This window comes from Paramormyrops kingsleyae, chromosome 13 (genome assembly GCF_048594095.1).
Source record: "Paramormyrops kingsleyae isolate MSU_618 chromosome 13, PKINGS_0.4, whole genome shotgun sequence".
In the NCBI taxonomy this organism is placed as follows: Eukaryota; Metazoa; Chordata; class Actinopteri; order Osteoglossiformes; family Mormyridae; genus Paramormyrops; species Paramormyrops kingsleyae.
The window spans coordinates 28,405,980-28,550,158 of NC_132809.1; the positions used below are offsets into that span (position 1 = coordinate 28,405,980).

The following is a 144,179-nucleotide window of genomic DNA, read 5'->3' on the forward strand; positions in this document are numbered from 1 at the left end:
CTTTGTTTTCATGAAGTCACCATAAGAGCTAAATGAAGAGAAATAATAAAAATTCAACTAAATAAATGCATTCCTGCAACTTCCATGAACAAATAGGTATAAACATAAATTACTATATTTGCTTTATTTGTTACTGTATCTGTTCATTCTGTAAATTTTAGCGAACTACTGAAGGAACTATTATGGAATGATTGAAAGAAGAAGTAATGAATAACGCAAGTGAAACATTGACCTCATGTTTGTTCATTATTAATGAATCATGACACATCTTTCATCTTGTGTGGCGACTATATATGTTCATGATTTGTACTACAGTAGCAACTGAGTTACCACTAAATATTTGTGTCCCCTCAAGTAAAGTGTTGCTGACTAAATGGCGGTCCGTTGGTAAGGAGGAGTTGTGAGTATGTTCTTTTACTGGGGACTGCCTGCATTTATCTGGATAGTAAATGTACATTTAAAAAAAAATTGAAACATTAGAATATATCCCTGCAATGGGTTGGCGCCCCATCCTGGGTTGTTCCCTGCCTTTTCCCCGTAGCCTCTCATATAGGCTCTGGACCCTTCACGACCCTGCATAGGACAAGCGGTTTCAGAAAATGGATGGATGGATGGAATATATGCAAATGCACAAAATAAATAGTAAGAAGAATTTCTTCTGTTCATTAAAAACGTCTTGATATCTTGCTGCCTGCCTTGACGAACACTTCAGTTCCTGAAGCTTTCCTTAGGGGCACCTCCGCTATTCCCTGTATTTCTTAAATTTCATCTCCAGCTCCTTAATTAATTAACTTAATTAGTTAAAGAATTTGATGAGGCATATTAGTGGTTGAGTCAACAAATACAGGGGTATATTGGGCGGTCACGGTAAATACTGGGGTGACTTTGGGAGAGGTTTTGAAATGGCAACCTAACCTAACACACTTTTACAGACCAAAATTAAATACAACTTTCTCTGGCAGCTTATGACTGTTGTACAGAACTGTACATATTCGCCTCCTCATCTAGATGGATAATTAACATAAGAACATAATAATTTACTCATCAACTGTCTTGTAATGAAACTGAGACACAGATGCTAGCATTGATGGCATTCATTATTGATGTGCTATTAGGACAAGGATGACCAACTAATTGTTGTATTATTAGCTATGGAACCAAACTGCAAACCTGGACCAATGAGCCTTTAATAGTTAATTTTATAAGCGCTCCTTGTCTGACATGGTAATGCTGGATATAATTGCTTTGATGTGTATGGATTTATATGAAGCCTGCGGTAATTGAACTCGCAGAATTTGGCGCTGAATGCCACAGCTGTCCTCTTGGGGGTGCTGTTTTGCTGGAAGATGGCCAAAAATGTCATTTCTTATGAACGGTCCTCACCAGAAATTAAATGTCGTAAGGTTGATTTTTTTTTTTAAATCAACAAAACATTTTTTGGTATTTTCACTTCTAAAGAATTTCATGAAATATGAAATATGACTGTAGAATAATTAATCCATTCATCCAGTGGCGGAACAACTGTACACTGGGCCCTGGGGCAAAAATGGACCATGCCCCCCCCCACTTTCCAAATTCACACCTAAGGCCTGACTATGCCAGTTTCAGCAGTTGCAGATGATGAAATTTAAGTAGCGTCAAAATATACCCATCATGCACTGCAGTAGTTAGCCAATTCCACAAACCTGCTTTTTTTCATTAAATACATGCTTCAACAACATAGTTTGACTACAAAACGTTACAAACTATTACATTTCAAAATTGTTTTAAGTATTGTTCCAAATATGTTTTTGCATTATGACACCCACCACAATGAGATTGTATACAAAATAATCAGATATAAAAAGTATCAGGTCACAAAGTTTAATAATATGTATAATATCAGTGCCTTAATTCTCATTTGTATTTTGCATACATATAAAATTTGCAGTTGGATGATTAGCTCAGTACTCCACAGAACTTTACAGAACCACTTCCAGTGCATTTCCATTATGTGGTGTTTGATGGAGAAGAATGAGGGACCAGAAATATCCATCCATCCTCCAGCCGCTCATCCTGGCCAGTGTGATGGAGTAACACCTAGATGGAGTTCTGGCATCATTAGGTGCAGGGAAGAGTTTCAACCTTGGATGGTATTCTGGTCCATCGCAGAACCAGCAGAAACATTTTTCTTATTCTAAAATCTCTTTATTGTAATTAAAAATGTATTTTTAGTGTTTACTTCATAAGCAAAAGTTCACCATTTACTATCAGCAAACACAAATTAGTCATCTGACATTCAGATAAAAAAATCTGGAAAAAAATAAACCTGAATGAACCTGAATGATACACTACTTTCTTTGAACTCAGATTCAAGATGTGCGGATTGTGAGTAGCTATGCACAGCTGTCCTCAAAGGCATCTGAAAAATATTTAAAACTGGACAAACACTCTCATAAATATGCTTCTCATAAATACTCCACTTCTTCCCGTTTCTCGTCTTTTCTGATATGTTCCTTTACTTTCGGGGACCGTGGTCGCATGTAAAATGAAGCGGCTTCCTCGCCACTAAGCACCTGCCAGTCACAGTCAGCTCACCCCCTTCGGAAGTAAGAGGGACCAATCGGGCCCCTGCGTGTAAAATGTCACAAGGGCCCCTCCGGCCCCTCCGGCCCTGGGAAACAACTGATTACGGGCTGTGACCTGTCGCCATTTCCTGGCCTAACTGGAAACACACTTCGTATGTTATTAAAAAAAGACTCTGCGATGTCATTGCCGCTCCGCTCTCCTCCCCGACCACATGAAAGAGAGGCTCCATGTGTAAGCCCAGAGCAGTGATGGAGAATGTGTGCTTCTATTCCCACCGTTAACACATTGCGCACAGGGATCTTTGTTTTTGTCACCGACGTCAGTTAGAGATACTGTACTATTCATTTTTACTGTTTTACTTTAACCTGTACAGTCTTACGCTGAGTTAAGCCAGATGGAGTCACATCCAATCACATTTATGTCCAAGGTCCATAGTAAATAATATACACTGATCGAGAGACGCCTGATAGGACGTAGTAGGACATAAGCAGGTGTATCTCTTAGTGTAAACAGGTGCAGCAGAATGGGCTGAGCTGTGAGCCGTATAGTGACCCACTGTCCATATCTAACTTGTAATAAGATGCACATACAGTAAAATATATGAGTTGGACAGCTACAAAAACTGACCTTAGATCAGTGGTCCCGGTCCCAAATGCCAATGCAAGTTGACTCACAGCAATATTTTTACACTATTTTTCTTTATAAAACGTATTTTCCTTTTCAGTACAATCCCTGAAGGAGATGAAAAAAGCATTTCACTGGGCATATGATGATCTGATGATCTGAAACACAGGTGTGAGCAAACATTCTTGCCCACCGTAGTTCCGTACCGCTCAGCTGGATAGCTATGGGAACCAGCGCTCCATTTCTTCCTAACAAGGTGGGATGATAATGATGAACAAATGAAAGATCAAAAACTGACATGTAAAGGCAAAACTCATTTTGGTCTCAAAATATCTGGTCTCTCATTCTTCTCTATCAAACACCACATGGTGAAGATGGAAGAGGTCAGGATGTACTGGGAGTGGTTCTGTAAAGCTCTGTAGAGTACTGAGCTAACTAACATGCAGTAGTGAGTAGCTGATAGTACCTTTCATATAATTTATTTGTCACTGAATGGTTGGTACCACAATAAGTTTTTCTTCTTGTAGAAAATGAAACTACAGAAATATACAACCAGTCAAAAGTTTTTGCACCCCATAGATTTTTACCATTTTTCCATTTATTTCATACTTGTTCATACTTGTTAAGCACTGGAAAGCTAAGTTAACAATTATGAATGAAAATACTGTATAAGTAAAATAAAACAAGTTTCCTTTCTAACATGGAAAGAGTATGTGACAGTGAGTGTCTGACATTCTTTTAACTGGTTGTGTGGTGATGGCATAGTCAAACTCTAGGCCGTCATTTAACTTTAAATACAATAGTTAACTGCTTCATCCCATGAAACAGAGCAGTATTTAATGTCCCTTGTAGAAAGAATGCTTTGAATTTTCTCTCCTTTTACAACTGCTAGAGGAGGTTACTTTGATGAATCAAAAATATGACATATTCTTGCTAATAAAGGTATTCAATTGGTGAACATACTGTAAATTTACTTGTTAGCAAAGAATTCTGAGTATACTTTTAGTAAATGTTAAGTGAGTAACATGCAAATTAGAAAAATACTATGTGTGTTATTGATGGGTAGTGTACCAAATAGGCAAGGTGAAACATTTATAGTGGATCTGGTTATAATTTTTATCGGACTTTATTATATAACAATAGTTTAAATTGACATTTTACTTTTCTCCTATATGTTTTGTAACGTGAATAACATTTATGTTCTTTGTGGGTTCAAGATAAAATGTAATTCTCATTGAAAACTGTATCTCAAGCGAAAATAAGAACAAACATGAAAGGTATTCAAATATCACTTAAATTTGGGGGCAATCAATATTTCTAGGTCACCTGTTGTTACCACTGAACGCAGGGACACTGCCATGCCTAATATCAAGGTTGGCTCAGTTTTTTACAGTGTTAGCACAGCTGTGAGAATTTGCGTGAATGGTCATCAGGTCATCGGGAAGACTGGCCATCCATCCAGCAGGGCTATTTTTTCCTGGAAATTTATGCAGCTTTATATATAGCTTAACAGAAATGTTGCTAAGACTCAAATCACATGAGCCTTATATGGAAGCAGAAGGCGGAGCATTTTACCGCGTTCAGGAAACATCGCGTTCCCTTTGCAATTCAGTTGTGGCACGTGCAGGGAACACATCCTCGGGCAGGGGGGCTGGTTCAGGTAACAGGAGTCGGGCTGAGAGCATCACAAGGATTTCCCTGAATTTAAAATTGTTGCAAAGGAAGTACATTAAAGCTCTCATCACACGTGAAATTTGTGAACTCTTAGCTACTCTCTGACAAAATTCCGATGACAATTGGCGAGCATAGCAATTCTATGTTCTCATGTATCCACAGCTAAAACGACCCTTAGATAAGTAATATAGACCTAATACAACCCCGTGAAAAACTAACAAAGTATTTCTGAGCGTAGCATGTTCCTTGGCCTCATTCCACCACAGCCAGCTGTGCAAATGGCAAGAGTAAACGCTCTTCTGAAGCCCTTATGCAACAGGGATCTAAGCACACACCGCGCCTCCGCAGTGTCACGGAACATCCTTTTGATTTTGCAGCCTCTCTTTGTCACTCCTTTGATTGAATTTCGTGCACATGCAATCGCTGTTTTAAGATGGTAGATGAAAGCTACCAAAATACAGAAAGCTGATTTGGGGCATTAAATTTAGATGATTATGTAGCTTTTTACTGTAGTACTTATTGGAAATTCCCCAATAACACCACTAACAAATTATGGCATTATGACACTGCCCAAAAGCTAGCCAAATGTCCACACACACACATGCACACACACAGAGGTTTGTCATTATATCTTTGTGGGGACTCTCCATTCATTTCTATGGGGAAAACTCTAATCCCAACATAATGACCTTAACCCCTACCCAGCCCTAACCTTAACCATAAGTAACCAAACTAAATACAAGGCTTTTGCCATTTTTATTTTTTTGATTGCTGCGATGGGGTGGCCCCCCATCCTGGGTTGTTTCCCGCCTTGTGCCCGTAGCTTCCGGGATAGGCTCCGGACCCCCCCGCGACCCAGAAGGATAAGCGGTTTGGAAAATGGATGGATGGATGGATTTTTTTATTGCATTCACAAATCCTGATAAATGGTCCCCACAACGTCAAAAATAGGTTTTTATCAAATCATGGGTCCCCACAATGTAATATAAACATAATCCACACACACATGCATGCGAACGACCAGTGCCGTAAGAATCGATGCTCCTTTCCTCAGTGTGGGTAGCTACAGACACCAGGAGTCACTCCATCATGCTGATGTTCCCACCATTATAAGCAATGCATGTGAGGGGGGGAGTTGGCAGCCCAGTGCTTTTTGGGGCCCTTAGCAAAATTGGATTAAACTAGTTATCATTTGTGATCTTGCATCCCATTCTGAGAGGCTGATCAGATGGGGGCCCCCTGGTGGTCACTGGGCTCTAAGCCTGTGACGCAGGCCAGCCCTGCGCTTATGAGGTGGACCCCTGCGGCCCACAGCCACATGTGATCGCATGGGAGCAGCACCATCCTCACACCCGCAACTCAGCCTTCTGACATGCAACAGAATGAGATTCACACAAAGTGGTGGCAGCCATACCATCCCCCCCCCAGGGTGATTCTAAGTTTTTTTTTTAAGCTGGGGAGCATAAATGGGGCCATAATTCATACAAGGAGCCAACCTTATTATTAGCCAATGATTTGCTTTGAATTGCTACGTGACAGAGTGACAAAGGAGGGGGCACTCTAGAGACCAATCCGCTTTCAGCTAAGGTCAGTGGCCCTGTGGCCCCACTCCTGTACACCCCACTGGTCACCTCTGATTGGCTGTGGGATCCCTGGAGCGAAAAGGCTTCATTCTGCCTCTGGCTGAGGGACGGAGATGTGAGGCGATGTGGTTATTTTTTCTCACCATCTCGCTTTTTATGCTATTTGTAAATAGCTGACATTTTGAGCGTATCAGTAACCCCAGTATCTTCTCACATAAATTCTATCGCATGATTTAGCACCCAGACCGTCACTGCGCTCTCAAAGCTATGTGAAGGTTCATGATACTACACCCCTTACAGTCTGTAATACAGCTCCACATCTTAATCAATTCAGTTTTAGTGGAATATGATTGCTGTCTGATATCAAAAACATATATCAAATCTGATTTCAAATATCCCAATTTGTAATATAAATGAATTCATGTAGATTCACAGGCCACCCTGAGGAATATGGACTGTACGACGTTGCAGGGCACTCCCATATACACACAGTCACACACACACACTCTGATACTCCCAAACCACATGCCTTTTGACTGTGCGAGTAAATTGGAGCAACCTGGAGAATTCCCATGTGAACATGGATGCATATTCAGATTATTTTGAATTCCGATGACATAAGCATACGTGTATTATGTATGCTGAAACTCGGAGCTTACACTAAGGGCTCAATTAAACTGATGTATAAAAAAAGTACATTCTGCTATATCTGACATTCTACTGCATGTCGACATGTCATACTATAAGGTTTATTCATAAAAGCCAGCTCAGCTCCACTGAGAATGCCTTACTTCTGCTCAGACCTGTTCAAACCTGCTCAGACCCACTGGGTGACGTTTAACCTTACCTTCCCCAGCAGGATGCCATGACCACATGGCCACAAACAAACAGCGGTAATGTGGACAGGAAAGAGACGACTGCCTGTCACTATAACATAATAAATAAATAAGCGATGGCAAAACAAAGTGCATGGACATGCGGAACCCGTCATGTTTACCCCTTGCTTGTGTAATTCCACAAGGCTGCATTGCAACATCTGGGACACTCTGCCTCCACACCTGATCAAATCTCATGTTCCATAATCCTGAATTGAAAAAACTTGAGAAAAAGACTGTTAATACCTTAAGCGTATTATATTATGCACAAAGCATAAAGTTAACTAGATTTACCTTCAGATTAATCTTTGAAATTCAATTTGTATCCCTACATCAGCATGATTTCAGTAGAATACAGTAGAGTGTATTAGGCAAAGAATGAAGTATTATACACACATTTGTACTCCATCTGTGACTCAGGCAGGATGAAGCTGTCCAGGGGAAAGTTTCCTCGAAGCCTCATATTTTATAATTTTCCAGAGGTTTTCTGGGAAAGAGAAAGGAAACTGAAACTGGACTAAAACACTTTACTTACATTTCAACACCAGTCTGGCTTCATTAAATCTACTACAAAATGCAACTGAAATGTTAATGCAATTTATCATATATATATATATAGAAAATGTTATGAGTATTGAGTATTTTTAATGTGTTTAATTGTAGCAGATTCCAGTGTGTGAGTAACTGCATTTAACTTATTATGTCTGCTTATATTTAACATATGTAATTGAGTTATTATTTTACTGGTGGATTCAATACAGTATAATATATGTTACAGTAAAAAATATGCAGAAAGATTAAAGACTGCACTTACTTCATAATCAATATTCTGTCAACAAATATGAATTACATGGAGGAGAAGTGCATCATAAAACCAAAAGCTTTTTTGTTGAGTAATCATGAATGATGACTGCAGATGGTAGCAGATGACAGTATTCAGTCTGTGTTTTCTCCGTCTGCCAAGCCTGAGTTTTGTCACAGTCAGTCTCTCGCTTTGAATCAGGCTAAACTTCAGCTGCAATAAGAGAGACTGAGACCAGCAGGTACTAAAGAAAAGTGTCTCCCATTAATTAATGTTGACCAGCAACAGTTTTAATTAAAGCAAGTTTTTACGAGACATTATAGATAAAATTCAAATACTGATAATTCTCGACTCTTCGAAAAACATTACTATTAACATGCCTTTGATAGATGATATCTAACACACAAGCACCATAAATATTGTTTTTAATTTCCACCGCACACATGTAGAAAATGTGGGATGCATTCTGGACAGATCCAGGAGGAATGCCTTATTACAGCCAAAGAGCGACATTGTCTCTGCTTGGGTCACTCAAAATTCCATTCTTTCAGTAAGAGTCTTCTAAGCACTTTCAAGTGCTCATTCACTGAAGACCTACAGCAGGTTAGGGGTTTGAACAGAGGCATGTTTAGCTAAGCAGTTTATTTCCTTGTTTTTCATTTTTAAATACAAATTAGCATTGAAAGATTTTTTTTTTTTAATCCTCAGACGAGCACAGAGGTGACCCCATGGAGGTCGTATTCCTCTATTTTTGAAGTCGCCCATGAGAGCATGGACAATTTTGAGAATAAATAACAAGGATAATGAAATTGTAGACGGATGACAGATGTACCTTCGTGTCCTTATAGCAAGTTCATGGCGCTGAGGTAGTGACATGAGGGGGTAGGTCTTGACCTCTTTAAGTGATTCTACACCAAAGGTCTTCTGTTCTGTGTGAATAGATGAAGTATGCTTGCAGTTAATGCCTGTCCTGTGTAATTTGTAATCCGGTGTTTTCCGCCCTCCCACACACAGCCGAATCGGGTCTTAGGGCTCGTCGGATAACCCGTTTTCCAAATAGGTCTCTGTGTCACTCCCGCTGTGTGGAATCTATCAAGGCATCTGCAGACCCTCCACAGTCTCAAATATTTATCCCATGTTACCTATAAAGATCGCAGAGAGATGATCGGCTGCTGTAAATAGTGGCCATTCAGAGTGGCAATCGAGTAAAATGCGTGCTTCTCCTCCCAAAGCGAAGAAAGCAGTCTCCGGATATTGTTTTTAAAAATGCATTGATATTTATTATAATCACAATCAGAGTCAGGTTTATTCACTAAGTATATTCACACACCCAGGAAATCTCCTGTTGTCAAGGATTTAAGCACCATAAAGTAAAGAAGCAAATAAATTTAAGTCTAATAGCTTAATATATAAAAATAAAAAAATATCACATTTTTCAGTTACCAAAAATGTAAATGTATCTGTTAAAAGTTGTCAAAAAGAGTGTTGTTTGATCTGAAATAGACAAGTAAAAGTGCAGAAATGGTCGAATTAACGAATGCAAAATTGAAACATTTCAAGTCAATTCCTTAAAGAGCAGAATTCAGTAACCCTACTCTCCCCTTCTTTCTTTGGGGAAGACCTAAGTTAGATTACAAAACCCGCTTAAAATAACAAAAACTTGTAAAAAGGTTAATCCTCGTGTTCTGTTACAAGACAAACTGTTTTCTTAGCCTGCAAAGATAATTGTGTGCCGATGGGCAATGAGATCTTGTCTGCAGTGTAAACATTTGGTTGGGATGCTGATTATATGAGAGATTTCCTCTAGGCGAGGAAAACACAGGAGATCTTTTCCAGCCCAAATGGATGGTGGCCAGCTTCTCCATGGCTCCCTGAGTGACAACAAGGTCTATCTGTGTACAATGGCCTCTCAGTTACCACTTGTTTGATTTTGTGATGTTTCCTACAATCTGAGCTGTCAACAGACTCAGCATCTTAGGTCAAAGCCTGACCATTCTGTTCCAGATTAGCAGTTTCTCGCTACATGAGTACCTGTCTTCGCATCTTTGCTGTGCTTGACTGGGCCATCTGCTGCTGCATTGGTCTTGCAATTAACACATCAGTCGCTCAAGTCCCAGATCAGAACCGGCAGTTGTACCACTGAAAAAAGACACTTAATTAATTCCGAGAAATATTCCAGGTATATAAATTACTATAATAAAAAAGTAATTTAATCTTCAGTTAACTTAAAAATGATAATAAACAATAGCATTTCAGTTATGTGGGTTTCACGAGCCTCAACTTATTCTAGGGTTTATGACCTTTAATGGGAGGGACTCGGTTGCATAACATGTAACAAGAGTCTTCAATTTCACCAACATCAAAGAGCGGCACCCACTGCTAAACGTGAAGCTATTTCCCAGTCTTTGAAATGTGGTGGGTACCTTTGAAATGAACTAGAATTGATTTAATTAAAAAAAACTTTTACTCCTTAATAAAGTCACTGCAGAGACAGCTCTGTGAGTGTCAAACGACCTTGTATCTCAGAGGCTTCCTCTTCATTGGGTGTCTGAAGAATGGCACCACGCTCTCACATTGCAAGCCTGAGATAACTGTCATCGCTTGCGGTAACATGAGTATTTACAGATCTCCCAGCTTTAGAATTTAATATACTGTACTTCTTGACAGGACCAATAGGAGCCCTTTACATATTTTTAGCCCCAAGGTCAAAGACGGCTGCTGCCAGGACTCTTCTGTGCAAGATGGGCTTTCAAATTTACAAGGAGACTTTAGGTGACCACAGAGCGGCTATTTTCTCAGCTGCTCCTCTCCCGTCAAACAGAATAGAGCGATGGAAGCAGAAACAAGGGACCCCTGGCTGCAAAGTGCAGTTTCCATTGTCAGGACCAATTCCGATTTCAAAATGAATGATGCTCACATTCATCTTTCTTTGGTTTATTTTAATCCCACCCGAACTGCTGTCGGGTAACTGTCTTTGCAGATTTTAACGTCATGGTACATCGCCAGAATACTTGGAGTGTTTAAATTTAGCGGCCGTGCCGAGAAAATGCCGACGGCCCAAGTTGCACTCAAACTGATAGTATATCATGGAGTTGAAGCGCGGCAGATGTTCTCAGATCTTCATAGCAGACGGCCTCGGTATAGTTTGACAGTAAGCTATAAAATCTAGGCTACTTCAATGCCGCTAACTTTAAAATATACCTATATAGTTAACACCTACTAGAGAATAAGACGTGAAAAGACATGTGAAAAAGCAAGGCGAGCTGGAACATTCTGGTCATACTGGTCATCTTTCCCCAAAGGCTTACTCGCGTTTGAGTGACAACGCTGCATGGTTCAACGGTATAACGCAAGCCGTGGTGATGGATCGGATTGTGTATGTTTACCTTGGAGCTTTCTGAGCGTCGACCTGACCTGTTGACACGGATTAAGGTGCTACCGCTGGTATCGGTGACCACCGCATACCAGGAGGTCGCGACCTTGACAAGATCCAAGGCAGAACTAGGGGTCAGAACACGCTGCCTTTCCGCTGCCGGCTCACCTGCTAGCAACAGAAGTCAAAAGACAAAAAAAGAAAAGATGAGGACCAAATGAAGTGAGGGAAAGAGAGAAAGAGAGGGAGAGAAAAAAAATGACGTCTAATGCAAAGTGGCCAGTGGCTTTTTTGACTCCTGGCATGCTTTGAGCAGGATATGGACTGTGACTTTCCAGACCTGTTTGCACAAAAGCGATGTTCCTTTGAAGGAGGCCTGGGATTGACCGCTTTTTCTCCCATTGTGCGGTGCGGGGCCAAGGGCCGAGGCACTCATATCGATGGAGCATGACAGCGAGGGGAGAAGTTACACTCAGAGAACACACAGGGCCTTCAGCCTTCGCCTTTGTGTCCACGGCGGACCCCGTGCTCGCTCGGGCAGACAAAGAGGGCCGCAGCGGTGGGACCGGCTACCGCCTGAATCAAATGGCCGACGCTCACTGGCGTAGAACAAATCTGTGAAGAGGTCTTCCTGTGTGATTAGCACCCCCTTACCCTTCTCGCTCTTTTCAACCCACTTGTCCCCCCACCAGACACCTAAGCTTTGATGAGAAATGACAAAAAAGTAACCCACTTTTAGGCAACGCTTAGTGCTTTTTTTTCACATTAATTTGAAGGCTTTTACTACTTATTTGATGTTGCAGCAATTAGAGGGAGACTTCAGTGCTCCATGAGGGTAGAATGACCCTCTTCAATAAACACAATTATGCTCTGAAAAGAAACATAAAGCCTACAAGACAGATAACATGGCGACATCAAAAAGGGAACTGGACGTGCTCGTAACTATTATGGCTTGCTGTCCTTTCATGTGAGCAAAGTGTTACTTTTCTCATGAGAAATCTCGTCAAGACCGAATGACATAATAGGACACACGGCCCCAGCCTCCAGATGCCAAGCACTTTATTTATATGGGTACCTGGGCCCTCTCTGGGTTACCTCCTTGATTTGCCCCACTTTGAAGACCCAGTTGAGTCTCTATAATGATTACAGACCCGTTAACGAAATATTTAGTCTTCATAAGATAAAGATTAATCACAAAACCTTTGATACAAGATCTACCAAATCAGGAAGCAGGTCTTTGCTTCTTTTGTTTTCGAAAGGACAAAACACTCCTCAACTCTAAACTTGTATAGCTCTAAGCTGGTATCATACATTCTCAATAAAATTAATATACTTTCATAGGATACTGTAAACAAACAACCGAACAATAAAGTGATATCTTTCAACATCTTTGGAAGAAGGCTGTCTTTTTGCTCTTCATTTGGTATATCTATGACTTTGTTCGGCAACCCCAGTTAATTAATGATATTTAATTAATGAAACTGATTATAGCATTAGATATGGCACAATGATTGGAGAGTAGTTTGGAAATGTTATTTTAAGTTTTAAGTTTACAATACAATTGTATTGTCATCAGAAGAGCAAATGGCAGGACAGAGAGTTACCACCACCAAGATGTCACAGGATATATCGTATCTGATGCAACGTCTGTTGTGGTGTGTCTCTCTGACCTCTGTTTCTTGTGATGTTCTTTACATACGCATCCATTGTTTACTTATATAATGGCACGCTACATTTATAGCTGCATAAACTCTGGTCAGCAAGGCGAGGCAGCAGGTCTACCATCTGAGGCAGCTGAGGAGGTTTAAGGTCTCTCCTGCTGTCCTTAAGGCCTTCTACTCGGCTGCAGTAGAGAGCATCGTGACCATGAGCATCACATCGTGGTTCGGGAACTGCTCTGTCCAGGACCGGAAAGCCCTGCAGAGGGTGGTTAGAGCAGCTCAGCGCTGCATCAGATCTGCCTTCCCCTCCCTACAAGACATCTACACCAGCCGCTGTAGGACCTGAGCAACACAAATCTCAGGCAAACGCTTCCGCAGCCTAAACGGAACAGAAAGGTCTATATTTTCTATATTTTGTTAATCATGCACAGCTGCTTGGAATGACCAGGGTTACATTCCACTACATGTTGTTTGTGTACAACTGTGTACGTGACAAATAAACCTCTTGAATCTTGAATATTTTAAACCATAAAAGTCACATGTGAGCATTTGTTTTCTACAAGCTTACAATCTGTTACAAATCATGTGCATTGGACTTTATGTCCCGAACAATTTCAGATCAAAAGACCCTGCTTTGTTCTTTGTCCATTCCTATCTTTACTCACACACAAGTCCTCAAAAGATTCTAAAAGTACAAACTGACAACCAGTTTTTGAGAGAGGCCACATCCATCTGGCGAGGAGGTACCTGACACTGATTAAATGTGGTGCATTGAGGCACTATGATTGAAAGAGTATTTCACACTCAGTCTTACTTCTACATCTTCAGTTTTACAGGGAACTGGCATGTAAGTGAAATCTTTCCCAGTGGTTCACTGAAGTGTTTGGAACTGTTTTACAGTGATGGGGGTGACTGAGGACACCTCCTAGGACAATCCCTGGGGGGGGGGGGGGGGTGGCTCTTTGACAGTTCCATTGACATTATGCCCAGTGGGTGTCTTCTTCAGTCAGTTTGAAGGCTACAGATTGCTACCTTGTCATCGGCTGCATTCACGCGGCCAGCTTGTGATAGCTGTCCCTTCGAGACTGAATGCAGATCAGGTCCTGCAGATGGATGCACCACGGAGGCTTATATGCATGAGAATGAGCTCTACTGAATGTCTTCTGTCGCTCCACAAAAATATGCTTCCAATGTGTCTCCAATAACAATGTAACTCACTTCACAACAAAAAAGAGATTTAAACACAGCATTCCTTCAGATTTTGGCACTAATAATGACCAATGAATAACAAAACCAGGTTCTTCTTTCCAATTTGATATTCGTATCATTTTCTCAAATCCCTACAATTAATACTGTTCCCACAATTAAATTTAGAGAATGTTTCGAGAATTAAAATATGTCAATGGGAGTCTCCTACAATGTGAACCTACCTTATTCCATCTGTCTATTGGATGGATGGATGAATACATGACATGGTCAGCTTTCCTGATTCTTTATATAATCTGAATACTGTATTCAGCTATATTATGCAGGCCATCCTAATTAATTAAAGGATACATTCTAGATATGTCTTACCAGGAAATGTACTGAACCTATAATACACAGAGGTTGGGTCTCCTGGCCAAGGTGTAATTAAACTTAAAAACGACACTTCCAATAAGATTTTTCTGCTAGCAGAGGCAAGGGCGTATATGCTGGAGTTCATAGCCGTGCTTAGAAGGCTTTGGCACAGCAGCTAAGAGGATAGTGTTGTGATGAGTGGTCGTTGTGTTGTCCTCAACCATATTCACTCTTGCTTTGATGCCTTTAGCCATCTGAGGTCCTCATACAGATGTTGGATGGCTATGTAGGAGATAGACAACCTGTTTCTTATGGACCTTAATCCTACTGATTCCTACTATAGGAGATGTAATGAGTTTGGACAACAGAATGTTCTGAATGTATTCAGCATAATATTTGGTACAATTATATTCTAAAAGTAAGCTAAAGTCACTTCAGTATCTTCAGCTTCTGAATTTCTCATTCTCTCTAACCTAATTCTCTTAGAGTAATTTGTCTCTTCACTACTATACGTTCTGAAAGTCATTGTGCTGCTGTCCACTTTCCATTTGTTCAGGCTACATATCTGCTGTTACTAGCGCAGTAATCATCTTCTGACCCAATTTATGCTTTTATAGCCCTGATATATGGTAGTTCACTAGACTTCCGTTCAGATGGGTTGGGGCCTTGAATTTGCTTTTGATGAAGCTTCACTGGAGAGCAGATCTTTCCCCGCTACAATCTCTAGAGGATCAGGTTGAGGCTCATCAGGCTGATGAGAAGGTGCTGACAACTTATTGGCTCTTTATCGTCTGGGACAATGACTTACAATATTACTCAAGTCTGCAACATCCATTTCATCTAATGTGGTTTGTCTAACAGTGTCGAAACAACTAAGATTTTCCGTGTAATTTATCAAGCATGAGATATTACTCTCCAAATGCAAGATGTTTCCATCTCCCACTTAATAGAAGTGACACAATTATTATCTACAAAGGCAGCAGACAAGAAGAGTTCTTTGCGGACCTCCTTAACCAATTGGTGTTACATGATTGTAGAACAAACAATACATTATTTAATTTTAACAATTAATAACTAGGACAAAATTAAACACCGCACAGTATTCAAGGACTGAAAGCACACTCAAAGGACTCTGATTTGTCAGGGATAGTACATTAAAGAGTTATACTGGGTATTTACAAACAAGGTATTTTATTGTCTTATATTTATTACAGTTAAGACTAAAAAATCAAGTTGAAGAAAATATTGTAGAATGTGAAGTCTAGCCATCTAATGAGCAACAGAATGAAGTATTTCCCATCGTGATGTAGGGACAGGTTTTTTATATTCTAGACATTTTTAATATCTTTAAGAATTACCGGCACCTGACCTCCTAAAAGCGGGGCATCAAACACAAGAACAAGAACGTAACCCAGTTCGGGGTGAAGCTGGATGGCTTTCAGGCTCCCCTTGGTCCAACATACAGGGCGTCGATGCCGATGAGATCTCCTTACTGACTGGCTGCCAGGAGACAGCGAATTGTGTCCGTCATCAATGCAAATTAAACCGGGGTAGTCTTACCAAGGGAAAAATTCACGTTACAGAGAGACAGCGAGAGAGAGTGCAACTCAACACAGAAACAAATTAAGGGCATTAACTGTGTAGAGTAAAGCAAGACCAAACACGACCAAATGAAACAGGAACCACTGGACACAACAGGAGCACAAGGATCACCTTTATGAATGCTCACTACACAACGGCGTTCAGGTGTAGGTGCAAACTGTGTTTGATATGCGCCAGTCAGAGGTGTTACAGTTTCCTTTATGTTTAATTTTGTGGGATTTACCTGTTAACGATGCGTGAATAAGTAAAAATCCCCTTTTATGTAGGCCTCACTTCTGTGTCATTTAAAGGGAGACACCACATCAATCATGAATATGAAAAGTCAAACACTGGGAACGATCGAAGGATACTGACAGAGGCCGAAAAATGAGGCATGACTAGTGCCCAGTGGAGAGAGAAGGCCATGATGCATCCCAGCATGGGTGGGCCAACAGTAAAGGTTCCAGGAGTTGGCACATATCAACACTGTCCGCTGCTGCCTTGACTGCACACTCATGCACGTTTGTGGGTGTGAGTCCATGCAACCTCGCATTATTACAGAAACTCAGATCCAAAGCAGAGTTCATGCTAGACAATACTGAACTGCTGTTCTCCGGAGTAGGCCGTACCGGTCGAAGCCCATGTGATTCACGAGGCGAGCTTTACCGCTGTAAAATCGGCATGCTTTGCCAAGACGGCGCCCCTCAGAAGATGGTACTCTAGCCAGTTTGCAGTGTCGCCTATACAGTGGAGTACTCTCTATACAGTGGAGTACTCTCTATACAGTGGAGTACTCTCCACTGTATAGGCGACAACACAGATATAACATTTTTTTTAAATGTACTGTAGATGTATGAACTGAAATGAATCATTATCACCAAAGTATGAAACCTGAAGCCATTAGGAATATGCCAGGGTTGTTCTCCATAAACTTTGCACTATGTTTCAAGACTAGTGTGACTAGTGTGTTTCTGCAAATTGATTAAAGTAACTTGTTTCTTTAAGTGAAACCTATCAGTTTCAGATTATTTATCAGATTACTTTACATTAGATTATATTAAATTCAATGTTATTGTCATTGCACAAAGTATATATGCAGACAATGAAATGCAATTTGGCATCTGATCTGAAAGTGCAAAATAGTGCAAAATTTGTGGCAAAATACGCTAGTGGCTCCAATTGTGGAAACACTTAGCGGTTTTGGCATTATACACTTTAAAAGTTACTACACAAATATCAGCGGTAATGTTTATAAACAATCACAGAATGTTACAAATATCATATATTACTGGATGATTAAATAAATAGCAACAGTTGAATAAAGTTCTGCAATCTCTAAAAACTGGAAGTGTTTATAGATTATATATTATATACAGCACTGCGCAAAAGTCTTAGGCAGTCAAAGGAAATGATTAAAGCTGTTTTTCTGGGTAGTAAGCAAATATTTGCTCAAATTAGAGCTTAGTTTTAAAAATCTATGGTACGGTATGTCAACTCTGCTGCATTTTCTGTTCTTCGTCCATTTTTTTTAATTTGGGTGTTTTGTTTTAACAGTCCAGTGTTTCCCATTCCTTATGACAGAGAGAAATGCACTTGGCACATGTGTACATACTATGCAAAAGTCTTAGACAGTCAAAGGAAATATTTAAAGCTACTGTATTTATATGGGTAGTAAGCGAATATTTGGTCAGAACAAAAAAAAACATTGTTTAATATTAGAACATACAACACAAAAAAAGTAACAGGAATTTCTTCTGTTCTCCAAAAAGGTGCTGATATCTTATAGAGGCACACTGCCTCAGTCCCCAAACCTCTCCTCAGGGGCACCTCAACCATTCCAGGTAGACGGCCAATGTCACCACCAGCTCACTAAACTAATTTAAATAATTTTTAAAAGTCTTTGAGGTATTGATTGGCCATATGAGATCTGCTAGAGTCAAAAAAATACATGGATGCATTTGCGTCTTAGCTGCAAATATTGGGGTGATTTTGGAATGGTTACGCTGACACACATATGACAGACATAATATCATAACTTTACATCAGCATTAAGATCATTTAAACATCATTTCCTTTGGCATCCTGAGACTTTTGCACAGCACTGTACATATAAAACTAGCATCATTGTCAGGGAAGGCTTGGAAACATTTCCTATAGTTAAATGGTGCTAAAATAGCTCAGCCAGACTATTCTGTTCCACACAATAAAACCATAGAAAATGGGAGGGGTTAAGTTACAGGTGGTCACATTTAAACGGCTGATGAATGGTAGGTGTAGGGCTACCTTTGAATGTAGATAAAAGGGGATGCGATCACTGGTCCAGTGCCAAGAGGGACATCCTCGCTTCTCCGTTGGCAGCAGTGCATGACAGTGGGGAGCTATGTGAGGAATCTCCTCCGTCCCCCAGTGAGCAGGCAGAGTCTTTGGAGGGCCCTCTGCTCTCCCAGGCCACCTCCGGGCGCGTCGGGGGCGTCGCAGAAGCTGATACTGATGACAGTGCAAGGGCCAGTGCAAGGGCCAGTGCAAGGGCCAGTGCAAGGGCCAGTGAGGGCGGCACCCGCTCACCAAGGGCCTCTCCAGTGCGGCCGGGAAGAATCTGCTGATCAATTAGTGAAACAGGAGATGTGGCAGCTAGACTGCCAGAGCATGAGGTGGGGAGGCAAAGAGGGACGGAGGGCTGGACCCCCCACACAGAGTTAACCCCTTACATTCACACCAGCTCTGGCCTGGGGCACAAGACGGCTTCAGCAGATTTTTTTTTTGCCAGTCACAATGAAGAACAATTTTTACTCACTGAGATGAAGCTGAATAGCAAAAATAACCCAAGACAGACAGACAGACAGATAGACAGACAGACAGACAGATAGACAGACAGACAGACAGACAGACAGATAGATAGACAGATAGATGGGGTATTCCATAAGACTAATGGTAACTGTCTCACTTGTGTACAGAATAGATCCTCTCAGAGCATGTAATGTACAGCCGTAAAACTCTCTGGGTTACAATCATGAATTCCAGTGCACAACTATATCTGTCCCATAAAACAGGAGAGCAACAAACTATTTAAAAGCACAACCTGCAACGTGATGCTGAACACCTTCCTGTAAATGTCTGTCTGCAGCTCAGACGTTCTGCAGAGTGAGAGGGAGGAAGCTGCTTCTCGCTCAGTTGGCCGGGCGGCTACGTGTAAAAGCATGTTTTGCAAATTGAGACTGATCATCTATGGCCTCAGGACTGAACCGCAGATTTTAGATTTTTTTTTTAGCAGGAGTGTAATTTTTACGCCTGGTCCGATCCGGTACAAGAACAAGGCAGCATCAGCACAATGGTTTTTGAGGTATTCGCAGGTGCAAAGGAGTCAAAATGATTCATTTAGACAAACGGACCTGCTGACTGAGTAAATGCACTCGCCACAATCTGAACAAGCACGACTTGTACTTTCTCCATGAGGGACGCCCCCCCCCCCCGTGCCTCCCCCAGCCCCCCGGCCCCTTCCCTCTCTCCTTTCAATGGCGCTGGCAGACTTCAGGGCTAATTGCATGAGCCTTTGCCAGACACTTTTCTGGACCGTAGCAGATTGTCTGAGGATTTGGCCTTTTTGAAAACGTCGAGTAGCTTTATCTTGCTTTTGGCCGTGGCTCCCGGGCTGAATTCGGTGCGGTGAATAAGCGGAGCCAGCTGAGGCTGTACTGGGCTCAAGCCGACGGCTCTGCATCGATTGGAACAAGGCTGGGGGGGGGGGCGGGGGGGGAGGATGCAGACGAAGTCCATGTGGCATCATAGGCAAACATTCCCACCTCAACAAATTTCCTCGGATGCATCCATGCCAACCTGCAGGGAAAACAGAGAGACAAACAAAGACGGAGGTAAACGTTTTCAGTCTGGGTAGCGACGGACATGGTGCCGCGACCCCCCTCAGAAGATGACGGACCTGTGTTGACTCAGCTTATGTTCTTCTGTGCCTCTGTCCACTTATATGAGGATGTTTCTCAGGTTTTTGAGAACCACGTCCCTTTGCCAGGGTAAACAGGAAAACCTCAGCAATGGTTTCTGTCTTATGTTGTTGGTGAGTGTGTGTGTGTGTGTGTGTGTGTACTGAGCTGGAAGAAAAATATAACTGCCCAGCTATGTTCTAACTCAGTGTATCATACAAGAGGAAATACCTTATGAGCCGACTCAGATGGGTTAAATAATAAAATTACAGATATTAGTGTTCTTTTGTTTTAGTCATTGTTGTCAACAGGGCTATACAAATCTGCCAGCAGTGCCACCCAAATTATTTTATTCGGATTTATTCTTTTCATTTAAACATGGGATTTAACTGGAATAATTGGCACAAACACTCAAGTACCAAAGAAATGTTAGAATAATGACCACCGAACACAGCGCAGACAGTCCCAATTGACACAAGGAGCAGACATCAGGAGCCTTTGTCATGGTGCATTTAATTTGTCCGCAGGAACAAACGCTGGCTGTGTTTGAAGACCGTTTATGGCGGCTACCAGAATGGGGCGCCGAAAGGGCGAGATGGGCGCCTCCGCGTGGCTCCGGAGTGGGCGTGGGCCTTGGCACGCCTGGCAGGCAGGAGGCTGCGGACGCAGCCCTGTGATTTAGAGGCAGCCGAGTGCCAGGAAGGCTTCTGCCTTCGGTCTGCTGGCTGACGCCCAGGATGAGTCAGAAGATGTTTTACGTCACGTTACACAGCAACTGAGCACTGAAAAGCCAGAACATCTCATACAGTCTGGAAGAAAAATCAACCGGGCCAGTCTGGCATACTATCCAGAATCCTCCATACTATCCAGAATCCTCCGTACTACCCAGAATCCTGCATACTATCCAGAATCCTCCATACTACCCAGAATCCTCCGTACTACCCAGAATCCTCCATACTATTCAGAATCCTCCATACTATCCAGAATCCTCCATACTGTCCAGAATCCTCCATACTATCCAGAATCCTCAAAGGCAGATACATGGAGGAGTCTTGGAGTGGAACAGAGTGCAGGGCAGTAATTGAAGAACACATGAGCTGGATTGTTTAAGACATTAAGCAACGCTGTTTTCAATCCTGGAGAATCCAGACCGTTTGGTAGAAAGCATGGGATCCTCAAACATCCTCACTAAGACTCATGTTTAGCTACAACTTTTCTTATCTGTGACATACAATGAACATTCCACATTGTTCCATTATCATTTAATCACTCTCTCAGAATGATTCAGTGATTATCTCGGAGACTACCACGATCAGCAGTGCCTGCAGAAATTTTTGATTGTGGTGACCATCAGGGTAAGTTATCATCATGGGGTGGCTACCCCGATCTATGGCTACGCTTAGAAAATAAAATAATCCATATTTAATTTTTAATATTTTGATGTGGGTTAGGAAACGAGGTATTAGGGGCATTAATCCTGGTGATGATCAAAACATTTATAACGAAAGAAAAACAACTGAAAAGACAGCAACCTTTTTTTAAATTGCCACCTTTTATTTGAGTGGCCCAAAACAAATCGCTTACTGATAAGGAAACGGACCCAAAAAAGTGATGGGGGTGGTTTGTAGCTCAGCAGGTTAGAATGCTGCGCCTGGGATCGGAAGGTTGCTGGCTCCCATCCCCAGAGTTGGGCCCCCTCTTTATGAGAAGCGAGGCCCTTGAGTCCCCAGTTTCTGCAGTGATTGTCTGACTCTGCTTTCTCAAAAAAAAAAAAAAAACATGGAGATGTTCCTTTGAATAGAAACTTCAGCAGAATAAATTAAATGTAAACCTCAGTCCAAGGGCCTCAATGCAACATGACGAGAGCCACGATAAGGTTGCTTCATTCTCACTGGCGTTATGCTGCATTATTCTGAGGCACGGTAGGTCTGAAATCCATGTCACTGGCAGATAAAGTACTACACGCTGGGACCGCTAAATGGGACACCCAGACGTGCTCTTGTGAAGCGCGGTTTCTTTTTAAAGCACAGATCTCACATAAATAGTCAGCAGCCCTATTTGGTGCGGTGAGAAAGGAATTTTCTCCCAAAACCATATGTAAACAGATTGGGGAAAATAAAGCAACCGAACTGTATGTAAAAAAGGCAAAGTAACTAGGTGTCTCACTGACTGACTAACCGTAACCGGAACCCTCTCTCTGCACATATAATCTCACATACAGCTGTTACGCTTATCTTCACCATGCAGTAAAACACTGGCAACGCTGTCTTAGAGGAGACAAGGGCCAGCTATTCCGCGAGAAACTCTTTGGCAAGATTAAACACTAAGTGCGGCCCACAAGGAAGATTTCAAGGCATCAGAGCCGATAAATCATCACTCATCTGGAGGGCAAGAATTGCTTCCCAATGTATTCCTTCCTAAAAATAGCTCATCATTTCCATTGTCCATGCATACATCTTTAAAAAAACCCTCAGATATTTGGTTGTGTGATGTCATTTTCATTCCAGTTTTTCCAATAATTTATTAAAACCGCAACATGACACTAAACCAGGAAAACCAAATCCCTGGCATTTGGACTATGTGTGAAATACGCAAAAGCAAACCTTCTCTATGTAATTACAGTTAAGCTGTGGAAGGACATTCTCTACTGTTCCTGAGGTTTAGGGGAAACTTGTTGAACAGCTTTTCGTAAATAAACACACACACACACACACACACACATCCCACCTCCTCCTATTTCCCTGGTTCTGATGTCTAGATGTGACCAACATGCTCCCTCACTGACCATATGTGAAGCTTCTAGCACATTCCAAAGCCAAGTATCCACAACACACTTCCTGCTCGGTCTGAAAACATCTGAACTAACATCATGCCAAACACAAACCTGGCTATTGGCTAATTTGCTAATTAAACACTATGAAAAGGCTTTGAACACTAAACTGCATTTAGTAACAATAGCTGAGAAATGGAATAATTAAGAGTGGCTGAGCTTCTGCAGCGTGTCTCAAACACTCTGATGCTCATGATTTTAGCAGTTTTGTTCAACTCTATGCTTTCAAACAATATTTTAGAAAATTTGAAGATGATGGAGCGGTATTAGAGAAATGTCTCATGATTTCCTTCTCTTGACACTTCATTCCTCACAAGAGAGAAATTTATCGTTAGTTTTTAAATAGTGGAACTCGATTTCAGTTACTTTAGCTCATCTGCTCATTTAAAGTTAACAGTAAATAGATAGTAACTATTAAGACGTCTTCTTTGACTTCTCGTTGAATTGCTTTACATGTGGAGACACAATGGGACAGTACAGCTGTCATAATGCAGTGAAAGTTACTCACTATTCACAGAAACTTCTTTGTATCCACATCCAAGTTTATTTGCATCCTGTCATTCACTGGGTATGTTTTTTAGCCAGTAAGTGCACCTGTCCTGCCCTGTAAAGGGACCGGCATCCCTTCCAGGGTCTATCCCAACCTCGTGTCCACACTCACACACCAGTCACTCACACATCTACACCTATGGGCTATATGGTAACTCCAATTAGCCGCAGCATGTTTTTGGACTCTGGGGGGAAACCGGAGAACCCAGAGGAAACCCCACGACGACACGGGGAGAACCTGCAAAGTCCACACACACAGAACCACAATGAGAATCCAACCCTGGTCCCACTGCACCACCCCGACATACAGCAGCTCTCGTTAAATTTTAAAGACACATTTTTAATATAACACCCATGGGTGGCCTTTGACTAAGACTTACTGGTATAAGAGTGCGTTACTGGTTGTTAGTAGGTCTTTGCAGTCCTTGCTGGAGGAAAACAGACAGGTTTCATATGGCTATGTTACATATTTCAGGTTTTAATGAACACATTCCTACAGCTTTAGACAAACAACATCAAAAACCCCTCAGAGAGCCTCTCTAAACTAAAGGAAATTACATACAAAAGGAAAGTAGATTAACACTGGGAGATTAGGGCCCAGTGAGGTGCAACAGTGGAACACAAGTTGAAGGTTAAAGGAGAAAGCAGAACTTCAGTGAGGCTAAGTACAAAGTAGCAGCAAACATAGTTTAATATTTCACCATATTTCCTTCTTCTTGTAACAAATCAGTGCAGGAGAATTATGAGGAAATCACACTTCCACTCCTACTTATCTGATTATTAAAAACAAAATGTTTCCTAAACAAACAACCATAAAAGTTATTTCTGCAAACAATTACACTGGGAAACACTAAACTAGATACTGGAATATTTGTAAAGCTTTGGTTTTCTTGGTGACATATAATGACATATGACATTTTGGAAAAGATACTGTTTTTATATATCTTGCCAGTGTTTTTACTGCCTTTATCATATATCTTATATATTTTCATCCAACACTATGTACACATCTAACTGCTTTACATTTAAACAGATATATCCTGCCTGGACATTTTTATTAACATAATTCTAAATAAAGGCCCATTTGGAACATGAACTGACAGCATTTTGGACAGAAACACAAGTCCTGCATCGCAGGGCATGCAGGTGTGCTACAGGGGTCTCCCGCCGTGTGAGGAAACCCCCCTGCCTCCCCCACACACACATTTTCCCAATATAAGTTCGACATCCAAAGAAAGGGGAGGAAAAATTTCATCCTTCATCGAGCTCCCTGGCCATATGAGTACTACTGTATGTGGGACCAGCAGGTTCGAGCACAGACACGAACATCGAGACTGAAAAACAGCTTCTTTCCAAAAGCTGTGGCCGGACTCTAAGGCTGCTAACTCTGTTATTCTACACTTGACACTTTGTTTACACATTCACCACTTTATATCTACCCACTGTCACCTTATTACTCTAAATCCTGGTGTTATTTATTGTTTATTAACTGTTCTTTTATTGATTGATTGTTTACATAACTGTCCTTTGATGTGTGTCTTTGTTGCTGCTTACTGATGCCGCTAATCGATCTGAGCTGAACAGTGTCTCAATGCGTGATCATGCAATGTAGATGGACATATGAACCTGGCGGTCAGCATATCCACCTGCCGAACGCGAGCTGAGAAACAGCCTGCGTGCGTCATAACACTTGTTGACCATGCTCTTGTATTTGTTGCTTAAGGATCACCCCCCCCAACCCCCCCCGCCCCCCACTCATGTTTTTCACTTTTTGACTGTCCCACCCCTTAAAACCCCCTCCCCAGTTTTTTTAGATTTCCTATTCAACCAGGAATACCGGGGCAGAGAGGGAGGGGTGGAATTCAGTATTGTCACATAAAACCGGCATTTCTCGGCTTTCAAATATCTTATTGAGACCCTCGCAGCTTTGATATTTTAAGTACGTATCACAACAAAGGAGCAGCGAATAACTGGAAAGGTAATGCAGTATATTAAGGCCGCTAATGGCTTCGACTGTTGTGAGCGGTTCTCCCCGAAAGAAGAGACTCATCCCTTGAGCCCTATTTAGTTTCAAAGTGAGAGGAAGGGTGTGTGAGGGGGGGTGGTGGGGAGGGGGGGGGGGGTCACCTGCCTACTATGCATATCTCCGCAATACAATCAAAGTTATGTTTGATTGCTGTTTGAGAAGAACGTACGATATGGGACCCTGGGAACTCTGACTTGGCACAAACAAGATGTAAATACTGTCCTCCACACCAACGGTTCAAATGGAGAGCATGACAGAGGCCTGGGAGAAAGGGCTCTGTAGGGCTCAGCCCCTCATTCAGGCGATTTCCCCCCGAGGGTACCACCATACACAGCTACGATTTCTCTGTGCTCGTGTATTTTGACTGTGAGGTAAGCCGATAGGTGACTGGGCACCTCAGATCTCATGTTACTAGGATACCGCTGAGCCAACTAGGCATCTATGTGCAACGTGGAGGCAATAACAGATTTAAGCAATGCATTTGCCTTAGGGAAAATTACACGATAATAGTAAACCTCATTGCCTATGGTCACAATGCAGAACTGCTAAACTATCAGATCTCTTAGGATAGCAATACATACACAAAACACAGATTTGAATATCGCTGTAACATTTTGACTGATTCAACTCTATGTACAACACAATCTCGCTGGCTGTGTCTGTCAACAGAGAGACTGTTTCAGTTTCAGTCTGAGTGATTATTTTAAATTAATGGACCAAGAAAGGTAACATATCAACGCTTCAGTAAACCAATACCAGCACAAAATGCCACCTGAACCTAGAGCAGCTACAGAAAATACACCCGAAACCCCCCCCCCCCCCCCCCCCCCCCGCAAAGCAAGCAGTCTTTCGTGAATTTAACATTTAATTTCATTCAATGAAATCGGTCAGAAGTCCTGCCACCTGTTACTCTATTGTAAAAGTGGGCAAGATATCAAAGCATTTGCATGTGCTGACAGAGGGGTTTATGCCAGAGGCTGCACTTGATGCATTGCCTCATAAGGCAGCAATGTGTTAAATAGAAAAATAACATTGTGAAGCAGCAGTGTGATGTCGCAAAGCACTGTCTCCCTGGTATCTTACTCTGACTTATAGCCCAAGCCGGATGGTTAGCATGTGGCTACGGCTAAGGACATGCCTGTTCCTCATTAAGCTCATCCCCAGCCCCAAGCCGGATGGTTAGCATGTGGCTACGGCTAAGGACATGCCTCTTCCTCATTAAGCTCATCCCCAGCCCCAAGCCGGCAGCCCAGTACCCTCACGGCCTTTAAAGGCTCCGTTGTACACAACCCAAAGCTGTTTGTACCTTTACTTCTCATTGTCTCACACTTATTTAAAAGCCTACAAGCTTACTTACTGTTTGCAATCTTTATTTAGTAACACTAAAGGTCATGGTTTTAGTAATTTATGAACACATTCATAACAAATAATAATGCATTTGTAAAGCATTATAAACATGGCTATAATAATGTATAAAAAGGCATATCACAGTACAGTCATGTGTATTATGCATTATGAATGCTTTATGAAGGTATCCTTCAACAAATATCCTTTTCGCTAAACACCCGCCATTCCCCACATTCCAGCCTGTGCTGTTTTCCATTTCGGTTTACACGGCGTAAACCCTCGAGTCTGGTGACACATTCCCAGGATGCAGTGCGGGAAGGCTTTTCAGTCTCTGGTCACATCCAGCAGGACTGGCATCCCATCTAGGACGCACTGCAGCCTTGTGCCCCACGCTGCATGTATCTAGTGATAACTAGATCATTTACATGGACACAATGTAATATAGCCACAACATCACCAATGCCAGACCTGAACAGTGTGTCAGCTCTTCATAATAATTAGTTTAAATGGGGACTAACAGCTGGCAGGAATTAAAAGGCAGTTATTATGAAGCTATACTTAAAGCGTTCAAAATGCCATGAGATTGATTTCCAGGAGGGGTGCGGCAGTCGCTCTGAGCTAACCACTTAAGATACCATCTTGCAGTTTTCCCCCCGCACGCCTTTATAAAGTGCCTGTTACATTGTATCAAGCCAATTTTTCTCATTTAAAGGAAATGCTTCCATCATATCGTGCCTTTGTTTATAATTGAATTTAACGGCCCCGGGGCTCCAGCCACTGGAAGGGCTACTTGCAGCCCAAGAATCAAATGTGTGGCATTAACATAGCTTAGCGTCGTCAGCTCAAAGACCCCTGAAAGATGTCAGCAAACACCGTTTAAGTGAGAAGAGTCATTCGGGGGGGGATGCCTGTCAACACCCCCAAATTACCCAGCCCGCGGATGAGCACTGCGGCATGCTGAGGTGGAGGAGGACGACCGGGAAGTATTCTGAAATGAAGCTCGGGGGCAGGACGGTCCTAATGAGACTGGGAATCCCCTTGGTGATGCCCGCAGCAGCCAGCGAGCCTCTGTGGCCCAAAACAGCTATAGAGTGATATGCCTCTCAGCGGAACGCACATCTGCACACAACCATTATGCGAGTCATTGAAGATCCACTCTGCCACAAAGTCAATACCCCAGAGATCATTAATTCAGCCCCAATGGACTAATCTCACTTGTTTCTTACTAGTAATTATACTCTCTGATTTAATGGTTGCTGAAATTTCCATGCCGACCCATGTGACTGTGAATACCAAACCATTAATTTCAGAAAAGTTTAATGATGAACCATAGCGAATACTATCAACAAATGGCTACTCTGGAATGATCAGAAGGAAGAAGTTTCATTAACTCCAACGACACGATTCAGTCGTCCAACAGAAACATTTTTACTTTAATTGACAAATTAATGACAGTTGCACCTTCTTGCTATTAACAGGTGTCCATCGTGGAATCTGTCACTCAAAATGAGCAGAAAACTATTTTGCAATTTGACAGGTTTCCCTCTATATCCTCCCCCTGAAATATGATGTAACGTGCTGCAGGAGCAGAATGTGCATGACGCAGGGGCCCGGTCGCATCCCGTGTAAATGTCAGCGGCCCGTCTTCAAAGGGGCCCTGGGAACAATGGCCACGCCGCAGAGTTGCCCGCCTCCCCATCTCTCCCCAGCCATGAGCGGGCTGCATTCTCATTCGCAGGTCCCTGCTGGGCGCCCTGTCCCACCGTCCGTGGCTTTATATTAAAGGGAAATTAGGTGACATTGAGTTTCAAATTAGCCGCTGACAGCTACTGCATCTCTGTCGCTGGGGGGGGGGGGGGGGTGGCGACGACACCTTCCAGAATTGATCCGACGGGCTCTGGGGGTAGGGGGCAGGACGGTCGACTGCTGTCAAACTGAGGGACACACTTATTTTTACAATATACCAGTGCCTCCCTTCGTCTGACTAGCTAAACACAAGCACCGTGCAAGTCAATAACCAGACGAAACAACATGTTCACGTGTTTTGAAAGAATGACTCATTATTTATCAGAGATTCCCCCAAGCTGCCAGCTGATCACAAACCCACCACAGCCGTCTGGGTGTTTCGCTGGTGATGCCAGCTTAGGGCCCAGCGACTGTGTTCCATTGCAGGGAGCAGAGCATTCGGACAGGACCTAAAAAGGCCGTCTTTTTTTTAAACCCAGAGGCGTGCATTCAAAGAGACCCAGAGATATAAGAGAGCGTATCCAGTTTCAAGTGAGAGAAGACCTTCCTTTTATACTATAGTTTGAAGTGCTGTTTCCTAATCGGCCGCTGCTCTGATGGATACCTGCTCTCACAAAGGTGAGGTGGCAGGGTGAGCTCATTCCTTTTCTGTGTGAGGTGTTCAAGCTTCATTTAGCCTGAGTGCCCAAGTGCCTCCTCCGGACTAAAGTGTTGTAAATTTCCTCTGCAAGGATCGATTCCAGGTGAATATCTAGAGCAAGGTGACAAGAAAAAAAAAAACACGGAGAACATGCAGATTAAGAGCAGTGGCAACAATTTTTTTTCACAATTATTATGATAAAAAATACTCCTTACCGAAAAAAATAAAATAAAATCACATTTTCCATTAAAAAATCAATAGACACTAACTAAAAGAATCAGACAGATCAGGTCAATAACATGCACATGATGATTATTTTGGTAAGAGCCCTCTAGAGTTTTTCCATTCTCACACTCAATTAAAATGCAATAATAATAATAATAATAATAAATGAGGCGAAATTTTAAACAAATAGAGCAACAGTGTCAAAATAAAATGACAATAACACGCTAATAATTATATCTACTGCTTGACAACCATGAGAAATGACATGAGAAATGCGCGCATATCTGTTTTTTTTTCTTTTTTAAGGTACACTTTCTGTTAAGGTACACTTCCATTCATAAAGGAGGCGCCTAAGAAGATGTTTAAATATACTAATATTGTTGATAATTTCGAATAAATGCAGTGTGCGTATATCAGAACATTTCAGATAGCAGAACAGGGGGCAAGAGGCATTTCCTATAGACGCGCCGGAAAAAGCATGAAAGGGTTAACGATGCTAAAACTGACCTGTTGAAACGGGGTATGGGAATGAAATGGTTGCCAATTTGTTTGCAATGGGTTCGAACTGTACGGGAGTCCTTTTAGCCCTGACAAGCAGGTGAGATCAAAGTAAAGCGGGACAAAAGGGGCTCAGCAGCGATTTGTCAGTGGACGAAAGGCAGCCCCGTCTGGGAAAGTGGCTGCAGCCTCGGCCGCGCCCTCAGATCACTAGCGCACCAAAAAGAAAGGATGGCATGAGAAAAAGTACAGCAGAAAAGGTTCAAAGGTCAGTCTGATTTGATTTGGAGTATTGGTACCTCCTTTTTTCCACAAAAGAGCCAAGAAAGCGAACCAGTGCCTAATAACCATTGTAATCTCGCAAAAGACTCTTTGTGTGCACGATTTTTTGGAATGTATGGGCAATTAAAAGACAACGACGAAATGTTTCTTTCGCGTAAATCTGTAAATCTGTGTTACTCACAGGCGAGGGACACAACAACCGCTATCAGATTTCTTGGTAAAACACATACGTTTATGATTTAATGAAATTTCGGGGGGGGGGGGGGGGGGGTGGCTACCAGCGCCAGTAAATGATGGGATATAAAATTTAACTTAATGGAGAACAAATGTAATATTTAGTGACACAAACACATTTAAAGGCACAATATTACTGTTTAATATTTAATAATAGTTTAATAATCGAATAATCCATCGTCGAAAGAGGGTTTGCAAATGCACCGAACAAACCAATTGAAATATCAGACAAACAACGGCGTTAGGCTGCCAAGCTGTCAAAGTAACAGCGAGCGAGCACTTTACGATTCCCCACATAATCCTAAAGGATTTGGGATGTTTTATGTTTGAACTAGTAATGGCTTTTTAATTGAAGAGGGAGGTGGCTCTTCGATTGACACTCCCACCTCCTTGGTATTTATTGCACTTACAAATTGAAGCTTCCCCTTCTATTGAATTTAAGATTTACGAGAGATAATCATTTGCTAGGGGGGTGGACAAAATTTGTTTACCATATACGCACAACAACAACAACATCGCAAACAGAATTCTATCGCGACGACTGCACATGTATCATTTCTTAACACTCAAGTGAACAATGATTGCAATTTTAGAAAACTGTAAAAAAAAAAAATGCTGGTCTTTTGTGGCAGCGTAAAAAGTCGATAAAATACATAGTTTGACCCATGGCACTAAGAGTATAACTGTGGACTTTCATGCTATTGGCTATTAATAAACCACAGTCAGGAAGACACGTCATATATAAAACCACAATCAAACCACATCAAAGATTCAGTCAGAAACTGTCGAGGAAAGTGTTTGAATTTGATTTCTTGTTTAATGAGCCTGCATAGGCTAATTAAAGAACAATACACTAATTTCTAAAAGCAAGTTAACTGTGTGACGAAGCAGATTTTTTTTATTTTATTTTACAGATTAACAACGCATTCCTGAGAGGTTCTGAAGCATAACACTGAGCGCAAATTCTACTGTTATACCAAAGGGTGGAGGGACTTACGGATTATGGTGCTAATTATGGAAATTGAAACCATAACGGAACGAAGATGGAAGCAATTTCAGCAAAAGTGATGTACGCGTTATTCTTCCACCCGTCAACTCCATCCCTCGTGCGGCTTCAATGCTTTAAACACGTTTATTCAGAGATATTCATTACTATACCCGTACAGTGAAACGAATATTATACATGTAGGCCTATTATATTTCATTTCAGGAAAAGCATCTAAGATAAATGAATTATAATAAATGGGATTAAATGTTTAAAGTGCAAACAAGACAAATAAAGCTGTGGAGACTTTTTCATAACTGGAAAACCTGCAACCTACTGCTATGTGTGTGTATCTATTATAAAGTGAATAACATGCGTGAATCTGGCAACCTTTTAGAAATCCCCCCCCCATGCTACTTTAATTTGGGAGAAAATCCGATGCATTTACATTCTGCATTAAAACAGTCTGCATTTTACGCTTGGCTGTAAAAAATTAATTAGCAAGGAGATACTTGGCAGGGAAAAATGACTGGAATATGTTATTTCGAGAATGCAAAGATAGAATCGCATTTTATGAAAATTTTGGAGCAACTTGTATTTATGAAAAATAAAGTACACAAGACTTAACGACCGCAGAAGTCCTTATAAATATACGAGTTGTAGGTAGGGCATATTATTTTTATATACAAGTCAATCTATTTATAATAAACGGCTCTACTCATATGTTGGAACAGAATCATCCCATTTATTTCAGCTGTTTCGAATATATATCCTTGTGTGTCCCCATGTGTGAATCGCTCCATTTTAGCATCTAAGATAGTTGCACGTAATGCGGATTGAGATAGATAGTAGCACGCCCGAGGGAATATACATCGCAAAGCTCAGACTGTGTAATTTTCGAATGTATAATTGGCCTTTTGGGTTTTTCAAAGGAGCATCTGAGAAGAAACTCTGCCCTCCGTTGGGCCCTTCTTTGTGATGCGGTTTTCTGCAATAAGCCACACTGTGTAATGCTGTGTAATTTTATCCACGCTGCACTCTCATAGTTCACACAAGACTGATACCTTGCCTCCCTACCCCTTTGTATCAATTGGTCAAAGTTAAGGCTATTGTTGGCGGAAGGTTCTTTTATTCCTGCGCGCTGTCGATCAGTGAAACCTCACGACAGCCTCCCTTGTGAAATTCGTTTGTTTTTGTGCAGTTTATTTGGAGAGCAAAAAGAAAAAAGAAAAAAAAGTACTGATGATTATCGCTTGGATTATTCCTCGCCGCTGTCACTTCGGGCATCCTAATCGATGACTTGAGGTTACTAGATCACTGCCAATAAAAAGGAGAGATCGAGGCAGATAAAATTGCCAATGTTACGTGGGCTGGACCAATGCGCTTTGCTCGCAGTGCCGAGGCAAACAAGACTTCTTTGATGGGACCCCTTGAGTCAGTTTTTTGCATTCTAGCAAGCGGACTAAGATTTTCGGCCATGCCACAATGGTTATAATTCTAGCCTGGGTGTTGCTGAGCTTCTTGGATCCCAGTAAGCAGGACTTGTCTCCGATTCTGGGTAAGACTCCGAAGGAGCCCTGTGCCACGGATCAGGCATGTGACCCTCGGCAGCGGAGAGATGCTGGGGGACGTGGTGGTGTTTATGAGCACCTTGGAGGAGCACCAAGACGCAGGAAGCTTTACTGTGCCACGAAGTACCATCTGCAAATACACCCAAATGGGAAAATTGACGGATCTCTCGAAGAGAACAACCCATACAGTAAGTAGGTTTTCTTTGCACATAATGCCTCGTTTAAATGTAACGAGCTTCAGGTAAACAGTGTATAGGTAGGAGGTCAGCGATATTGTACACATAACTAATCTGAGTACCATTTCAAATTCAATAACTTATTTGAATTATCTTCATGCATTGCTATGCCTCGTGTGAACTTCAAAGTAACTATAATTTTAATAACTGAAAGTCCGTCACTGTACTTTTGAAAATGAGCAAACGATCCAGTGATCAATAACTTTTTCCCTCTGTAAATTCAAATGTGACATTTAGTACATTGTAGTGATCTGTATTTTCCCCGAATAATATTGTTTTATGAGATTACTAGCTATAAAATTACAAATATAAACATACTGTTCAAATAGACATCACCTTTACAGCCCTTGAACGACTAATTTGAAAATGTTACATAGAGTGTTAAGTCGGGCACATATTTTATGAGAATGTATAAGCTTTTTAAATAAAAACAAGTTACATGAGAAATATTGATAGGCTACCGAAAGGAAAACGTGCATGCTTTGATCTTTATTAACTGCTCATATGACCTGCTCGTATAAATATTGTTTTCGTTTATTTTTATACTGAATATGCGTACCAATTTGCCATAAACATTGCACTTTGCAGTCAGCTATTTAGTGTCCTGACAGGGATTATCTTGATTATCCAACAACAAAAAAAATTCTTGCAGGATATGCTTGAATAAGGGCCGATGAAAACTGAATTTCCTAAAGAATATTGCTTAAGTAAGGAAGCGCTAATATTATTTTTTTCTACTTTTTTGCTGTCGAAAGAGTGAATTTGCTGCATTTTAGACCAAGAATGCCAGACTTTAAATTGGCTTTAAATTGTTTTTTTTTTTTTTGGTTCAGGATTAATCGAACCTAGAGTTCAATGTCATTCGGCTTTTCTTTGGATTGCCCGTAAATCTCATTGACCCATGTCAGAGTTTAATCCAACTCATTGTCTAAAGTCTCAATAAATGGTGAGTCGATTCTTTGTAGAAGTCAAACAAGCGAGCGTTTCTGCTAATCGCTTACCCTTCGCTTTCATAGCAGGCAGGTAATTGCTGCCGGCACTCTTTGTCCCATTTATGGAAGGCAAGGGAGAGAACTTTGGGTAAAAGACGTCTAATCCAGTATATCAACGTGGGCGACTTTATTGTCTGTTCTTGATGGTATTTAACTTGGAAGCTGCGTATAAAATCTGGCCCCTACTTGTGGTTTTTCAATACCCGCTTCGAACTGTTATTGATTGTGTAGTTTTTAATTAGGTGAACACACACTTCTTAATAAGGTCGTTTAGTTTGCACTGCAGATTCAGGAGATTCCTCCCAAAATAGGCGCGTTGCCCTGGATTTTAATCGATATATTAACACAATGCTCTGTCTTGGTTCGCGATAGGTATATTGGAAATCACAGCGGTTGACGTCGGAGTGGTGGCGATAAAGGGTCTGTTTTCTGGCAGATATCTGGCCATGAACAAAAAAGGACGCCTCTACGCCTCGGTGAGTATATACCACCTGACATTTTTAAAACCCTGCATCTATATGCGTATATCGGACCACAGGCGTCAGACTCCTCGCTTCTCTAAGGTGTTGCACATATTCTTCTCATTCAAATTATTTTCAGCGGGGGTTCTCTTACAGATGCTAAAAATCAAATGTGGTTCTCCTACCACTTGTTTATTACGGCACTGTAGTATGTTAACATACACCGAGTCTGCACTTCTGTGGCTTCTCAGTCAAGCTGGTGGAACATATCTGTTACTAAAAAGGTCCAGTTTTTTTAATAGAATGATGTAGAATATGAACTCAGCCTACAGTAGCCTGAGGAGACGGTTCTTCATAACTCTCCATTCATAGCCTCTTACTGCAGGCAAGAACATCATTCATTCCCAGCTCTCAGGTGATTCGATATCCATGTTCAAGTGAATGAATGTATGCGATCATTCAGTGTCCATGGTGAATTTCACACTGTAACTATATAGTATGTACAGTACCATCTGAAAGCATGCATCTTCCATAACTGCTAATCCAGTACTGGGTTGTGGCGTCATGTTATGTCATTCTAGACAGAATGACAGAGCATTATGGGGAATGCAGACATACACACAAACCTACAATTGCACACACTACAGATGATTCAGAGGCACCAATTCACAGAGACTCCACACAGGTAGAACCAGGATTGGGATTTAAACAACGCTGCCAATTAAGCCACCGATTAAAAACAGCTGTCATACCATGACCCTTATCCAACAGACACAATTTCCATTTTTTTATGTCAGTTGAGGCTGCAGGGTGAGTCAGTCCTCAGAGGAGCTGGGAATTAAGTACTTTGCATAAGGGCCCATTAGGGAAACGACCCAGACAACCTGGGGATTTGAACTAGCAGCCTTCTGATCACAAGTACACCTTCCTGACCCACTGATCCACACACCATCAACCATAAACAGATTTATTTTCTTAAATGTGAAGATTTCAGATCACAGAATCACTGACAGAGGCTTTGTACTTCTTCCTAAGGAGGTGTTTAACCAGGAGTGCGAGTTTGTGGAGCGGATCCATGAGCTTGGCTATAACACTTACGCCTCCCGGCACTACCGGACGGCGCCCCCGTCACCCCCGGGCGCCAGGAGGCGAGCCAGCGCTGAAAGATTGTGGTACGTGTCCATCAACGGGAAGGGCCGGCCCAGGAGGGGCTGCAAGACACGCCGGACAGAGAAGGCCTCGCTCTTTCTGCCCAGGGTACTGGGAAGCAAGGACCACGAGATGGTACACCTGTTCCATACCAGCCGGGGGTACCAGGAGAACGCCCTGAGGCGGGCGGGACGGTCCGAGCGAAGGCGGAACAGGGAGCGGAAGTCATCTGCCACGTCCAAAAAGTCAGACGACTGACATGCATCAGGCTCAACTTTTCCAATCAAGTCTCGTGTTGAGACGCGACTGTGAACCGGAACGGACGTTTGCATCACTGTGGAGATGATGATAGTGCCAAACCCTCTATGAGGACACAATGAACTTTTCCTCCACAGAGCAGCAGGTGCTTTTGTGTTGCAGGAAAGATGGTTCCCAAATGAAAAGTCTTATATCTACATACAACAGGTATATGTGAGTGACTTTACAGGACCAAAAACAATGCTGCTGCAATATCACATTCAAAACTGTAGGTTGCTGGTTATCAGAAGCTATGCTGCCCATTTAGTATTCGAAGACAAATGTACTATATATATGTGTGTCACTTTTACTGTAAGTTTTCATAAATTCAGATTGTGTTTACATTCTTATAGTCTGGGGAGTTTATTTTGCATTTAGGTCAGTATGTTTGGTACAGCTAAATAAACCATTCAAGTCTACGAATATACAGCAAAGCACTTTGCGAAACTTGACAGGCTACTGTTTTAAACTGCAAAAAAGTACATTGTATGTTTCTGATGTTTGCCTATTTATTTGGATCCATTGTTCTTTAAATTATTGATGGCATACTGTTTTGACTCGCTCCTTGTTATTGATCTCATGTTGTTGTTTTTTAATAACATCCTTATGACCATTAATGTACACAGTATTTGTGCTCCTTGGGTTTTTATTTTTAAAATGCTATAATATTTTACCTTCCATTCTGGATGTCTGGATGGCATGATATGTCTGATATGACATAATATAGTTAATTATTAGGTCATTAGTATCAGACAAATAGTAGTTTGGCAATCAAAATTAAGTCACTAAGTAGTTCATTTTTAAAATACACATCAAAAGTTTAAAGTAAGTGGTTTACATTAGATAAATTACACGGTCTGGCCAAAAGGATGTGGGCACCCCTATTAATTAGAGGAATTTCCTAATTAAGCCACACCCATCGCTGACACAGGTATATAAATAAGCACAGTCATATCATCTCTTGCAACATATATTAGTAGCAGAGTAGGTGGTTGTACAGGAGCGGGGTGACATTCCACATGGCGTCATCATAGGACGCCATCTTTCCAACACGTCAGTTTGCCACATTTCCGCCCTGCTAGAGCCACCCTGCTCAACCACAAGTGAAGTGACAGTGAAGGCCAAAATGTCTGGGAGCAAGTTCAGCTGGGAAGTGGTAGGACATACAGGCCCACAGAAAGGGACCTGATCACCCAACATTAACATCCAACCTGATTGGGAGCAAATCCCACCAGCAAGGTCCCAGCATCCAATGGAAAGCCTTCCCAGAAGAGACGAGGATATTATAGTCGCAAAGGGTGGACCGACATCACATTAACACGTTGAAGAAGCTGGTGTCCACAAACTTTTGGCTATATAATGTGTTTGGGAGACTAATAAATTACATGGGAATATGTTAATTGTGGTTTTCTTTTTTGTCATTAGACAGCATCAGAATAAAAAAATACACGATACTAAAGTTTCACAAGTATATTCTGTATGGAGAATGCAGACAAAAACATGGTGAAAACCCCACGCATTACAAGAGAGCGGATTCTTTCTTCTTTGCAACAATTTGGTGTGGAGCTTTGCAGTCTGAACCTGATCCCACGGTCATGAGAAGACTGGGGCTACGTTGCAGCGCTGCTGAATGAAATATCCCTCCTGAGACTTCTATTCAGGCCCCCTCTTTGTGGCTGCCTTACCTGCTTTCCTATGACATCATACATTTGGAGAAAGAGATCGACCGTTAAAGGAAGGGAAGAAGAGAAAGAAAAAAAAGTGTAAAACTTAAAAAGAAGACTGAGCTGTGTATTATACTTCTAATGGCTATTTCTAAGGTGTAGATACATGCTGTTAGTGTTCAGACATACACAGGAATTAAAGTCAGTTATTCTATACTTCGTAGATTGAAAGTCCCCTATTTCACAATAGCTTTATCCTTTGGAAGGATCCATTCCCCGAGGTACGCTCGCAAAAATAAGTAAGGAAATCAGTCTATGAGAAAAAACTCTGTTACTGATATTGATTTCTCTGGGTTTCTATGAATTCCAAAGTGTAATATTACTGATCAAAAAAGCCAAATTATTGTGCATCTTTGATCTACCCCTGATTCACTCATGCTAGCAAATAAGCTGCATTTCCGAGGGCTTTTGTGTAGTATGATTAAGCTGATCTGTATTTGAATTTCTTCAGTCAAGGCAGATACAGAAATGTGCCGATCTAGAATTTGGATGATAAATGAAAATGCCTACAATTTAATAACAAGTCAATACATTGAAAAGGAAAAAAGACTGACTTGTTAATCTTTGTCAAACTAGATCCATCCATCCATTCATCCATCCATCCAACCTAGAACATTTTCTGGACAGCATATGGCACTAGGCAGGGATACACCCTGGAAGGGATGCCAGTCCACACTAGTATAGAGAGCTGTGCAAAAGTCTTAGGCCGTCAAAGAAAATATTTAAGTGATCATCATGTTACTGTAAAACTATGATGTTATGCCTGTCAAAGTGTGAGCTTAGCAATTTCAAAACATCTCCTAAAATCACACAGTATTAGCAGCAACCATCTAATACATCCATGTATTTTTTTTGACTGAACAAGTAGCACGGCTCATATGGTTAATTGACTTTATTGAAGTAAATTAATTAAATGACCTGGTGGTGAAATTTAATGAATACAAGGAATCAGGGGCATTGAAAGGTCATGGATCCCCTGGTAGATGCAGGGGGGCCCAGCACTTCACAGCGGCCCTTGATTTCATAAAATTATATGCAAAATTGGGCTGGGAGGGTCCAAGGTGACATTTTGTCAGATGTTGAGGTGCCCCTGAGGAAGGATTTGGGAACCAACAACATATTAGTAACTTTTTGGATAATAGAAGAAATTCACGTTAGTCTTTGTTGTGTTACATTTAATTTGCATACAGTCAAATATTAAATTGTTGTTTGTTCTGAGCAAATACACACTTGCAATCCAGGTAAATAGCTTTAAACAATTCCTTTTACTGCCAAAGACTTTTGCACAGTATTGTATATTACATATATTAAAATATAGGTTTAACATAACGTTCCACGATGCTACACCTACATTGTGTTCAGTCATGCAATTAAGAATTTTCATTGTGACCTTGAAAGTAGCTGGTTCCAAGTCTTATTTAGACTAAGCATGAGCATAGATCATGGCTCATATCTGATGTCATTGACTCCTGAGTGTAATGCTCAGTGCTTGGTTTAGTTTAGGATTCAGCTCGGTTTAGTTTTGGATTCAGCTCGGTTTAGTTTGGGATTCAGGTCCCTAGTTTTCTGCGTTTTACCTCCGGGTTTCATATAGAGGATATTGGAGGTGCTATGTTTCCATGATTGCAGTTACAGTTAGTCGGTGATTTGTCTCTAGGTTTTAGGCTTTGGTTAGCTGGCATTTTGTTTCACTTTTCGTGGTCTTGGTTAGCCTGAGTTCCTCAGCTGGTGTGAGTGCAACTGGGAATCCAAATTCAGTATTTCATCCTGGTGCTGTTCCTAATTTTCGCGAAAGCACAGTCTGCTTTTTGTATATCTCCCAGTCAGCAGTCTCGATGCCTATTGGTCACCTCTTTCCTGAGATATACTATGCAATGACAAGGGTGATGCTTGAAACCCTGGGTCCCCCAGCCAAAGTTTACCCTGGGCACCCACCCTCGTGCTCCTAGCATGTATCACGGCCCCTGTCCGTGTTTGGGCCCCAGTGAATGGGATCATTTATGGTGCCTCAGTCTAAATCTGGTATCACGGATGAGTGGGCTGATATAGGAGACCCATCTTGGATACTGTTTGTTGCAGAAGTCAGTGACTGCTTTGGATTACACCTTGCTGATACAGTGACTGCTTTGGATTACAGCTTGCTGATACAGTGACTGCTTTGGATTACAGTTTGCTGATACAGTGACTGCTTTGGATTACACCTTGCTGATACAGTGACTGCTTTGGATTACACCTTGCTGATACAGTGACTGCTTTGGATTACACCTTGCTGATACAGTGACTGCTTTGGATTACACCTTGCTGATACAGTGACTGCTTTGGATTACACCTTGCTGATACAGTGACTGCTTTGGATTACACCTTGCTGATACAGTGACTGCTTTGGATTACACCTTGCTGATACAGTGACTGCTTTGGATTACACCTTGCTGATACAGTGACTGCTTTGGATTACACCTTGCTGATACAGTGACTGCTTTGGATTACACCTTGCTGATACAGTGACTGCTTTGGATTACACCTTGCTGATACAGTGACTGCTTTGGATTACACCTTGCTGATACAGTGACTGCTTTGGATTACACCTTGCTGATACAGTGACTGCTTTGGATTACACCTTGCTGATACAGTGACTGCTTTGGATTACACCTTGCTGATACAGTGACTGCTTTGGATTACAGCTTGCTGATACAGTGACTGCTTTGGATTACAGCTTGCTGATACAGTGACTGCTTTGGATTACAGCTTGCTGATACAGTGACTGCTTTGGATTACACCTTGCTGATACAGTGACTGTCACCTTTTCATTGCTTGTCAAACATATAGCGGGAAAATGTGATAATGATTCATATTCAAAAATTCAATCTACGTAATATTAAAGTGAGCATGACCTTGAAAAGCACTATAGTGACCCCTAAACTAATGAATCCATGGTATTGGATAATGACCCGAGTGAATGATATCCTTAAAGCAATTAAAGGTCTGTTTCTCTTTTGTTTTCTGTATTTGACATATTGGTTATTTACAATTTCTATAATGATTCAATCTGGAAATAATGAGAATTGATTTTTTTTTCTCTGAAGGAAAGCCCCTGATCATTATAAGAGTGTATTTGAATGCTATATGTCAAGTCAGCTGGAATCTACCCCTGGTATAGTGAGGGCCAGTCCAGCCATCCTGGAAAACATCAATCCAGTAAACAAACTCAAGTTCAGCAGTCTCATTCCAAGAAACTTTTCGCTTCTCATGCAACTTACAACACTGCACCCTAGGGGTAATTCTTTCCAGTTTAATTTCACAATCACAATAAGTCGTTGAGATAAACAGTCTGTGTGCAAGAGAAGCACAATGCAGATGCTATTTAAACACACCTACTACAGATTTCAGTTTAAAACTGGAGCCAGTGGGAAGTTCTCACTGATGCGGTCACTGCATCACTGCAACAGTGAGACACTCAGGACAAGTCTGTACCCCCCAGCTGTCTGTACACTAAGTGAGGACTCCTAGTAGCTAACATGCTATTTTAAGCACTTTATACCTCATTTTATGGACAACTGGGTATAGAAAATGGATGGATGGATGGATGGATTAATGGATTCCATTGCTTTTCATTTTATTCTGTGGTTAGATTCATTCAATCATATTATTTATTTTTAACTACCTTTTTATACACTAATGTGCAAAAGTCTTAGGCAGTCACAGAAAAATGATGCTTAAATGTTACTGTAAAACTATGACATTATGCCTGTCAAAGTGCATCAGCTTAGCCATTTGAAAACCTCTCCGGGAAACACCACAGTATTTGCATAACCGGCCCAGAACACCATGTATTTTTTGACTCAGCCACTATCCCACGTGGTGTGCAGCCACTATCCCACGTGGTGTGGCTAACCAATACCCCAGGATTGGTTTGGGAAGCTGTAGAATAGATGAAATTCTTCTTTACCTTTGTTACCGTTAATTTGCACATGTTATAATGTTAAATTGTTTATTATTATTATTATAAAATATATTATTACTCCCAAGATGAACAGCCTTAAAATTTTCTTTCACTGTCTAAGGCTTTTGCACAGTACTGTATTTGTATGCTGTGTCAGTTCCTCCGACTTTATCTCTCCTAGGAACGCATCTAAGACAGCTGTGGTTGCCAATTAAGATGTATAACACGGGGCAGGCGCCAACTAATTGCAGCCAATAGTTTCTACACCGCTAATTATAAGATCATTTCATCTTTAAATCAACAGTATATCAGAGATGTTTAAATACTTGTGAACTTCTGAACCAGATTTATCCAGAGTACATTGAGCTGTAGTTATGTATTTTGCATATTGGTATAATAATATCAAAATAGCATATGCTGTCTGACGACAGCTTGATATTTATTTAGAATAACAAAGCATTATTTCTGGTTAAACCTTCCATGATTCGTATAATAAATCATTATTTGCGGTTACTTTATAGGCTACCAGTCGTTATATTTGTTTCTTTATATGTGAATCAGACACGGTTGACCCAGCCTAAGCCGTTCTGCTGGTCTGGTGGCCCACGCAGGTCTCAAACAGCAGCTGGGAATTTTATGTTAAGCGTATAAGTGTAAACAAACTGACTTTTAAAATCTAAAAGTTCACTAAAGATCATTTATGACTTATTCGAAAAATCGGTTCAAATTTGGAATTTTCTACCAAAAATGTGAAGTGAATTTAATTAAGATAATAAGCAAAGGTATTATAATTTGTTATGCACCTCATCGTTTATTACTGTTATATTTGTGTGGTGAAAATAAACAGTCTACAATTATAACAAATGTTAAATCCTAGTTAATGAATTCTCCCTCCAGAAAAATACGGTTTAATGTGTTGTTTTAGTTGTCCCTCATTCGCAATAATCTGTACGGTGTAATTAGAAGGTTGGCGTTGCTGATTTAAACCTGCAATTTGCATAATTTAACAAGATTCTCTGTAGAGGGCAGCATAAACGATCTACGAAATCTGAGTTTGCGAACATATTGCATTTTTAACGTAGGTAAAATTGCATGCGCCATTTTACAATGCTCCTATATTTACGTATAGGAGTTTGTAGCTTTCTTTTGTTAAAAGGAAAAAGAAAAGTCAAATTCAGCGAAATAATTGAAAAACAATAAACACATTCTGAAGAGGACGGTATCAATAATGCGATTGACGACAGCCACCCACACCCCCGGGTCTCACTATTTTTCAAACCCTGTACGATTCTTTTCCGAATGAATGATCAAATAAATAGCCTATCGCACCGATTCAAATTTATTTGAAGACATCAATTCATAGCAGAAATTTTACGCAGTAAAAGTGTAGATTACCATACTTACAAGCAGAAATAGGTGGCGTCTCATAATGCATTTTAAAATGTAGGCCTATTTAAAAATGAATGTACGCAAATGGAATACTGCGAAACTTATTGGTAGGCTACTACGAATTAGCATAAATATCGGGGATTTAAGTAAAAGCTTTATTAACAGTGAAATTACAGCACCATGGAGAGCGGCAGAGTGAGGACCCCCCCCCACAGACATACACACACAAAATTATAATTATACCGTTGTGGCGACTCATTAATTTCTATGGGGGAACTCTAATGACCTTAACCCCTACCCAGCCGTAATCTTAACTATAAGTGGAGAGCAAAATATGAGACACACACACACACACACAAATAACTTTTTTAACTACTTGAGATAAAAGTTTTAATTATATTGAATGTAACATGCTATGTATATTATTATTATTATCGTCGTTATTATTATTAAAATAGTTTATGTGTTTACCCCACTGAATCGGTGATGGTTTTATTTTTTTAAAAAAAAGCAAGAAAAGAAAAAAGAAAAATAATTCACAGCGGAATAACTTACACAAGCAATAACTTTTTGTCTAACTTGACAAAATTCTTCGTTTATTTAATATCTGCATTGAATAAACTTAAAACGTCTCACCGTTCAATCAATGACAAGGAAAATTTAAGGATCTTCATGTTTTGCCTCACCGACTCAGTGAGTCACTGAGGATCATGTAAATAAACAATGACAAGGAAGCTCTCTTACCTATTATATTCAATTACATTCGATTAAAAGTGCTTTATGCTAGACCTATTTTTGTTCATTTATTATAACAATAACGACAGAATCATAATATCGCAAACGATTGGAATTATCCTGAATGCCAAAATGTCTTTTTAAAGCCTCTCTCAATTGTCACTCGCGTTTACTAAAAGGTATTGTATTTAAGAAGTCGTTACTTTGTTAAAATTCGTACTACTCTTGAAGAATCCCCGAATATCATGTCATTCATCATCTAACGTGCGGCTTAACTAACCCACCTAAGTGCATTCTTTTTTTCCCCCTTCTTCATCGAATCAACTCACTGAGAATCATGATAAAAGCTTAATCTGTTCAGATCCGATATTATCCAACGTTAAGGTGCCCTTACTTGTGACTGAAAAATTCATGTTTCCATTTTTTTTCCTTTTCGCTTTTCCTCTAAAAGACGTTCTGCGGCTAACGCAACAAATAATATCGCATATCTGGAATATTCAGATACTAAGGCGTGCTTGTCAGATAACGGACATCTTACTAAAAAAATGAGGAGGAGGGATTCCACGTATGAATCAGTATGTTCAGTCGGGTATAACAGTTTCAATCAGCACTTTTTAATAGAGCACATACTCTGTATAGGCATGCTTGTAGTACACAAACTAGGGACATCAATCGTCGCGTCTGACTTTCATGTGGTAATCGTCTTAGAATTGATTAAAACAAAAATATATCAGAAGTACTTTTTCGAGATACAAAACGTTATTTAGTCTCGCAATTGTTCCTATTATGGGGCAATGTAAGTTTAAGTATAAAAGTTAAATTTTACAATAAGTTGGATTCTACTATTGTTTTTTTCCAGTTATTGTTCATTTGTAGTTTCCTGAACGATATTTTAGATTGTTACTTTTGCAATTTCCCATGTACACCCTCCCATACACATTTTCTTTGTATTTTGCATTATAATAGAAGTTAGCGATGCAGAAAGCAAAATGAAATGTCGCCAAGCCTCTACTCTTTTCAGAATCTCAATACTTTCTATAGGTCCATGCGCTAAAAGAGAGAGCTACTTTAACGTTTTTATACACATTCCATTCTTTCAAAGGAATTCGGAAGGCGGTGTTTGTAAAAAAGTGTCTTCTTCTGCATGATCTTAGCAACAAGGCGAGGTCAGGCATCATTGGGTGGCGATGGTCTCAGGCAGAAGCTGCCTGGCGCTGCAGTAGGTGGCGTATGATGTAATTTCTAAGCGGATATAAATATCGTCAGTGGCCGAGCCGCGGTATGGCTGTACCGCGCCGTTATGGACAATCAACACTTCTTAACTTCTCCTTGAATTCAAAACAACCTGGAAGTGAGTGTGAGTCGACCTTCGTGGAAAACACATGCCCTCTCAGCAAAAAACTCCATTCAAGAACAAGTGGATATTCTAAACGGGGAATTGGTCTGGAAGTCGGTGTTCACGCTAGCTTCATTCTTTTTTTCCTTTTGCCAAATTTTGGTTTCTAGTTATTAAAAAAAAAAAAAAAAAAAAAAAAAAGGTGACCACACAAGACGGAATTTTATCTGGGAGACGTGTATCTATATTGACCAGGATGACTTTCCAATCGGCCTTATTACCGCTACTGGTATTTGGAGTGCTGTCCAGCTTGGTGCGAGGTGCCCCCCTTTCTGGCAGGCAGAACGGCACGTTAGACCGACACTGGGGGAGCCTCTACTCGCGCTCCTTGGCTCGGATCCACGGGGAAAAAAGAGACACCAACCGAGACACTGACTATCTTACTGGAATCAAAAGGTTGCGGCGTCTTTACTGTAATGTGGGTATTGGATTTCATATACAAGTCCTGCCGGACGGAAGAATCACTGGAGTACACAACGAAAATCGATACAGTAAGTTTAACTATACAGTATTTAGAGAATTTGGTCTTATGTTGAATAATTTGTTAGCAAGTAAAGTACAGCTCCGAACAGCATTTTAAATCAGGATCTTAATTATTTTAAGAACATATATTAGGCTCCCGTTTCGAAGTTCTAAACAGAATTAACATGTTTTCTGCCCACCAAATTGCAATATTTCAGTTAATAATGTCCAGCAGTTGCCCATCGCAATATGTGCGATGAAGTTCTGGTACCAATGGGTTTTGGTACAAAAATTCGCTTTCAACTAACAGAAAGGACGTGATCATTTTAAAAGTTGGGCGCAGATATGTAATGCTAAATGCGTTCACAGCACAAGAGAATAGATTATATTTCATTTAGTTCTTTTTTATTAAAGTTTTCCTCGTACCATCAGAAAATAGTGTCCCATGCAGTTACTATTCAATCAAAATCCAGAACAATCAATGACCGCAAGCAGATGACGTAACTTTCATTGCCACTGAAACACTCACCAGTCAAACGCGTAAATGTGAGCATTTGAGCATTTAGCCTTTGATTCCCAGAAAAGGCATTACTATTCACCACATGCGAAGCATTTCTAAGGAGTATGTTAACTCTTTTGATGGCAGATGGGCAACGTGATGAATTTGAAGAGCTACGGGGTGTTTATGCTCCTGAACTTATTTTGATTCATTAAAAAAATAAAAATAAAAGGCAACGTTACAGAAATTCACACCAGAGCGCTGTAAAAGCGTAGTTTATATGAGCATTGCATGTCAGTCATGATCCTTGTCTACATAACACCATTTACTGCGTATTATTTTAAGCTGCAGGAGTATTACCCTGTCAGTGTGAGGTGAGAATAATCTGGGTACCTCGTTTTTCATGGTAAATATCTATAGTTATCCAAACGTATCAAGTGGTTTTTTTCACACACACGCACGCACACACACAGGCACGCACGCGCACACACACGCGCACACACACGTTCATATATTCATATATTTACGGGGACCATCCATTCATTTATATGGGAAAACCCTAATCCCAATAATGACGATCTTAACTCTCAACCAGCCCCAACCTTAACCATAAGTAACCAAACAAAATACAGGACTTTTTTGTTTTTTTGATTGCAGTTACAGATTTTTATCAAACGGAGCCTCCTCTTGTAATGACTGAAAAAAATGGTCTCCACAACGGCATAACAACAGGTTTTTATCACACTGTGGGACATTTGTTCCCCACAGTGTAATATACACATACTGCCCCCCCCCCACACACACACAAACACACACACACACAATTTCTATCACCTAGTAAAGTATAATTCCCACACTAACAAACACAAATCGGTCAGAATGCCCTTGTCTAAATCTCTTGCCACTGTCGTTCATTTTAGGTATTCTGGAAATTTCTCCAGTGGAAAGAGGAGTGGTCACCCTATTTGGTGTCCGTAGCCGTCTATTCGTGGCCATGAACCTCAAAGGGAAGCTGTATGGATCTGTAAGTACATGGGAGTGCGTTCTCACCCCTCCCTATAGACTCACTGCCCTGTGCATGAGTTGCACTGCCACTGCCTTGCCGTCGCATTCCTGAGCGCAGTTCTGGCGTGTTTTCGTCCAGGGATGAGTTATTAAATATTATGATCTATCTATCTATCTATCTATCTATCTATCTATCTATCCATCCATCCATCCATCCATCCATCCATCCACCCATCTATCTATCTATCTATCTATCCGTCCGTCCGTCCGTCCGTCCGTCCGTCCGTCCGTCCATCCATCCATCCATCCCTTATATACAAAGCAACATACAGTTTAGAAAGCAGTGTCAGCAAGTCCCAGTAGCAATTGGGGGGGGGGGGGGGTTAAGGGGCTTGACTAAGGGCCCAACTGTGAAATCATTCTGCAAACCACGAGATGGGGGCCATTTTTCATAAATGTATGATGATCTTAAAAAAAGGCTTTAAGGAAAAGAAGTTTGTAGACCCAGAAAGACAAAGTGTGCAGTCGCCATTGTGTCCCCCCAGAGTATTTCAACATCATCTGCTAAATGTTCCCGTTGCCCCTTTTTACAACTTGACACCACGGGCAACTGCTTCCTTACTGCTGCGTGAATCCAGGGGCTATCGAAGCAAGGCGACCAATCATCGCAGGACGTGACGTGTTTGTTTCCATCTCCCTTCAGGGTCATTTCAACGACGAGTGCAAGTTCAAAGAAAAGCTCCTGGCAAATAATTATAACGCCTACGAGTCGACGGCGTATCCGGGGATGTACATAGGCCTGAGCAAAGTGGGCAAGACGAAGAAAGGGAACCGCATCTCACCGGCGACAACAGTCACACATTTTCTGCCAAGAATATGAGCAAATCATGTGGAGGAATATGAATGTGTGGGGGGGGGGGGGGGTCACATGTCGAGGACTCAAATGGGGGACTCAAAAAGATGCACTTTTTTGAAGTTTTACACAGGAATGGGTGTATCATGTTTAAGCTTTACCATTCAGGTATGTATATAGTGCAAAAGACAATTTATTTATTACACTGATGCTGATTTCTGCTCTGTGCATAGGAAATACATAACTACTGGTTTATTTAATAACAGATATGTATATATTATTTATCACTATGTTTGCTGCTACAAGTATTGAACTGAAAATTTCCTTTATTTTACAAAGAGTTTTTTTTTTTTTATACGGTTTTGTGTAAAACTTTCTTTTTCCTTCCCTGGGAAGAATTTTTTCTGTGTTAGGCCTCGATTGGCACCTACCAACATGCGGCAAGGCAGAAGGTGTTACAGGCTAACAGAGCTGTCCCTCATATCTGGGTTTGGCTCAAACTGGGGCTTGAACTTTGACTTGGACGGCGTTCGATGTATCAGAGAGAAATCGCCCTGCTTCTTCAGCTTGTTTAAAATAAAAGGCGGGACAGGATAATGATGTGTAATCCAGTCATCATGCCCTTGGCTCTCACAGAATGCATATTCTACGCAGAACAGTTCAAGGCCTCACGTGACTTCATCATATGTGATACATATTTTTTCTTGGCAGCTGATTTAAATAGCTTTTAGTTTTTCAATATTTTGGTAGAATGGAGATTTTATGAAATCGACAGGTTAATAATCAAATGGTATATTTTGTCCATAAATTACACTTCATTACCGCTATATTTAAACTGTAGGCAGTATCCTTGGCCATATAGCTGCCCCATCATTTTTTTCATGCCTTTTTTCTACCTTGTTTCACTAACAGCCAGTGATCTCATTGTAGAACTTTCCTCAAAGGTTTTACATTGGTTTGTCCTTCCTGGGTGTGTTCACCTACCTTCTAATCTATCTCCTATGCAAAAGTTCAAGCCGCCACGAGGACTTAAGCTGGGCCTCGTCACATTCAAGCTATCTTTACCCCGTGACTTACTTTAGTAAGGATAATCATTGTGGAAATATCTGCAGGCAGCTGCTACTCTGCACTACATGGCCACCCTGTAATCCTATATATTTATTTACATGTTCTTTTTTTCTGTTCAAATATAAGTAATGGCGACCAAGTGAGCTTAAATAAGATAAGGACCGACCGTATGGGATACCCAACAAAGCTGGGATTTGTTTGAGGTGTTGCGTTACAAAAGAACCACTTCAGCTTGACATGCTGATCTCTGTGTCTCCGAACAATAATTCCACTCCGAACATTTATAACAAAAACGTGAGACTCCCTTTAACATTCCTTCCAGACCTCCCTCTCCTCACTTTAGTCTGAGTGTCTACTTCCTCTCCGTAATGGTTCACTGTGTTGCAATTTGTTTTTTTTTTTATGTTTTTTTTTTTGCTGTATTTGTTTTTAGTTCCTTGGGCTAAATTTAGCACGCAGTGTCTCAGAAAGGAACATTAAGTAATTTGGTATCTTATGCTTTACCCAAAGTGCAGCAATTGTAGTAAGAAAAAATATAGCACAGAAGAATGGAATCGAGGAAAGAAGATGTAGAAATGTAGGTTCTTATGTTCATCAGTTATATTCTTTATTGTTCCTGCATTCAGGTCAGGAAGATGTAGCGGAGTCAGGAAGCTGACACTTGTGGGAATATGTTTCGACTAAAACCGTGTGTAACCAGAATCTGCCTGTAGTTTTATACAGGACTTGTTAAATACTGTGGTATATGTGCTGTGCACATTGAAGTTAATAAAATATATTTTGAAAGTGTATTCACAAGATTTTGTTTGACTAATATTTGTGAATATTAGAAACCTTATGACAGATGAAATTTAAATATGTATGCACACACACACACACACACACACACACAGGTTTGTAATTATATCTTTGTGGGGACTCTCAATTTGTTTCTGTGGGGAATACTCTAATCACAACATGAAACCTTAACCCCTACCCAGTCCTAACCGTAACCATGGACCTGGAAAATGGTCCCCACATCAAAATAGCAGGTTTTTATCACATTCTGGGGAACATCTGGTCCCCACAATGTAATATAAACCTAATTCACAATTATAAACCATATCATCATAACACACAGGCTGAGAAAGTGTATTCCTGAAACAATATAAATATGTAACTACACAAGACAGGAAAGGAAAGAAAACTATTTCCTGCCGTAGATTAAAAATATCATGCATATTTTAACAACTGACTGGAGGTCAGTGTGCGGCCTGCAGCGATTCAGGCCTGTCATTGTTAGCGTGAGTAGCAATAGCTACAGATCAAACGGTGTTACATAACATACTGTTTAGCCTCACACTGGCGTCCAGAGCTCTTCAATCAAAGAAGAGAATGCAAAGGTAGGAGGATGGCAGAGCAAACACATTGTCAGATTTCCCTGACCCTAAACTACAGACTTTCTGCTCTCTTGCTCAGAATAATGCGTCACCAAAGCTAAAGGTACCATCGAAAAATATGACTATACCTCATAGGGGCTGAAGAACATGAAAGGCCCGACATCTGCGATTGCTAAAGATTAAGCGTAAAGCCTGAGTAAGTTCCAGTTGCTCCGAAGCAGAGGGGCCCTGCTGACATCTCCTTAGTAAATTGATTATGCAAATAAGGTCAAACAGAGTAAATTGGTTTCTGAGGGCAACCTTAGGCAGCGTGAATGGAGGACAAAGTTCTGGCAAATAACAGAGTGTGATTTTACAGGAGGAAGCAGAGGGCGGGTGAGTCTATTTCAGGGGAGTGCTGTTTTAGCAGCAAGCCACCGTAAGCTCCTCTCCAAGGCTCTTAATTCAACTTTCCGCACAAGCCGAGTCTCATCAGAATGGTCAAGGAGCAACAACGACTCTCTCTCCTTTTTTTTACATCCCCCTTGAAGTCTGCCGTCTCAATATATCTCAAAATAAACCTGTTTCTGGGACAATCCAGCTTTTGTGTGTTAATGAAACCAATGTAACACCAACAGAGCTTATCAGGTAACCATTATAACCTCAGTTACGATGGCAGCGTCTTTGTTTCATTGTCTTTTTAACATTTTTTACTAGCAGACAGCTTCACAAAGACACAACCTTGGTAAAGACAGACAGGTGTGTCCGTTCAGTACATAAATACACTCGTATTTTTGGCAACTTGCTCTAAATTTAGCTTTTACCATTGACTGAAAACCAACTTCGGCGGAGTTCTCAGCTTTTAGATGATTTTTAAAAATTAAAATAAAGATTTTTTTTCTTTTTTACTGGGCAGAATCGGATCACCTCAAGTTAGAACCTGTACAGTATCCCTCTTGTCCTCACTCAACCAGAAAAAAACATTTATATTAATGATTTATTAATAATTAAACATTCCACAGTTCTTGAAATCATAACAATAAAACTTGAAGAGTTCATAAATCCAAGAAATGCACACTGATTTCAAATAACTATGGCTGTTACAATAACTTAAAATAAAAAGAACAAGCATACCACACCTATTGTTTGATAGTAAAATAAACATTTATTCATCTCTCGAGGTTCATTGGCCTAGATGCCTGTATATCCCAAAACAGGCCTTTCAAGTCCTGAAATATACAAAGACTTCACAAGGCACCAGACAACCCAGGAAATGAACGACTAAGCAGCGCATCACAGAAAGTGTATTGGTGGTAATCGGCTGCGGCCCGATGCTGACCTGGGCAAACAGGCAGCCCGGGAGGGAAGGACGCTAAATCTCTCGCATAATTTGTTTCCCTGTCCTTCGCCATGCTGGCTTGGGGGTGATGGGCGATGGAGGGAGGGGCTGATGGCTCCCGCGTGACCTGATCCGCATCTCACACCATGCTAGTCACCCCCCCCCCCCTTCATGAATGTGCATGTGAATGAAGCAGCTTTACAAGTGGAGCTTCTCCAAGCCGCCAGACTGCTGTCAAACGGAGGCGGTCTCTGAGGACCTCGTTTAACCAGGATCACACACCTATGAGGGACACGTGACTCATTCTGAACATTCTCTTTACTTGGGTGTTACTTTACTCCCCATATCCCTGTTTCGTGCCTTGGGGTCACAGCGTTGTGAAAGGCGCTATATAAAAAATGAGCACTATTGGCAGTTTAAGCCTATTACGCATGACATCTCCCAAGTCTCCCAAGATAAGTTCATTAAAAAAAAAAATCACAACAAACACGTATTTGCTGGAGTCCTGCATTACAGCCCCAACTGGAAGTTATACTGACTGACCTACTCCATTCTGAAGTTCTAAATTCTAATTCCAGCCATTTAAATAAAGGCATATTTGAAACATTAGTAACCCTATTAAGATATTAAAAGAATTAAGCCCCTAGTGGCTCTTAGAAAACACAGGATTTGTGGAGATAAATTTTAAATAAGACGTCAGCATCGGGGGCAGATCCCTGCCCTGCCCTGCTCTGCCCCTCGGGTGGTGGGCAGCAGGGGGGGGGCAACAGTACTAATGACTCGTTATGGGGTCTCAGCATCCGATGGGCATCACAGCTGCTGCCTTTTTATCCAGTAAATAAATAAGGCCAGAGCCTGAGAACACTGATGGGTGAGACAGGCGCTGCCACAGAGCTTGGCTGGTATGGACCGACTGCAAGCTGCCACAGGTAGGCTGACGAGAGGGGGGCTGAATGAGCCCGGCCTGCAGAGGGCAGTGACGTGCGCCGACGGTGGAGGGGGTACGTGGATAAAACTCTTGTCGGCCATTAAAGCTTCTCATGAATGAAAAATATACTGCCGTCGCTGTTATTATTAACTTTGGTCTGAATTCAGAGATTAAAGGCTCCGAAATCCTAAATCAGTTATTAAATAAAAATAAAGAGCCTATCAGTGTTGGAGGAAAAAAAAGCTTACGATACAAGCCGTTTCCTTAAGAGTATGTCAGGCATGTCTAAAATAACAGGATTATAAGACTATGTATATAAAAAAAAGTTCAAGACTACAGTTAAGGCATTCTGGATGGGTCGTAAAAGAACAAAGAAATGGGAAATGCAGGGTTCGTGGCAAAGGCGGGAGTTACAAACGAGCGCAGAGACCAGGCACCGGGCTGAACGGGAGGAGTCCGAGGAGGAGATCAGCCCTTTCCTTTTGGATTCGGCACATTTTTAGTCCTAGGGCGGGTAAGTCGGCTCCGCTCCCTGTGTTTGAATACGCCCAGCGCTACGAAGGCCTCGCTTTGCATGCTGGGTGGTTCCCTCAGCCTTGGATCGCATGACACGGCCGAATCTCTGCGGCCGCAGACAGCCCAGGGTGTGTGCAGGGAGAGCCAGGTGCTCTGGACCGTCCCTGGATGGTCTGAGGCATCACACTCTGGGACAGATTATTTTGCTACACAGCACTTGCTTCTATTCAAAGCGACAGGCCTGGTGTACATTTCTAGACATTGGTTTTTCATCTGAGGTGCCAACTTCTTGGAAGGTAGATAAGCAACCTTTCAGACAGAAGTCCAGTTACGTAACTACAGTGCCATCAGACAGAAGTCCAGTTACGTAACTACAGTGCCATCAGCTGACAGGTGGCTTCTTCTGCTGGAATTAATATTTGGTTTCTATAATGCAGTGGAAAGATGGAAGTATCATTTTGGCAGCAGTGTTTGGCTCACTGGGTGACAGCACTGTCATCAGAAGGTTTCCGGTTCAAATCCCAAGGTTGTTAGAATGATTTCTCCGTTGGGCCCTTGAGCAAGGCCCTTAACCCCCATATTGCTCGAGGGACAGGCTGACCCCAAATAGGTGTAAATATGCAGTATTCAGTCTTACAAGAATTTTTGTAATATACTGATCTAACAGTTAATTTTATAGAGTAAGAAAACTCTGAGTGGAGAAAAACAAAAAAACTGTTACCGTAAATTACCTTACATTTGTACCATAATATAGACATAATTTGTAATTACGCTGCCCGGCCAAAAAAAAAGTTGCCATTTGAATTTATATCAGCAAATACTCAAGAGCCAATGACTGGATCATTATTACAGCTCAGCAACGTTATGCAGCAATAAAGTGAAGTCAGCGGATTACCTGAATCTACTGAATGGCCAGGTTACACCTCCATCCATCATCAATGGATTTTTTTCTTCCCTGTTGGCATGGGCATATTCCAGGACAAGAATGCCAAGATTCAATGGGTTTGAACTGTCAAAGAGTGGTTCAGGGAGCATGAGGGGTCATTTTCACGCATGAATTGGTCACCACAGAGTTGTGACCTTGACCTCATTGAAGGTCTTTGGGATGAAGGAGGCTTTATGGAGTGGTTCAACTCATTTGTCAATACAGGATCTTGGTGAGAAATGAATGCAAATCTGGATGAAAATAAAGGGTGAGATATTGCATAAGCTTGTGGAAACAATGTCATGACAAATGTGCACCATAATCAAAGCTAAAGGCGGTCCAACGAAAAATTCAAATGGCGACTTTTTTTTTGGCCGAGCAGCGTATTTATGAAACAAATAATTAAGGCTTGGCCACAGAGGAGCTCGAAGCATTCATGTCCTTCAATAGTCATGGGCCTTTTGGAAAAACGTTAATTGTTACCGTGGCCCATTTGTTTAATCAACCCTGCAAATTTGTTTCCACCAGTTCTAAATAAAAAAAATAGAACAAAGAGCTGAAGCAAATTTATCCAGTACAGATCCATTCAAATTTCCCCACCTGGTCAGACCACAGGAAAAAATGCCAAACAGGCACATCAGAGCTGCTGTGCACCTGCTCCTGTTGTGACTCATTATCTGTCACAGGAGACAGACATAACAGCCAGCTAAGCAAAGGTGACTCTGTGTCCTGTGTCTGGTGACTCTGTGTCCTGTGTCTGGTGACTCTGTGTCCTGTGTCTGGTGACTCCTGTGTCCTGTGTCTGGTGACTCCTGTGTCTGCTGGCTCAGGGGACCGGCTTCCCCGCACACCCACCTATACGCTTCCATAGCAAGCAGATACCTCCTTTTGTAGTCTGGGATTTTCCAGCACTGTGCTGACCAGATAAGAGCTAAGAAGTAGCATCACTAAGTTCTCCAGTGACACACGGATTCACAGGCCCGATACAAACCAGAAGCATTGTAGCTGGTCCAAAGCGTCTGGGTTTCATACGCTTACATCATATGAAACATCTTTCATCGGTCTTAGACACTGAGTTTCCAGAAAAGCAGACTAATATTAGCAAGCAGCTTAATTTTTGGACTATATGCTCCCCGATAAAATGGCACATGTTTGCCTTGATCCAAGATAGTGGAAAAACAGGTCAAAACTTGTGCCTGGGTGGGAGGTAGTTGAACCTATGCGAACGAGGGGTATAGAGTGTTTGTGGGCCCCCAGCCCAAAAGTAAGCGAGTCATTCTAAGACTTCAGATGTTTGGACATTAAAAAAAATCACTTTAATAAGGCTTAACTTCACCCTCTGAAAAGCTCCCTATTAGAACAGCGTTCCACAACTGCCAAGGGGAAGACCCAAACCCAGCAGGTGAAGCAAAAGTGATTAATTGCTGACACACAACAACAAAATGTGACATATGTGACATCATGACATAGCAGGGGGCAGCTAATTCAGTGCTCAGAGAGTGGTGCTTGGAGGGTGCCTTTCACTAGTCAGGGATCTGAACCAGCAATCCTTTAATTACAAGGGGGCTTCTCTAACCATTAGGCCACCACTGGTACTGGTCCTCCAGTGCATCATCACATACTGCATCACGGCATGGTACCCAGGCAGCCCCTCTGAGAAAAGGAAGGCCCTCCAGTGCATCATCACATACTGCATCACGGCATGGTACCCAGGCAGCCCCTCTGAGAACAGGAAGGCCCTCCAGTGCATCATCACATACTGCATCACGGCATGGTACCCAGGCAGCCCCTCTGAGAACAGGAAGGCCCTCCAGTGCATCATCACATACTGCATCACGGCATGGTACCCATGTAGCCCTCCAGCGCATCATTAAAACAGCTCAGAGGATCACTGGCTCACAGGTTCCTACCCTGGAGGAACTTTTCAGAACCACTGTAGCTGCAAATCCAGAAACATCTGCAGTGATCCAACCCACCCCGGACACAAGCTTGTCACACTTCTGCCGTCTGGCACGTGTTGCAGAGGCCTGTAAACGGCAAGACTGCAGCACAGCTTCTACCCCGAAGCTGTCACACTGCTAACCTCACTGGGCCTGCCCCCCCCCCCCCTCACAACAGCACCACACTGACCTGCGCTGAGATCTGAGATATATCCACACCAAACCCATCACAGAATATGCACTCTAGCTGTTCTGGCTCCTAGCCATCGTACAGTCACCCATGTTGACCGTACGACGATGCCGTCATCACATTCATCTCAGTACCACAGCTGGGTTCTGTGTCATCCATAATACTCTGCAATACTGCTGATCATGATCATTATCTTGCAGTGATACTACGACTCTCAAGTGCTACCTGTCGCAGGTGCAATAATTTAACTCATGTGTAGTAATACATGTGCAATATTCCCCTTATTCTTTTATACTGTGTATTTGTACATTGCTATATGCTGTTTTTTTCTTAAATATTTCTTTTATCTTGTATATTTCTTATTGGGGTTTATACAGTATGGTCCAAATGTCATCTCATCGTACTTGTACGGTAACAATAAAGATATCTTGTATCTTGTATAAGATAAAAAATTGCTGACCTTTTATATTGCTACGACAGTGGGTATTCAGAACTTATCAGTAATTATCGAATATGTCCTTTATTTAGCGATCGATGAGAACTCGGAAAAAAAGACTAAAAAAAACAGCTAAAAAACATTCAATTACCAGACCAAGTTTATGAGTAGGTCAGAAGAAGGCCATTTTCAATTAATTCCAGAAATAAATTTAAGAAAAGAGATGGACATTCTCACTAAAAAATTCAACTGTAGCGATTTTTAGGGCAGGATCCAGCCACTTTTTGGCTTCTCAAACAAAGGTTTTTGCAAGATAAGATTAACTTTATTGATCTCAGGGGGAAGTTCCTTTGCATACAGTAGCAAGTTAGGTAAAATGCAAACAAATATTTAGTGCAAAACAAGACAAAGTATAAGAGAGTATGCATAGTGCAGAGGAGTAAACAAAGTGAAAATAAGTTCAAAAAGTACACATTCTGAAATAAGTTAAAAAAATTAGTTTAAAAAGTACACAGTGTACAAACATCCTGAAAAAGAATATCAGGTAAATAAATATGTAAATAACAGAATCCCATGTATTCATGCTAAGACACTGCTAACTGAATAGCCTGCTGTAGCCCAGTCTTTCCAGCTCGAGCGCTCTGAGGGACTGGGAAGGAAGCACTGAAGTGGCTTCCCACTGGGAACTGGGATAGCGATTGTTGCTGCAGGTAAGGAAACTGCTGCGGTGAAGCGGCCGTGCCTTACGAACCTGCCGTCTCTGCGCCGAGCAGCGCTGAGGCTCCCCCGGTTCACCGATGACCTCGACACTCACATTCCTATCATTCCCCAATATGTGCTTTACATACAGGTGTTCGGGGGGGGGGGGTGCATGTCGCCCCCATGTCCATCACTCGCCACACCACACTGACAAGTGCAGATGGTCCTTGACATTTCTCTGGATACTCATATTACAAGGGGAGCCAGTTGGAAGATTTGTCAAGGACATTTGGAGAAATGTTCAGGAGACAGACGCCTCTTTGTTTATTTGGAAGTAAACACATATCTAGTACCGCAATAAAGGAAACTCAATTCTCAACTAGCTCTAGTACCTCTATAAAGCAAATATTACTTACGCAGCAAGTTAACCATTTTAATTAAACACTGTTCTTGTTTGTTGTCTAAAACAGGAACAATATAAAAGGCTCCCTAGAAATGAATGGATTTGGCCAATTAGACACTTTCCTCGGAGCATTGGCAGGTTCTCCAAACATTAAAGTGATACAGATGTGCGCTTCTGCTAACCGCAGGCCAATCACAGTGTCATCAGCACTACAAGGTCAAACACTGAAAGCAGAGAGTATTTTCAAACTGGGCTCATCAATCAATTAATCAATTTATCTTAGCATAGCGCATTTTCACAACAGTACACTGTTTCAAAGCGCTTTACCTTGTCTCTGTCCAAAAAACTGAAAACAGATTATTCATGCACCCTGTGTTTAGATTATTAGGAATAAAAAGCAGCCACATACAGGCAGCACCAGTGGCCAGTAGTAATGGAGGGTTGTGGGTTCAAGTCCCATCTGGGGAGGAAGCTTTTCAGGGCCAATGTGCTTACGATCAGGAAAATTGCCAGTTCAAATCCCAGACCCAGCAGAGCGATTTCACTGCTAGTCCCCTGAACAAGGCCCTAAATGTGCCGTCACTCCAGCGACTGTCTGACGCTGCTTTCTCAATTGTACGTAGCTTCGGATAAAAGCTGCTGATAAATAAAACGTAGCGTGACACCAGAGGTACCTTCAAAGGGCTGGTCGTTCACTCAGGGCCCTTCACAGGATGTGTGGTGCGCAGGGGGCTGAAACAGCTTCATGCTCCGACACGCCACAGCTGAGCCGGTGCCAGCTACGTTTCAGAAAGTGCCTACATGCTAACAGCTACTTCCAGCTCCACCTGATAACTTCACAGCCCGTGTCTGTGAGCACTCAGAGGTATCAAACTGAAGGGCTGGGGGGGCTGAACTCACTCTCTTCAGTCCAGATCTCAGAAGAAATTGAAGAAATGGGATTTCTAACAATAACACATTACAGCATATGTGACTGTACTCTAAATTGTTTTAGGATATATCTTGTTGTACCCATCAGTAAAAATAACTATATGAACATCTATATAAATCAATTTTGAATGATCCAAACTAAAAATAAAACTCAAAAGCAAGTTAAGCACTAATTGCAACAGTGAAATCTAGCAGGTTTATAAGGACTATGTAGAGCTCAACGTAATGGAACTACGTATAACTTTTAAAGATGTGAACCACAAGCTGAATCAGACTGACATCCCCAGCATAATACATTTTCACCAAGGATTACACATCAAATCAATTACACAGGCTGTTCAAAAGCGTGTCTTGAATGCAACAGAATGGCACCTATTACTTAAAAGTACATAATTCCACGGTTATAGTTTCACAGTAATTTGCATACTTAATTGCTCATTTCATGTCGTTAACTACACAAAGAGAAATAGACAGACTATCATGTTTTTTACCATAACGAACATTACATGCTTATTTATTTCTCTGTCTGACTTGACAGGTGGCTGAAAGGCGGATGAATATTATATCCAAAGTATTTTTTAAATCACAGTTCAGTTATCGGGGGGATTGATTTCCCATCCATACATAGAGGCAAGATCATGTGTCATGAGTCTGTGTGTCAGCGCGTCAATTAAAAAGAACACACATTCATTTTAAAACGTTATTTCAACACACCTCATATACTGGTGTGTTATATGAAATGAGGCCCTTCAAAGAGGAGGAACACTGCAGATAAGGAGCAGTGGTTCTCTAGGTTTACTGCGGTGTGCATCCTGTGAGAGGATACGAGATTACCCCTATGCTGGTCCTGAGAATACTTCTTTATAAGGTTTCCAACTGCAAAAGAACTCTGTATCTACCCCTATGGGGCAAATGGCTGGCACAGTCAATGCCCGCGTCATCCGTTACCTTCAAACACAGTGCTCACCTAAAAGGTTCAAAACAGACCGGTCTCTGCAGGTGATCTGAGCTTCCGTCGTCATCTGGCAGATGGTGTCTTTCAGACAGGCTGTAATAGAGACAGATTTCCCGTTAAAAGAAAAGATACAAGTGTCTATATACTTAAAGGCATTTTTTGACTTTTTGTTTTGGTTTTTTTTTTGTTGCCATCAAACAGGGCTAAATCTCTGTGCCTGTGATTGGAAGGTCGTTAGTTTGATCCTGGCTTTGGAAGAAAGATCACATCTGAGGACCCATAAGCGAGGCCCTTAACCCCCAACTCCATTGGCACTACTGCTGAGGGCTGCCCCTTACTGCCAAGCTTGCGCTCACCTACAATCAATAAATGGACAAAAGTATTGGGACACCAGGTCATTACACCTAGGGGAATATTAATGACGTCCCATTATAAATCCATAGGCATCAATATGGAGCTGGTCCCCCTTTGCCGCTATAACACCTGCACTCCGCTAGGAAGGCTTTCCACAACATTTTGAGGGTATCAGTGGGAATTTTTGTCCATTTATCCAGAAGAGCAACTGGCTTAAAATCTCCATTCTAGTTCATCCCAAAGCCGTTTGATGGGGTTGAGGTCAGGGCTCTGTGCAGGCCAGTCAAGGTCTTCCACACCAACCATGTCTTTATGGACCTTGCTTTGTGCACTGGGGCAGAGTCATGCTGGGACAGAAAAGGACCTTCCCCAAACTGTCCACAGAAAATTGGAAGCAGAGAATTGTCCAAAATGTCTTAAAATGCAGAGGAAATACGTTTTTGTCTGAATATTTAGCAAATCAAGGAAATCTGTAAAATACTGGGATAAGATCGATAATAATTAGTAAAAGATGACTGTGGTCCTCGAAGTCGCATTCACAGTTTACAACACTGGTGTATCAAATAGCCGGTGTACGTCTATTAAACTGTAACCAGCTTCATTTTAAGATTCAGAGCGTCATCTAGCGGGGACCACAGAAAATTGCCTACTGAGCATTTAAAAACCTATTACGAAACGGCTTTTGTAATGCCGTGTTGAATGGATGGATGTTTAAGTTTAATGGATTTTAATAAAAATGTTTAAATATTGCATGAATCATTACAAAACAATTACTGAAGTCATTTTCTAAAAGTCAACACACAGTGCCAAACGAATAGCCTATTTATCTTTATATTAGGCTTATTTACTTGCGGGTTACTTAAGCTACTGCATAAAGAAAACGCGTGGAAATCGTCGTAATTATTACCGCCAGGGTTGTTTAACACAAATGCGATCAATTGCGCTGTTACTCTCCAAAACACTAAGAACTACAAAATCCGTTTAATCGCAATAGTAATTGTAAGACAGAGGCCCGTAAATATTTTTTCTTAATGAATGATGGGCAGATCTAGTCAGCGGATAACTTGAAAACACACAGTAGCCTACAAATGGTAAACTTGTTTGTTCAGCTGCAGTTAAACCTGCTCGCTATGAGAGAGCTTGGCTTTGGGTATTGATAATGGCTCTTTTTTTGGGGCAGAGCTGAATGGGCCACGTACCGTGCACAATCCTGTCTTACCATTCACTTCCCAGAACTGCTCTGGGTAAGAAGGAAAAAAAAAAGTTATTGATTGGGCTGACTGCAGCTATATTTAAAGCGCAGGTGATCTGACGCATATTCCACATCTGTGAGTTAAGGATAGCACGGGGGCGAATTTTGTATGTTTAACGCGGTCTTTCGGCATGACGTTCGGTGTCTATATCCTTGCTAACATAGTAAATGTTTTATTCGCTGCTGGAGCTTGGTGTTTCCCGCTACGCGACTCGGGACCTCAGTATGACAACGGCTGGGGGCAGCCTATCCGTCTCAGGCATTTGTACGCTGCGAGGCGTGGACTGCATTTGCAAATCAACCCCGATGGCAAAGTGGATGGGTCTGTTCTCCAAAGCGCTAATAGTGAGTACATTTAACTGAAGTCGAGGGGGCGGAAGGGGCTGAGCGCAGCTAAGGAGACTCATTACACTAGTGATGGAGACTGTGGCCAAAAATGAACTTAACGGACTACAAAGCATTTTGTTATGCATTAAAGTTATTTGGCGCGATGAAAAAACGGGCCACACTTAATTGTATATCAGTTTATAATGAAGCTTATTTTTATTCAGGCCTGTGCCTGAATAAAAATAAATTGTTGTTAGTAAAATGATCAGTCAATGAAAGTATACATTTTACTGAAGCACCATTTATAATTGCAAAGTATATGAATTAAAAGCATTGCATGCAATGGAAATTCAACTTTAGCTGATTTAAAATGAGTGTACATGCATTTCCCAGTAGTTTGTACTCTTTAAAAAAAATCTGAAAGTAGTTTTTCACAATTTTCTTTTTAGGTTTAATGGAAGTTGTACCTGTTGATACAGGATTTGTTGTTATCAAAGGTGTAGTGACTTCCCACTACCTTTGCATGGATCAAAGTGGAAAGTTGTATGGATCGGTAAGTTAGAAAAAGATCGTTCAATGTTAACTCATCCTTGTGGAATCACACCTGTTTGCCTTTTACAGTTATAGGACTTAATTCATTCTTGACAGAACTACACAAACAGAAAAGCTGATTGCACGAATCCTGTATTTATCCTGAACTAGGTACATCTGAGACATACAAGATATCTGTCTTTAAGAGCCGGGTTTGTAACACAATTGTGAGTGCAGATGGTCAGTAAAGGAAAGAAGCCAGGAGTTTTGATTAGCCCACTTCCGATGTTCTGCCAGGTTCGCCACTGGTCAGAAGTCCGTTCATCCTCTGCCTGAGCCAAGACTAACAGTCCACATGTGAGATCCGAATTTACTTTTAATGGCTGGGGGAAGTGTACGCAGAAATGTCAACAAAACAGACACCTGTGTCAACTATTTGCAGACTGATACCTAATGCTTTGGGGCCAGGATTATGTAGCATTAAGCACTTCTGCATTGTGTACCTTTTCAAATATAACACAATCAAGATTCAAAAAAAGGGAATTACCTTAATTTTATTTATTCACTAATGATTTTTCTTTTTGGTGGGGGGGGGCATGCTGTTTAAATTAATGAGCTATTCTGAAGAATTACATTCTGTTAAATATCTTAGCTATTTGTAGATGTTTTAAAAAATCTACGGCAAACACAAAAGGTTCCGCCTGTATTTCCCGCTGCCCTCCGTTATATGCAGCCTACATTGTTGAAAAAAGTAAATTCTTTGACCTGTGAAATTTTTCATTGGCTGAGCTGATCCTTCGGTAAATTATTCACATTATTATAGGGAGAAACACCCCAGCACAGTAATTAGAACATTTCAGAGCAACCTTTGCCCCGCACTGGGGCATGTTTGCCCAGCTAGAATCTCAATGGATGGAAACAGTAGCAACAACCCTGGTGGCCTCCGGGGGGGGGGGGGGGGGGTTGGGGTATTCTGTTCATTGTGCAAACAGTATTCGAAGAACTTTACGCAGTCTGTACGCTTCAAAGATGCCTGTGCTTCAACTCTTCATGTCAGTGAAGTTCCACGCAGTTGTTTCTCATGATATCTCAGTCTTTCTCTCTCTCTGTCATCCTTGGTAGTCCACCTACGTCAAAGACAGCTGCTCCTTTGAGGAGCGAGTTCTTCCCAATGGATACAACATCTACATCTCAGACAAACATGGCATGGCAGTGACCCTGTGCAGCAGCTCGCAGAGGCGCCAGGACCAAGAACGGCTCCCGTCCTCACTGTCTCACTTCCTGCCAATGGTGAGCACTCTGTCACTGGACCCAGTGAACATTCAGCAGGCAGAACCTGAGGAATCTGTCAACACAGAGCAGGGTCCACTGGACAGCATGGACCCTTTCGGAAAACCGTCCTGGGTCTTCATGCATAGTCCCAGCTTTCAGTGACCGTTGCGTTTGTTGATGTTCATCATCCGTCTTGAGCAGAGCAGGGAATTGTAGAATGGATCTGGAATTGCAATATGATAGGAGATAAAGTGCCGAACTCTCCTGAAGAATCCCATGCTCAAATCCCATAATGGGCCACTCCAGTTCAGGAAGAGTACTGGCATTTAGAAATGGGGGCATTTTGAAAGGTTTTTTTTTTTTTTTTTTTTTTTTTTAAAAAGAATTTTGTTTTGATTATTAAGAGAAATTTTTGATGTATTTAAACATTTTATTTTTGCTGCAACTCTTCCAGGGAATTATTTTTTGTATTTAAAATTGTACATAATAATACTAATAATAATAATATCACCTTTGTGTATAGATATGTAAATATAAATGCATTAAAGTTTTTTTTTGTAAAAAGAAAATTGATATTTAAATACGGTAATTAGTCATTTTTATAAACATTGACATATTTAAAAACTTGTCTTCTGTTCTTAGCAAGACATTCATAGTAAAATGAAATTAAATGAAAATTTACCTTTAAAAGATGACAGATATTGCACGTGACGTTAGGCATCACATTATCAATATAACCATGTCTTATCGCAGAATGCATTTCAGAAAATATTCATCAATAAGATACTCTCGTAATGTATTACCATTCCATGTAGCGAGTTAAACCAAATCCCTGACACTTATTTAAATTGTGGATTATAGATGTCTATGCAATTTGTCGATCAGTAATTATTCCATAGTAATTAGTCAGTTTTAATTAGTTCGATCTGTCTTTGGGAAACCATGCAATGGACAGTCCATCTAATACTTCCATCTTGTGGGCAAAAGAAAGAACTGTGAGGTTAACATACGTGTGAGGTCCCTCTGCTGGTAGTATTTATAACTGTACCGCTAATGTATCACAGACACTCAATGCAAGACAAAGGAAACGATTCAAACAGTGATAAAAGTAACATTTTTATAGAACTTTGCACGAACTGAACTAAAACGTTAGTTCAGAACTCGCACGTTTGCATTAATACATTATTAATCTATTTTTATTCCATTTTTATTTCAGTCAGCAAAAAATAATTTACAGTTTCATAATATTAATCGTGAGTGGCACAGGGTCTCAGGGGTATGCTTGCCACCTCGCACATCTAGGCTGAAGGGTCTCACTCCCAGCCCTGCTCTCAGTCTACGGGTCTTAAGGGTTTCCTCAGAGTTACCGGAATGTTCCGCCCAAAGACCAAAGATGTACTCCGATTAATGTTATCACTAAATTGTCCATCCGACCGTCTGTCCGCCCATCCATCCATCTATCTATCTATCTATCTATCTATCTATCTATCTATTTTATTCTGGGGTATCAGAATAAAAGTAGGCAATCTGTCTCTCTCTCTCTCCCTGCCACACTAAACCCATATTCCACACACACACACACACACACACACACACACACACATATATATATATATATATATATATATATATATATATATATATATATATATATAAATATAATGTGTTCTTTAATGTGTGATGTAAATATACAAAATGTGTTCTTTTTCATGTTTTCGTTGACATGGGACACGTGAACTTTGGCCACAGGTTTTACGCTTAATCTCAGACTCTACATGCTCTACACTCTTCTGAAAGTTTTTTTTTCTCTACCTATTAAAACCAATTGCTACAGAGCGATTCTCATCGCATTGAAGTGTAGCAGGACTCATGGTGGTTATTATAAACAGATCTTCTGGCCAAACCTACTGGCTCAGAAATCCCCGGAGAAGCCCTGCTTTTGTACCTTAACCTGAATTGTGTCATTAATATGGATAGAGGTGTACAAACGTCTAAAGCTGCATGCTATGCAAATCCCTTTTGATGTAAGCATCTGCTAAGACTCCTATGAATATGGTAATAATGTAGTCAAGCACCCCACACTAAACTCCTGTTTCATGCATTATCTTAGCCTTACCACAGTCCACTGTAATAATCCCAGCTGATGCAAGTCTTTGTCCCTGAAACAAGTCCCATAAAAGCATTTAATCTGCCGTCCACATTTCTGAACGTTCAACCAAAGGGGCCACACAAACGCACATTAGCTTTCATGGACTGGCAAAAGGAGTTTCCAATAGATGACAATAAGCCAGGCTTTCGGGCCCAGTGTGGTGCTCGGACCGGGAGGATGACAATGGAGGAGCGAGGAGGATGGAAGGGCCGCGGGACTCCGCATGGCCGCCTTTCAGCGCTCGGGACAGATCAGAATTCAGCGGCACAAAGAGGGGCCGGGGGCTGACAGCTGGCCTACGCGCCCCTGCGGCAGGTGAGCACCGGCGGGCGGCAACGCTCTGAAGCAGACAGACAAAACCGCGTCGTTCCCAGAAGACGCCCACCGAGGCAGCCTGCTACAGAACGCCGTCAATGCGCCTTTCACCTACGCAACTTTAGACCTGAGTCTCGGGCTCGATCTAAACTGTGTGGAATTATGGAGTGGCATAGCGGGGGGGGGGGTGACAAGGTGGCATGCTTAGAAGTGCTTCAGGGTCCCGAGCACACAAGCACGAGAAAAGTTAACAAACGAGAGCTTTGGGGTGCCACACGAGCGGCGAGGTGCCCCCAACCCCCCCCCCCCCCCCCCCGGCAGGGAACCGTTGCGCTCGTTGTTGCCGCTGTTCTGAAATTTTGGCAAAGAATCATAACATTTATGAGCAGAGCTGTTCAAAACCTCTGAAAATCTGCTTCCTTCTTTCTGTCACACGTTAAAACACAGCAGGATTTTCAGTCTCCATGTGCACATTTCCTGCATATGAGAACGCAGTAATATCGTGCATATTGACAGTATATAGATACACATACATGGCAAGAGTTTGGTCTTTCCTCTCCCTTCTTTCATCTCCTCTGTCCATACTGTATACCTTTTCCCCTCCTAAAGCCTCAAACTGTACCAAGGAGAGCAACGGCATTTCAAGGGTGTCATCACCCTCTTGGTTTACTTTTATATGAGCTCAAGGGTCCCAAACAAAGGGAAAATGATCCAATGGCTGAGAAAACGCTGTGACTAATTCAAAACTCAGTCAGAACAGTAGGAGAGGGAGGACAGAGAGAGAGAGAGGAGCGACTCAGCCGCGTTTCTTTGGTTTCCTTCCAGCCGGCTAGTCAGGGGTTGGTAAATGCAGGAATTTCGGAGGCAGGTGGCGAATGGTAACATAAAAAAGAAGGGAGTGAAAAAAAAGAGAGAGAGAGACGCAACAAATGCCGCCGCCGCATCCCAAACCGCGGCCCTTGAAAGTCCCCCGCTGAACGGGGAGCGTCTTGCCGCCCCCAGCCCTCCTGCCCCCGCCACCTCTGGAGCCATTCACCTGGCAATGATAAATGTGCAGTTTGCTTTTCAGTGCAAACAAACAAAAAAAATACCCGATGGCAGAAAACTCAACCTGATTAACCAGACGCACGGGGGCAGGCAGGCAGCGAGGAGTGACCCCTCCAGAAAGAGCCATTGAAGACAGATGAATACCAGCCCTACTGCTGGACCCACAATTTATCTTTTGCTGATGGCGCGCAAGAAGACGGCGCTGAAATAAAGACACGCTCAATGACAAAGGGGACAGGGGTCCCTCAGCAAAGGCGGAGGGGCCTGTGAACTCCGCAAACGGCTCATCTCACAGTCTCCTACCTTCAGCAGGTTGGGGACCGACACAGATTTCCCCTCAGAAACAACATCTGCAGAGGCGCGAGCGCTAAAGTGCCAAACAGCACGATATGAAAGTCCCCATTGTCCGTAGACGTTGGATTCTTTTCCGCTCACACGAGGGCCCATCTTCTGTCAATAGCTACATTTTTAGGTTGTTTTAAAGAACAAAGCCGTCAAATGTGATTATTCATTTAATAATGCACGTTTCTTTCATTTGAAACAAACCCAAGTTAGGCTTTGTTGTGTTTGGCCCATGTGGGACGGAGACCTTTAGCCTAGATTTTGCTCAACGGCACAGTTAAACTGAACTATCTATATTAAAAGCATTGCAAGCAAATGCTTCTGTTCACCCTCTGCGCTAAATAAACATGAAGCCTCAGTGTTACGAACAGAGCTGGAGCGCAGGCCTCCGGGACATTAGCTTAGGTGCTATGAAGTGCAGACTCCCCCTTTTAAAACTTTCCCAGCTTGACATCGTGAGCGAAACTAGTCACCACTCCCTCAGCTAAACAAAAGTTCATCATTAAAACTGAGAAATTTTATCCGTGATTTATGTTGAGCCCAGTACACCCAAAACCACATAGCTTACAACAATGGGTAACAATTCCTTTCATCGGGAGTTTACACACTTGCGTTTAACTAGACGATTCTTACAAGCAGGTACATATACTAATTATTTCTTTCCCCAAATAACTGCAGATCTGAACTGAGTAGATCCTGACTAAGTAACTTACTAAATCACCTGATTGCTGCTTACTGTTATGGTTTGGATGTGTAGCTTACTTAATGTCTTGCGCTGTCTTGTCTGTTATTGCATTGCTGTTTGTTCAACTGTGGCATAACAATTTCACTCTGGTCCTACAAACTCGTGACAATAAAAATCTTGATTCTTGAATACGCCCTCACAAAAACAATGATTGGCAACATAATACAACAAACAAATATGATTAAAGCAAAAAAATCATTCATAGGCATGTTTCATCATAGGAGGTGTGGTACAGTTATAGATAAGGAATCCCAGTCTGAGGAAGCCCATGTTGACCCAGTCACTGACAACAGAATGGTCAATGGGATTCATGCCAGTTTCTGTCATCGTCCAGCACAGCAGGAAAAAAAAGGTTTTTTTTTCCCTATTGCAAAAAATCTGAGTCAGATCTTTTAGAATAATACTGTCTACTGCCTACTGTGCCCACAGTGCATACACTCGACAGACACAATTTGGGCAATTCTGTCACACCTGTTTTTTTCCTTTTGGGTTGAAGCCAAATCCACTTTATAATTCTACATGACAAGTTAGCCATTTGAGGTAATTCTCCTAGAAAACAAAAACAACTAGAAAAAAACAAACAAACTATGCAGCTGCCCTAAATACAGAAATAGGATATGGTCACTTTTTAAACATATATGGGGGCTCTATTTCACATGTCCTTCTGTTGATATGACACCTCCGCCCACCCATTCCCCCAAAAAAGACAGAAGATTAGAGATGGTGGATTTTATTTTTTTTTAATTCTAGAGTAGGGTGTTGCTTGAAACAAGACTATGTCACGGTCTGTGGGTAAAGATTGTGCATTTCAGACCAACTGTAACAAAGAATGGACAAGACATCACAGATATATAAGTCAACTCAATGTTTTTTGGGCCCCCAGTCGGCATTTGGCCATAATAAAGATTGTTTCAGAACATGGAGAACTCTAATGAGGAACGACACGTCAGCAACAAGCAAAATCTGACATGCAGACAACAACTCACAGATTTCTCATCCGGACCAGTCAGGTCATTTTAAAGGGCACAAGCTTCCACACAAAGAATGGGTAGTAACGTTTATGCTAATCTGCATGCCCCACTGATTACTGGGTGATGTTTTCATATTTTCATACTGTTTTTCCATATTATTTTCAATTTTTTTTCATGAACAAAAGGGCTTCAACAAAGATTGTTATTTTTTCAGTTGTTTTTTTTCCTTTTTTGAGGTAACATACATTGCTGTGCTGGACATAAAATAAAATATTCTGTCCTCCTGGGTCCTGGGTTTGCTAGTAGCCCTACCTAGCAGCCGATAGCTGCAGAAAAAAAATGTTCTACCCGCCTACCCTCTATGCTCTTGGAGATGAATGTATAGCAGCATCAAGTCTATGGCTAAATGAGCTCATATTGGAGAGGGATTATTTGCTTTTGAGAGATGGTGGTTTTTTTTGTTTTTTTTTTGATAATTCCTCTCTTGACACAGAAAGGCCTGAGGCAAACAAGAAAACTGATAGATAGGAGCTACGAGAAAGAACAAAACTAAAATCCCAGTATAGGTATGAGGAAAAAAAAGTCTGTGTTTTAAACATATCTACTTCAAATTTATTGTGCAGTAAATACATTTGATTAAAAAATGGCAGGTCTCCGGTCATTTTGCAGTGAAGACAAGATGATACCAGACACACTTTGAATCAGAGCTATGTTAAATTACTATCAGTAAATATACTATGGCTTTTAAAGTAAACATGCCATTTTAAAAATTCTATCATATTGGCTTTAAATTTGTACAAAAGCTTCATAAATATATAAAATGTGGCCACCAATGGCCAAATTGGGGTGATACAGTCTCTTTCAATGAAACAGCTTAAAACTCAAAGAGTTATATTATCAGATTTGTTATGGCACCAGTTTTAATCAATGATCTCTACTCGCTCCCTGCAGGACCCATTCGGAAAATGATAAATGCATATGGATTTGCAGTTTAAAAACAGAACTATTAGGCACTGAACAGACAAATAAAATAAAATAGAATTAAAAACAAAAAAATGAAAAAACCCGGACTAAATTAACAACAGATCTTGTCTTTAGCATGAGGTATTGTGAAAAAAACAGGAACCGCTGTCTATCTCTTTTTTTTTCTTTTTTTTTTGGAATAGCGCAGAAATCACATTAAGTAAAAACTGATCACATAAAAACGAACTACAAAAATGACAACGATGTCAATATCATAATTTTCTATGAGAAAATTAAAACCTATTACATGGCAGTATATTGACATTGTAATAAAACATGATCACAAAAATAGCAGCAAAACATTTAGATAAGAAAAAAAAGCATTGTTTCTTTTTTGTCTGTTTTTTTCTCATGTTAAAGTCATCTTATGTCGCTGGGAATTTCTCCATAGCAGCTCAATAAGGAGTGTACACTCCGATTCTCATTGTTTTCCTACAATCAACACTTTGATTCGACAGTTACTCACTTACATTATGCCATCACCTCAGCTACTTCAATTAATCCTCCTTGCAGCGTTATCCTCCACGTCCCTCTAGAAATATGCAACAATACATCTTCGAGTTTGTGCAAAATCTTCTGACAGCCACTACCAGTTCATGTTTAAAGATGGGAAACCGATAGAGCATTATTAGTATAATCACAATTATTGACGCTGTTTACATTTTGTTTTGCCTCAGAAAAACCAGTTATATACACAAATTTGCTTCCTGTTCACTTTCAGTGTACTGTAAGTAGGACCTACTGATCTGGAATTAGCAATTCTGGGATTTAATGAATTCACTCCCTGCTCTGTTAGCAATCATGCTCTTAGAAAAGTTTAAATAATCACTAAGAAAGACCAATCGTTCTTTCGTATTCCATACTGGCCACTAAAATGAAAATATAAATAATTCTTAATGCTGAACTATAAATTATGCTATTAGTGTTTCGTAATGCTTCGGATGCAATTCAAGAAATGGGAAACGCGATGCTGACCAGAATCGTCAACAACAAGCATCGTTATAGACCCTACTGATGAAGATGGCTCATTCCGTCTGAAAAAAAAAACCTTTCCTTATCTTTGCAAAAAGACACAATGACAAAAAAAAATAATTCCAGCTCTGAAACCTGGCGCTCACATTCGCTAAGGCATGCATCTTCACCGCGTCCTTTCTTAATGAATAACACCATAGTTATAAGGACCTGATCTTAATATTGTGGAAACAATCGCAAAAAACCATTCCATTCGTCTGAGAATTTTCCACATAGTTTTCAAAAGAGTTAGTAATATGCAATTGACTGAAAGTGCTTTTAAATGGAATGGTTTTAGAAACTAAGACAGAATAATCCACAGAAAAAAAATAATTATTTTTAAAGACTGTGGACTAAACAAGGGCTTTATACGGATTTAAGGTGTATATCAGCTTATTGATTGCTAGCTACAGTAGTCTTTATGACATCATGTCTATGCCAACAAAACTATTCTTTAGCTTCTTTCATACATGCACTTGCTATACTTAAAAATGAGCAGTTAACTGGTGTTATGTTGGCTGTATAACTTGCTATACCTCACAAGCTGGAAGTTTCTGCAATCCACAGACTTTAAAGGAATAATAGTATAATGTAATGTATGCTAAACAAGAGTACAATACATGGTTACATCCACCATTGTAAAAAGAGAAGATGGCAAATGCTTTAGGACTCGAGATTCAAAAAGCCTAGACAATATATTAAAGTGACTAAACACAAACGCTAGCAGACACATTAGCATTGAGTGTAGAACAGCTGAAGCTGTAACATTGTACTAATCAAGGACAAACAATGCATCTTCTCTTTTATAAATGGTTTTCTGCCATTGAAACAAAAATTATATTATACACAGTCTGGATACAAAACCAGATTCATCATTTCACTTTTCCTTGTTTTTTTGTTTTTGTTTTTTTTTTTCGGCACGAACTGTCTGTAGTTTAAAGCACTACTCGATTATTTACTTGGATTGAAATGTCTGTTTTTGTGGCATATATTTGTAAGTGGCATGTATAAGTTTTTTTCTCTCTTTTTTTTTCTTAGTTATTTTGAACTTTTTTTCTTTTTCGTGATGGTTTTTTTTTTTTGCCAAACAAAGAGGGAGCAAAGGTGATAGGCATGTGGGGGGGCCGTTTAATCCCTTCTTGGATGCCCAGACGTCCTGGAGAAATGTGGGCACGTCACATCCCTGGGCTGCTGAGAGAGCGGAGGAGAGGGAGCGCCGGTCGAGGGCCGGCAGCTGGGCGCAGCTCCCTGGTTAAGCCTCTCGCTGAGGCCGGGCCCCAACCAGGCTTTTTGCTCAGATGTTCACGTCCCGCACGTCCGTGGGTGTGCACGAGAGGTCCGCCTCATCTCCGGCGGCCTTAGTGTCCGTGGAGGCGCCGTGGCTCTGCTGCTGGGCCTGCCGCAGGCTGGACTCCAGCAGGGACTCGATCTGTTCCTGACACGCCCTCAGGCAGTCCTGCAGGCAGGAAATACCCAGAATGCAACATTCACATTCCAGCTTCTCTCAACCAACTATGCACAGTATCGAACATAAATAAAAATCATTTTGATTACAATAAATGCTGCTTTCACAGTGCAATCACAAGAACCCCTAACATATTTCACTGCGAATGATTCCCTACAAAAGGAAACTACACAATAACAAAATATATTTTAGGTGCTACTCTGTCGTACCCGAGTCACAGACATAAGATTGGGTGAGGCTATGGTATCATCGATACTGAAGATGCAAATTAACCACTGGTGCAGTGTAGATTTCCTGCTCCATCTTTCCAATGGGAACATTCTAGAAGTGTGGCCTCTTTGCCCACACCACGTGCGGCCAGGCACGCTGGCAGGAAGGCCATGACACGCGCCGCGGAACGCACACCGTCACAGCCATAGGATTAATGTCACGGGGCGCCCCACGCCAAGGCACGGCTGTGTCCCTTTCTGCTGGCGACATCTGTCTGACCTCCATCCCAGCAGCCACCGGCCCATGAGAAACGTCTCTGAGGCGTTAGCGTTTGCATGAGTGGCACTGAATGGGTCTGGCATGAGAAAGGAGCCCCTAACAGGACTAACAATCCCTGAGACGAGTGACAGAGAATTAAATATCCAACGTGCAGTTGCAGCTTCTGCTCTTTTGTGGATCCTTCTACAGTAGTTGCAGCAAAATCTACTGAAACTGTGAAACTCAGAATATCATGCCATGTCTGTCTACACGACCTGCAGACCCCCCTACGGCTGAAATACACTGAAATTACTGGCCAACAACGAGGAGAACAGTAATACGTTCAAATTATCTGCCTTATCCACTCCTCTGCAAAACTCTCTATATTAATGATATATGTTTACATAACATTATATGTTTGCATATTCATTGCCATAATCGAACACGTATTTGTATTGTTTTTTTTACTGCTTGTACCACCTTAATTTGTATATGTGTTTTGTGTTCAGGGATATGCAGAGTAAGATTTTCGTTGTATGGTGTGACTGTTTATTGCGAAAATTACAAAAAAACTCCTGAAATGAACTGATCCGAATCACTGTTCAGTCCTCATCTACATCAGGTCTGTTTATGTGTCACATTCACACTGCGTTTTCTCACTGCGTTTTCTCAATGTTTTGATAGCGAGTAGCACCCAGTGCTTTAAATATTTGCCCCATCCCTCCATCTACAACATACTCCTGTAATGACACCCAACCACAATACACCCCTGTTATGATATGCAAGTACGCTGATATTCAGATGAGTGATTCTGATTCTAGCGACTATAACCAGCCCACACTAGGAACAATGATGGTGCATTTAGCTACTGTGCCACGGAGTGGGAGGGCTGGAGGATTAGGAGGAAGACAATGAACCATGAAAGGCTCGAAACATAATCTGGTCCGGTGAATTCCTGGCTCCAAAACAATGGGAGGTAAAGCAATTCACTCAGTGCAGAATACGAAGGACAGACCCATTCAGGTGGGGGGGGGAGGATCAGCCTCAGGGCCCTAATTCTAATCATTTGGGCTCTAATTACCTGGGATCAAAGAGACAACAGGAAACTAGAGACTCCGCGGTGAGAAAATAAGATCTAAAAAAGTTATTATTGAATACTATTTCCTAATCTTTCAAAAAAAAAAAGGCCTATTGTTTTAAGTTCAAAAGACACAAAACATAAGCATTAAAATAAGCATTGTTTTTTTATTTGGCTTCGTATCTTTCCCTTTTCCTGCCCTCGGTGTCACTGAACACACCCCCCCCCCCCATTCCACCGCCCAGTTGACTGTGCTGGGTTGCCAAGCCGCCAGCAATCATGTAGGTGTGCTTCTTGTCACCCGGGTCGCACGCGTGCACGTCACAGTGAGACCTACCGGGTCGCTCTTGATGACCTGCGACAGGAAGTCGGTGAGGTTCTGCGATGACAGAATGCTGTCCGTGCTCTTGAGGTGCAGCCCCTGGACCGCCGCCGCCACGCTTCCCGCAGCCACCATGGACGGCGGACTGGCGATGAATTTCACATCTTGAAAGACGGAGACAGAGCACTGCGTCAGAGTGGACCTCAAGTAGGTAGGTCCTCTCATTATTCCCTTATGGACTAGATGGTAGCCAGTATTCAGACCAAAAAAAAAAAAAAACAGAGTTGAACAGATCGGCAGCCTATCATTACTCACAAGGTTTGAACTTTTCAAGAAGAAGGATGTAAGGATGTAAAGTCTGGGGACCGGTCACTCATGTGTTGGAACAAAGCTAAGTGAGAGTGATACCGTGGAGGAGGACCATGAAAGAGAACCATGGAGATCCTCGAAAATTATGCCCTGCTGACTTGTGGCTGGTTGCCCAGATTTCAAGAGTAGTAAGCAGTTTGTCCTGGTGTGAACCGCGTCCCCGTCCCCCCCCCTCCAATTCAGCCACCCATACACCCAATTCGCACCTCCCTAATGAATCACCTGCAGCACATTTCTACACCCTCGCAACCTCACAACACAAGTGGCGGAAGTGCCGTGGAAAGGGGAAAAAGAAAGAAAAAAGCACCGTTCTAGAAGGCAATAACTACTTAACTACTTGGTGACCATACTAGAAGTGGGATGCACCCCCCCGTCCCCCCCCCCCCCCCCCCGCACCCCTACCCCAGCCAAAAACAATGCTCCTTCCCTTTCTGAAGCATCCATGCTCTCACCCTCATCCGGCACTAAATCACCATTCAGATCGCTTTCGCTGAGCCTCCCGTAAAAGCAGCAGCGCACCCAGCTTCCCTTCTCAAGTGTAAATGAGGACGATAGATACGGACACGGGGCCCTTCCACTCCGGTGGCTCGCAGGCCAGAGGCTCCCCGGACGAACGCCCTGGCAGAAGCCATTGTCGAAGGCATCCTCGATTTATTTACTGCGTCGGCCATTAATTTCAGCCTATTAATTAAGGGGCCCTGCAGGTTGTGTAATAGGACACCCCGCTCGCCCCCCCCGCTCGCCCCCCCCGCTCGCCCCGCGTAAGAGAGCGTGGCATCATGTCAGATCCCATTGCGTTACCCTCATGCCATTGAGATCCCAGAAACAAATGGAGAGTGCGGCAAGATGAATTGAACCTGACACGGGCACAAAGGCAGGAACGCCCCCCCCATTCACTTAGACCCATATCCTTGCTAACCTGTCCTAAATAAAGCAGCACAGAGCTTGGAGAGGAGCCAGAACGGCAGCCACCCTGAAGAAAAACAAAGCAGGAAGCCCTATAATAGGGGAAAAGGAGTCATTCCCAGTCCCTTTAAAACCGAAACGGAAAGAGCAAATGGCAATATTTCAACAAGACAAATCAAAATTCCTCATACAATGTTCCATAGAGTGAAGCTCTAACAGGTTGCAACTGGTTGAATACCTCCGCCAGACCATTTCCAGTGATGTCAAGTAGAAGAACTTCAACTCGTTTTATTGTTTTTGTTTTCCTCTCTATTATTTTCACTTGTATCTTTGCACCAATATGAAAACAAGAATAAAATCCATTCCTCTTTTCTCTGGCTTGCTTTCTGCTATGGTTCAGGCTTTTTTTAACGTAACGCTCCTAACCTGCTTCTCCCCAATCACCTTTCTCCAGGCTGAGGGATTCGCTCAGGCTGAACCACCAACGACGGGAGTACGGGGGCCATGTCAAAGCACATTCACTCCACTCAATTAAGCGCTAACTTCAAACAGCACCACAAGCCAAGTTTTCCCCCTGACCTACCAAGGGACAAAAGGGCTTCCTTCGTGCAAATCCACTTCTGTGAATAAAGGTAGGGGGTGGTGCAGGGGTCATTCAGGGGAGGAATTCTGCCTTAATATCACCTCCAGCTGAATTCCTATCCCTCCTCAGAAGCCGTGCTTCCGTTCAATAGGACCTCTGACCAAGCTTAAGGGATTTTCAATGGGTGGAAATAGGGCAGGAAAACTGAGTTCCCTGCAATCCAGCAGAGCAAAAGGGCCGAAACCAGCACGACCCCTTGCCCTGTAGTCTACAAGTCACCCAGACATAATATTTGCCTTGTATAACAGAGCAGGGTTAAGCTCCTTTCATCTTGTGGGAGAGATGCAATGATTTGAGACTGGCACAGATAGGCCCGTTTTTGCCTAAATTTAAATGCCTTCCTCATAAAACCAGCTGCACAAAAGTATAAAAAAATCTACTCTTATTGTTCTATTTATACATAATTTGAAGGCAGCCACTGACAGAGCTTCCAACCACAGATCTATGGAAATGTTCGAGAGCATGGAACATCTACCGAAAAATATCCCAAAACAAATTTATTCCGCAATAAACAAATGTACAATTTTGTATAATTCACACATAGCACCATTCTAAAAATAAAGCAGCGCCATCACCATAAGTATTATTATTATTGTTATTATTATTACTTCATATTGTTTTTTTGTTGTGGTTGTTGTTATTATTTTTACTTATGTTGTTGTTGGAATGTTTCTATAGCTATGTCTGAGTACAATGTATATAATTCACTCTACTGGTAAAAGAAATCTAGCATACATTTCATGCCCCTTACCTGTTTATCTTTAAAGTAATCCACTCCTATATCTCAATGAGAATTATATAGTGTTGCGTCCCTGTCCTCAAACCTTATGGTGGATACAACATGAACAGGAGGGGGCAGCAGACATAACAGTTTCCTGCATGACTTCTATGCATACCTGTCGCACAGAGAGCCACAAAGGTCTGGGCGTGCTTGCGGAGGATCTGCTTGGTCTCTTGGTGGATGGGCAGTTTGGACAGGAAATGTTCAATGAAATCGTGGGGTGTTACGGAGGCTAGGTCCCATTTCAGTTTGTTCAGTGTGAGTAGTTCCATTTGCTGTGGAGGAGAACAAAAACTATAGTGTTGATACTTGTTGAGATCAGTCCGCCATGTGGCAAGCATCCACCGCTAGAGGGAACTGTAGGTCAATAAATTACAATGCAGTCCAATCTAATCTAATCTAAGATATAAAAGTAGTCCTACTCAATTAAATGACATAAGAAAACCAGTCTCAAAATAATTCAAGTGCGACACTTTTGCTTATTTAACTTTATAGTAAAAATCATCTACAGTTGAAAGCTTTTGAAAATTTACCCATAAAGTACAGCAAAGCATGACTCACGCTTCGCGTTTTTAGCTATCATGCAATAGTGCAGAACTCATGCAAGTTTTGTTTTCTTTAAAAAAATCTAATTATATCAAGTAAGAATCCGCAAAATATATCCCTCAGCCGAATATGTATTTTTTATTGTGCATTTACCAGTAACTCGCTGGGTCTGATGGAATTGTCGGTATATATGCACAATTTCTCTGCAGTTAGCGGGATGGTCTCCTTCATTTTGGACGCCAGAAACATGCACGTAGCTCCCAGTAATTGTAATCTGGATTTTTTTGTGGGTTCCACAGACAAAAATCTGTCCAAATAATTCATAGCCAAGGGGAAAACCTCCTCTTCGCATTTCTGCTCCTCGCAGACCTGTAATATGAAGAAGAAAACAATTCAGACATTTTATCAAAAGAAAGGCTTCATTCGATATTTGTAAACAATAAGAAGCAACACAAATTATTTTTAAAAACGACCAAAAATAGCTATCTAGCATCTCTATTCTCAAATCAGTACTGATACTGTTATTGCAGCCTACCTTTGTGGCAAACTATATGTATTAGCACGAAATAAATTTTAGGGTGGTCTACAAAGAATTATTTTTGCAAAACTTCTTTTGCTATCTTATAGATTAAGGAACTTGTCAATGTTTTTTTCCTAATATTTTCAGCCATTTTATTCCATTGCACGGAGGTGGCGTCCACTGCTACGTCCGAAACAATTTTGTAGTTCGTCATCTTTTCAAAAAATATTTAAAAATATTTCAAAATTGTTAGAGCGCTTTAAATTGACATGAAAATGTTCTTTGCCACATACTTTATTGGTTAGAAGCAAAAGTTTCCAATTTCCAATGCCTTTTATAGGAGAAAAGAACTAAAATTGTAAGACTCCGCGTTTTCATGAAGAGCATGCGACATTTTAACTCGTGATGACACGCAACTTCAAAAAATATTTAAAAATATATATGCACACAAACTATGCACAAAAAACTAATGTAAATCTTGAAAAATATGTTTTGTTTCATAATATTTCAGTTTCATCACAATCGTAGAGAGTGAAAAGGTAATAATGAACCTATTTTTAGAGCGTTATTCGGAAGCTAACACTGGAAGTTCGACAGCCGAGTTGAAACAAAAAAAAAATACGTATAAATTAAACGTTTTATTCCAATCATCTTTAACAAACTATAGGAATCATACATCCAGATCGGTTTTGTAGATTGTATACAATTTATGTCAATTTTATAATTATTATTGAATTTCAGTTTATTAAGACTTTTCGGAAGAGAACAAAGATGGCGCATATTACTGGCACGAGTTGCACTGCATACGTGTACATCGATATTAATTTAAAATAAATTAAAATAAAATTGTTTTCTTGAAACTGCAGACTTAGAAAACATTCGAAAGCTTAATTTACATTAAACTTTGCAAAGGTAAACATAAGTTTAAACACGCAACTCATTATCGACATTATTTGATTATTATTGATTATTCTCGTAATAGTACAATAAGACGGAAAAGTCCAAATAAGCAATAACTATGATTACATAAAAAGTTAAAAGACCATGTGTGTAAGTGTTTTAAAGTATGTTCATGTCACATGAAATGTATCCTTTTATAAACATTAAAATGGGTCCAAAGGGCATATCAACAAGTGTCCAAGTACGTAACCTGGTAATACTTTTGCAACTACATTTCCGAATTTAATTTGAAATTACAAACCTCCAGCATCCACGTGGCAACAATTCTCCTCATGTAAGGCACGATATCTTTCTGAACGCATTTAAAGTAATTTGCAGAGGGAAGGTAATTGTCCTCGGCTTTTAGCATTGTCTGTAGAACTCTGTCATTGAGCAAGTTGGCATCTTGGTAGGCTCTTCTGATGCTCTCCACCTCGCAACACAGCAGCTGGTGTTCCATGTCTGTAGAATTGCCGGGGTTTTCGGTTTTCGGTGGATACGGAGAAGCGCTTCGCTACCAGACGTTCCGCGGATGCTGCTCGCTGCTACCGCTGAGTAAGCCCTCTGGAGGCTGCCAAACGTCGCTCTCCCCAACAGAACTCCCTTTAGCTCTCTATGCAGTGACGTTAATGTTGTTAAGGGGAGATCAAAGCCTGTGTGAGCATGAGCGAGAGAGTGAGAGAGAGGCCAGAGTGAGGAGGGTAGTCTTAAGAGCAGCAAGTTCGCGGTCCGGCCCAATGCCGCCAGAACATCGCTTAAATGGGAGGTCCTTTTTTCCAGCTTGCGGTCGCACTCGATAGAGTCGGGAGGGGGTAGAGGGGAGGGAGAAGGGGTGTATTTAGCTGGAAGTAGTAATGTATGTGTATCGGTAATGGGTTTGGGTGTACGTCGGGCGAACGGGAGGTGGGGGTGGTTGGGAGAATGCCCATGCTGACAAAATTGTCCCCCAGTTCCCCAGAGACACATACATTTACGGCTTCATATTATTAATCGAAAATGTACGCGCGTGTGCCTGTACCTTAATATATCTCCGTATTTATATGACCATACTGTACAAAAAAAAAATGCTCATTTTAAAGTGCACATGTATTTCACCCGACTAATGTTTGAGCTTTGCACAAGTTAACGGCAAAAAATATATATTTATTGATTTAGTTTTTTGACCACTTCACATGCTGCAAATTATTTTGATTTATGAATAGATCCTATAGACGCGTTGACATTTTCTTAGTATATTTTGTGCATATGTATATAGGTGTCCATACATGTTGTGTCTAGATACGATATTATCCATTAAACATGGGAAATGAAAAAATAGATAAATAAATAAATAAATAAGCTGAAGCACTTCTTTAAATCAGGGAAGAATAGCTCTCCACGAACGAAGTGCAGAACTCCCATCCCTCTGCGTGTGGCAATATAGGACAAAGTAACTTCAACAAAAGTTGGCAGAAGTTTCTGAGGAAGAACCAACCCACCCCCTCGATGGGAGGCAACAGAAATTAAGGTAAACCAATGGGGGGAACTTCTGTTACCAGGCAGAACTTAAGCAGGAACTAGCCGACTGTCGAATGCCGTTCATCTAAGGTGACTCTGTTCACAGTAGATAAATTTGCATCGGGAAAAACTACCTTAAGCATAGTTTCGTTGTGTTCTGTAAAGTCTGTAGCATTCGTTAGTTCAGACTTTAGTGTATTTAGAGTATATACTACTTGAAAATAATGTCTTGCACCCGGAAGATACTAGCCAAGCATACCACGTGCCACATCTAAAGTACAAATATGTAATAAAAACAGTGACATGATCAGTATGATTGTGCATTATTTTCAGAGTTGTCTTATTTGTGAGGTCAATTATGAGTTTTAAGACCAAACAGCTTTTGTCGATGTTTAATAAAATGTATCGTTACCTTCTAAGGTCCTGTAGCTTAATTTTGCTTTTTACATACTCACCTAACATTTTGAGTTATATGTTTGTGAAACTGACATCAATTCAGTTATAAAAAGCATTATAAGCACTCTGAATATAACACATTTCAGAAGCGTATAACAACGTTTATTCAAAATTGTATAGACATTGCTGTTTATCTGATAAAAATGCTTATTATTAATATTCCAGTTCATTTCATTCATACACAACTGCCTTCGAGTACTTGAGTTTATTTGTATGCCTTACACAGCATTTGTCATTTTCATGACCGTCCAGCGAACGGTAACCACAAAGACTGTAAAATGAAACTAAAATGTCCAGAACCAAATATAGATATAGTTTTAGGATATTATTACGGTACCTGAAGCGGTTTTTTTTTCAAATCTAAATTCTGCAAACGACAAGTTTTGCAAATCATTGTTTGCAATGCTATTTACTGCTATTAAATACAAAGAAGTAAGGCGGATCTACTTAACCACGGCTTGCTGTCACTTTAAAAAGCTACTGGCGACTGAGTATAAATTAAGCGTCCTGTACATTCCACACATTCCTATCGTCACCATGTTGAAAAACTTTATGTACCGTAAAATACATAATAAAAAAGCATATAAAATCCCAATGTTCTCAAATAAACTGGATGTTTTACACCTCTGTAAGTTAAATTGTGAATGATACCACGGATAAAACGATGTTTGGTCATTAGGAAATAAAATGATCCAATCGTATTATAACTTTTTATTCATGTATTGTCTCAATACTTTATTTTATATAGAACTTTTGTTCGTATATGACCTTAAAATATGAAATATATACGAGAAGATATTATACAGAGTTTTATTCCTGCATTCTCAGTGTGTGATATATATATATATATATATATATATATATATATATATATATAGTTAAAAATCAATAAGAACAATGCACAGAACCAGGATGCCTATTTTAAGGCGATTTTTGATGTAGCCTTATAATTGAACAATTAATGTCTCATGGAAACCGTGTAACATTGTGTTAATTTATACAAGGCCACATTACATCCTAAGAGAAGTTGTCTATATGTTTTTAAAACAGGAAACTTCATAAAACAGTGAAGCTGTACCCTTTAGAGTATTGGAGGTATAAGACGACACTGTGTACTGAATAAGGTCTGCTTGCAAATAAGGAACACAAGATAAAAAAAAGTATTATGTCACTGAAAATGGAAAGGGATAAATTAGTATTATTCCAACGATCTTGTAATACAGACATTCTCTGGAGACAATGAAAATTGGACCATGTGAGTTTTTATTGGCTCCATTGTTATAAGTATTACGGTAAGAAGGCAGGGTGCGCAGCAAACGAAAGGAAACTTTTAAAGATAAAACACCGTCTTGTAAGTCTCGGTCCAATTAGCGTTACCGGAGTTCAAATAGGAAAATAATTAGTAATAATTTAGCGTTCATTTTTAACTTTTAGAAAGATTTTTCGAGAAATACTAGTTGGTTACTTAACTCAAGTAGAATTGGGAAGATGACGCATATTTAACTTTTTTTTTTTGTTTAATATTTTTATGCCTACTTGGTATCTGATAATGTAATATATCACTGTACTTTCAAAGATACTGAATACATCCATTATTTTGGCATTGATTGTGTATCTTAGCTATCTTAGAAAAGTAATGTAATTACTTTATGTAATTCATGTTGAATCGTGTATATATTTGAATTCACGCTGTTTGGTTTTTAGCTCTTTTTTTTATAATATTGCAATTCAATATTAATCATTAGCAATTTGCAATGACAACCTTATCTGCTAGAAGAAGCAGGAACATTTTGAGGGATTTGCATGAGTGTAAAGTATTGTTCTTTAATTATCAAAAACAGAAAGTTGGTGTGTTGCAATGTGAATTACAGGCAGAGCTGTCAGAAATATATACAAACCAGCTATTTCTGTGTGAAACTGAGTAACTACTATTATGCAGAAATAAGCTTTTATTCCCATAGAGCAGTGTTTCCCAACCCCGTCCTTGGGGACCCGCAGACAGGCCACGCTTTTACAAAAATGTGGACCGTCTGGCAGGGAGCTGGGAGGGAGCAAAAATGTGGAGTGTCTGTGGGTCCCTGAGGAACGGACTGGGAAACACTGCCATACAGGTTTCCATTTAGTCATATCAGAAACATCTCCCTTTGATGCTGTCATATTTAAATAGATATTTTGTAAACGAATTGACAGTTTATTTTGTCAGTGGCTGAAAGTATGTGGAGACTTCACAAGGATTATATATTTTGCCAAAAAGCTCAGGTCACAATCAGTTTGCAACATACTACAACACTTAGTCTTAGCGGTTCATCCAAAAAGTGGTTTAAAAGACACCATAAATATGTTCAGTAATAACAGTAGTAACAGTAGTAATAGTAGCCTAATCCAAAAGAGTAATATAACAGATTAAGATCTTAATGTTCTAGACCAGTCCTGAATTTCCACTAATCTATGAAACGATTATCTTAATTTGTGGATCATTAGCCAAAGAATGGGAAAAGGGTCAAACACAAATCCACCCTGTAGAATCAGCCTTAGTAAACAGCGTATTGTTATTTGATTAATGTAGATCCTGCATCAATCTATAGTTTGTCAGGTATCAAGATGAGTTATGTGTAATAAGTTGGGGATTTCTTTTTTAGTTTTTAAGGACACTGGGTAGAGGTTGCACTCTGTGTAGCTGAGCGTACGGCTGACTGATAGATGGTCATGATGGCATTCACAGTCACCACAGAACCTTCCTTACCACCAATTAAAAGATGAGATGCACAACGTAGCGAAGCAATGATAGTAATTAATTATTCTATGCAACAAAAGATCTGGGAAAGATTCTTCGAGCTGAGTGCTTGGCCTCACGCGGCCTGCTGTTCCGTGCCTCTCTCACCAACACACTCCACAGCTTTTTCAACATCGTGTAAGTTTTTTCTCCCCATGTTTACTGTGAAATACTGGAACAGCAACAGAGCATATCCATACAGCAGTGTGTCTGCAAGAGGTCTCCATGAAGAGCTTTCAGAAGGCCGCATGGAACTTCTCTTTAACTTCGGATGGCTCACACTCATTGTGAAAATATGGCTCAGATTTAGCTGAAAAGTGTGTCAAGAGAAGACAGATTTTCTTGTGTGTCAAAGGAACAACTATTCCGTATCTTGCTCATTTCCCCAGGTCTGCTCAAGGTAATAGGGGTATGGGGAAAGGATGCTGAAATATCATGGTAGGGATTTGTGTTCTTATGCTTGAAGAGCTCTGGCATGTGGTCTGATTACACCCAGAACACACATGCTGACCAGACTTATATGCTGTTCTCTATACAATAACATTTCTTTGTTTTTGAAAGTTACAGAATGATATTTGTCAATCCTCTGGTCAACACTGTGCCATTTTCCCCAGGGTTTGCTGGCAATGACACGAACATATGAGCAAATTCTCATCACTTTTAGGAATCTCTGGGAAGTGTATGTAAATTAATGAATTTATTAATAGATTGTAAATAATAATGATAATCCCCAATGATGTTGACAGAAATCAGTATTTTTACAGTAAAGCAAGTCTAAATTTGCAACACCTGTACCACAAATATTTTCCTGGTTGGGCAGCTCTTGCTGTTTTAACTTCTAAAAATTTGGTCATAGCATACAAATGTTTTGCTCTGATCACAATATCCCATGAGTTTTCAACCTGTGGCACAAAAGGACTGAATCGTATAAACTGTTGTGATCATACTTTTCATCATCTGATGTGTAATGATCTGGAAAACAGAAAACCCAGTTAAGCAGGAATAAAGTTTTCAGTTAGAAAGCCAAAGTCTTACGTCAGGGAACGTAAGGTGGACTAAAGGTCCACACCCAAAATCAAATTTCACAGTGACCGATTTCTGCATTGTCTACCGAAGACACTTCCAAACATACATCTCCCTAACAGCCTAAGAATCAGCTCAAACCTTGATGTGACTATAAATCAAGTGAATAATGAAAAACCAACTACATAGAGAATAGAAAAGTACCATGTAGCAGGAATCAGAGATTAATGGGTTGTGGTCTCTGTCTTGAGACTGTAGCAGTGTGACCCCCAGCTGTAAATCAAAGATCTGATCTATAGACCTCACTTGACAGCATCTCCAGCCAAAAGATAAAACTCAAAAGAGAAATTCTGAATGTTTCTTATATTCAGTGTCAGGCTTTTAAATGACTGCTCTATAGAGAAAGAAAAATAACTTGAGACTCCACAGTTCTGACGTTTTTGCTCTATGACTGAACATAGGATACTTTCAAAAAGCATCGGCGCATGGCACATTAATCGGATAATTAAGCTGATTCTAGAACGAAACAAATTGCCAAGTGAAAGCTGGCTAAAAATCCTGTTACCCACAGAGGTATATATTCTACCCTTTGGAGTTTTCACCTTCAGACATTTCTGCACCTCCCAAAGTTATGAAAGCAGGTCTTGCTAACACAAGGGGCCTCAATCTAAAACGATTTCCCCAAACCACCCAAAATCCAGCACATCTGCATACAAAATATGCTTAGTGCGGCCCGCTTGCAGTGCAACGTTGCATGATATTTGATGATTCTGATTTATCCGAGCCCTGGGTGCACGATTATCTGGGGAAGGTATGCCATGCTCAGAGCATTTCACACATACCTTTACGCCTCTCTATCGCCTGATCTCTAGGGTCTGTTTCTCACACCCTTTTGTCCCAGCCTGGGATGTTTTTTTCTGTCAGATTTCTTTCCTGTGACTGTCTGCTGCGGGACCTGGGCTCCTCGCTTTGATTTATCTTTTATCTGGTAAAGATGACGAAGATGAATTTGGTGCCAAATGGAGGCAAGTGGGCTCCCCTCTGTCTTGCAGGGAGGCGCCGCACGGCCCTTTCTGTCGAAACGACCGAGACAATGTCAACGATGCGAGCTCCTTCCCCCCCCCCCCCACTGAAAGGCAACGTGCTGCTGTCCCTTCGGCCCAATATCTGCACCACTGAGAAGAAGCGCATGGAAAACGACACGGTTTGCAAGGTCGCAACTTTAAGTGTTTACTTATGGTTCCTAGCTACTACGTAAAACATGTCAAGAACCTCCCCCTGGGATCAATGAAGTTTATCAAATCTAATCTAATCCAATTTGCAGAACAATTTACAGCATGCAATTGCGTCCTGACAATGCAAATTTTGTAATTATTTTGCTAATCAGTTTATTATTACATAATAATCTAAAATTATCTAAAATCATTTTTTCATTATTAGTCACCCCCCCACACTTCTACCAGGTTGACTCCTCGTTTGTGATGAGCTATTTCCTATTTGCCCCACTGTAACATTTCTTTGGACTAAAGAGTCCACTAAATAAACGTAAATGGAAATATCATTTGATACAGTAAAATGTTTCAATAAAAAGTAACTGATACATAAATGAGTGAGCAAACAATAATCATGATTTGGCTTTTAGCATTTTCGGTACTCAGAGTACCTATGTTACAGTCATCTACCATGCATGTTTGTATTAACATTCCTCTCTTTCTGCAATTGACCTGAAATTTCCATATTGTTTAAGTGTATTGAATCCAACAGTTAAATTCCCGGGAATCCAAACATGCGGTGCTAGTGACAGAGCCCCCCATTGAGGAAAAATTCCCACTGAGATGACGAGGACAGTTTACAGAATAGTGTTTGTGTTGGGGGAATTTTCCCTGAAGCACTGATGGAAAAACCAACTCCTTTCAAGTCAGGGAGCCCAGATTAAGGCCTGTCTACACAAGGTAATCTCCAGTGTTGGATGTGCTGGATCAGGGGTTGTTGGGGGGGGGGGGGGGGGGGGGGGGCAGGGGCAGCTTGCGCAGTCATTCATGGTGTAGGTTTTGGGAGATGGGCTAGTGACAGACACAATGTCGCCCATGTAATCTTCCCCCTAAGGCACCCCCCCCCCCCCATTTCCAAGAAAATTTACAGAATTTTAATTGTTAGTCAGGGAGTGTTACCTTGTTTTAACTTGCTGAAGGCACAATGATACCTGATTATGACAACAAATCACTTCCCTTTGCGATGGCTGGACTTCAGCATAACAGTGTTATACCAAAGATGCACTATGGCTGAATTTCGATACAGAATTGCGCTTTCGGGGTTCACCCCTGTCCTGTTCATGTGAGAAAGGGTATTAGAGTCCAGCTCTGCATAATGTTCTTGTGCATGAATGATATGAGTGCTTTCATTCATGGGGCAATTTTTTTGTACTCTAAAAGTGCCTCTGTAGTTAAGAGGAAGCGTTGTAAGCTCAATCCCATGCCAGACATTTCTTTTAAATGTTGCATATTTTAGAAGGTCATCTGGGCTGCTTTTTTTGCCCCAGGATGGCCGGAGAGTGCCTGAGGGACAGTGGTGTGTCAGGCTGAATGTGAGTATGCATGTGGGAGGGGGGATGCCAGATATGCAGAGGACATCTTCTGAAATGTCACTGGGAAAACATCACCGATTGTGCTCCTCTGTAACACACCAGCCGCCTCCAGTTCCCTGCAAAATCAATCCACATCCTAATTCCATCGACTGCAATAAAAGTCTATATTTATAGGCATGGTGGATTTCAGAACGTGCATCCCATTCCCTTCTAAATCATGGCATTTCAGAATTCTCAAGCTTATGGAGTAATGTATAGCCAGCATGAGGAAACAAAATGGAGGAAGGGGGGGGTTGGTTTATGAGTTCCTGAATATCATCTTCCTGAAAAACCCTTTTCCACTATACACAGTGTCATTGGTCCAGCTGAAAGGGTCATATTACTAAGCTTCTTCATGATGATGTTTGAGAGCAGATTTCACCCATAAAAATCATATCAGGTACACGTGTCCTTAGTGTTTTCATGAGGAGATTATAAAACTCATAAGGATAGGAGATATCAATACGTTGGTATGTCTTTAGTATTTTAAATTAAAGGAAACATAAGCATGAGTAAAATTTGGCTGACATATTACCCAAGTCACATATTATTGGAATGTTAATTAAGCAGCAGATACATACATCACTGTTTCAGTCTGCAGTCCAATTGATCCCCTGTTTAAATGATTTATATATAGTAGCACTTCGATTTGCTTCCTGGATTCACGATTTCAAGCAAAGGGAGATTTTTGCCTTTTTAATAGCCGGATAATAGTAGCATGATCTGCAATGAAAAATTTTAGTGGCCCTTTACTGTGTGAAAAGTGTCCAAAAAAGTGACGTAATGACTCCAAAACTTTACCATTATAGCAATGATGTCTGTTTTTGTCTGTTTTGGAAGATGGCAACGTTTCTTCCTATTATGGGCAGAAACGTAGATTTCAAAAAAGTCAAGTCACTATATTGTTGTTTCACATACATTAAACAAAATTGCGATTCTACAGACTCAGCAGCTTGGACAAGGACAGTTGAGCAAGAAATATGGGGGAAATATAACAATAAAAGAAAAACAATACACAACAGTACAAAACAATACATGGTAACTACAACAACAATGATACTGTGACAATGAATGCAAGTCATACATGTGAGTAAACAGTCGTCCAGGGCAGTGTAGAGACCACAAACATCTATCAATGGTCATCAAAGGTAATGTTTCCAGTTTGCACTGTTACACAATAAAATTATTGATTTACTGAATTGTAATTAAAGTCTGTAGCAAACTTGTGCATTGGGTTAGTGCAGACGCCCTCTGAAATCCGGGCCAGTCAGTGATTATTGTAGGCCTACTACTTCTGGTAGAAAAAAAAACAGATTTCCTTCACATTTAGAAAATGAAATAAAATTTAAAAAGTTAAAGCAAATTTTACAGATCCACTGAATCTACACATTCCTGTACTGGTCAGGAAAATGAACAGTTCCGGGTCCTCGAGTGTAGTTGTAATGCAGTCAGTCAAACCGTTATTACATGTAATACAACCACAAAGTAGTGTTCCAAATTATGCTATTTTTATAGTTGGAATTTATGGGCAAAATATGTGTTGTAACATTTTCCTTATTGGATAATTCCTCACTAGTTCATATCGTATTTCCCCCAAACACTGGCAAAACCCGCAGAAGCAGAATGACAACAAACGTCGGCTTCACACAAACGTATGAAAATCGATTGGTAAGATAATTTCATCACGGCAAAGCACAACACCATCAGTGTGAGTGTCGCTGATAGTGTGGAGCGTGTGGTCATTGCTGTCTGCGGCCTGTTCACGTGGAAGCCCCAGTCCAATCTCAGGGAACCTCACTCATCGACAGTCTATTGGCAGCTTTGATGTCCCGAATCCTCTTCATATCCTGAATATAAAAGGGAGAAGGACTTCCAAAAGAGACACATAGTCTAGGGATGGGGGGGGGGGGGGGGGGGGAGTTGCTTCAACACCCCGAAAAGGGAGGAAAAAAGAGGAGAAACGGCTTCCCACTGAAAGAAACTCTTTCCCAACTGAGGGCGGCTTCACAATAGCCCCTCAAAAGATGGATAGATCAATTGTCCTGTTTAGTGATCCGCAAATGAGAAAGGAGGGGGTCCTGCGTGTAGGGGAGCCCTACACCGGGCCTGACCTGACATTGGGGGGGTAAGACAATGAAAGGCCAAGGGTGCTAACGAGAGGGAAAAGCGCAGACAATGAGGGCCTCAGCGAGAGCAGCGCTGCTGCCAAGCCGGCTAAGGAGGTGCTACATGAAGTGCATTAGACACGTGAAGGGCAAGTGGAGCGGAAAGAACGTGACGCTTCCTCCATGGAGCATCTAGTGTGGGCCACCGCTCTGAAAATTTACCGAGGCCTCCCGATGGGGTCAAAGTGACAGTAGACACTTAGCCTGAATCCAAAATAAAGATGATTTAATTTGACAAAAAAGGACCTAAAAAAAAAACAACTAAACATACAATGAATAGGACCAGTGTTTCCATTGATTGATAAGTTGGTTCTTTTCTTCTTGCCGGGGTTGCCACTGTTCTCTCTCATTCAGGAATGTTGTTTATGTTGTCAGCCGAAAAAGGCACAGATGGGAAATTAGAACATTTGAAGCCAATTAAAAACCGGGTTGTGCAGTCATCAATCTTATTTTCCGGACACTCGCACCGAAACGCCACCTACGTGGTGGTTGTGTTGGTAATGCTTGGTTTTTTTCCATTTCAGTGTAGGTGGCAAATGTCAAATGGTCAACGCTTGCAGCTTTCAAACATAAACTGAAAAATGCATAGAACAGCATAATACAAACATATTATTGGATGTGGACCATTTCGGTTCATTAAAAAATTTTGGAAAACAGTTTACAGCTGCACATAGGAAATGTGTGAGAAAACTGAGAAAGAATGCCCTGTGTAGAAAATGTTCTTAATTTATAACTTGTTAATTTTTTTTTCGTGGTGCTGTTACCAAAATGAAAAGTTATGCAGTAGCCGCCCAAATGAACACTTCAAGCATGGAGACAACAAAAAACATTTCCTGATGATTTATTTTCTATACTTAACAATATATTTAAGGTAATAAACTAGCGTGATTCTGTGGATGTGAGGTGTAGGAGGCTGGGCCGTACACGAAGCAGTGAGGCAAAGGTGTGAATGGCTCTCGTTGACACTGATAGCACAGAGTTTCAAGATAAGTCTAGATCTTTTAGGGTCACTCTGCTGTGAGGCTTTTGATAGTTAAAACTTGCTGGGTGGGTCTTCATTTTCTTGCAAATGACCACTTAACTCTTTTTATCCTTTATTTTGTTCTGTGCCAAATGGCCTGAAATCCAAGGATGATTTTTTTTGTTGAGCAAATGTCACACAGTGACCACCTGGTTTCACCACTGACCATCTACATTCAATATTCATCGCAGCTCTCATACACTAACTATTCCAGTAGGTTTTACTAAATGCCTATGCAGAATATTTCCATTATGAACCTCAGTTCTCACTGAAACAGAGCAACATTTGATTATTCAATAAATTAACCGAATGTACCATAAACACTTCTAATGCTAAGTATATTTTATTGTGACTTAAATATCCAAATTAAATGTTCGTTCTCCTATATCGACTTTAATACACTCCTTACATTTATACAATTTTCAAGAGAAGACAAATAGGGAAGAAAAATAAATTTAATTTTATTTTAGAGAAAAATTACTTATTTATGTAGCCATTGAAAGCCAAATTAAAAACTCTATATATTTTGTGTTAAATAGAATTGCTGCCAAATAGTGCCTTTATTTACTTGATCAATCCAAAATCCAAAATTTCCCAAAACTCTTTTTAAGGCTTTTGTGATTGCAGAAAGATACATCAAAATATAGCTAGCTAGTTTAAATGAAAAGTAAACTACTTTTCTAATATTTTGTTCAGACTACTCAGGTAGTTAATCATTTTTATCAGGAAATGCGAAACAATAGCAGAGAAAGGAATGTGTTCACGCAAGACTTTTTGCCCCTTTTCGATGATATAGATCTTAAATGACATGCTCTAGACCCTGTATTTGCATAACTTTGCATAATTTTGCCTAGGCCCAGCGAGCTCTGCTAACGTAACTATTTGCACAGCAGTGGAACCTCGCAGTCGAATACCATGAAGTGTTTGTTTGAACCTGATAATGTTTATGAGTTCACCTGAAATTCGTCTATTTTGTTGTATTCGCTCTGGCATTGTGGAATCCTATTGACGCTCCCCGTGAGCTCTGTAAAGCTGATTGTTTCCTGGGAGACTGCAGAGATTGGCTGGTCCGGTACCCAGAAGGATTCTGGGAAGATGTTTTTCTGTTTACAGGCAATAGTATCCCCCCATTCTTCCCTGACTGGAATTGCAAGTCTGTGCCTGTTACTCTGCACCAGTCCAAAGGAAAGGTACATTTAAAAGTTACAACATCTGTGAAAGCTTCCTCTCGTCAAGCCCATTTGAGCACAGACCACAGTAAAGAAAGGCATTTTTCTGGGGTCAGCATGATATCCCTATTGAACATAGAGGGAATTGTCAACAGCATATCAGTGTAATCTGCATCATGTGGCACACAATGACCTTATAAGGACAAGAAATCTAATTGGATCAAATTCATGGTGATTTATGTGATCCCTGCGTAACAGCATTGGTGAAAAAAGTGATATCATTTTGTCTTGGTTCAACATATTTTTTATTTACATGTATGTACATAATATATATATACTGTATATATATACACACACACACACACACACATACATATACTGTGTGTGGGTGGGTGTATATATATATGTATGTATTCCATATGTATGCACACCATTGCAACAAAATCTGAGCTATCTATCTATCTATCTATCATGGTTTTGCAGGAATAAAAGCAGATTGCAGTAATCAGTGCATACTGTCTGCTGTACATGTCATGCGCTGAGCAGAGCACGACACCCCCCCCCCCCCCCTCTCTCTCTAGCCCTTCTGTAGATGTATTTCGCTGCACTATTACAGTATGATGTCTTTTTGTAAGGCTTGGGAACTGCCACATTCATGTTAATGTCAGGGGGGTGAGGGCACTGCTGGTATTTTCATGACGAGCTCTTTTATCAGACATAATAGGCCATGAAAATTTGATCTCTTTCTTTCCCGCGCTACCCTTTCCTGAATCACACGCATGAAATTCCAACAGAGTTCTCAAGTCCTAATGACAGATTCGGCGCCTTTGGCCTGTGATCATCGCTCGTACGTCTCCGGCGTATCAGACGGAATCGGACAGGCTCATTATTTGGAACGGGCCCTCTCCCCCCTCCTCTCCCCCCTCCTCACCACAGCCCCCGCATCTGCCTCACGGTGATCCCAACAGCATTGTGGATGCTAAACGTTTCAGCTGGGCCCGCTCCCCCTTTTCTCAAGACAACGTAATCCTATTTTAAGTGCGGCAGGGTCAGAAACAAAACAGGGCGCAAACAAAAAGAACGGGAGAGAAAACGGGTGATGCATGGATTTAATCAGGTTAGTTCTGTTCATCCCACTGAAGCTATAGATATGAAGCTGCTAATTTAGTCTTTGTTTCGGTTATTAATAGCCAGTTTCATTATGCTTAGAAATAATGCGTACGGTAGGTTTTTAATAAGTATAATAATGCAGAAGAGTTGGCATAGTTTACATAGTTACTAAAAAAACAGTTGTTCTTATATACTTATGTTTGTCTAAAATCATTCTACACTTAGGAACTGAGTAAATAATACTTACTTAACTGATTGTATGCTTTCATTAATCCAATATTTTTTCACAATAAAAATAAATTTATTTTATATTAGATAACACATGAAATTAAATGATTAATATAATATAATATAATATAATAAAGTATATCCCTATCACCAGGATAAGTGGTTAGAAAATGGATGGATAGTATATTCATTCCACGTTATTATGCCAAACTTAATGTTAAGGCAGGAAAGTTCAGTAACTTAAACTTTATCTGATGTTAATAAATGAATAGTTCACTTTCTTTGTAAGGTGCACATGAATATGCAGTTCTGTTATGGTTTTTATGCTTATAAACATTCGTTTTTTTGGCTTTTAATAACTATAAAGTTAATTATTTTTTTTTTTTTTTAGTTTTCAGGATGATTTCCTTTCCCTTGTTTGGTTGTAAATAGATGGGGTGTGAGTGTTTGTGTGTGTGTGATGGGGGCTAGCAGGATGTTTCTCTGGCATTAAATCCTTATTAATATTAATAACAGTAGTTCAGGGGCTGGGGAATGTGACCTCTTGTTGAAACTGGAACAAACCATCTCCAAGCGGCTTACAATGAACGGGAGTTCAAAGTGGTCTGGCGGCACATTCCAGTCTGGTCTCTTCTGTTCCCCGAGCTCCACTCCCCCGAATCGTAAAGGAACCACTTCCCAGGCCTGACGCATTCCAGTCTGGTATCTTCTGTTCCCCAAACGGAACCCCGCTGAATCGTAAAGGAACTGCTTCCTAGGCCTGACACATTCCAGTCTGGTCTCTTCTGTTCCCCAAATGGAACCCGGCTAAATTGTAAAGTAACCACTTCCCAGGCCTGACGCATTCCAGTCTGGTCTCTTCTGTTCCCCAAATGGAACCCGGCTAAATTGTATCGGAACCACATCCTGGGCCTGACACATTCCAGTCTGGTCTTTTCTGTTCCCCAAGCTCCACTCCTACGAATCGTAAAGGAACCGCTTCCTGACACAGTCCAGTCTGGTATCTTCTCTACCCCAAGATCAACTACTCCAACTTGTAAAGGAATCACATTCTGGAACTGACACATTCCAGGCTGAGGTAGGCTTCCCAAAAGCTTCGTAATGCCAAGTAGTCAGTTATCTTGTACTTAAGATCAACTGTTAATTACAGAGTGTTTCTCGAAACCCTTTGTAACTCAAGGGCCGATTGTTCTTATCTGTTGTTCTTCTAAATTTTGCCTACTATTCCCTTGCAGACATGCAGAGGTCATCTGGAATAGATCACAAAAACACACTGATATTCATTTTTTGACAACATAATAATAGTGTCAATGTTGATTATGCTATAATAATTATAGCCCATTTTTGCAATAAAAATTGTAATGTATGTTATAAATTAGCACAAAAAACAGCGCTTGTTGATCTGACACCTATATTCAGTTGGAGTACATAACAGGCTTGAGTACATAACAATTAAAATGACACTGAATTCATGTAAATTCATATACATGGTGTAGTGCAGCTGTAACAATACAGCTTAATATCTGAATATTAATTAATCATAAACATGTTAACAGACACAGCAAATGAACCAGTCTGCCATGCCCCCCTATTTGAGCACCTACCTGATATATCTCTGCACGTCATAGTTATTAAGAATGAAAGAATGCCACATTTGAAGTGTCACCCATAGAATAAATAATTTAACTGTCATTTTGTATACCATGGAGGAGGAGCCCTTCATAAGGTCATGCAAGTAACCCTGTCACAACCCCATCTACCTGATATCCCATAGGCACTCACAGGAAAAGCTACTGCAGACTCCTCACAAACGCTAACACTCATAAACAGCACAATATGCCAAAACAATAAATAGGCACCCATGGAAAACTTACAGGACCAGTACAGACCAAATGCATATTGTTAGAATATGCTAAAACAGTTACAATCGTGCACATATAAAGTACACTTAACTCATTAGTACATAAGGTCAATATATACATCTACCATTTAGAAATTAAATATGTTACATATTTTTTTTATGTTTTGCTAGATTAAATGACATTCCTGTGTTGTGTGATTGCCTTGAATTTCATTGATTTGAAATTAATCCTTCTTCTTGTCATTCCAAGTCAAATTCCAATTCAGAAATGGATTAATCAAATCATAAATTCTGCACGACCCTGGTACATAATGAGCTAACCAATCAAACTGGCTATGTGTTCAGTCACATCTTGTAAAGTGGGAAAGTGAATCACTCCTCACGACCAGCAGTGGCAGAGAATGGTGTAACTCAACTGAAAACCACGTTTGGAACAGAGCCGTACAAAAAGCCAAGCTGCTGGTCTAAATGTTATTTTGCAGATGGACATGAAACCTTTGGACCATCTCAGTAATAAACAATCCAGATAGTTATACAGGATGGCCTGGAGTGAAATAATGAGCCTCCTCGTTCTGGTGCAGGATACAATAAAATGAGGAACACACCAGAATTTCCCCCTCAGTCCACTGTGCAGCCTCTGACAGCTCTCTGCTTCTACTGGGGATTCTTGCAGACCACCAGTAATGCACATGGCCTCAGGCTGCTGTGTTCAAATCTGTGCATGTATTGATCACATTTCTATTACACAATGCTTACGACTATATGCTATTCCCAGTAGGAGGGGATGCCTTGCATTACATAAAAAAAAATTGATTGTCTTGCCATTGCAGGCATACCTAGCATTTTAGGTGCAGTGGAACTACCCTCAACCCTATTCAAACTCACAACTTCTTGAATCCCAAATGCATCAGTCTAATAGAGTTCTTGGCACTAGGCCTAAATGTCCAGGTGCTACACAGCCATCAAGGACATTTTACAGACATTGTCGCCAAGTGTCCTGGGAAGACACATGACGCTTATATCTGCTCCAGCTTTGGAGTGAGTCCGATGGCAAAGGATGGTGTGTTTGCTGGTGGCTGGTCATTGGGAGACAGCAGGCATCCTCTTAGCGAATAGCAGAGTAGAATCCCCAAAATGTGGCGGAGGAGAGGAATAACTGCAGAGCAGGGAACTTTAGACACGTTCCAGTCTGGTGTAAGACGCGATTCTGGTGTCTACACAAGTCCTTGGGAGCTGAAAGATTTTCCTCTGAATGCTGCTGTAGTTATTGTGTCAGTTATGCTGCACAACACTGCAGTAATTTTTTATTAAAATATATTTTTAAGATGTTTTAATGCTCACCAATGATCTCATCCTTGTTCTTTTTTTACAAGGAAGCAACATAACGTTTTATATATTTTTGACAAATGGGTTAATTGACTTAATGTTCTGTGATTTTATTGATTTTCTAATTAGTTTTTTTTACAGTTGCGTATGTCTGATGTGACAAAGTTTGTTCATTAATTCTGGAATAACAAAGGGTTTGATGAAACTCACACATCTCACTCACTCTTTACCTACATCGTTTGTTATCTTGTTCGTTATTTGGCAAAATTGATGGTTATTGGGAAACTCATCCCAGATCTCTTCTGTTTCCCAACATCAACTCCTCTGAATCATCAAGGAACCGCATCCCAGGCCTGACACGTTCCCATCTGGTATCTTTTGTTCCCTGAGCTTAGAACCAAAATGTAACCATTTCCTGGAGTGATTCCCTTTGGCCTGTTTAATTTTGTTGTTTTAAGGATTTGTTCAGAAGTTCGCTAAAATGGTACAATTATATTATATGAACGAACACAAATTTACTTGAGTATATTGTAAAATACTATTCTGAAATAATGGAATAACTAGTGATTTATTCATAACAAATAATCATTGCCTAATAGATAAAAGTAAATGAACTGAAGCAAATGATCCAGTTTGGATTAAGCTTTCTTATTTTCAGTCTGCATACAACAGGCCAATAGCAGCTGTCCTTCTTTGAAAGGAGATGTGTAAGATGCCCACTGAGACATTTATATTTTAGTACTTTTGCAGATACTTTTCCAAAGTGACACTAACTTTTTTTTTTTGAAAGTTGGGTTGGTCCCTGGAGCAACTGGGGGTTAAGGGCCCTGCTCAAGGGCCCGACAGTGACATTAGGATGCCAAACGAAGGATTTGAACCTGTAACCTTCCGATCACAAGCACAACATCCCGACCCACTGAGACAGAAATGGACTAAAGGCCAGCTGGAGAGGTAGACGGGATGTTTCAAATAAAAGTTCTATTTTGAATTTTAAAAAGTGTCTCTGTCATAGTGATAGTAAGAAAGGTCATTTCCCTCCGACATGCCTGCATGTGATGCCATCTTAGACACTTCTGACCAGCCGATCACCAGGAAGCGGAACCTGCTTGTCCGGAGGGGTGGCGGGTTTGGGCCAGAAGAATTACCTCCATCTCTCTCTTATTGTGGACACCAAAGTGAAGGAAGTCCCAGAGAAGGGTATGCAAAAGCCTCCTGCTATTTATGTTTTTATAGCTTTTGCAAAGCTATGCCACAAAAGTGTCAAATGCACAAAAGACCGCGGAAAAATTATCTACTATAATAATTAGTTCTCATCGGATGCAAGATGGTTAGCTGCTAAAGCAGGAATTTAGCCAGGATTCTTCTCATTGCAATGAGCTAATTATTAAAAGTGCTATAATCAGGAACGGAAGTTGGTAAATCCAGCTTTTGACTCATTAACAACAGCATGCATTGCTCAAGACTTCATATTCTATGTATCGTTACAAGGTGAAAATGTCTAATTTATGCATATGAATTGTACAAGAAAGTCATACAAAAGCGTATGCCTGAAAAATTTGCTTATTGAGAACTCATTAAAGCGGGTGCCTCTTCTGTGTGAAGAAGCCTGGGGATATTTCACGTCCCTCCCATATGAAATCCTCTTTGCGATGTATCCATGCTGACTAACAATAAAAAAATGCCAAAATACCAGTTCTTTGTTTTCTCAAGCAAAGTGAGAAAAGCATAGTAAACAAAACTGCACCGCATCAAATCACATGACACAAACATAAGGAGTAAAACACCATCACTTATTAATCGTCCACCACTATTACAAATTTTCCTGCTAAGATTACTTACATAGTATCATCAGACATGCATGGAAGTTGTCTGGCTGAAAAAAACCCTTAAATGTCCAGTGTTACATACTTTACAACAGGGATTACACATACGTCATATTTGTTTCCTAATATTTAAGTGCAGTGCATCCTTTGTTCATTGGTATAAAATAAAAGGCGTCTGTCTTTTGTATGCCTGACATTTTTACTGTAGTTCTTTGCAACCTTTAATCTTTTTTTATTATTGTTTGAAATGTTTTCTGAAATTTCCCTGCTACTATAACCACAATGCAACACTTGTTTCCAGAAGCTTTTCTTCCTTTTCTTGAGTCCTGTTACAGGGAGACAAACACAGATATAGCCAGTGTGATAAGGCTGAGATCCGCATTTTTATAGTGAAGTATGTTAGAGTCTATGAATAAAAGGTATGACTCTTTCTTTTAGACGTTTCGGTGATAAATTTATGTTGCGTAATGATTCTACCATGGAAACAAAAGGATAAACTTGCAGGTTCTGAGACCATTACCTTAATCACTATGCTTCAACTGTTTGTAGTCAAATATTGTGAACAGTGCAGATATTGCAACAATAGTCTTTAAAAACCAAAATATGTTTCAATGCAGCAAACAGCAAAACTAAAGTCATTACAGTCCAAGACTCCAAAGGGCTTTACTGTTTCAAAATTTTAATTCAAACCGTTTTGATGATCTTCTGTTCCAAGATCTTCTGGATTAATCTACACAAAACTTTTAACCTAAACTGAACTACACATTAGAATGAAAACATTTACAATGCATGAAGACTGAAGCTCACGTCCATGAAGAAATTCCAGCAGTGAAATCCTGTTGCTTTCCAGCTCCAATAAGGACATCATAAACAAAAATAAAATGCGCAGCTTAAATCAGCTGCATGCTGTTTTACTTAAACGTCAGCGCACTAATCAGTGTCCACATGATTGTGACTCCTGGCATTTGTACTTGATTGCTCAGATTTGACTGAAGCACCTTAACAGCCGTTTGCATTGTAATATGAGCAATAAGGAGGGTAATCAGCCCTGATTTAGTCAATAACTTCATCCCTGCAGGGCTCAGATCTCCTGAGCAGAAGAATCACTCGCATCACAAAATTAAAATGAAACTTGCGTGAAAAAAAAAGAAAAAAAAACGATGAACGTCTTCATTTTAACGTTAAGCCCTTTTCACTTTTATTCATTAAGGTAACAAGGACTTTTGCTGGTTGGCTGCAGGGATTGTGAAGAAAAATTTGGGCGAACCCCCACCCCCAACCACAACCCGCCGACCTGCCATTTCCTGCAGCTTATCAAAACACCTACCCAATGGGTCCACACACTCATGCTTTCAATTACTAAATTACAGGCAGTGCCGTCCTGCCACTGGTGACTGTAATTGACCAGACTGATATTTAAATAGCTGCAGTTAAGACTTGGTTCTGTTTCCCGTTGACCTCTAAGAGTAAACAGAGTGAGACGGTCTGAAAACCCTCTTTTGTTGCGCTGCCGTCTCAATTGCATATGAAATCCTGGATGGCGGCTTTTTCCATTCTATCTTGCCTTCGCGAATGAGTGAAAAATCCACCCCCCATTCCCCTCTCTTCTCTCCTCTACTCATTTCTTTCTGTGGATGCCGAGACGGAGTGGTGGTCGTGGGGCTCCTTGACAAGTCCTACCTAGGTGCGGCACATGATGCAGGCCTGACTTGGCCCAAGTCACAGATGCACACAGTAGCGGGTCTCAGAGTTCCAGCAGGGCCCCTTGGCCCTATTATAAGGGGACCCTGGAGATCCCTGAACAAAGCATCTATCAGCTAGGATTCCTGTAGGCTTTGCTGAAGGTTAGTGGGTGGGTGGTCATAGGGGGGAGGTCGCTATCACAAACCAGTCATGGCTAATATGCCTGTGTGCTCCAAACATTCTCACTAATTCAGCTTTCCTCTGTGCACACTTGCATTACGAACTCTCATGCATGTTGTAGTTAAGCTCCGTGCACACGCATGGGCGCAGACCACCCCCTGGGGGTGCAGACCACCCCCCTGGGGTCTCTCTTTACTTTCATCCTTTGCCCAGGGACCTCGTTTCCATGACTTTTGCGGGATTGGCAGGAGCTCGAATCGTGAATTACATCATCAGCGCTTTGACGATCATAATTGCGTTCGCGATAAGTTAAAAAGACGGACTTTGATGAATGTCGAGCGTGTTTCACATCTCCATAGGAAGTGATCTGTTATTTTTGGCTGGCACATGCGATCCATCTTAGGTGATGTCTCGCTTGAGCCTGGTGAGGGTGGTTCAGGGAAACCGGTCCCCAGAGCTCAATGTTTCTGCAGGGCCTGATTGCTTTTTAATGGCGGGGGGGGGTCGTTTTTATTTGCCTGCCCATGTGCCCGGTAGACGAGTCCTTTCACGCTTCTTCCTTCACAGTAGTTGAGGCTTCTGGACACCATATGGTCTAACGCCAGCGTCACTACCAGAGTGGCAAAGAGCGCGTTTCGCTCAGGTCGACTCTGATGAGGTGTGGTTATGAAGCAGAAATGCACCACAGGCCTTTGCCACCTGGGTAATTCCACCTTGTCCCCCAAGCATGCATGTCAACCTGCAGTGAAACCAATGACATGGGTGATTAAAAAAGACGTGGGGGGGGGGGGAAAGGTGACAATGGTAATAGCTGTCGACCAAGGGTGGTGGGGGTGGGTGGAGGGGTAAATTCTGAACTATTTTCTAAGCACTTTCAAGAGGATGGAGAACCTTGCCATTCGCCCGTCCTGGACACCAGTGTGTGTTAATGCAAAGGCGTCTCCAAAGCAAGCTGTGTAAAAATGGCCAAAAGAAAATCAAGAACTGTATAAATCTCCTAACACCTAAGTGAAATTAAGCATGCAGCCATATCGGGGTACAAACAGAATGAGAAAGGCACATACATGCATTGGCCTGCATACGGCGGCCTGGAGGAACTCTAAATTGAATTTAATAGAGTAAATCCTAAGATCTTTGGCACAATACAATTAACCCACACCGCTGTCTCCAGACGTCGCTGGCAATTTGGCCAGGCAGCTTAAATCCGATGCCAAGAGTGCGTCCATGCGGCCTGGCGCAGATTCAAGTGCCCTGCCAAAACACAATTAGACTCATTGACAGAGCGCCTTTCCACCACACTCTGCTACTTGTTATCCTAATTAATTCGGCCTAATTTGCATTTATGGGATAAAACAGAGAGTGAATGGTGATACGTCTGCTGATTGCTGCCATTAAGAACTACCCAGGGTGCTAAAATAGGAACTGGTCACATTTTGGGTAATAAATTGTACCTCTATTCAGCAATTTTCAATATATAGCAATTCTTTTATGCATATGAACTAAATATTAAGTGTACCATGAAATGGCATTTTATGGAGACAATAAATGCAATGTTTTTGACAAAAAAATCTGTTGACAATTTTATGGAAAGCATTGGATTATATGAATAATTGCTCATTTTCATCGTTAGTATGCATAGCCACGTGTACTGAGATGTAAAGCTTAATAGTGACCAGGCGCTGTGTAAAGGGTCAAGAATACTTGAAGAAGCAGTAGAACAGGCCGTAGACAAAGGGTACTTCCATCTATCCTGGTCAGGGATGCAGGAAAAAGTTAGACCCGTACAATTTGCGTTTCAAGTTACTATAAAAGTAAAATTACTTCTGAAGCAACTTGGAACAGCAATAGGCAACATGTGTCACCTTCATGCCTGAACTGGCAGACAACATAATGGTCAAACACTGTACAGTCCCCCTCCCCCAAGCCTCTTTCCAGATGCAGGAAGCAGAGGTATAAATCCTGCTATGGGCGGTGTTGTGACAAAGACCACAAATACCAAGATTTGGCACCATGAAAGGAGCTCCAGGCAACACAGATCTGCAGAGGGTGAGCTGGTCTTCTGTTCCTGCAAGACTAATAAACAAAAATAAACACCCTGATTGCACTAGCAGGGTTTCCATTTAACGTGGATCTGGCAAAATGATAACCTCACATTTTGATCACAGCCACCATAACAAACAATGCAACTTCAGTGTTTAATAACTTAATAGTCGATCTGCTAGTATCATTATTATGATGCATCCAAAAGATCCCGCAAGTTTAAAATTTTATAGCTACAAACTTTTTAAAAATATATTGACAGCTAAAGAATGTAGACATTCTCTGGTACATTCATGGCAACAATCACATCTGAAAATTTAGCTTTTAAGATTAAACAATATACTCTCTGGATGAACATACTCTCCGACTTTTTTCCTTACCAGAAATTGCAAAAGTCTGTTTTTCAATCATAACACCGAGATTGCAAACAGATAGACATATGTTCAAAGTTAAGCTCCTATGTAACCCATACCTTATGAAGGGATGCGTAGACAAATGCAGAAATGCTAAAGTAAGTTGAGATTTCAACGGCAGAGGGTGAGCAGATTCCCCTGTCAGATAATATTAGCCTGTATGTGCTTTAACGTAGCTCATTCCTCAGCTTTTTCTCATATCTCATCTAAGAATCATCGCATCACATCATGGCCTGACTGAGCCTTTTGCTGCACACTTGATAATGGGGCTATTTGGATATCAGTGTTGTCTGTATTGATCCACTTCAACTAATGTTTGTTTGGCCTGCTGTTCACTTAGCATCTGTAGCTAACATAAACAAAGTGGCTAATTCATTCAGACTAATTATTTTACTAAGCCAAGGCAGTCCTCCATGCTGCTCTTTATGCCCTCGACATTATTCATTGTCTTTTAGGTGGCAGTGAAAGACAGACAGTGTTAAAGACAGTAGATAATTCTGTAACACTTTACTTAAAGCACCCAATATAGATACCTTCATAATGCATTACAATGAATTCATAAAGTATTATAAACACGGCTACAATTATTTATAAAAAGGCACATGACATTATAGCCATGTTTATTATGCAGTAATAATGGTCTGTGCAGCTCTCATCTATAATGCACTATAAATACCTGCATAATGCATTATAATGGATTATACTGACCATTATAATGCATTATGAAGGTATCAACTGCAAAAGGATTTCAAGCAGATTCTCATGTCATCTATCAAAGAAAGGAGTAAGGTAATGTTTCAGAAATCAGCTTCGAAGTTTGGCCTCTGTCTATGTGATTGGAAGGTCGCTGGTTCAAATCCCATCCTCAACAGAATAGACACATCTCCTATGGTCAGGGGCATATGATGGGTCTCACAGGGGGGGGATTGGTAAAATTTGTGGACCCGTGGGAAGAGGGGGGGGGGGTTCTTGGTAAAATTTGCATAATCATTTCTTACCAAAAGGGCAACTTGGTAAATTTTGCTGGCTGAGCGTAGGGTTCTCTTGTTAAAGTTTACAGTAGCCCCCCTGCCATGAGGGACCCAGGGGCTGGATGCCCCCCAGCCTCCTCCTACTGCCTTTGGGCCCCTGAGCAAGGCCCCTAAGCTCCTGAAATACTCCAGGGGAGCTTGAACCCCAAGCTTTGCGCTCACCTGTAGATACGTGTGTATGTATATGTCTCAAAGGGGAGCATGATGGGGTAAGCAAATTGCAATGTACTCATACTTTTGCGAATGGAAAATAAAGCATCGTTTCATTTTCATTTCAACAGGGAGCCAAGCGTTTTGCAAATGCCCTAAACCGCCGGACTTAAAGAGCCCTCTTATCATTTCCCTGGTGGTGCTGCCACCCTCGAGAGAAAATAAACACTCTGCCTCTGTGGCAATTCCCTAGATGAAAGGCAAACATGTGAGGGACAGATGATGGGGTCGTGGGCGACCCCATCGGCAGACAGAGCGAGTGTGGCAGAGGGGAGATGAAAGTCTCCGCTCCATGTTGTTCTTCTTATTTTTAATGCCTGTCTGCCGAGAGAGATTACTCTCAGACGGAAGTCACAACACAAAACAGATACGATTACCCCAGCCGGGGTTGGGGGGAAGGCGAGGGCGGCCGCGGCCGGCACGATGACGCTGACGTGTTATCTCCATCCAAGCTGCACGGGCGCCTCCCAAGCGCGTCCGCAAATATTTCGTGGCACGCGCTCAAAGTGCAGCTCGCAGCGAATGCGAGGCACGACTCCTCCGGGCCCCGCTCTTTATTTTTTCGTCTTTTTTGTGTCTTCGACCACATCAAGCGCTGGCGACACCCGGTGCCGGGTGGAGGGTCTCCTCGGCATCGCTGTGTTTACATCCCGGCCCATTAATCTCGCCGAGGTAAATAAATAAAGCGTGAGTAAAAAATTAAGGAGGACGCCATCCAGCAAGCCGACGACTAAATGAAGAGGAGCGTCCTGCACTCCAGAGATCTCATGCAGGCTCACTTGTATGCCGATTACATTTAACTTGCCGTAAATCCAATACACTGTTTAGCCTTTGCCATGACACATTCATCTCACTGGTGCACAGTGCATATAAAGATCAATCGTAGATTCATCTTATTTAAAATGCTGTTCTACTATGATGCCACATGACTCACATTGTCATATGACTCACACTCAGTACATTTACATGCAAACTAAGGAAATTGAATTATTGTGTTAGTCTGACTAAAGCCGGACTTTTAAAGTGCATGTAAACATGTTAGTATGACTGTAATTGTACTAAAGAGAATTTCTCTTGGCCGGACTCAGACACTCAGATAATGCGATTGGGAGTCGATTTACTCCTGCATGTAAACATTCAATCGGACCCAAACTGGCCTAGGTGACCTGCACATGCTCCACAGTCCCCCCCCCCCTGCGCTTTGACCCAGAAGTAACAGACGAGGCTGGTACACAGAAGAAGCTTGGAGCATAGCAGAGGACATACAGTGAACAACATGTACAGCACTGTAAAACTGTCCATTTCACTGCTCAACTAAAGGGCACTTTTCCACTGCACCAGGTACCATAAATTTGGCACTTCAAGAAGGTACCAAAAGTGCAGTACTTCTTGGAGCTGGTTTTCCACTGGCATAAAAACTGGTACCAGTGCCAAATGACATCACACCATGTCTCCCCCACGACCCCAGTTGGGATTAAGCAGTTTCAGAAAATGGATGGATGGGCAACAATCAATATTAATACCTACATCACATTTTATGCTCTCCAATTCTTACAGTGCTAATCAGCTAGATTAAGATCAGGTCTTTTTCTTCCTTTCATTTTGGTATGAATATTATAGTGCAGGGAGCTTAAGTCTTGCTAAAATAATTTTACTCTGTCATAGGAAAAAAAACCTAGCAAGTTTTGCATTTTTAATGATTATTCATTTTCAAGATTATCTAATATATGTTTAAAAATCAGTTTAAAGTTGTACCTCCGCTGCTTCTGCATGAGCGCTGCATGCCTTCTCTGAGACAATCATAATCATTTTCATCCTTGCTGTTTAAATCACTCCTAGACGGGTTCGTGAGAAATTTATGTTGAACTCCTTTTTTGTTTCATAAACACCCCAATATTTATTACAACAAAATCACATTGCAAAATTGGAACAATCCCCAATACCGTGCTGTCATGGTATATTATACAAAATACTTTATTTCTTGTTATGCTATAATGATCTTCTTGTATCTGTTCTTCCGACCAGATCGCAATTAAAGCTTATGTCACTTCATTTGTCCCCACAGCCATTATTAATAATAATTATTATTATTTTTTTACGTGACGTAATTAGTTGACCGGAAAAAGCTGAAAGGAGCCATATTGCCACCTATTGTAGCAGAGTCAGACATACTTCAGTCAATAAATCGATTCCCCTCCCGTTCATGTATGCTGGGACGAGGCCAGGAGTCTGATTAAATGGCGTAGTTGAGCTATAACCGTAGCTTAACTTAGCTGTGCATGTAAGTGGAGATATTGGAGAAATTCACTGAAGAAAACTCCAGCACCATCTCTGACCTCCTCTAGCAGATCTACAGTCCCTAACAATAGTATGTCATCAAACTTAGAACAAGACATAAAATTCATGTACCTCAGTAACATGAAAGATCTGCTAAGTAAATTTTTTATTACATAAGCGAAATTTTCCATGGCTAATGCTAGCTGGGCAAATGTTTGAATAGTATTGTTTTCCTAACTTTATTGTGGCTGAACTTGGTTATTTTCCCAGAAACTAGGCTACTTTCCATATCTTTCCTTCCTTCCATGTGGAGTTAAAAAGCTCATATTAAGTGTTTGAAAACAAAGTTCGTCACACACGCATTTGCAGTGAGATATCAAAGGCGTCATGGTCAAAACACTTACTGTGAGTTCCAAAGCCAGAACGTCATCAAAAAAAATCATGACGAATCACAGTGGGCTACTCTGAATCACGCTGGGATGCAGGAAAATGATTAATGTTAAGCAGCTAGACTGCTAACGGCTGAGTTATTGTATCTAATAAATTATCTGCACTAAAGACTGGGAAACAGGTGTCTGGAAAAAATATGTTGCGTTTAAGGGCCTGCATTTTACACGATGACTGAAAGTCTGCATGAAATGTGTAACGAGAACCCAAAACATACGAAAAGCTTGATAAAACCTCGCACTGCACTAGCATTTGCCCCGCACTGCACTAGCATTTGCCCCGCACTGCACTAGCATTTGCCCCGTACCTTGGAGGAATCCCAAGACACAGGCGCTTCCGAAGTGTCAAATGTGTCTTGCAGATTAATAATAACAACGCGCTCAGGGATTTCATTCACGGAGACCCAGAATCCTCTTCCAGAAATTAATTATTGTCCTCCACGGTCTTACAGATGCTGCAGCGTGAAAACAAATCTGATCGAAATAACATTTTTAACCCACCCCAACCCCCTATATGCTTGTGCTACCATCTCGATACTAACTGTAAGATACCGGAATGTTCCCTGGTGACTTCGCCTTCTCCATCTGTGCCTATAACTCATCATTGATCGGCTGTGTTGCTTTTTATCTAGCCTCAGTGCCTAATCAGCGGTGCTTGTTGTCTTTTTTCTTTTGGGTGGTTGAGTTCTGGTTGCAGAGTCCCAGCCCTGTAAGGGGGACCAGCCTCCACACTCCATCCTGGTCTTGGCTGCCCCGGGACGGATGACATCACACTCAGGGAGGCTGGAGAAGCCTGGGAAATGACAGAGCAGCAGCTGCTGCTCCAGTGTGGGCTCTACTCGGGCTATTTTTACATCCCCAATCCGCAGCACCACCGAAGCCGGCTTTCAGTCCAGCATGGTCTGAAGCCTCTGTCAGGCTCCTGCTCCCATTCGCTTATTATTCATTCTTTTGGCCGCTTCTCCTTCGGGAACGACAGAAAATGCGCTGACACTGAAATACATTTACAGGTATTTTTTTATCTTCAAAATTTCTGATAACGAAATCAGGTTCGTCGTTTCTTCTGCATGCACGCACACTTCCCTTCCATTCTTCCACTCACATTTTCAGACCAAGCCTGCAGAGTTTTTTTCTTCTTCTTTTCTGGTCTCAGCCTACTCCCTGGTGTAAATAAGCACATATAACAAAAATGCTACAATAGTAACATGTCGGGGAGGGTGGTTACGGGCCAAACAATAAAGAAAGAACCAGAAAAAAGGATGAAACTGGATTCTTTTACGGTCCATCTGAACTCGATTTTGAAAAGTCATACATAGGTTTTTATGAGAACTTCGGTTTGGCCTGAAAAAGAAATGACCTTATCCTATACAAAAGAATACATTCACCAACTGAACTTCCTGCAAGGAGACATTGTGTTTCCTGTCCTATCAGTACTGTTAATTGTTGCATTGAATATTTTCTGTCCGATTTCATTTGGATAGAAATGCATCGTATTTTTCTTTCTGTCCTTAACCAGGAATTCAGCCTTTCACATTAACTGATATATTACTTCATGCAAAATCCAAAACTCTTAAGATCTAATATTAATCACTTACGTCCCTTTTCCCTCTTTGCTGACTATACAACTTATTTACACAATGTTCATACGCATAACAATTGATATAGCATTTCTATCACAAGGAATCTGCATGTATAAGAGGTTTACTAATAATACTGATGCAGGGCATCAAGGCAACAAATCTTTGCATAATCAGCAATGGATCAGCAGTAGAAACACTTCCAACCATCCACTCAGGCCCTAATAATGATAATAGGATAACTGGTAACGAGTATCTGTCTGGCTTTCACAGCACCCAGCAATATGCCGCGATTACAAATCCCATGATATGAGGGATTTCTGAGTCATCAGTTTCTACTGTTTTATTTAAGCTTTTGTGGCAAAACACTTAAAAGGGTTAGTCTGCAATGCTGCAAGTAATCTGCTTAACTGTGAGTATGTGTCTGGATACAAAATGAATCAAAAACACACATTAAGCTCTGCAGAGGAAAGCGTGCATGTATATTTGTTCAAGAATGCAGGTGGAAGTTATCATAAATTACTATGATTACTATGTTTTATAGCATGTTAGTGGAGGTCTTCCAAGAATGCACTCTGACTATCGGTATGTCTGCTGTATTGTTTTTTTGTTGTTCGCTTATTGATTTATTGGAGCAGGACCCCAAGGCATTCAGCTCCACCCAGACACTTCCATTGTTGGGACTGAAGCTACTTAATGATTGGAAATGGTCTGGTCCGACACTCTTAAGATCGGGGTGATATGCTCCTTGGCTGAACCTCATTCAGGGGCTCGTCAACACGAGAAGAGCGGGGGTTTCGCCCCGGGGTGGGGGAGCACGGTGGACCTCAGGCCCTGCCATTTGTCAACTTGGAAAGGCTGGTTTCCCCAGACTAAAACTTGGGTGCAGGTTGGCCTAAACCATTGTTGCTTGTTTCTTGGGCCTTTCTCTTGGTGCTCTGTGGCCCCTGACCTCTCCCCCTTTGTCGCCATGAACAATGTTTATAGTCCCGATTCCTCTGAACTGCTTTTTTTTCTTTAGTGCATACTTTCCAACCAAAAGATGATAAAAGAAGGGACGGACAATCAACTTCCCCGGTCCGACCTCCAGGGGTTTGTGCCTCTATAAGCCCCATTACAAAGATTGTGTTTTTCAGAGGTGCCGTTTTGTTTTCTGTGGAGACAATCTAGTGGTTGGAGATAGATGTTTAATGAGGTGAGTGTCACATAACTGACTCGGGGAGGCGTAAAAGATAATAAAACAGAATCAATTCAAATATAAACAAGATTTGTGCGCAAATTATGAAAGCAAATATTTGAAGACTGTAAGATCCTTGACAGCATCGGCGTGGATATGTTCTCTGTCTCCAAGAGGATGTTTTCTTAACAAATGACTCGCTCTTCATACATCCGTGTGTCACCGCTGCTGTGTGTTTTAATTCCTTCCCGTTTCCTGGTCATAGGCCCCACAAACCCGACTATTTGAAAGTCAGCTTATTTTTCCAAGATTAAGCTTTATGTTGTTACCGGCGACGCGGACGAGTCACGTCGGACAGTGTTGACTCTTGGGGACGTCCGATGAACAAGCGCTCGTATTGACTTTTTAATTAAAGGTTGGTTGTACTCCTGGTTAATAGTGTTTCCCTGTACATGCCCCTAGCAGCATTTATATACACTGACATTGCTATGCAGGGCTGCTGGAACCTGACTGTCTGTAGAGGAGAATGAATGGGACTCATCCAGAGGGCAGCACTTATAGGGGGTTGACCCCATGGGCTCCCTGCTCAGGACGGGTGCACAATGGCCGTTCTCACAGGCCTGAGCGCGCTCCTCGCATTCTGCCCACATTCCTGCTGCCTACGCTACGCAGGCAAACAATGCAGAGCCTTCTTCACAGAGTCTGGGCCACACAGCTTGAGTACAGGCCTTGGTTGGCAACGGCCAGTGCTCTCAGCCAGGAGGAATTCAAAAAATCAAACACTGCAAGAGCAAGAGATGGACCGGGAAAGGGGTCAGCCCAATTAAGAAGCCGATTGGCCGGATTGTCTAAATTGCATAACGATAATGACTATGAATAGCCCGGCATCACCATCGACACCTTCCACCTCGCCGCGGCTGCCGTCGGCCAGCTCATTCATCCTGAAACGTGAACTGACTCAGCAGGCCCAGCTTTTCATTGATCGTTAAGATGAAAGGGTTCTCGTCCAGAGGAAAAGGAAATGCAAAAGGTAAAATGGAGCAACCGAGGATTGGGTGTGCAAACGCCAGGGTTAGGGGATGCACGACTCAGCTTGACATCATAAACCGTGAGGACCTGTGAAAATGACAATTGCAGGAAGGTGAAAGATTTCATCCCACAGCTTCCTTTGACAATGAGGTTTATTCAGATGGCCGAAAGGTCGACTGGGTTAAGACCAGTAAAAACAAGAAAAAGAAAACAGTTCTACCTCCTCCCCAAAACATTTCCACCATAAAATGTATACTCCCTTACAATTTGTTAAATACCTGCTTACAACCTTGACGATGTAGTTAAAATCACACTAGATGTCTTGCAGACTGAAGTGTTTATATTACCCTGCAACCAAGGCAAAAACACAGGAGGGTATATTGTTTCAGAACATTACCTATTTGACAGCTATAATTCAGGTTGCAATGATAAATCTGAAGGGAAGGACAACTGAGAATTTGTTTTTCTCCCAAAATTCTTAAGATAATGTTGTTTAGGGAAGCATTAACTGGGACATTAAAGAGATCCTGCCTGCATGTGACTGCAAAGGGAGACAGAGGCAACTGGTGGAAGATTCAATTCCAGACATTTTGAGAAAGAAATAAAATGATTTACCGCTCATTGCAATAACAGTATGTCAAAATATTGACTATCAATGAATTCATAGATTCCTTCCATTAATGGCAATTTATTTTTTACTTAAAATATGCTCAGGTGATGGACATACAATTGAGACCTTCGTATATAACGTTGTAACAAGTTTAACTAAGACAACACTTATTCAGTCAGATATAAGACCCTCATTTTGTCCAAAAACTTAGCTGTCAAAAGTTAAGAATTATCCTCAGAAAGTAGCATTAAGCCAAAATGAAACAAAAACAGATAACGCAATTATGTTGAAAAGTTGAAGTTATTGTTAAGCACAATTCCTAAACCTAAGACCTTCCTAAACCTAACTTGAGAAACTAAGATTAATGCATGTAGTACTGAGTACAAATCTGCTGGTCTAATAGTATTAGATTGATGACAATCAATTAAGTCCAATAACTGTCCCATCGTTTAATAAATTAAAGTATTTCAACGTGGGTGTTTAGGGGGTGAAACGGGGAACACGAGGGACGAGCACAATGGCTGCTAGTGAATTTCTAACAAGCAAAATCACATGCGATTGATGCTAAGTAGAGAGCTGACCTTGATTGTTAAAACCTGCCAAATGTAACTCAGATCAATATATTTGCTTCACCCCGAATGACAGATGTTACCCCCAAAAAGCCATTTCTTCCCCATAAATCTGTCCTGACCTTCAGTTATCTCATGCCACGCTTCAGTTACCAGAAAGGTGCAATGAAATTAAGGCAACAGGTAACTTAAAGCGAAACCACTACTGTCCAGATTTCACAGAATAAGGCTTAATTGACATAAGAAAAGATTTTCCATAAAATGAGTAAACAGGGTCTTCTTGATATATCATCTGATAATAATGTATTTTTTAATTGTATAGAAATCCCATAAAACAATTTGCTACAGAATGAGAAAATGAGAACTATATTACAGTAACACATGCATCAACAAACCCAACCCAAAATTCACACAACATTATTAATTAATGCTAAAGATCTCAATTGTCCAAAAACTATAAAAGACTGCCTTCCAAATTTTGCTGAGTGCGATTGCAGTGTCAACCATCATGTCGCCTGTCATCACTGCATATCCTAAACCCAACACTCAAAGCATTCATAGTGGCCCACACCCAAGCCACACCATTGTAATAACAATGCAGATGTGCAAACTCAAACATGTAGGCTCAAGCTGAAAGTAAACATTCGCAAGAGAACCTACACACTCAATGCACCTACACAAATTTCCATTGTGCAACAATAGATGAATGTACAGAATTCTTCTGAAGCAATGGAAAAGTTTCTAAATTTCTAGTTAAAACATCAATATCACCATCTGGTTATGCCATCTCAAGTCATGTAGCAAATGATATCCCTGAACAAATCTTCAATATCAAGCTATAACCGACCTCCAGATCTGACCGTTGCCCAATGGATGTCTGATGATTATGAATTAGAATAAAGCAAATGGCCCCATTCAGTTGAGAGCAATTGGCACACTGTGATACAACAGAAACACAAGAGAAACAGAGTCATTTATCTGCAATATCCAAAGCATGATGTAGTTTTCAAACATTTGTGCAGCTCATATGTTACTGAGGCAAACTATGTTAAGCACCTTTTACTCAGAAGTACAGCGAATTACATATTTGGATCACGACCCAAGAGTAATTATATTATTTCTGTTGATTAAAAGCAAATATTGTAAATTCTCTTTATAAAAAGATAAAAGTTGGGCATCCAGCTTTAAGCGATGCCAGGCATGTCCCGAACCTTATATCCATCCACTTGCACCAAATAGTGCAGAATTATGTTCATTGAACAATTTACAAAATATCTGGTTATTGGGCTATAGAAATTAATACAGGGGAAAACTATTCTTCTCCATGTGGCTTCAACTGCATTTGCTATCAAAATGCACAGTATTCATTAAAAAAATGCAGTAAATTGGATGACAATGTATCTTAATTTACATTATCAACATTATAGGGTGTACAAAATTATATCAATGAATGTGCAACAGGGTAATGAGAGGCAGAAGCATGAAATGCAAGTTTCTAATGTGTTATCCTGCATTATTACTGTATTTATAATCAGATTTCATTATGGGGAATATAGAATGAACACGTTAATAAAAAAAAGTTACCATTTTGATTAAAATTGACACACAATAGAAAATGTGGAGGTGACAGGAGACACTTCAGGATACGTCAGAATACGGACCGTGGATATACTGTATATAGGTCAATAATCATCAGTTACAGTGCAGTATCTCAGTTGTTATACACAATATTTTTCTGGAATAGCCATATGATGCTATAATTGTTATATAAAACTTGAAACGAGTGCATGCATTTATGACTTTTCAGGACTCAGAAATGTGAAACGTGATACATATGAAAAGGATTTTAAATTCGTAACAAATATTATGAATATACAGTTTTTGTACTCGTTATTAGGGTAAATTAACACTAGGCCAGAGCTCTCACCAAAATGCTACATAATATTTAGCCATTACATCCTTACAGTTTTAACAGGCTGATTACTTATCCTCTTGACCTGCTTGAGGAAAACAATGGACAAGAGTCTAAATTTACAGCCTGTGGCATCTTCACACAAGGGGATGTCAGTTTGACCTTTAGTGCTACCTCAGTCGAGACTGGTGACCTCTCCCCACTGTCTAGTGACCAGGACTGACAGGTGAGTGCAACCCCAAAAGCGGAATGGTCACCCTTCCTGCAGTCATTTGCTTCTCTACCATGGAGGAAATTGTGTTTCTTTTTTTCTCTCCTCAAAACAAGTGTCCATTGTTTTCTATATTTCCATATGGAATCAATATGGGAGCTAAATTAATCAAGTTTTCATTGCACACCTCTTTATATTTCTCATGAGAAAAATCTGGTATTTTCAATTTATTAACAGCTTTTTTGCAAACAAAATGTATTTCGTACAGGTATATGAAATTTGCGGGCTAAATGCACATCATTCGGCATCTGGTTATGTTTCATGACAATTTAGCACAATAGGGGCTGATCTTTACAACAGCATTGTTTACTGCTTCAGAATGTTTGTGAGCCACCAAATAGAATCTTTTATTAGAACTTTCCAAGACAGAATTCAGGGCTGCTGCTACGGTAGCTGGTGCTACTGCACATGTCTGCTTTTAATTTGATACATCCCAAACAAACTGCACCAGTCAGAGGTTTTCACCCTCTTGCATATGTTGTAGTAGCTACCTTAATGGTTTTCATTGCTTTTCTATGAAATACCATACAAAAAGCAAAGGCATTTTAAAAAAAAAAATGTCAAGAAAATTGAGTGTTTGGAAGCTACCATTTGTCCATGACAGTTTTCAGTAGGAAGTTGAACTGAAATTCTGATCAGTTTTCCACTATTTCATCCTGGATTCAGCAATAAGGGTGACATTTTCAAAGGCAGAAACAGCATATTCTGGGTGACTCCTGTGCTCATTCCAAGTTCCTGTCCTTTTGGCTGTTCATCAGCTTCCCCATCCTGGGAGAATGTCAATGAGACTGAACTGAAGTTCAGATTATCCCGGCCCATTTAAGAGTAACCTCTCTTTCATGCAATCAGAACCACCCATACTGGACCCAGTAGAACTCCAAATATAGCCTTATGCCGGCTGATTTCTCAAGGTCCCAAAATAGTTACATAAAGAGGGTCTTTCCCATAACTGAGAGCTCAGCTGCACTCATGTAACACAGTGGTGATGGACACTGGCCTATGACCTGAGTTTGAGGGAGGCATATAAGCCTGGATTGTACCAATAAAATATTCAACCCTATAAATACATACAGTTCTACCCATTAGTAAATGAAATAGATGCATAAAAATAAACAAATAAATGAATGAATAAATAAATGACAATACATAAATTATAAACATAAATATATAAAACAGACAACAGACAGAATTGTCAGATAGATAGACAGATAGATAGATAGATAGATAGATAGATAGATAGATAGATAGATGTATATTTTAACTTATTGCAACATTTTTATGTGAAATATATTCCACTGTGGAAGGCTGAATTTGCCTTTGCATACATCACTATAAAAAATGCTGAATATGTACAATAAACAGCCATATCAGCAGTATCAGTAGTAATAATAATAAATTCTTAGTGCATATTTTGCATATTTTGCTTTCCTCTGTGTCTCAGGCATTCGAACATATGGACACTGCAGAGGAAATACTTTCTCCCCAAGCAGTCATTAAGCAGTTAGGTCCCTCCAATATTTTATTTATCTACAGGAAGCCTTCTCTGAACTATTCTATCTGCGTTCTGCTAAAAGGAGAAGGAAACTTTCGCTGTTAGACACACAGGATTCATGAGGAGGTTTTAGATATCATGCAAAGCATGCTGGGAGAGGACGAAAACAAAAGGCAACAAGCGAAAACTAAATAAACAAAGAAGCAGAAGAGCTTTAAAATGGTTCTGTTATAACAAGGAAATAATGTCACTATAAAATGAAGAGTAATAGCCGCCTTTGATTGCAGACCATGCTGTTGTTTTGTCAGCGGCTGCAACAACGACTCGAAACAGGACCTTTGCTAGAGAAGACCCTGCATTAATATCTGAAAAAAATGGGCCTCATATGACTTAATTGTTTCTCATTTTTGTTGCTATATTTATTACATAAAATTAAATCATAGAATTACTATGCAATCAAATATAAACTTAATATATAAACTCAATAATTTAGCTTATTTTTATTTACTGTTAATTTGACTTCTGATTATTCCAGAAAGCGTCCGTTAGAGTAGAGAACTGTTGCTGCAAACCTTGAAGGAAGAGCGACTGAAGGGGACCCGAGGCTGGATATTCTTTTCCACCATGTTTTTGTAGGTGGGTGGTTGATTACTTCAGACAAAAAAGGATAGCATTTCTGAAGTAGAGGTTGGGACTGACAGACAAAACACATCAAGTTTTATGTGCATTTCCTTTCAAGCTTCCAGCTGGTTACGGTGGTGGTCATAAAATCTGACAAGGTCTTTAGGGGCATTCTCCAATTTGGACAATGTAAGCCGAATGCTCAACTCAATTTTCTCACAATGTTTTTAAAGTTGAAATGCTATCAGCAGAACAAATGGCCCTTTCACTGAGCTCAAGGAAATGTGAATTCCTTTTAAGGACCCAAAGATTAAATTATGTTCGACTGTGTGAGAGAGAGAAAGGGAAAGGCTGCAGACAAAGTCTGTTTTAGAAGTCAGAGGGCCTCCTTTAAACCAGAGCAAAGTTCAATTAATTTGTCAGAAAGCTGCAAACAGATGATTTCAATCAGCAAGAAAAATGACTTCATCGAACAGAAAAAAGGAGGGCTAAGCAGAAATACAGAAGCTTTTTAGTTCTGTTTCTTAGAAAAGCAAAACCAGAATGTCTGCAATCGACACTTTGTGTGGAAACCTCCTGGGTAAATTAGAAGAAGTAGGAAAAAAGCCTTCAAAGCTGCAGAGGAAGGCATGCTAGGAAGTGATAGCCGTAACATCACTGTACATCCTGTTTGCCCAACCCAGACAGTGCCGTCCTGGTTTTTCATGAATGACTGTGAGTGGAGTCCTCCTATTGGCTAGTCATGGCTAGTCATGCACCAATCAGGGGGATAGAAGATGCCCAGCAACTGTCTCACTCCCCGCTTATAATAGTTAACTAACCCTTTCCAGCCTTACTGGCTTCTCTTTTTTGTGCATTAAAGCAAGTAGATATCGCAATATACTTGTGCTGGACCCGAGAGAAGCATTTTAGCAAACCGTTAGACTGTTGTACTTCACTACACGTCTGTTGTTTGGTCCCCATGACAGGAAAAGCAGTTAATCGCTATAAATTCCTTTCTTTGCATGTGGTCAGTACTCAGGTTTCATTCAGTAAAACGGCACAGTTCTGGTGTCATGGAGCCCGGCAGCTGGTAACCTGTGGGAGGAAGAGAGGGTCTGAGACTCTGTGGTGTTCCAGGGAGCTGTGAAACTGTCAGCTTAAATCAGCGATACCTCCATTATGGTTTTTTTTAACCTATGTCCCCATTCTCTCAATATGAAGCAACATGTACGAAATTATGAAACAGGATGTCCATCCATCCAGTAACGCTTATACTATTCCGCATTGTTTCACTTGTTAACAGTGAATGTATCCTCAAGCAATGCAAAATCATGCACCGATGTTTTGTGTGTGGATAGGAACACAATGGTGGGATTTTATGTTCATGCTCATTTCCTTGCAATGTATGTCACGTTGTCAAAAGAGTGAAAAGTAAGAGACACAGGCAGAGGATAAAAGAGCATCACGTCACTGAAATGTCACTGTGAAGGTTTACAAGAAACGTTTTGTGATCAGTGGAAGCCAGCAAAATCAGGACAGCTGTTTGACTACACAAAGTTCTGCAAGTCCTGCAAGTCAGAAGAGAAACGCAGTCTATGGCGAGTTTATTTCACACAGCTAATGGAAACCATAAGACAGAACACCCGCCTTTTCAGAAAGGGAGACACGGCTGCAGATTGTGGGGGTGCAGAGGGATGTAATCCTGCGGACACCATAAACCTGTGTTTTGTTAGCAATCAGCACTGGGTTTTATGTGGTTGAAGGCAGCTTCTGGGTTCACTACTCATTCCATTACTTTATTTATTTACTAAGCAGATGTCTGTATCCAGAGAAACTAGCGCAGCTTGCAATTATACCCTGATGCATTCATACAGCTCGACGATAACTGAAGTATTTCAGGTTGAGTAAACTGTCGAAAGGTACAATAATCGTCAGGGGCGTAGCTAGAAATTCTGGGCCCCCTGAATCTGCCAAGGGTATCCATGTCCCTACTGTGTCTCTGGTCATCGGTACTTGCTGGGAATTGGAAGCGGCAACTTTTGGGTGACAAATACAGTTATTACCATATATATCACCCGGACAGTGTTAGGAAGTTCCTTTTAAAGCAGATCTAATTGCATTCTGTCTCGAGAGCCTGTTTAAAATAAAAGCACTGTCACACAAAGAGCCCAACCTGGTGTTCCAGATAACACCTTGAACATAAATAGAGGCATTCAGAGTCGGCGTGAGACCCTACGTGACACCTTTCTCAAAACTGTGCTTATGCTTTGGTGAAAGCTGGGCCACATTGGCAGGTGCCACACTCAAGTAGCACAATTCACAAGCTGTTGAGAGGAAGAGCCATATGGAGAGGGACTCAGAAGGTCTTACCTTTATTCCTTTTGAAAATAAACATTACAAAGCAAGGTCAACAATGGCCCATTATTAAATAATAAGAGTAGTTTCCTCCCTCTCATTTGTCATTGTACCAGTTTTTTAGAGTTTCTTCTGAGGAAAAAAATATTTCTCATTATTACATTCATATTCGATGGGTCATTCAACTGAGAAATTTGTTCTTTGAGCAGTGTTCTTTTAGTTTAGTTTCAGCCAAGCTTTGCAACGTATTTCACAGTAAAGTTTGAATTTAATAACTCGAATGAAAGGATCTGGAGTTCAGTCCATGGTGGTGGTGGGGGGGGGGGGGGGGGGTGGTTAGTGTTGCATTTTCCACTGTTGCATGTTGTTATGCTGTTCCCGCCAGGTCCAGTAATAGACCCGCCTCTTTTAATGAAAGTCGAGTAACTGGTCGTAGCTTATCAAGAGGCTTGGCGTATGACGATGAGCCAGAAGACCTTCTGGGCTGCCTTAGATAAGAAGCTGTGACAGTTCTTTCTTGTTGTAGCCATGATAATTTTAAATGTGCTATTTTATCATCTGAATTTTCTTTTTTCATGTATGAACTTAATACTGTTTTTTCCTACTGCAACTGTAATCCCACAAACATCAATTAAATAAGCAACAATCAACCTGGACAAGGGTTCTGTAAGATCTCCTAATGCGACTCAACACAGATCCGCAAGGGATGCAACCAAGAGTGAAGTTTTGCTTAAAACATCAAAAGGCTTGAACTTAAGTATCCTGATTAGAACTGATAATATTATTAGCATTTTACAGCCCAGAGCCAAATTTTCCAGCTCTGTTTTCTATCTTGCTAAACTCTGTGCCTTAGCCCCTCCTTGGTCCACTGGTTTTATCTCCAATATCACCGCCCACCCATGCAAAGCAATGATTGGGCTTGATTCCTCTCTTCATACTCAAAGTGCTGAAATAATCATCGACAAAAACATGAAAAGTAATTACTTTTTTTGGTATAAATCTAAAAGGCTAAAATTCACAGCATATCATAAAACAGCACAAGGAATATGAAGCCATTTATCGGGAATAGGCAGCAAGTTGCTGTGTTTGTGGTCCGAAGGTTACGGATTTAAATCTGAGAACCACCAAAGAGATCTTACTGGTCCCCAATCGCTCCAAGGATTGTCTGGCCCTGCTTAGTCAAAAATATGTGTCGCGTTGGATAAAAGGGTCTGCTAAATTAAAATAAATTAATGAATTAAAATGTTACTATATGTCCACATGTCATTTCATAGTGACCTTCCTTTAGTGAATGATTTGGGCAGAAGTTCCAGATAAAACCTGATATTCTGCATTGCTGGATTTTTTGTTAATTTTTGTTATCGACAGATCAATGTTAGCAGTGAACAATTTATCCACAAATCCCAGCCTGTAACAATGACATGAGCGCTTGGAACCTGTGAAACTTTAATAAACTCTCGTTAACATTTTTGTGTTGTAGTCACTGTACTTGTATTATCTGGGGCACCTGTATGTAATTTCCTGCTAACCCTACCTAGTTTGAAACACTCTTTCTTCTGTAAGGTCTAATTTATACCTAATTTATACATACCTTCACAAGTTACCAGCTTTGGATTTAGGTTTAGTCTTTCTTTGGTTCATACAATCCCATTCCACATTTACATATGGTTTAAACGACAATTTAATTAATTTAAATTAAGCTCTTTTTCAGGAGTTATTTGCATCTGGCAATAACTAGTTTTAGTTGTTTTCTGATCTCTCAGGTACACACTGAATGCCGTATTTCCAAATGAGAATCTAACATCTTTGGCATTCAGCTATGGATATTCTCTATTACTGAGAATTAAATTAGCATATTCTGTATGCTGAGATCCAGATCAGAATCATTTTATTCGCCCTGTACGAAAAGTATAAGACATTTGTTTTGTTGCAGGTGGTCGCATGGGAATATAATGTAAATATACGATCAAGACAAAAATACAGAAGACAGTAGATAGTATAAAATAAGCAGTGACACATAGAAACAAAAATGTGGACATACTGTATAAATAAGGGTGAGACAGCAAGACTCAGGGTACAAATAGTTTAGAGTACGTGCCAATAAGCACTTAGAGTACATATCAGTATAAAACGTAGTGGGTGACTAAGTGATATCATATCTCTTGATAATGAAATCAATACTGGAGTTACCATTGACATTAATGCTATTCTCTGGGAAGAGATTCCACAATCTTCCTGCTTGTCTACCTACCTAAACTTATCTTGGTTAGTCAGCAGGGTTCCCCTATTCTCTCAACCCAAAGAAAACAAACAGTAATCCTCCAAAAACCCTCCCCTTTCACAACCCCCCACCCCACCCCTTCACACCTCCTCCTAACACACTCACACACACACATGCCCTCTTCCCAAGACTCCCCAGCAAAGCTGTTTGCATGATGCCTGTGTCTCATTAGTGATGGATTCCTGCTTTGGACCAAGAGGTGAGATACAGGATGGCGGAAATGAGGAAAAGGGACGCAGCATGAATGGCGACCACCAAGTGGGTGGAATATCAAAATCCGGGAAGGTCTGAGGAGGACATACGTATATTTATTGTGTTTAAGTTCTGTTTGTGCTCGTTTTATGGAGCGGAACATGTAAACTGTATTTAAAGAGCTGCTCAATGGTATAGTTGAAGAAAAGTAATTGTATGTTGAATTTTGAAATAATTTACACATATAGTTGATACATGGCAAAGACACACAATAAATTATTATTATTAATAATAATAATAATAATAATAATCAGCATCCTGGCTGTGCTTCAACATTAGCACTGTCTGAATAATTTGAAACTCAAACAACCAAACTGATAGGTTATACGGTATCTTCCTGTCAGAATGCATGACTACAGTTTGAAATCTACTCTCCCTCTAACTGAATTGCCTGCAGCAGAGGACTGTCTGGTGGTTACAAACTGCGAATAATCTATGTAAAGATGCAAATTTCTTCTTTGGTTTTTCAGTGAAAGTTATGACATCATTTGATATACAATTCCTTCAGTTATTCAAATGTTCGATACTGAGTAACCCTATCTAGGAACAGAAATCTCACAAAAGGGAAAAAGGACCCCTGTTCTACACTTTTGCAGGCATCTAAACACATAAGCACATAAGCTGCTGTTTAATGGCCCTATCAGTACATTTATAGTCATTCATGTATAATATACTGCTTACCATGACTCAAATCGATGAACACGGATAAGATGTCAGGCACACCTCTGTCCTGTTACTCCTTCTGTTGTACATGACTGCATTGTGCTCTGGTTAAAGGATTGATGCTTCAGTCCTGCTTACATTCGTACCTGAGCATTGACTGGAAGCTCAGCCTAACTTTACTAACGCCTAGTCAACTCCATGACAGTACATCATTTTTGTAATATATTATTAGCTTTACTTGTACGTCACTTTGGAGAAATGCAAGAACTACATAAAATTAATGTAAAGTAAGTGGCTGAAATTACCAATCAAATTGATCATTGATATTGTTATTATTATTATTATTATTCTGGTTGTTGTTCAGAGCTTGCACGCCCTTGGTAAAGTCCCCAGCCATTACCGTTGTGTTACCTGCTACTTTATACACCCTTAAGGGAAAGCAGAGAGCAGCCCTGCTTGTTCAGAAACCCAATGGGTCCGAAGTACCCGAGCAATTAAAGATGTTTACTCAAGTAGTTTCCTTTCAGCTTTGTTACGGTACCTTTAATTACAAAGTGGGACACACGTTTCCCTGGTCTTTTTATGAGACACAATACAATTAACATTTCCCCTCTAGGGTACTTCAAATTAAACAAAGGAATCAGCCCAAGGCTAACAGAGACCGAAATCCATTCTGTATAATTTGGAGCACATGTTGAGCATTTAGTCACAATGCATCTAAACATGAATTTTCAGACAGGTAGGTCCTATTCTATGTCAGGAAGGTGGGCCTCAACGTTAAATTATTTTACAAAGCATATTTGAAATCATGTTCATGAAACTTTAATATTGTTCTCACTAAACAGCCCTCTAAGCTGTCTTACATGTAATATGATATGTACGGTGTTATTAATAGGTTTAGTACTATCAAATATACTGATTCATTAATCAATGTGTTTTTTTTTCCATTGTTAGTTCTCATGTGACCTGGTTTTTTTGTACTTGAATCCCTACGCAAGTTCTGTATTATTCTCCAGATAAGTTCAAATAAAGCAGTATTTCATTAAGAGACCATCTTAAAGGCATTCGTCAATTGCAAGCCCATTAATCCTGGAAAGGAGTTTGGGAAGAGATTCAAAGACACATAGACTGTGGCACAAACCTGCCCGGTTTTCATTTTGGCAAAACATTTCACCACCTGTTGTCATGTGCTGGTTCCCAAATACTTCTGGAGTGTGTGAGCACTGCGGAGGAATGCAGGCTGCTCACAGACACTAATGCTATTGATTTTGCTTGCTAATGTAGCTGTTCCTCATCAGGATTCCCCTTGTTAACCCTTCCCTGTCCCCCCGCCGTGAGCATATTTCCCATCCAGTCAGTGCCACGGCTTCGCCGGCTAAACCGCCGCATGCGAAAATCTGTTCTCTTTCGTTAGTTAATGTGTAGCATTTATCAGTGTCCTTAGCATTTAGCTTGCTGAGCTGGAGCTGGCTTGGTTGAACCCAGGCCTACCAAGGCTCTCTTTACTGGAACGACACAGCTCAAAAAACAGAATACTAATACTAACGTCATAAAATGTTAATAGTTTTGTGTGAATTCATTATAAGCGCCAGTTCACTTTTGAACAAGAGAAGGAAATATCGTATATATTATTGCAAGCACTTTGGATGACTACCAAAATCTTGCAACCATACTGTCAAGAATCCCAGTGTTCTATCGAGGACATAATTGGCTTCCCCAGTCACTCACCACCCCCCGCCCCACCCCGCCCCTTACTGTCCATTCCAGGATTATAGCAACACCTCCCAGTGCTGAATATGGCTCAGTCCCGTACGGAATCTTTGTAAGGGGTCAATGACAGGCAATACCAGCTTGTTTTGCCAGAGGTCTAATCATGTTATACACCGGCCAGTGCTGAATGAATTGGGGAGGTGGGGGTAGCAGTTGAGGGGTGTGTGGGGGATGGGGGGGGGCTTCTGTCTTGTGAAGGAGGCCAGTGGATTCATGCTGGCACGAAAAAAAGCCCATGCGTTACACACTCCCTCATCTGTTTAATGAACTTTGTAGTTTAGCATTTAAGGACAAGGAACATTTCAGTTCACAAGGGAACTTAGTGGCAGTGTCTGAAATCCTATTAGGCAATGCAAGCGTCTGGCCCACAGAACATTCTGGAAGAAGCATCCAGTGAGAATAGATGTAGATGGAGCAATAAGACTGTTGCAAATGCACCTTTTTTTTTTTGCTTGGTGGCAGGTTGAAGCAAATAAATAAACTGTGAATGGACTCCATGGACAGAACAATGTTAATAGGACTATTTTTTAAAAAAAAACAGCAGCTTAGCTCTGCAAGGTTCAAACACGCATTGTGTCTGCAATGGAGATGTTTAGGTTCTACCCCTGCAGACTCATACAAAGAATTCCATTTTACACTAATTCCACACATTGCAAAAGAGGTTAAAGGAGGATTCTTTCTTAAGCACATACGGACAGTGTCAGTAATTAAAGCATACCCTTCCCACTTCCTGTTCCTGATATTTTAAAACGATAAATCGATAAATAGTTTCAGCACATAACTCAATAATACAAGTTCTGGCTGCACAATGGATTTTCAAAAAATGATAAGCCTGTTCAAGGGCAATACTTCTAAACATTCAAAAAGAAAGCTGTCAGCATATATTTCTTAAAAAACAATAAGCCCTCAATGATCAAAGATGTACCCCAAGTGGAAACCTGTATCAAATAATAACCCTCTTTCTTTCACTGGAATCTCTGCTTTCAGTCCTTAGGCCAAAAGTGAAAATGACCTCCACCCCTTATTATACACTTCTAAGACCTCTCCATAAATTAAAATAAAAGGCTTTCGAATTCCATGCACTTTTCTGTGGGAACCTGTATAAACACGGAATGGGCAGCTTTGGCTGTGTTGTCGCTTAGGCTCTTGTGTCACCCTCCCAAAACATTGTATATTGAGCATGTATATCAATCAGTCAGCATTTTTTCCCAAAAGTGCTAGACGGGTGGTTCACCATCTCTGGGGGTGGGGGTTGGGGGGTTTTGTGACTGAAAGGATTTTCAACTATTCCTTGGATGCATGTGACAAATAAACCAGCTCAGACCTTGACATTTGTCATAGTCCTTTCACACTGGATCATTGTCTTACACCCGATTTATGATTTTTTGGTCCCATTTACATCAAGATAATTTTCCTTTCTTTGTATTTACTCTACTGTTGTCTCTAACCTTGTTTCAGCCCCAATGTGAATGAAAAAACGTGGCCCTTATCAAATCCCCACGCTGTGATGGTCTGTTCAAGCAGAATTATTTCAGCAATTCTTGTTAAAAAAAATCAGAGATACTGCTTTTGGAAAAAGACATTTATGCACACCATATCACCAGTACCAAAGACTACCAAAAAAGAACAAGCTACCAGAAAAACAAGAAGTTCTTCCGCCAAGCAAACCTTGTTGCACTACTTTTCATATCTTGCCAGCTTTAGTGTTGGAGCCTTTGTCTTCAGCACGAGTTGCTCTGTTTGCGTTTGTGTGGGCGGGTTGGGGAGGGGTAAACATAACAAGAATAAGACCCCTCTGTTGATTATAAAAAAAAAAAAAAACACGGTAACGTCAACTCCCCTGGGATGCTAGAGTCATCTTCAAACATCTAGCAGTTGATGGAGAATAGAACAGTTCCTCCATTTGTCTTGAAACATTCATTCACCAAAGAGATAGAGATAAAAGAAAAGGCATTTTTTTAAGGTAACAGGGAATAAAATAAATACTTTTAGGAAGGAAGAAAACAGCCCTTGTTTTTGTCTTGATTCATGTTGTGCTTTATTTTGAGAAATATTGAAATGACTTGAAGATAAGGAAAAGTTGTAATTAAACAAATCCAAATTGTTTGACTTCTTTAATATGTTATCCTTTATCCAGAATTTGCATTGTTACACAGAATTTACCAGTCAGCTGAGGGTCCACATGACATTCAAGGTCTGCATTCATATTTGGAGTGAATTTAATGGCTTGCATACAAATATGGATAAAACATTCTTCTGAGGGCTGTAAGGAAAGTAGAATACTGAAAGGGCAGCTTTTTGTTTTTTGCTCTTCTCGTGTTCTTTGGTTAAAAAGGTCTTACAAAAATGCTGACAAAAGCCAACTTCCCAAAACGTGCTCAGAAACGGCAGCCCCTCCTGTGGGCCTAGCGAGTGGCCGAGTCTGGTAGGTGATTTCCACTGACATTTAGTCTCCAGCGGTCAATGATTAAAAGACACTGGCTCTTTTGAAGGCCGGCAGGCACAATGCAGCCCTCCAGCAGCCTAAATCTTCCCACAGATTCCACGGCACAGAGTGGCCAAATTTCACAAACATATCACCATATCAAAAGTGCATCCTACCTGACCTCATTGCTCAGACTATGACCCCAGCTTTCAAAGCCGTCCTGACACAAATGGCCACTACATGCCCTGTCTGATGGGCCTTTTGTCCCCTCTGCTCCCCATAATTCCCCCCCCCCCCCCCCTTGACAGGTAGGACTGGGCCTGGAAAGATTTCTGTGTAAAGGGAAAAAGTTCTGTTTTGGCCATGTTTAAAACTCATCATGAAAGGTGAAGACATGAAAGCATTTACATCTGCAGTGCGAGCTTTGTCTTTTCGCTAGAGATTTGGTTACTCCAGTGGAAAAAAAGAGGCTTTTGACTATGAACAATTTCTTGAAAGTATTTAACAAAGAATAGTCAAATACGTCGCATACAAAATAATGTTAGAAATATATGAATGGAAGACTTGGGCTCAGAGATCAGACATTTTGGAAGACATGTTCAGTAACCTCTTGTGACCTTTTCCCTTTCCTTTCTCTTCTTTTGTCTTCTCAAGGTCAGACAGAGGGGGGATTCCTTTTGGTTGTCAATTCCGTCCGACTCCTGCTTGACTTTGTTGAATGAAGAGATCCTTATTCATTTTGGGGAATCATTCAACCTCCCCGGAATCTAATTGCTGAGAATCTCGTTTCTACACCTAATTTATGAAACGTCTTCAAAGACGACAGGGGTAATTCATTTCACTTAAGTGTCGGCTTTGTCATTTATACAAGACCCTACTTTCCCTCTGCCCCACCAGTGGCTGTACTGGGTGAGTTGCTATACACCCAGCACCCGTTCAGGGCCCATTGAGAAAAAAAAACTAAAGATGCAGGTAGGACACAGGATGTGTTCTCACCTCCCACTCCACCTTCTCAAATGCCTTCTGTGTCTTGAAGGCAGTTTGCCCATCTCGATTTTCCTGTTCTTCTTCTCTGGCTTAAGCTTCTGTTGATCAAAAGCCTTACACGAGAGAAAAAGAAATCATTCTTACTCGAGCAACAAAGCGACAGTGTATGCAAGACCTTTGTCTCATTGTCTTTCTTAAGATAGTAATATAGCTTTTTGAATGGTCTGAAAATTATATGAAGAAGACCTTTAAACAGTGTGATTTATGGGTGGAACCTACACCTGTCCAACACCTTCCCTGGGAAAACACAGCAGTCTTTTGTTGTCTGTGCTGGGAACACGAAACATAAAGCCCATTCTCCTATGTTCCAAGGCTGACTTCCTAAGAGGACAGGGAAAGGGACTTAGTGGATGATCGTGAGTTCTGGCCTGTAGTAGGATTTCACTCTTCTCCAGCTTGGAATGGTAACATGTGCATTCCCTCTTCTGGGACAGACATGTCTTCCACTTCCTGTCTGGACTCCTGCTCTTCCTCATTACACCCAAATATCCACCTTATCCAGTCTATGTCCCTGAATTTGGTCAGTATTCTTAGCTGGAGTGGAAAGTTGTGAGCACAGCTTGTATTTACTCATTAACATACTGGAAACTGGCTTAAAGTAAATAATAATAATAATGAGGTATCCATCCATCTATCTTAATGTAGAAAAGGAGCTGTAATTGTCTGTTTAAGTGCCACCGGATCCAGCTAATTGGCAGAACAGAGTACTTGTGACTTCTCTGTTTCCTTGTTTTAGAGATAGGGTTAATACTCTCCATGCACAGACAAAACATCTTAAATTTTCACTGCGGCAGAGTCTGGGAGAGAGCAGACTGTGACTGCATGTCTGTGAAAGAAAGGTGGGGGGCGGGGTGGTGGGGGGGGAAGCGCATGAGTGTTGAAAGTGGCCACCGCAGAAGCAGAAACAAGAAGCCCAGTGTAGGTGACCTGTTTGATCTCTGGCATGCAAAAAATTCCATTCACAAAAGTGAGCGTCTGAGCTGCACATACCCATGCAGTTCAAGATGACTGCCACAGTATGCAGCCTGCAGAAAACACCGCCAAAATAACCAGTCATCACAGATTTTACAGCCTGGGAGGAATTAAACAGGGTTGCTCACTTCCTGTCATCTTTTCGGTCAAGACTACTCTTACGCCGATGCCAGATTTGTCAGAGTCGCGGTTGCCTGGTTACAGTAACCAAAGTTAGGCCTCAGGAATGACCAAGAGATTACAAGCAAGTTATTTTTTGTCTTGTTGCTTCCAGACAGTCTTCGGAGGAGGGCCTTTGTAACGCAAGTTTAATGCATGGATTTATTTCATAGCACATAGAAAACTGAGGATCAGGCTGCTAATGCATGAATGCCAAAAGTACTGGACTGTAATGGAACAAATGAACCACATTAGCACTGCAATGACCTTAATAGGTATTCAAATAGCAGATATAAAGCAGGTCAGTCACCTTTTACTATAGGTAACATGAACACAAATCAATGACCCAGTGAATTATGGGGAAAATAAAAGCCCTCGGACAAACAGAGTAACCAGTATAACAACCATGTACTGAGATAAACTAAGCTTAAACATCAGATTATTACGTGTTTACTTATATACCTATAGAATTAATAGAATTTTATTTGATGTGTTGGGATTAGAGATCTGAAGCATGAATGAGTGTTTTTTTCAAGGTGCTTACATACCCAAATTCCTAGCAACAATTGCTAGCATTCAAACAGGTCAAGTTGCACCCCTGTGTCTTCACCAAAGCTCAAAAGATGAGTGGTGCTGTCCAGCATAAAAACAATGATCTCATTTGTTATGTTATTAGAATCATAGTCCTTGAGCCACAGAGATTTCTTGCAAAGGAGATTGCATTTAGCTCTGTAGTCACTAACTACTTCGTTCCCCCTTCTGTGTCATACATTCTCCTTGTCCTTGCAGCTGTTCTTTATAAATCAAGGGAAACATTGACCATCCAAGACTGAGGGTAGATACCAAAGAAAATGGAGATGGGGGTAACAGGCATAGAGGGCTTAGAGCTTAGCCGGAGGGAGTGGGACATCATTTTGTGTGGCTTTAAAGAGAGATGGGTGAGGTGCAGCAGGTTGGACAGAATTGTTCAGGTGAAGCACCTACCAAATGAGGTCTCAATGGATTGTGGCACATTCCATTCAGGGTGGAGAACAGCTGGGATGTATCAGTCAGATAGCACGCATTCCAGAACTCTGTAATCATAAAGAGTCAAAGGCTTGTTCGGAAGTATCCATAACCATGGTTCTCCAGAAATCCTTCATTTATTACTCAACAGGCCAGAGTCAATGGAGCCAGTGGCCTCAAAAAAAAATTGTGGCGAAACGTTATCCATCCATCTTCTATAACCACTTATTCAGTACATGGTCATGGTGATCCTAGAGCCTGTGTCCGGAGGTGCAGGGGGGGCACCGGGGGCGCAAGGCAGAGGACAGCCTGGATGGGATTCCTTTCCATTGCAGGACACACAGAATCACACCGATTCACCTAACTGCGTGTTTTTGGACTAAGAGAAGAAACCAGGACTAGCTGAGAGAAGCATTCAGAAATACAGGAAAGAAAAGCAAAACTCCTCTCACACAGAGGAGAGAAGGGATCCAAACTCACAAACCTGGAGGAATGATACAACAGCGCTACTCAGAGCCCCACCAAGCGAAAAAGCAGCCTTTAAGAAAAACACACAAATTGACATTTCTTTACAAGTATGAAAGGAAGTACATTCTTATAGACCTCAATACATTCAGTGCATTTATATATAGACACTTAAGGGGTATACATGTCATACGTAAGTTGAGCCTTTAACAAGGCCCTTAACCCCCCCAATTGCTTCAGGGACTGTCAGACCATGTTTTCTCAAAAATGTGCATCACTTTGATCATTTCTGGAAAGATTTGGGCTGGAAGGATATCATTTCCAATACATGAGGCTGAATGGATCCTGGTGCCAAATTTAATTGGGCAGGAAACATGAATAATATTACCAAAAAAATCAGGTTGATTTATAAATCTATATTCCTCTGCCTGGATCCCATAGCTGAGCTGGGATCCAGTAGATGGTATCATCTGCCTGTTGCTCATCTACCCAAATCCTCCACCTTCAACCTCCATAAGATGCATACTTCCTCCCACCTTCACGGCAGCCCATCTAACCTCCCCCTCCCCATTCCAGCATGGCCGCTGGAGGGTTTTGTGAATTAATATACACGCCTACAGCTCGGGGGTTTGCGTGAGGCCTCCATCGGCCCCCATTGTGCCCCTTCTTCCGAGGCTCACTCCACAGAGCAAGGCCTCATCTTCACAACAATGCCCTTAAAAGTCCCAGTGCCACTCCAAGACCCCCGTACATGAAAGGGGACTTTGGCTCTGGGAGGCCTTTTAAAGGAGGAATGAGGCGCACTGGCAGGAGGCCACTGACAGCTATTCATGCAGAAACAGGCAGCGGAGGAATATAGAGAGGGAGAGAGAAACTGAGAGACAGGGAGGGAGAGAGAGAGAGAGAATATGCCTGAAGTAAGTCACTTTCAGGGGTGGCGATGCCCCTGGAAGAAAGAGCACATAACGGGGATGACTGCTGCTAGGAGATGCATCCAGAGGCATGTCTCTGGCGAGCTCCCAGACCTAAAAACATCAACGAGCTCCTCCGTTCCCTAACAGGGGTCTCCAGTGATAAAGATATACAGAAAATGGCCAGAAATATGAAGAGGAAATCAATAAAAATGTACAAGGAAAGCCTATATACAGACTATCATATCGTCACTTATATAAATATGAAAGTAGTAACTTTAATTTTTGTGTCAGAAATATTTAGAAATAATGTGCATGACAAAAACAAATGTTCTCTTGACGGTAGTAGGTATTCCTTGATCAATTATGCATAAAATATTTCTAATTATGGCTTAAAATATCCCCGTGACCCTGAACAGAAAATGGATGGATGGGTGGATGGATGAATAGATGGTCGGGCTTAAAATATCACAGACAGGTATATCTGTTACATGATCATGAATCTGTTGGTCAAGACTGGGGCGGCAAATGTACTATGTATTAAGTTATATACAAGCATGATATTTTTGAATTTAAAAAGAGAAATCTGACCACGGACTTGCTAAGAAATTAAACAAGTTAAGCAAGTCACAGGCCAGCGATGCATCCTGTGGTGTTGTCTTACTCATGCCTTGTGGTCTGTTGGAATGGGCATTGCACAAGTTCCTGCCAGTCAGAAACCTTTGCGACCAGACGAATCCTGTACTAAACCAACTAAATCAACAGTTTGTAGACCAAAAGGCCTAGAGAGGGCTGCAAGATGGGGATGAAGCGCGGTAAAAACACATCATAATAACAATGTGAGGAAGCCAGACCTTCAGCTCACGTGAATCTGAAGCCCATGTGAAGGTGGAGGAATTCTGGTGACACATTTTTTATTTTTTGTTCATCCCCTCAACCACATTTTTTTGGTTTCCACTCCATTCTTGAAGGATTACTCGTGGTCCTTGCCGAGATATGCTGACAGTTCCGTGGTCCTCTCAGGAACCCGGGGTACTACACATGCCCGATGGTGGGAGGTCATTCCAAACGGGGCCCAGAAGGGGACACCCCCATTGTCCCCGGACCGAGAAGCTGCCAACATGAAAGGGGCCAGCGGGTCAAACAGCCGACCCCAGCAGCCCAGTGTTGGGGGATGTGGGCTGGGGCGAGAAAAGCCTCGACTGGGGTTGACCAGGATGCACACCGGCATTCACAGTCAAGGACACCCACACACCGTGCATCTGCAGGACACCCCAGCGCAAATCAGCCTGTGGGGCCATGTTCCTATGGGAAATGCTGGATTCTTGGAGTGCAATTGGCCTTTTTTGCACATCTCTCTCAGCCCCCAAAAGAGCAGTTTTTAACTCTAACATGAGGTAGAACGTCATTCATTGGAGAGGCTGAAATTAAATTCGCTCTAAAAGAATGCCATGAAACATAAGTGGCATAAACTATAATATTATCATATTAGCACAGTGTGTTTCCCATTAAGGATGAGAAGTGCTTCCTCCATGCCCCACTGGGAGAGAAAGGATGTGGTTCCCTGGGATGTGTCAGGGCTGGGATACTAGACCGATTCACATCTGAAGATATTTTAGATTTGTCAGGGTTAGAAACAGGAACCCACAACCCAAAAGAGGCTGGCAGGGAAAGTCAAGCCATGCTAATGCGTCTCTTTTACCCGGTTAAAGTTTTAATGTAAAATCCCCCCCTTTTTGGACCCGTTAGAAAACATACAGAGTGAAAATAAATAAAATTGCATGAAATAAAACAAATAAAACACGAAATTTGTGAGAAGATGACTTGAAATGCATAAAAAAGTGCATGTGTCTAGATAATTTGAGATGTACAAAAACATCACTTTTTCTTCCAAAACACAGAGAATGGATAGAATGAAATATGAAGTAGAAGAAAGGAGAATTTGTGATTTTTCCGTGGGAGGCGGGAATAAGTCGACCAAATCTGCAAATTTACATTTGAAAATATCGCCGACTTAACTCATTTTTGGAAAAAAATGTCAAGCTTGACACTTCGTTGAGGCCTGTCTCTGTCTCTCTCTCTCGCTCTCCCCCTCTCAGTGGCTCTACCTCCAATGGCGTCCTCCTAAAGATCTAACACCAACTCACCAACCACCATCTCACTGTCCTGTCCCTTGTCCTTCACTCCCAATCCTCCCCCCCCCCCCCCACCCCAGATCTCTGCATCTCTACTGATCTCAAACCATTCTTAAATTCCACCCCCCTCTTTTTTCCACACAATCGCATCCCTTCGGACGGCCTGCCTGCATTCGGCGCCGGCCTACATGGCTCGAAGTTGCCACAGTCGCCTCAATAGATAATCCCCCCGGAGCTTGGGAGCACATTGTGCCAAGAAGGACAGCTCAGAGAGAGGAGGGCCCGTGGAATGCTGGGGCCAAGCAGGAGAGGGAGAAAGAAGAGAATAAAGGATGGGGACAGGGGGGCAGAAAAGGTAGGGAAAAGAGAATTGGGGGAGAGAAAGAAGTCAACCCCACAAATGGGGACAGCTGAAAAAAGGGATTAGGCGATAATATCCGACTGCATTGAGGGGTCAGGAGAATTAAGGGTCGTAGCAGCTTGCTCAGTGTGCGAACGGATAAAAGGGGCCCTCAGCTGAATGGACGTGGTTCAAGTGCAGCCGCTGTGGACGGGCCATGGCGCGCGGCTTTAGTGGGCCAGGCATCACTTTCATGTCGTGGACGCACATTGTTGGGGCACCGCATGGAGACGTGCATCGGTAATGGGCCACAGGCAGAATGCCCTTGTCTTCTCAGGATTACCCCAGGGGCTGAGAAGGGGGGCGGATGGTAGGGGGCTGGGGTGGGTGGGGGTTTTATGTGCACGTCCGAGTTCTCCAACTGCTTCCACAGGGCTGCCCCCACTAACAAGACCCCAAGGCCCCAAAGGTCATAGCCAGACTAGCAGCTGCACCCCCCACCCATCCCAGAAAAACAGAAACGCGTCCGTAAATTAGCTCTTCATTGTTTTGTTTTGTTTTGTTTTTTTTTTTCTGCATCAAACATCTGATCCTGGAACAGAGAGTGGGCTGGTGGGGGGGTGGGGGGGACAAGGTCACTTAACTTGTTTGGCACAAATGTGTGGAAGAAAGAAGAAGGAAACATCCAGCAAATGGTGCGTGCATGCAGGGATGCGCCTGGAAACCTGCTCAGGGCGTCTGGTAAATGTACCGCCGATCGGCCGTCAGGAAGGAAAGAGTCTGAGAAATCTACAGCTGAGTATTGCATTGATTGACAGCACTAGATGTCACTTTCAAACATAAATCAACGTAAAACAGTCCACTTAACGGCTGCCTGTGTTAAGTTAGACTGTAATGCACTCGAGCTACAGAGGGAAAGTAACACGTGGTCCATAGCGTTGGAATGGGGTGAAACACAAAGTAGCCAAATCGATCAATAAACAAAAGTCAAGCAGCAAAATATTTGCCATTTTACATGCTACACATGTCCACTGGGACCATCGCCATATACGTGTTTGCATGCATTGAAGATGGGCATCCATGACGGTATTATTTTACTGACCGGAATTCTGACAAATCCCTGCTTTTAATGACACTTGGTTATTTTATGTCTTTTTATATTTTTGCTATCACATAAAGTGTAAGAAAATTTAATACTTTTTCTAAAGGTATTTTATCCTGATTTTGGAAATACATTTTCATATTTCAGGAGAATTAAGGGTCATATTTCACAACACATTATAATGGAAATGAGAGATATGCAGGTCATCTCCGGCCTTGCCGATGGGTCCCACTTTGCAGAGGGACAGACCTGGATAGGTGTTTGGGTGGCGCATATCCACATCCTTCACACGGCACTGGGGGTGCCCTTTCAACCCCCCAACCCCTGAGTGATCACTGGCTTGCAGGGGGAGGGGGTGATTCTCCGAACAGGTCAGAATGGCTCCCCATTTGTTTGAGAGAGAGAGCTTCCTCCCCAATTCACCACTCAGCTTGCAGACAAAGGGAGAAGCTAAATATAAACTCCCCCACCCCCACCCCCACCCGCCCCACGTACGGTCCGTCCCTGCCGCCGCTTTCACGGAAGGAAGATGTTTTTTCTGTTCCTTCTTCTTTATTTTTGACAGTTCTCCACCTTGGACAAAGTCCACTATCTTGCTCAGGCTGGTTTTATAGAAGATTTTGCATCCTGCGAACAGTGCAGCCAAGACGTCCTAATGGCTCCCCAAAAAGCAAGGGAGAGTGAGGCCCCCCCCCACCCCGGTGCCAGCCGATACCGGACGTGTCGGGCCTGACACCGCCGATGACCAGCACCCCCCGCGCTGCCTGGAAATAGAACGCGACAAAAACGGTAAAAGAAACAGCGTTAGATGCGTTAGATGCGTTGTCTGCGCCGTCGGCCGTCGCCACCTTTGTTTAAACTGAAAAGAGGGTGGCTGTTTAAAACCCAGGTGTTAACATAAACAACGACACATTAAGGAGCAAGAAAAAAGGGGGGGCAGGCACCACGCAGAAACCGTAAGGAAGTAGAGGTAGCCATAGAGCTCCCAAATTTGTATAAGTTAGCCAGTGTTGAATGTAACAATGTAATGGTTTTGATAGGTAAGTAGCTGTTGTGACATTTTTGATATACGTCAAGTACTGCAGCTACATAATGACTGATTTGAATTTGTACGAAATTCTTGCGGATTTTTAAGTTTCATCAGCATCATTTATTAACCATAAAAAGCTAACAAATGAACTCTGAAGAGATAAAGATAGATTACGGTACATAATTATTGTATTTAAATTCACTTTTTAGTTTTTTGAGAAAATTAATTGATTTACATAATGAACAAATGCTACAAAAGATTACACTTAAAGAAGAGATGTTCCTTGCTTTCGCCAAAGCGAAATATCACTTAATTTCGGGCCTTGTTAAAACTCGCAAAAAAAAGCACCGTAAGAGAGTTTCCTTAATAGGTGGAACCGGCTTCACATAACGGCCAAATAAAGCCTAATTGTCTACTGCCATAGCTTGGATCTGAGATTGCCTGAGGGGCAGGGAAAAATGGCATTTTGTCCTTCTGCCTTAATCTTATCTATGACGGAAACATATTCTTCACAAGCGATTTGTCTCAGTTTACCCCTAAGCGGCCATGGAATAAATCCATACAGATCGCTAGGTAAGTCTTTTTTTGTCGGTGACAGAATTAATTTTAAAATATCCCAAAGTAATCCTGCCGGAAAAGTCATATATACGCACTTTTTGGAGTCTAAAGAAATCTCTGATAATAGGAAATGGGCGATCTCCTCGAGCCCTTACTGGCTAGGAGGCTGATCTTTTGAAATGGATAACATGGGTTTAAATAGGCCTCTGGAGGACTGCCAGTGGAGGGAGATGCAGATTTGTGCCGCCCGTATGGAAGTGTGAGGGTTGGCGGCCCTGGCACAGGAACACGGGGCTCATCGTGCAGGGGTCAGGGGTTCGAATTCTTTTTCCCGTTCATGTGGAACAAGATCTCATTGGGCCTGGAGTGTGAGCCTGCTTTCCAACAATGGGATCCCTTCACGGGAACAAGAAGAAGCGAGGAGGACGCACATTCTCGCGAGGCGTCTACGGCGGCCCACGAGTCATAACGAGCGGCAACACGTGCCCCACAAATCGCTTCCTTCATGTTCATGTGATTTATGAACGTGCTGTCAAAAGTGTCACAGGCCCTTCTGAAAAATGCAGTAAAGGTGTGAATAAATTATTTACAGCGAAGGATTCCTCGCGTTTCTTTGCCTGTCGCGAAACCAGTATTTTTCACGAATACTTCGACGCTGGGAGCTACGCAGCTGCTGCTGGGCAGCTGGCACGGGCCCGTTTGAGGACATGGACTCTCGGCCGATTCACGTCCCAGGCGGTAGACGTCACAGCCTTCAATCTTCCCCGCGAGTGGCTGAGAAATTTCCAATTAGACTAGGAAGTGCGTGTGTCAGACCTTCATCAGCATAAAACGCTCGCCTTGCTGCCAATTCTGAAAGTGTTTACCATGGTTCATTGTAAGAACATGTGTGACTGGGCTGTGGGGCTGAAAGCCCCCCTCCCCACCCCCTTTAGCCAGAGGGCAACTGGCTCTAATGAAACTCACTTAAATCCCAAACCTCCCCCCCCTCCGGAATCATAGCATTGTAACCAAAATCTATATATTGCAAATTCTTATTCATTCAATTTCATTGCACATTTGCATAACAATATTTTTAACTGCATTTTTAATTCTGTATTTTTCTGTCATGTCTAATGTCCATATCTGAATATGTCATGTTTAAACATCTTACACATTTATATCTTATATATTGCTCTTTCTTGCACTAAGATTAACAAGATCGGAATTTCAGCTCAGTGTATGACCTTATGTATCGTATAGACAAAGATAGCAGTAGGGATTGACTTTGACTTTGACTTAAGAAACATGCCAGTTCCACAGATCCAAATAACCTTCTGGATGTGTACCAAAGTTCTTGAGTGACGTGCTGTTCTAACTGCCATCAGTGTTAATACGTTTGAAAGCTGGAGTAACTTAAGGATCCATTCAATTGTTTGCAAAATCTTCCAGTAAATATGAGATTTCACTTCACATAGTGCATTTTTTAAGCAAGTAGTCACATATTCTTTATAAGCCATATTTGGTGTTTAGCTGTATGAGTGAAACACATGTAAATAAGTAATTTTTTTTATGAAAAATGTGCAAGAAATGCATTTAAATGACAACTGCTGTGTTCATTCTGGAAGTTTCCTTTGGATTAGTTGGCTGGAAGTTGCCCTTTTATATAAACATTCTCGTTCATTCTGTTGACATATTTGACACACCTTTCTGCTGAAGGGCACAACAGCATTTCTCATAAGCTATATTTCCTTGACGTATCACCCGCTCCTCTTGTCTCCATCATGTTTTGACCACCACGTTTGTTGGCGTGCTGTTCCCATGATGATACATGCTGACACAAGCCCGGCTCAAGACCATGTCCTGTGGGCTGAGACTGACCCCCCCCCCCCACACACACACACACACACACTCCCCCACAAGGAAGTTCCTTATGGTGTGTGTGATCCTGCCAAGTACTACACCGTCACTTCCACCTTGCACAGATCCTGCGATATTTCTGTTTACATTCAGCTCACGGACACGAAGAATGCAAACGGTGTGCTGACACTAACAATAGACACCAGTGGATAATGAGACACACAACTGTCGCTATTTCACATCAGCTACCAGTGAAAGGCATCATCAAAGCTACCAGTGAAAGGCTTCATCAGTCCAATATATCTATATTGGTCCTGTTTAGCCTGGTGAGTGCAGCTATTTCCTGCGCCGGCTGCAGCCGCATGGGTTTCCCTTCGGGATCGCAGCACCGTTTTGTCTGCACCATTCCTGCATGCTAGCTAAACCTTAGTGTCTTCCTACCCATGAACCACAAAACCACTACCTGGGCGTAGATACATATTTGCTTATAGTTTACTTTAAATACAAATATATCTCTATTCAGATTTGCCTTGTCAATCCTCGAAAAGTATTAAAGGGGTAAGAAGGGATGGCGTGAAAAAAAATAAATATCTTTATGAGACCTTTCAAATGTGAACGAATACAAACATGCAGGCTACATGCGGTTGCATTTATCAACAGCTATATTCCTATGCTCCTGAATGCATAGGAATTCACAGAGAAACAGACAAACAACATTCGGTCATTCAGATATTGCTATTAGAAGTATCTAAACCTGATACACACAGAAAAAAATCACAATGACCGAGTAAATGTCCACGTCTCCAATTTTTTATATTTATAAACACTATTGTCTCACATAGTTCTCATTTAACACTTTCTAAACTTCTCACATATATATTTTCCACCGAAATTCCTACAATGACCGTCATAATGTATTCCAGCCAACATGAACAAAAAAATGATTTACAGTACTGTGCAAAAGTCTTAGTCTTTATCTGGGTAGCAAACATATATTTGGTCAGAAAAAAAATACAACTTAATATTAGAAAATATGCAAATTTAGCGTAGGCCAAAAAATAACAGGAATTTCTTATGTTCTCCAAAAAGTTACTGATATCTTGCGAGATGACTAGATGAACTTCGCTTCAGTTCCCAAACCTCTCCTCAGGGGCACCTCAGCCACTCCAGGTAGATGATAAATGTCACCACCAGCTCACTAAACTAATTTAAATTAATTTAAATAATTTTTAAAAGTCTGTGAGGTATTGATTGGCCATATGAGATCTGCTAGTGGTCGAGTCAAAAAAATACATGGATGCATTTGCGTCTTAGCTGCAAATATTGGGGTGATTTCGGAATGGTTACGCTGACACACATATGACGGACATAATATCATAACTTTACGTCAGCATTAAGATCATTTAAACATCATTTCCTTTGGCACCCTGAGACTTTTGGACAGTACTGTACATGAAAATGAGATTAAATATATTTGCATACATGTTTTTATTCCGAATTCAAAAGTGGTCGAGGCCTGTAAGACATGGAAACATCTGGAAATGGCTGCAGATGTTTTTATATAGATGTGAGGTGATGTGGGCGCAGGCAGCTGCCGGGACCCGGCTTGCCAACGCGCTCAGTGTCACCCCGCAAACCGAGGACAGAGGGCTCCTCCCTGTTCCACAGCTGGCCACATCTGCTTGAGGAATCCACTCAGCTTCCCCTGTCTTTTCAGCTGTCGCTCCTCCTGCTTGGGCTCTATGCCGCCCCTTTCCTTTCTTGCTTCCCTTATGAATCATCTGTGACTAACCTGGCCCTGCTCGATCCACACCGCGCCGCCGATTTAGCCCTCACATCAAAAGTGAAGGGCTTACAGAGCCGGCATACCTGAGAAAGTCCCGCCTCGCAATAACTTTCGCCAATTTGGGCCAGGTCTCGCCTAGTGAGCCTTCTTAAAAGCCCTCTCTGGGCTCGGGTACGAGTCACAGCTTCTATGCATTACGGCAGAGCTCATTAGAGCACCATTTGGCAAACGAGGGCCTGGCAGGAGCAGAGAAAAGGGAAATTTGGGTATTTACGAGGGTCCCAGTCCCATATTGTGACCTCTCACTCTGCCCCTTTATTAGATGTGAATTATGAGGACTTTTGTTTTTAAAAGGGTACTTCAAATTGCACAAAGGCCTATAATTCATGCGTTGCACTTACATGTGGTGTAACCCAATATGCTCGATGCTGAAATGTGTGTCTGCAGGAGTCTAGGATAACGTGCATGAAAACAGGATATTGTGTCATGAAATGGCTGGGCACCTACCGCTATGTGGATAGAAAGCGCAGTATTTCCGATGCTGTGGCCCATGGCATTGGAATGGGGTGAAATGCATGCATTTCTTTAGTAACACATCTTATCTCTTGGATGGGTCTGGTCCATCGGCTTTCTTGCTACTCGCCACAGTTGTTCGTCAGCCCGTCCGATGACAGCTAGCAGCAAACCTCGTCACGATGCTCCCGCGCTTTAGGTACTGCGACCCTGATTGTTTCAGCCCTGTGGCCTCCCGCTAGACAGCTGGCCATCACAGATAACTTTATAGGACTCTTAAAACTCCTCACGTAGCTTCGAGAGGTCCTGAACTTGGCTGAACTCTTCGATGCCTTACACCAAGGGAGAGGCCAGGAGCTTCTTCCCTGTGTTCTACGCACGGCACAGAAGTTATATAGGAGATTCCGTGAGATTAAACATAACACCATGTATTGCCACACATTTTACACATCTAATAAAGGTTTTTTTTTTTTTGCCTCAGAGCACTCTGTAATATTAATAAGTTGATTTCAGCAGTTTTGTTGGCTTTGCCAAGCCTCTGACAAAACAGGTTATGGATGAGCATATAATCATAATAATAATTATTATATTATGTGTTGCATGTGTTGTAGCATGATGAATGCCTGAGCGGAACTTTCTCGTCCTTCTGTACCCTCAAAGTCTCAGCAGGTGGTCTAGTCCGGCAGCTCCTGTGACATCATCAGCAGGACCACCCCACTCTGTCGCCGTACACCCCAAATCACGGACGCCCGCATATCCTCGCACCGGTGGAGACGAAACCAAAACAGCCTTGCTAGTTTGTCTTACGTCACTCGCGGCAGGCACACGGACGACACTTCTAGGGCTCACCTGCTAATCGGCTGTAAATGGACGTTTTCCTGGAAGATTTTTTTTTTTTAACAGCCAGATGCACACTTTCGTGAAATCATCCAGGCGACTATGGATGGGCCTGACCAGAAAGGAGAACACTAACGGATCACTGAAAGTGTTTCCTTAAAACTTGGGCCTTGCAAATGCAAATTGCAAATGCAAAACTAGGAGAAGCAGTACAATTGTAGATGAGTAACCGTTTCCCTGCCACTAATGATCCTTCGTGTGATCGTCACATCGATAGGGAATCGATGTGTTGTTCTTGTTCCACATCTGCTCCCTCCCAATTTCAAGTTAATGGCCTGCATGCACACAAAAGGAAAAAAAAAAGTGAGAGAGCTGATTGGACTTGCGTGGGTGTAGTTTGCTATGAAAACTGCCATGTGAACGCATATACCCTCTACACCGAGGATCAGGTAACCCAGTAGGTAGTTCAGGGTGCGTCTCTTTGACACATAATACTGGATAATTTGGGCACATTTTCCCTCAGTGCTGTCAGAGACTGTCCATATTTGCAATGCAAACATTTACAGTAGCTTTAATGACACGCACGACGGAAGTTCAAGGGGGAAGTTTTTAAATACGGTTTGAATCTACGCCCATAAATAACACAAGCCCCCCCCCCCCCCCCCCCCCCGCCGAGCAACTGTTAGCTATAATCAGCTTCCATCCCACCCATGTTTAAGATGGGCTGTGGGGGAGGGCGCTTGGGGATCGTCCTCAGACCAGCAGCAGGCGGTCTGATCCTATCAGAGATCCCAATGCAAATGAACACTAAATACTAAATGAGTCATCATCACCTTGTTGTCCTAATTTTACATTATTCTATATAGTACATATATTTTAGATGGCATGCATATTGTATGCATATTGTATATATGGCCTGCAAGTCATTTGCCCTCACAATTCTGTTTATTGATTTTTACTATATGGTGTTTATTAAAGTTTAGCATTATATGTCTGCAGGGAGGTACAAAAGTAAGAATTTCATTATATTTTGACGTACAAATGACAGTAATGCTTTTGAATCCTTGAGTTTATCCAAAAAAGAAATGCGGAAAGTGAGGACATTTATATACTCAACCGTTTAACTCAAGAGACCTATAAAGAAAGCCGGCTTCGCTCGCAAATGTCATTAAAAGTTGTGAGCTGGGTGGGAAATTTCAGTGATGTTCTTCCACATGCTTGGGCTAATTTAAAAGGAATTCACAGTGTCACTAATAATTATGTCATTTGGCGTAAAACATACAGTTTCAGCCTTTTCTATAGAACGCTGACAGGCACACAGTATCCTTATTTACATTGACGCACAGCATTCCTTATCCCCATTCCAAGTGGGACATGTCATTCTGCTATTATTTTTATTCAAAGTGTAAGTAACACAATTAATCACAATTTATCAGTGAATTATATGAATCAAGTCATATTACTGATTGACTTGCAATCTGGGTTTTAGGAAAAGAATTATCCTCTTCACATTTGCAAGGGTGAGGAGCAGAAGATCCCCACAAATTTGTGAATAATATTTGCCCCCCCCCCCCCAACTTTAATCCATAACAGTTTGCTAGTCTGAAGGATGACATAAAAGTCAATTTTTAGCAATTTCCAGACAAACAATACTGTACTGTATATTTTGCATATCAAATTACTTTATTATTTACTATCTAGACCTTTTAATATAATATACAAATCATCTAAATTATTCCCCTCTATGGTACTATTATACAAATGAGCACTATGTTTTGGACCCATTATTAAAATGCAAAATTAATGGCACTGAAAAGTTACTGTGAGAAACGTGAGATTCCACGGTCACGAAGGCTGGCTGCTCAAAGTATCCAAGCTCAAATTTTTAGTATTGAAGATATAGCATGCATTTACGCTAACAAATATTATATATCACTAATATTTATATATTGTATGATATTACGAGCTCCGCGTTGTTTTCAGTTTTTTTGGCTAACACGTCTTCTGTGATTTTCTGAGATCTTTCAGTACCCTCAAAAAATGTTTGTGTTTAACCGTTTACAGCCAACTTGCGAACAAAACCCTGAATGTACAAACGTGCAAATACGAAGGGGTTACTGTGCATTATGGGTATAGGTCACGGAAAGGACAGACTCAATATTTTTTGCTATCTCCATGTGAAATCAAAGACAGCTCACTACATGAAGAGGGCAGAGGGTGAGGATCTTATCTTAATGGAATGAACGTCAGGATGTGTGGTTGCACAACTTGACACATAGGTAACGAGGTTTATTCCTGAAACATTTCATCCACGGTGCCATCAAGAGCTTTCAAAAGCAACCTCTTCATTAGGTCTTTACAAATGCGAAAGAATTTGAAATTGGTCTTTTAGACCCTGCCTTGGCGCGCGCTTCCGGCACTAAGTAATCAAAATACCCCGGTGTTTCAATTTCCGATGTAGCGATCTTCGGATGTATGAGTGAATGATCCAGACCAGGTCCCTGTAAACCCTGCCAGTCCTCTTGATCGTGGACCTCACAGTCTTATTGTGCAGCCAGATGGTAATATCATCCAGATGCACAGAGTCGCTACTGAGCCCATGAGCATGCAGGCGTGTCTGTTAGGACTTCCCACGGCTTGGGTCAGCTTGCCGATTACCGAGGTCATGACAGTGAATTGTGGGTAATCAGGTCCCTCGAGCCTCTCTGGCCGCGATTCATGCACGCGTTTGGAAACCCCTGTAATTTCTCAGTCATCATTTGGGCCACATGAAGGGGAAGATGACGATGACATTCTAAGTGATGTTTAACGCCACGTCTTGTGGGGTAAGCGACCTCAGCTTTAATGTTTCAGTCTTTGTCTGTGTTCCCATAGTGTTCCTTAGCTCTCTGTACGGTGTACCTCAGCCACAAACAAAACACACGTACATCAACACATAAACTCAAGTCCAGACTTGCAAATTGTCTTAATTACCAGTAATACTGTGTCTTGAAGATCTTCAGAACTCCAAAAGCTCCGAAATCGTTGGTGAAATCCGGCAATGACCCCAACGAATGGCCGTGACCTGGCTAAATGCAGAGACCACAGGAAAACACGTGTTTCCCTTTAGTCTTCTGTCACACATCCACACCCCCCCCCCGCCCTCAAAAAAATAAAATCATGGGTCTGGGTCTATTTTCCTCCCCCCTGAAGCAAAGTGAAAAAATACCAGGGTTCCCAACGGGGGTGGATGGGGGGGGGGGACAATGCTGCCCCCCATTACCTCATTTAGAGGCATGCACAGCGGCCAATGGCTTTTTGATATTGGATATGCATATTCCAGAAGACAATGAAGGCTTTTCATTTGTAGTAATTCAGCACGAAGCGCCAAATGCATGTGTCAAAATCATTTCCAAGCACAGTCATACAGAGACTGCATTATGGTCTACTTCTCATGGCAGGGATAATGGACTGGTTTTTTTTTTTAAATGGGGATCTTCTTTTGTTGCTCAAATACCGTGCATCAGCTTAATTGAGAGAAATAATAAGCCCATCTGCTTATCTGTTTCAGGGTGTCAAACATTCCAGTAGCTCTGAGCATCGTGGCAGTAGATCTGCGCTCAAAGGCAGAAACCCAGCGCGGGCGGCTGGGTTTAAGTGGCGGAGGGGAAAAAGTGTGTAGGTGTAGGAATCCAGGGCGGAGGCCCTCGAACTGAAACACGCTCCCACTCCGGCACGATTCCCGCCCCCTATTCCCACCCCTCCACCCCACCCCCCCGTAAAAGGCCAA

At 41.3% G+C, this 144,179-nt stretch overlaps 4 protein-coding genes and 2 long non-coding RNA genes across 7 annotated transcripts; 4 read left to right on the forward strand and 2 right to left on the reverse strand.

Annotated features, from left to right (window-relative positions):
• Positions 1 to 8,963: 8,963 nt before the first annotated feature.
• LOC140578253 (uncharacterized) lies at positions 8,964 to 11,540 on the reverse strand. Its single transcript, XR_011982351.1, has 3 exons — positions 11,513 to 11,540; positions 10,158 to 10,265; positions 8,964 to 9,055 (listed from the first exon to the last, which is right to left on the reverse strand). It is a non-coding gene; the product is annotated as an uncharacterized lncRNA (long non-coding RNA).
• A 21,525-nt stretch (positions 11,541 to 33,065) lies between these two features.
• On the forward strand, positions 33,066 to 36,265 carry fgf3 (fibroblast growth factor 3). The gene is made up of 3 exons (XM_023827114.2): positions 33,066 to 33,357; positions 34,770 to 34,873; positions 35,894 to 36,265. Exons 1-3 carry the CDS (start codon positions 33,084 to 33,086, stop codon positions 36,263 to 36,265), a joined length of 750 nt encoding a protein of 249 aa, XP_023682882.2. The 5' UTR covers positions 33,066 to 33,083.
• A 3,192-nt stretch (positions 36,266 to 39,457) lies between these two features.
• Positions 39,458 to 48,343, forward strand: LOC111851956 (fibroblast growth factor 4B-like). 2 transcript variants are annotated; one of them, XM_072698708.1, is made up of 4 exons: positions 39,458 to 39,513; positions 45,684 to 45,979; positions 47,370 to 47,473; positions 48,158 to 48,343. In XM_072698708.1, the coding sequence occupies exons 1-4, from the start codon at positions 39,458 to 39,460 to the stop codon at positions 48,332 to 48,334; spliced, it is 633 nt and encodes a 210-aa protein (XP_072554809.1). In that variant the 3' UTR covers positions 48,335 to 48,343. The 2 variants fall into 2 exon arrangements, with proteins under 2 accessions (XP_072554809.1, XP_023683114.1); XM_023827346.2 differs by lacking the exon at positions 39,458 to 39,513 and having other exon boundaries at positions 45,679 to 45,979.
• A 13,343-nt stretch (positions 48,344 to 61,686) lies between these two features.
• fgf19 (fibroblast growth factor 19) lies at positions 61,687 to 64,023 on the forward strand. Its single transcript, XM_023827374.2, has 3 exons — positions 61,687 to 61,945; positions 62,377 to 62,480; positions 63,581 to 64,023. Exons 1-3 carry the CDS (start codon positions 61,732 to 61,734, stop codon positions 63,890 to 63,892), a joined length of 630 nt encoding a protein of 209 aa, XP_023683142.1. The 5' UTR covers positions 61,687 to 61,731; the 3' UTR covers positions 63,893 to 64,023.
• Positions 64,024 to 72,607: 8,584 nt separating this feature from the next.
• On the reverse strand, positions 72,608 to 80,130 carry ccnd1 (cyclin D1). The gene is made up of 5 exons (XM_023827155.2): positions 79,633 to 80,130; positions 78,065 to 78,280; positions 77,481 to 77,640; positions 74,682 to 74,830; positions 72,608 to 72,789 (listed from the first exon to the last, which is right to left on the reverse strand). Exons 1-5 carry the CDS (start codon positions 79,828 to 79,830, stop codon positions 72,628 to 72,630), a joined length of 885 nt encoding a protein of 294 aa, XP_023682923.1. The 5' UTR covers positions 79,831 to 80,130; the 3' UTR covers positions 72,608 to 72,627.
• Positions 80,131 to 93,139: 13,009 nt separating this feature from the next.
• On the forward strand, positions 93,140 to 98,467 carry LOC111851865 (uncharacterized). Its single transcript, XR_002840113.2, has 4 exons — positions 93,140 to 93,214; positions 94,385 to 94,513; positions 97,413 to 97,573; positions 97,690 to 98,467. It is a non-coding gene; the product is annotated as an uncharacterized lncRNA (long non-coding RNA).
• The last annotated feature ends 45,712 nt before the right edge of the window (positions 98,468 to 144,179 follow it).

Coding starts and splice junctions, on each gene's coding strand:
- fgf19 (XM_023827374.2), top strand. CDS start 61,732: ATGACGTTCGGTGTCTATATCCTTGCTAACATAGTAAATGTTTTATTC. Junction 61,946..62,376: donor TGTTCTCCAAAGCGCTAATA/GTGAGTACATTT, acceptor TTTTCTTTTTAG/GTTTAATGGAAGTTGTACCT. Junction 62,481..63,580: donor GTGGAAAGTTGTATGGATCG/GTAAGTTAGAAA, acceptor CATCCTTGGTAG/TCCACCTACGTCAAAGACAG.
- fgf3 (XM_023827114.2), top strand. CDS start 33,084: ATGGTTATAATTCTAGCCTGGGTGTTGCTGAGCTTCTTGGATCCCAGT. Junction 33,358..34,769: donor CGAAGAGAACAACCCATACA/GTAAGTAGGTTT, acceptor GGTTCGCGATAG/GTATATTGGAAATCACAGCG. Junction 34,874..35,893: donor AAGGACGCCTCTACGCCTCG/GTGAGTATATAC, acceptor CTTCTTCCTAAG/GAGGTGTTTAACCAGGAGTG.
- LOC111851956 (XM_072698708.1), top strand. CDS start 39,458: ATGAGCATAGATCATGGCTCATATCTGATGTCATTGACTCCTGAGTGT. Junction 45,980..47,369: donor ACACAACGAAAATCGATACA/GTAAGTTTAACT, acceptor CGTTCATTTTAG/GTATTCTGGAAATTTCTCCA. Junction 47,474..48,157: donor AAGGGAAGCTGTATGGATCT/GTAAGTACATGG, acceptor ATCTCCCTTCAG/GGTCATTTCAACGACGAGTG.
- ccnd1 (XM_023827155.2), bottom strand. CDS start 79,830: ATGGAACACCAGCTGCTGTGTTGCGAGGTGGAGAGCATCAGAAGAGCC. Junction 78,281..79,632: donor TTGCCACGTGGATGCTGGAG/GTTTGTAATTTC, acceptor TTCATATTACAG/GTCTGCGAGGAGCAGAAATG. Junction 77,641..78,064: donor TCAGACCCAGCGAGTTACTG/GTAAATGCACAA, acceptor TCTCCTCCACAG/CAAATGGAACTACTCACACT.